Source organism: Tachypleus tridentatus, chromosome 5 (assembly GCF_004210375.1).
Source record: "Tachypleus tridentatus isolate NWPU-2018 chromosome 5, ASM421037v1, whole genome shotgun sequence".
NCBI classification, from domain to species: domain Eukaryota; kingdom Metazoa; phylum Arthropoda; class Merostomata; order Xiphosura; family Limulidae; genus Tachypleus; species Tachypleus tridentatus.
In genome coordinates, this window is record NC_134829.1 from 32,666,690 (window position 1) to 32,809,338 (window position 142,649).

Consider the following 142,649-nt stretch of genomic DNA (forward strand, 5'->3'; position numbering starts at 1 on the left):
AAACTATTTTAAAATATTTTTATGATTTTAATTTTTTTTCGATACTTAGTCTATTTCATTTGGTTTCTTTTAAATTTTGCGCGAAGCAACACGTAGGCTGTATACACCAACCATATTTTCAGCAATTGTAGTCTAAAGGAAAGACACCAAGTCAACACCTTACACTGTCAACTATTGGGTTACTCTTAGATCAACGAATAATGAAATAGACTGTCATATTGTAATTTTCCCTTTCGACTAAATAGGTTGAATGTGTTTGGTGTGACAGGAGCTCAAAACAGCTTTCTGGGTATTGTGAGCAGAGCGTCCTGGCAACCACTTAGATAAAAGTCAGGATTTATTTGAGAATACATACCTATTGGGTATGAAAATCCCGGTAGGAACTTGAGAATACATACCTTTTGGGTATGAAAATCCCGGAAGGAACTGATTCTTCTTCTTCATTCCAGATTGTGTCATTGATTGGCCAATATTCATCTAAGTTAAGATAAAAAATACTGATTTCTACAAAATTAAATAACATCTAAACTAGTTTTGCTTTGATATCTAGTAAGGAATATGCTAGATTAAATAATTAAATTCAAAACACAATAACAGCAGCTTTTACACGAGGTAAACTATGACTTTAATAACTACATCGTATTGTCCTTTTGTTTTTTTACGTTCGTGCAATGATACACAAGGACTGTCTTTGATAGCCGTCCCTAATTTAGCAGTGTAAGACTAGAGGGAAGGCAGCTAGTTCATCACCACCAACCGCCAACTTTTGGGTTACTCTTTTATCAACGAATAAAGGGATTGAACCTCGCATTATAACGTCCCCACAGCTGGAAGGGCAAACATGTTTGGCGCGACAGGGATTCGAACTCGAAACTTTGGGCTTACGATTTCAATGTATTAACCACCTGGCCAAGTCGGGCTCAAAACTATTGAAGTGAAATTTTAAACGTTAAGATAAAATTGTTTCAGTTACAATGCAAAACCTGCTTCACTAAATAATTAAATTCAAAATACAATAACAACAACTTCTACACCAGGTAAATCCTGACTTTAATAACTAAATCATATGGACCTTTAATACGACATCATCATCATCAGTTCAAAACTGTTGTTATTGTAATTTTAAATTAACCGTCACGTTATTTTCTGCCGGATAATGCCATGATAATTTTGTTTTCCCTATAATTAATTAATTTAAAAATAATAAATTGAAGACATAATCCTGTCATCTTTCTTTAGATTTGCACTCGGCCCGGCACGACCAAGCGTGTTAAGGCGTGCAACTCGGAATCTGAGGGTCGCGGGTTCGCATTCCCGTCGCGCTAAACGTGCTCGCCCTTTCAGCCGTGGGAGCGTTATAATGTGACGGTGAATCCCACTATTCGTTGGTAAAAGAGTAGCCCAAGAGTTGGCGGTGGGTGGTGATGACTAGCTGTCTTCCCTCTTGTCTTACACTCCTAAATTAGGGACGGCTAGCACAGATAGCCCTCGAGTAGCTTTTTGCGAAATTCAACAGCAAACAAACAAACTAGATTTGCACTCACAACATATATTAATCATCTTGATTCTTGGTGAAGGGACTTCTGACGTGTTTTGTACCAAGAGCAGATAAAATCAAAATGAATCGTCACAAATATTTTAATTTCTTGCTTTTCAAGTTCTTACTTCATGCTGTGTTGTATCCTACAGATTGTATTATCTTTCTCGTAATTCGTGGCATGTGCACGATTCACTAACGTCACGGCAGTACAAATTGCAATGTTAAGCGTTTCTTAAGTGACAACATTTTAGTGTCTAGTATCTAAGTTATAGAGAGACAACACACTACCATAAAGTGGTGTAAATGATTAAAATGGGTGATCTCTCCAGGTCATCTTTTACTGTAATAATAATAATAAAAGAAACGCTATTCTGATACAAACAAGAGACTGCTTACCATTACTGTTCTTTAACATCTTCTTAGCAATACAAAATCCATGAGGTTTATTTTTAGACTTTATTATTTCTATAACACGTTTTTCATCCTCTTCAAATTTAATGACACTACTAGTCGTGTAATTCCAAACTGGTGAGCTATCCAACTCGATTTCTTCATTATCATTACTACTGGAGTGTGTTTTGGAGAGAAAAAATGTTGTTAAAGCACAGATTGTTGTTTCCCTTTTATACATGCATAAATTAAAAAGGTGAGACATCCAATTACTGTCATGCCACGCGGATGATAGTAAGAAATAAACAAAAAAGAAACTACGACATGGTTGTTCAAAGAAGACTTTGATATACAAAGTCAATACAAGTTAAAGTTTAATATAAACGTATTTTAAATTAGAAATCGTAGATTACCCTAGGGACATGTTAAAATCTGTTACATTTTTCACATCACTCTTCCTTCAAACAGATCCTTTCAGAGATTAAAAGATAAATTTATACTTATTATATTCTACTTGGACGGGCCAGCAATAACTGATATTCAGTATGCAGTGTTGCGTTTCTCAGTGTCTAATATTCGAGCCACAATGCAGCTGAATACAGCCCGTAAGTTCGGTTGTGCTCGGGTTATAGTAATGGCAGTCATTCCCATTCTTCGGGTCTAACAGACGGCTAAAGTTTCTTATGGTAATGAGTAGTTGGTCAGTTGTTTAGAATTAGTAATGTTAAGTGATTCTGACTTGCCATTTAGCCCTTGTGAGCATAAAATACCCATCAATTGAAAATATCGGTATCAAGCTACTGAGAGACTTTCCAGGAGAGTTGAGAAATTAAGAACTCTCAGTTTTCAACCAGAGAATATTCGTGATGAAATGTACGAGAGTTTCATACAAAACCAAAAAGAAAACGCCTACTAAATGTCAATTGGATGTTCAAGTTATTCACCCTCTAGATATTTAGTCTCAGGTAAAATAGAGTTAAATAGTCAGTATAGCTTTCACTCGGATCAGAAAAAATACACGAAAGGCACACAACGTTGTCCACAAAGCCACTTATCGCAAAAGCTTTAGTGTTTATCCTTCGGCTAAACTGTACACTGTGAAAAACGATTACATGGATATGTGTAGTAAGAAATGTATGTTTCTAAAAGGGCCGTAAGAAGCGATAAGTTCAGTCAGACTTTTTTCGTAAAGCTATACATTACGTTGAGTATATGTAGTATGAAAATACTGTATCCTAGTTAATTCATAAAAACCTAGAACTTACGAGTCGTGACACCAGACTCTTTCCTGCTTGGTTTGATGCTTACAACAAAAAACTCTTCTAAACCCGTCCTCAATCCTCTCCTTCAATGATTTCTTCTGCGGGGCAAAGTCACTGGAATAGAAGCAATACTTACAAATAATTAATTTGTCATAGTATATTTACACAAAAGTGACTTGTATGAGAGAAGATCAATATTTATTTAAATGAATTGTGTTATATTGATAAATCAGTACCTTAATGTTAATGGTTAACAACTGAGATAAAATTGATGAATATCACGATCCACACTAAAACAATTATTGTTCAGACAGTATAACAGTATGAACAGTATTTCAATAACTACTAGATCTGTCGTGTATGAGTCAAACTGTGGAGTCCTGGTATTATACAGAGGTCCTCGATAATAGTGGATATTGCAGATGTAATGGAGTTAACATATTCTTCTCCACTCTCATTCACAAGTTACTATAATACCCACACTAAAGTTACTTATAATGAAAAATGGTTGCAATTGTGTATAGAGAAAAACAGTAGTTGAGGTTAGTCAGATGATTATTAAACGTACATAAATATTTATATGGTGGAATAGATAACGAATTATGGCTATTTAACGGTCACATAAAACATATGTTACCAAATTTGTCTGCTTGAATCAAAAATACAAGAATTAAGGTCCCAAAACAAATTATAAGTGAAAACGACTCTACAAGATGTTGACGGCAAAGATGTTATGACAGGTAGCGTTTAACTAGTTGTAGCCAAGCAGCAAAGATGCAATGTACTTGAAGAAATACATAGGTTATGTAAGTAACTATGAAACCTAATTAAATCATTGGATTACATACTTTTCATTGAATTTTTTAAGTTAACAGTTTTTCTGCTTGATAACAGATTATAATCATCAATAGTAGGCATTCTTATCAAAACACAAGTTTTATGGTGAGATAAAAACAACTAAGAACAACAATATATAATATACATGAACTGTTACATATTTACTGAGAAACTATTTTAAAATATTTTTATAATTTTAATTTTTTTTCGATACTTAGTCTATTTCATTTGGTTTCTTTTAAATTTTGCGCGAAACAACACGTAGGCTGTATACACCAACCATATTTTCAGCAATTGTAGTCTAAAGGAAAGACACCAAGTCAACACCTTACACTGTCAACTATTGGGTTACTCTTAGATCAACGAATAATGAAATAGACTGTCATATTGTAATTTTCCCTTTCGACTAAATAGGTTGAATGTGTTTGGTGTGACAGGAGCTCAAAACAGCTTTCTGGGTATTGTGAGCAGAGCGTCCTGGCAACCACTTAGATAAAAGTCAGGATTTATTTGAGAATACATACCTATTGGGTATGAAAATCCCGGGTAGGAACTTGAGAATACATACCTTTTGGGTATGAAAATCCCGGAAGGAACTGATTCTTCTTCTTCATTCCAGATTGTATCATTAATTAGCCAAGATTCACCTAAGTCAAGATAAAAAATACTGATTTCTAAAAAATTAAATAACATCTAAACTAGTTTTGCTTTGATATCTAGTAAGGAATATGCTAGATTAAATAATTAAATTCAAAACACAATAACAGCAGCTTGTACACGAGGTAAACTATGACTTTAATAACTACATCGTATTGTCCTTTTGTTTTTTTACGTTCGTGCAAAGATACACCAAAACTGTCTTTGCTAGCCGTCCCTAATTTAGCAGTGTAAGACTAGAGGGAAGGCAGCTAGTCATCACCACCCACCGCCAACTTTTGGGCTACTCTTTTATCAACGAATAAAGGGTTTGAACCTCACTTTATAGCGTTTCCACAGCTGAAAGGGCGAGCATGTTTGGTGTGACAGGGATTCGAACCCGAAACCCACAGATTACGAGTCGAATGCCTTAACCCACCTGGCCATGGCGAACCTCGTTCTTCGATGTGGCATCTTTATCAGTTCAAACTGTTTGTTATTGTAATTTTAATTTAACGGTTACATTATTTTCTGAAGAATCATCTCATTATATTTGTTTCCACAATTTTGTTTTCCCTTTAATGAATGAAACTGAAATTAATCAACTGAACATATCATTCCTTCATATTTAGTTAGATTTGCACTCACGAAATATATTAGTAAATTAGACGTTTGGTGAAGAGTCTTCTAACGTGTTTTGTTTCAAGAGCATATAAGAATAAAATGAAGGTAAAAAAATGTTTTATTTCTTGTTTTCAAGTTGGTATTTCATTCTGTTTTGTATCCTGCAGATTGTATAATTATTCTCGTGATTCATGGCATGTACACGTTTTACTATTATTACGGCATTACAAAATGCAGTGTTAAGCGTCCCTTTTGTCACAATCTCTGGAGGAACTGATTTTTCTTGGAGCTCACAGAGGGTGTCACTGATTGCTCTAGGAAAAAATGTGGTATCCTGACAAAGGCAATTTTTTTTCAGTAACATTGTGATTGGTTTTGTCTGATTTTAAACCTGAAGAGAAAATAATATAAAGCTGTTTTCATTAACAATTTGACTTCTAAGAAATTTTAACTAGTATCTTTACGGATTATTCCATGTTATACGCACACAGATATTTAAATACATATATCTAAGTTATGAATAGAACGATTGTTTTTAGTTTTAGGAAGAGAATCCTACAATCACTGAACTCACAAAGAAGATTTAGAACTGAATTGCACTACTTAGAAAATGTAGTACTACCTAAAGGTTTAGGCCAAAGTTATATAATAGGGCTTGTATTAACGTTCAAAACCACACAATATATTATAACAACCAAATCCATTCTACCGGCATACCATTTCATGCTCTCTTCTAGTCTTACACTACTAAATTAGGGATGGCAGCGCAGATAGCTCCTGTGTAGTTTTGCGCGAAATTAAAACAGAAACAAACAAACCATTTCATACCAGAAATTTCTTATGAAATTACCAGCCTCTTTAATAAATGGAAAATGATATTAAAACTTGAAATAATATAAACGTCTTATTCTTTAACCCTAAATAACTACTAATGAAGGAACAAAATATATCATGTACGTAGAATCCCATAGGAATGTATTGTGAAATATAATAGACAAATATCACATTTCTTGTAACTAAATCATAAAAAGAATATAAAGGTCATATGAGTAAGGATGAATTCAAATATCGTTTTAACATGCCAGCCATTTGAGCCTTGTCACAAAATACCTTGTAACTGTACACTTTACTCGTACGCTATCGTGCAACTGAAAACGAAAATATATTCTTTAGAAACTACGGAGATCAACAAACCAAACGGCATTTCTCCAAACCGTGATAATGTCTCTAGCAATATCAACCATATTTCGCTTCGTTCATTCACCAACCATAGACTTTACCAACCTTTACATTTATATATAATCTTTTCATATGATGGAAACACTTCTTTTACTCTAAATTATTGTACCTCTTGTATATATACCATGTACTGCTTTGCTAAATACCATATCTGAAGAAGACAGACCAACACTCTTTCGAAAAGCGTTGTACGTTCTCCCCAAACTAAATCACTTCATTAAAAATATAGATTGTTGTTTACCAACTCATTGCTTTACTGAGCCTAAAGTACTTCTTTACTGAAGCATTAAAAGGAATGTTTCTTGTGTCTTATGTTGCAGGTTTAATTATTATTTTGTTTAACGTGTTGAAAATCACCAAATATCTTATCCTATATTTTAATCGATAACAAAGATAAATCAGATTTTAGGTAATACAAAAAGTAACATTCGGTAACTATAAAATATTTAAATTTATAAATATGACTTTCTACGTGGAAGAAACTGTAATGGAGAAACAAAACGTGATCTAAAATATTGTATACATTAGCATGTAGAAGATATAAGAATATTGAAATTTTGGTCATAGCAGAGAACGTACAAGAACAAAATTCAGCATAAAATATTATGTTAAGCATGAAGTACTAGAGTCAATGATATCCGGGAACAATTGAAAATAGCAAAAAGTGAACGGATTTAATGAATAATGAAATAGAGACACATTTCTTTGTAAGAATATGTCGAGACTTGTCATAATTTTTTTTTAAATCTGAAATATGCTTGTTAGACATGGTACGGGAATGTTTCTAAATGTTAAAAGTGTAAGAACTCAAAAGGTGTTCACACTTCCAACTTTCGTGTTTAGCCTAGTATGATCAATAACAGCACGTGAGGGTGATGTTTAATTCAAATATTCGTTGAAACGTACATCTATAAAATAAGACTAATATGAATTATTTCACTTTTTTAATCCTTCACTACCCAATTGTGGTGTTGGTTGTAAATTAACAATTCCACTAAGTTTGCAGAATTGATTGGTTGTGATGTGAGATTCGATTTTTGTCCTATTTTGTCTGTGTGTAGTCTATTCCAATTGTCAGATTATTTTATATTCTATCATGAGGTGACAATAGCTCATTATCATTTAAAACACAGTCCAAAATATGTTGATTTGTTTCCAAGCTTACTAAAGAAACCTAGCTGTTGGATCGCGACGAGATGATGAACAAGATTTTCCTTTGTCTTCAATGTGTTTGGCTTGTAATAAATATGGTTTCCTTTCTACATTTTGATCCTTTTTAACTAACTTTCGTTTGGTAAGAACATGGTTAGGTATACAGAGTATAAGATATGTGTTAGTTTTCTAATGTACAGGATTTTTCTCGTGGTTCTCTATAACTACGGCTTCAAATATTAGGCTCATGTAGTCTTTATTTGCTCTGACAAGAAAAGAGTTGAAGATGTTTATTTACGACTTGTACATGATTAGTCGCTTGTGTCAGATGAATATGCCGTGTGTATATTGAGTTTTCAATTAAATTAAATGTTACTTTTTTTCTTCTATTTCAATAATTAAGTTTGGAAATTATTGTTAACTGATGATAATGCTGCTTTGCTTCTAAAACTATTACACCGGATCTTTAAATATTCTAGACGTAACAGCCAAAAGGGAAATGTTACTGTAACGATTGTTCTCCGTTAAATCGCTTGAGACTACTATTTGAATTGTCACATCCTGGTGGATATGATACTGGAAATTATATACAATTTGTACAAAATATATAATTATTGCCACCATTGCGGCATGTAGGTTGATTATTTAAAAGTTTGAAACGAAACTCAGATTCAGTTTGATTTCGTAAAGATAAAACAACTGTTTAGTTTTTTACTAAGACATCTGACTTTGTTTAGTGCTTGAAAAGGAACAAGAAGTTCAGTTTTAGAAAGTGGAAATTCATGTGTTGAAATAAATATATTGATATGAAATATTTTCTTTGCAGATTTCTTTTCTCCGATTTTGAATTGAAATTGCTTGAGAAATCTTTTTGTGGTTGTTCTGGCGAAGAGAAGTAACTGAACTTAGGTTGGGTTTTTTTAATTCCATACTTTCGATGCTTGTTTTACAGTTTTGCAATTGGTGTAAATTTGATAAGTGGGAGGTGGGGGCGGTTTTGTTCTTGGGTCTACCAAATGATAAAATAAATATTTTAGAAAAACGTTTCACAAATTTTGAAAGATTTTGCTGGTACTTTTAATATTAGACAACCAAAAAATAGAGATATTTTACCTTTTTCTTTAGAGCTTTTCTGAGTATTATTCAAGCTTTTAGGCTTGATCCTGGCCATTCTTTTTTTCTTATCCTAGTGAAACAAATATATATATTTAACCAAATTTCTGTCTCTCCATAAAGTTAAGATAAAACTACATAAATATCTCTCTGCGTTCTGTCTGTGACAGGTATTGAAACCAGATTTCTAACGTTGTAAGTCCGTGTATTTACCGCTTGTCCCTGGGAGTAATATCCAAAATATCGAAATGATTTTCTTGTGGATATGAATACCAAAATACTGGAATATATCACTTTTATTTCCTTGTTTTACCAGTTTCATAAGTTTCGCCGTTCAAGAAATAGTTACACTGAGAATCTTCGATATCCGTTGTGAGCAAAGCAAAGATAACCAGTTGTGTAAATTTGTTCTTAATTTCAAAATATCAATCATTTAATTAACGTTTGTCTCCTTTTTAAATAGCTAGTAGTGAGGGAGCAGAAGAAACTGGTTGAGTACAGCCACCAGGAACTGTGAAAAGTTACTGAGACTTATGGATATGAAAAAGTAAGTTAAAGTTTGAAATTATATCACAAACAAATTGTATTTTTATTATAACAACAAAAGTACAATTAGAATAACATATTAATTTTAAAAGGAAAATATGCTAAGTAGTTATCTTTTAATAAATAGTTTTTATATGGACTTTATGATGTGTGTACATATAACCAGCATATGTATTTATTTCAGATTGTTTATGTTTAATTCAGAAAACGGTATTTGCATCTTTTGTTCTTATCGCAGATTCGTGGTAAAACGGTCCGTTTTGGCCACGTGGTTAAGGCACCCGCCTTGTAATCTAAAGATCGCAGGTTCGAATCTGCATTACACCAAATATTCTCGTCTTTTAAGACGTGGGGGGCGTTATTATGGGACGATGAATCCAATCCCACTATTCGTTAGTGAAATAGTATTCAAAGAGTTATTAATAGTTTCTCATAGCAACATTTAAGATAAATATTAATCTGTCTTTCTTTTAAATCGATAATGTTGTGCCATATCTACAGTCTGCCGCTGGTACAGCGGGAAGCATTCAGACTTACAAGACGAAAACAGGGGTTTTCAAATCTCCCCGCTGGACTCAACAGATAACCCAATATGGTTTTGTTGTGAGGAAAACACATTTTTAAAGTTTAAGGTTGCTTCGGTAAGTATGAAAAACAGAACCATAGTTATTAAAATGTTAATACTATTTTTAGCGAAAATGAAATTTATTAATATAATTCACGTTCAATTAAAATTTACATCTGATTTTATTTTGTGATAATCGGAAAGAAAATGCGTTAGCAACTTGGTTCAACAAAACTTGTAATGTAGAAACGGCCAGGTGATGAGGATGTTCGACCCTCTATACATTGGTAAAATAGTAAACAAGAGTTTGGCATGTGGTATTTCCCATAATGCACTTATTAATGTTTATATTAATGTTTCGTTTGCGTTTATGGCATAAAATACGTAAATTTATTCTGAAACTTGATGCAACGAAACGCTGAATACAAGAGCAAAAGGAGGCTGAAAAAAACATGGTGACAAAATATAATAGCACAGACAGCCTTAACTTCTATAATAAGTGAAGAGAGAACAGGCATGGAAGTGTTCGAAATGGTGTCCTCCAGATACTGGCGATGCTTGTGAGAATAATAATAATAATAACTTTTCTTAACAGAGAGCTGTTAAAACATCCAAAATAATGTCTCCAAAACAAAAGCAGAAGAAATGGCACATTATATGACAGAAGGTATAAAAATCCAGTTCAAATCCTTCCTAAGTTTCAGACAGAGCCGTTCTTTATTTACAATTGTCAAATAGATGCAGATAACTATTAGCAATAGTTACCACTCTTATGTAACTATTTTAACTGAATAACAATCATGATTAAGGTAGTTAAAACACCCTTCAGTTAAAAGTATGAAACGTATTCAGCGATACATTGTGCTCAAATATGGGGCCATCAATCAGTGAACACCAACACAAGACATTAAACAACACCTAGCATTTCTACCATGTATAGTAATTTGTAAGACCCGAAAAAATTTACGTAACTTGTGGTCTTTTATGTCATGATGTAATTAGTATAGGTGTTTTCTTGTTGTAATATATTCTTCTTACTGAAATTCACAAAATCTCATTGCACGTACTGCTTACTTCGCATATTATAATAAAACATATTCTTTAGATCTATTCCAAGTTGCTTTGTGTCTCTGTGTAAGAAAATTCATATTCGTAGTCAGGTTTTAATTCCTGTCTCGTGTAAAATATACTAAAAAATGAACTAGCAAAAACACTTCGTTTCAGTCAGAGCTTTAAAGTTGGGAAGATATCAAATGTATTTTTAGTTTATCTAGAGTTTTCTCATTAAATTATTATAAAGACATATTTCTACCAAACAGATTATGTCCCTCAAATTTTTATATGAAAAGATGAAATGAATACAAACAAAGTATATCCATATTCACAACTTACAGCCATGATTTCTCTTAACATGTATCCACAAGGGCAGTTGATGTTGTTTTGTGATGCCAAATAAACTAAATAAAAAATTAAATAAAATTGTAAAAAGTATCAACATAACCATCTTCATAAAAATATTTAAGAAGGTGTTTTATTTGTGTTTGCGCAGGAAGTTTTTATTACGATAGGTAAAATTCTCCCTTTTTTTCTGTTTAAGTATAAATTTACTTTTAAATCCAAGTAATGTTTACAAATCTAAATGATCAATTAGTTAAATGTATTGAGTTGGAATGTTTAAATCACATCACCACTGAATAACATTTATCAGTCTCATCTCTTCTTTATATCTACGGTCAACATCTTTGATTAATTTGATTTCCATCCAAATTAATACAAAAGACTAGATACTATGTCTAAGAATTATGAAAAACATTTCAATAGGGTAACTTGGTCCGGCATGGCCAAGTGTGTTAAGGCGTTTGACTCGTAATCCGAGGGTCGCGGGTTCGAATCTCGGTCGCACCAAACATGCTCGCTCTCCCAGCCATGAGTGCGTTATAAGGTGGCGGTCAATCCCACTATTCGTTGGTAAAGGAGTAGCCCAAGAGTTGGCGGTGGGTGGTGATGACTAACTGCTTTCCCTCTAGTATTACACTGCTAAATTAGGGACGGCTAGCGCAGATAGACCTCGAGTAGCTTTGCGCGAAATTCAAAGACGAAAACAAACTTATATCTGCTTTATACTCACGGCCAACATCTTTGATTAATTTGAATATTTTCATCCAAATTGACACAAAAGACTAAAAACCATGTCTAAAAGATTATGAAAAACATGTCGACAGAAGTAACTTTGAACTTCTGTTATAAAATAGCTGTGTTTGTTTGTCTTGAAGCGAAAAGATACAACACTTTTATTCATGCTCACATAATTCAGTAACCCATAACATACTTTGGAGGGAAGAGGAACTCAAACTGTACTTAATTTCAATTAAAGTGTTAATACCAATACCAGCCGACTTTTGAATACATTTTTCTCAAGTGAGTTTTTCCTCATCATGAATCAGTACAACGATTTCTTGCTGGTTTCATTTCCATAAATTTTCTAAATGTCCCCTATCAAGAACTCGTACAACCCAAATTAAAAGGACATCTGTATTAGTTTTATATTATGATTTTATTTCCTACAGATACAATCGTTCCGCTTTAGCTTCTGCAATCGTAATTAACAGAAGCAGTGACTGAGGGGTTTTCGGTTGGAAACAAGTTGTGTAAAGGAACTGCTGTATTATTTCGTTTCTGGATATAATAGTACATGTTTTTCACATTTTTAAGAGATAAAATAAATTTTTCATACATTTGGGTTGGGTTTTGACAGCAAATATAATTAAGCAAAAATAATAATTTTTAATGTTAATTCCATTATAATATCTTACTTCTCTTTTTATAAGACGAAATATCAATATTTTTTAGGCTTCTTGTTCTTCACTAACTTTCCGAAATTCTTTTCTCTACGTTTAACGTTGCTAAGATACTCTGTAGTATAATCAGTATTGACGTCATTACTTGAAAGTCATTGTTAAATTCTACTAAGTAGATGTCCAATCACAGCCGTAGAAAATATGCAGGTGACAATACACATATGTTATTTTTTTAATGAGTGTTTTCCCACAAGATATTAAAAGAAAAAAATTGGATAAATATTAACAAAGAATTGGGAGTTCGAATTTACCCGTTACATAACATGCTCGCTCTTTTTATCCTTACTAGTGTGTATTCTTTCATTCAAAAGGACGTCATAAAGTTATTAGCCGCTCAAGAGTACGAGTCAAGTACTTTAAGTCCCAAGATATACCAGGTCGCTACGTACTAAAGAAAATTAGTGACGAAGGTATACGATTTTATGTAGAACTTATATAATTGGAGAAGTTAGAGGCAATGAAAAGAATTGTAGATTATGTGAAATGGAAGCAGTAGTCAGAAGATAAATAATTTATTAATATGAAAGGGATATATCATATGACAGTGACTTTCAGGATGATAGAAAGAGTGCTATTAGTATTAGAGTAAAAAATAATGAATTTTCTTGTTATGAACCTATTATGTTGACAAACAAATTTCAGAATTTGGATTCTGCATATGAACTGTTGGAGAAAATGAAAACAAAAGGATCAGAGAAGGATATGGAAGTTGTAGGTGATTTATCGACAAGATATATGGTTAGAATAATCTGTTGGTAAATGAGGACAAAATAATTAGATTATGCTATGTGGGAGAACAGGTGGAGAGTATAACCAAGAATTAACTGTGTAAATGAAGTTATAAGTAGGTCACTAGGGTTAAATGTTAGGTTTAGGTTTCAGTAAGTAAACTGTAAGGATGAGCAGACTGACTGGACTTGTATCGATCAAGTTCATCGGAAGAAGGGAGCTCTTGGAATGGGTGGTTTACATTTAAATACTGTAGCAGCTGGCTTGTTTTCTAAGACTATTAACTCAGCTATAAGGGAGGTTTTAAACTAAAACTAAACAGTGGTGAGGGCCAGTGATTTTGAAGCACTGGTATTGGAAATAAATTTGGAAAAATTAGTTTTTCAAAGGAGATGTTTGTAAATGATGTCCATAAATTTACAGAAAAAAAAATTCATTAGGAATTTTGAGTAATTCTTTTAAATTTTAATTCTAAGTTGAAAATTGGTAGACACTTTCAAAAGTTTAAGTTTACTAGGGATTGATTAGACATAACTGTTCTCATCTTTGTTCACAACTAATTATTTTGTGAACATCATTTCATTTTTATGAAACTTTTTTGCTACTGTGTTGTCTTAATGGATTACACTGACTATGTTACGAGTTTTCATTCTTCTTCATGGTTTTCCTTTGTCTGTAAAGAAACAATGTGTGGATGACGCTTTCACTGAAGCTGCATTTTTCCAGAATCTAAAGAGAGAAACATCTTTTCCTTCACAGGGCCTGGAGATCAGAGTCAGTTAAAGACAGTGTGGCCATATCCATTCTTTCCTGCAAGAGTGATGTTATTTTGGAAATAGTTCTGTCTAAAATGAAGATCTATATATATGTTCACATCCAAACCTTTTTAATTACTTCAAAAGAATATTGAGACTGTAAGTCTTCTGATATGGTATACTTAAGCAGCTTAAACAATTCTTAATTTTTATTTACATTCACTTCTGAATATCCTGAAGTAAATGCGACAGAAAGGACATAAAGCAGGTATGGTTAAGTGTTATCAACTGAGAATTAGTACACTCTCTTATTAGGTATATAATAATGTATATAAATGTGATGTAACATTTTATAAAGTGATACATAATACAGTTATGAATATTGTAAAATATATTTTAAATTTTAATCTCCAATAGCTGTTTACCTATAAGTCGTCATAAAATAAAAGGTTTTGTTCCAAAATATGATACTTACGGTTATTTTTTGTCATTTACAGATTTACTTGTCTTACTGTTCCACGAAAAGACAGTTACTACAATTTCTTATAAGAAATTATAAGATCACTCATAAATTAAGTATAATGAGCTCCCACAGGCACACAAAAAGTTAATTATTCCAGTTAGTTTAAGATCGTAATACTAGCCCATGAACAAAAGTTTGCTCATTTATCAGGTGAAGTATACATTCACAATTCAACAAGTATATTTCATTTGTAACTATTAAAATATGATGAACTTTGTACAATTGGACAAAAGATGTACCTATATTAAAAATTACTTAAGTTTCTATATTTCATATGACTATGCAAACATAGATTAACATTAAAAAAAATTAAAACAAGTGCATAATAATTTAACACTACTAATATACTTTCTATTCTAAGAACCTATATGCAAAAGCAAAAAACACGTTACACCAACCCCACTACATCTGCCATTCCCAGGCACAGTAATTTCATTCAGAACCTAGGTACTGGAATACAAGACTATTTTGATTTCTTCTTTGGTATGTACCCATGAGGGTACAAGGACAGGAGCAACCACAACACTGGTGAATTCATTATAGTTAACCCTCCAAACTGGCCATTAGATAAGAGGTAGTTTCATTGGTCCTCCAGTCATTTCTGAGAAATGTATAAATATGTTGAGAAAACATCTAGGGGGAAAGATATTTTAAAATGGTCACCTTGCATAACTTGATAAGTGCAAAAACATCCAGAACTGGAATATTTCTGGTCAATCAACATGTTTAAGCAAGTTCACTGACAATATGGTTAACCTTTCTTAACCTGAATATGACCTAGGAAGGTCAAAACATTGTTCTCTCCTTATCAATAAAAGTATTAATATCCATACCAGTCATACAATATGGCTAAAGTATTGGTAAAAAGTTGTTATTGGTTTTAAAGAGACAGATAAATCTACAAAAAAATCTATCAGTGTGAAGCTGAACTGTGGAGGAAATTATCGCAATGTGACTTGTACATCTGGTGAATCTGTATGGAAAGTGAATGCTGCTGGAAAATATTGTGTATATACTAAAATGCCTTAAAAAGTTAAGACTTGTGAAATGCTTTAGTGTATTAGATGTAAGTGACCAATCTTAATATGCATTACCATTGGAGGCTACTTATAAAACACTAGATGTCTATTTTTGATGACTTGATATTTTGATGTTCACAAACATTTTTATTGTCTGTCCAGTCCTCTATTAATTTTGAGTAAAATGTGTGCACATTTGTTTTAAACTTCCAGTGAGTAAATAAGTAGGGTATGTAGCAAATAAGTGAATTTTCAACTATGTTATAGCAGAAGACAGGCTTCATAACATAAACAGTTTTGAAATGGTACTATTTGATTTATGAAAACACACACACACACACAAGGCTTGACTTATCAGTGTTAATGATTCAGTATTATCATTGTTAATGAAAATAAAATATAATGTGAAAGTTTGAAACTGTATAGATATTGTGGATAGAGATGAAAACAAGGTATGGTAGTGTTTATAGCAAATACGAGTTTTCGCACTTGTGCTGCTTTAGCTTGTGAAGTTCCATGGTTTACACCAGTAATAAATGATGTAGGTTTTTCTGTAAATCAGTCTATTCAGTTTTGTTTTTTCTGTGAAGGCTGTGTGATTTTCCTTTATATTATTTCTAAGATTGTTATTCTGTGATTTTAGTATAGGAGTTATCATTTTATTCTATATGGCCAACCTCTGCCTTTGGTCTATGAACATTCTGAAGTTAAATATGAAATGAAGATCAAATTTCATTAATACAATTAAACAACAAATAAAGCATACAATATAGTCAATCAAATGAAAATAAAATTGTATTAAAAGTTTCTTTTATATGCCATTGTTTCATCTCCTGTAGACTTAGGGTTAACAAGATTGTCTTTTGTTTGTGAAGGGATCTATGAGGCAAGAAAACTGAAAACCATTGCTGTATAGACTTAATTATAAAACTGAAAAAGTCTCCTTAAAGTAATACAGATATATTGGCTGTGTTTCTGAAATTTCTTTACTTTTTTGCATATCACTTAGATGTGAATAAATGCAAGCAGTTATACAGCAACTGAATTTCTATATTTGCATAATAATAATAATAAGTATTAAAGCTTAACAGTGTATTAAACTGTCTGAACAGTGCTCAGTTATGATGCTTAAAACAAAATGTTATGTTTTATCTCTCAGTCATTATTTCTCTTCCCATAGTTGTGTTACCATAAAACAGCCTGTTTGTTGGTATTGATTTATACTTGAATTTGTGCAATATGTTAAAGTTGGTTGAAATATTATAAAAATAAACAGGTGTCATAGTGATGCTAGTGTGCTTATTAACAAATTCCTTACATTCATTAAGATCTTTAACAAAGTTGGTAAGGAAAATCTGCTGAAAATGTGACTTTCAGGTTTCATTTCCTGCACTTAAACATTTTTTTTTAATGATATTGCATGTCTTATTACACATTATAGAAACAATAATTATACAAGTAGGCTATGAAATGGCTACTGAAAGACATAAATCTATGTAACAGGTTCTTTCTTTTGTAAATTTTATATTTAACTTGTTTCATCAGCAATCCTTCAAAAAATTATGGCTTTGATTATATTGAAAGAATTCCTAAAAGTATTTAGTTCATAAAGTAATTCTGTAAAGGCATAAATGTTTTGTCTGAGGATTCACCAAAATAATATTTTAAAAGATGTTTTCATACATGCGTACACACGTGTACACACAAGGTTTTTACTCTCCAGAATTTCTTTTTCAGTGAAAGTATGACATTAAAGATTACATGGTTTTGGAAATATTTTAAACTAGAAATGTTCAGGGCATAAACTTTGTGGCTTCAAAAGAACAAAGTACTAAGATTAATATTTCATGAATTATTAATTGAAGACTGGACATTTTAGTTTACTATAAAGCTTTAAAACTTAGAATTAAAGAAATTCAAGCACCTTTTGGAAAACGGAGCAACCTTCTTATGAAGTGAAAGGTAAAAGCCAATCATTCAAAGTGTAAAGATTTCATGAATTATCAATCATAATTGTTTAAAATTGCTAAAAATATTTTACCAACCATCCGATGACATCATCATCACACGTTTTTGCTCTTGAGGAAGAGTGAACAGTTTGTTCGTGTTTGTTTCTGTTTTTTTACATATGACAAAAAAATTGAAAAACGAAGAATCTCCGCGGGGTAAATTTCATAGTAATTCATCCCTTTTAAGAATGTACTAATGCTATGATCGCTGCTAGCAGAATAAGATATTTAGTCTACAGATAATGAATGATAAAAGGGAATATGGTGCTATCCCTTTATTTAAACTTATATTTTTGTGTCTCTTTGGGAAGATACCAATATTACTGACGAGAGAAATAGGCAAGAAGACTGTCGACTTTACATCTGAAGATCGTTTCGACTGGAACTGTATGTTTGCTTCCAGAAATAATCAAACTTATGGTTTCTATTTCGTAAGGAAACATGGATAACTATCAAGTTATAGCAACTGTTTCTTGCTTACTTACTTTACCTGAGCTCTTATTAACCAATATGTTGTTATTTTATTAGTTGTTGTTCATTAACTTGTGATATAACTGTATTTAAACATTAAATTATATTTATTTTTACCAGTAGTTTAACATAATACATTGTTTAAAAACCTGTTTTATCGGTTAATGAGAACAGCCAAAAATACTTAACCATTTACAAGTATTATTGTCAAGCGAAACAGTAACTATCATTTCATATCTGTTCCCTACACGTTTCAACATTTCTTGATCAGTCAACACAAAACTTGATAAAGTGACATAGGATGACTTGAGGAAAGTCATGAAGGGATGGATTGGAACCTGATCTTTTATTTAAATAAACATCAATATATGTGTGCGTCTGTTCCTTATACGTTTCTACATTATTTAATTAATGAGTACCAAACTTAACATAGTGGTACAGTATGGCATGAGGAAGGTCATGAGGGGGGCCCATCTAATTTGAAGGGGTCAGATCCCCATCTAATTTCATATTTATCTTCGGAAAGCAAAATCCCAAGTCAATACAACTTGGCACAGTGACATAGGATGACATGAGGAAGGTCATGAGGAGGATTGAACCCCATCTACTTTCGTATTGCAAGAGTTCTTGCAAACATTATGTCTTTCTTTTCAGCATGGGTACCTTTATGTATTTTTATTGTTCTTTTAATTTACATTATGTTAAGGGGGGAGAGAACAATTTTCTCTCGTTTGTCACAAACGAATTTTAGTTCACTCGCCCAATAGAAGGGTACTCTTGCTAATATATAGATATAAAAGAAACGGTTCAGTTTGAGGGTTTTAGAAATTAATATCATTTATTATATGCTAGATATTCCGATTAAATCGAGACACGTTTCTTGAATAAATCCACACTTTAGTTGAATAAACACTAAACCAGCAACAAAAACACAGAAATAAGTTGACTTTTTTTTTTCAAATATTCAAGCAAAGCTACACAACTTATCTGCGTTAGCCGAGAGGGCCAAGTTTCAAAAATTGAAAGTCGTCAGTAAAAGAATACACGTTTCTGAAAAACGTATAGGTACTCATATATGGAACATTTTATATATCAATTATACAAACTAATTAAAGTAGACCTACTATAAAATCTCAAAGTAAAAACCAATCTTGAAAAAATAAATAGAACTTACACTAGTCTGTAACACTCAACTGATTTTCTTTCTTCGTCCTGAAATATAATTTTATTTATCAAAAAATCGTCCTTTTTTGAATTACAAGTGTAACAGATTTACTGTTATACATTTGATTTAATATATTTTGTTTCACTTTAATGTATGTAGTGAACACTGTTAAATGTGTATTGCTCAAGTCTCGCCTGTTCTCTAAATTTGTAGAAGATTCTCAACAGTATAGGTATCTTCGAATATTGTTGCCAGGTGAATTTTCGAGAATCTCGCCTAATAAGCTAGCCATAACAAGACACAGAGAGATAGTTTCATAGTCTTAGTTTGCTACAGTCAGTGTACTGTAAGCTTCAGAAGCTATAATTATTAGTCCCTTATTAATCGGAAACCTACAGAATTTTACCAGGAAAATTTATATAATTAGAGCATTAAAACGTTCAACTATAATGAATTAACTTTAAACATTAGTATTTCTAAGAGGATATTTAATATCTTCGTCGTTTAAGAAATCAACTTGTAAACAATGTGAGACTAGCCAAAAATAGACGGTTAGCTAGCTTAAGGAAATGTAACAATATCAACAGAGAATTAATAAGCTCGCAGTGGACCTTAACCGTCGATAAAATATTCAACTCTGAACTAAATATAAGATTCATTATAATTTATAAGTTTGTAAAACTCTTGTATATAAACAATTATTTGTAATAACCGTTAATATAAATTGTATTGTTGTTTGCATATTAAAATGTATGTGTTAAGAAAACAATTGTGTGTATCAAGCTTGTTGGCAGTTATCATAAATGTGATACACACTGATATTCAATTAGCTTTTAAATTTTATTTTCAAATTTCCGGCTATTTGAAATAGCCCCACCTTAACATAATAAATCTGAGGTTCGTCAGAAATAAATTTTAACACGTAACACAAGTATACATTCACTTATGCTCTAAATAGTTTTTAAATGTATTTCGAATCTAAAACATTTTCTCAAAACGTTTATAGTTCTGTCTTTTTAAAAAACCTGTACTCTTTAAAATACAAATGTGTACGCTAACGATAATCATGTCTCTACCTGAAACACAAATCGATGAAGCATAAGAATAGAAACAAATAAAAAAAGAGTCGTAAAGAGAAAAAATTATTGATTTGAAGTTCGACATATATTTTAATATAATAAAAACAATATAAACACTGGAAAAACTATGTAACCAGAACTTATTACAAATTATTAACTCGGATATGTGGAGAGTATAAGAGGGCCTGGCATGGCCTAGCGCGTTAAGGCGTGCGCTTCGTAATCTGAGGGTCGCGAGTTCGCGCCCGAGTCGCGCCAAACATACTTGCCCTCCCAGCTGTGGGGCCGTTATAATGTGACGGTCAATCCCACTTTTCGTTGGTAAAAGAGTAGCCCAAGAGTTGGCGGTGGGTGGTGATGACTAGCTGCCTTCCTCTAGTCTTACACTGCTAAATTAGGGACGGCTAGCACAGATAGCCCTCGAGTAACTTTGTGCGAAATTCCAAAACAAACAAACAAACGAGAGTATGAGAAAATACGAAAGGATAATGTATAATCTCAAATCATTTTTAACGAACTTTAGAGTTAATTTTTTTTATTTTTTCTTTATTAATTCACCCTCATAGAAGAGTTGTATAAACAAAATTCCTCAATGATTCAATACTTCTCGTCAAAATGACGGTACTTATCAGGATAGTAAAGAAGTATTAGCTAAGAGTAATTACTTGAGATACATAAACAGTAAACCAACAGTAAGATTTGGAGAAACAATGCTAAAGTCCTTAATGTGACAAAGTTTGTGGAAATTATTAAACTCACACAACCTTACTAAGTGAGAAATTGAAAAATGAGGTCAGTAGATGAAGAGGGAATTCAGATAAAAAAAAATCTCATGCTCCCCCCAGTGAAAAAATTTTTAGCTGGAACAAAAAAAATAGTGTTAAAATTATAAAGTAGATCTAAACTGTTTACTTTGTTTGTTTGTTTTCAATTTCGCGCAAAGCTATAATTTAAGCTATATATTATAAATATTCCTAATTTTGCAGTGTAAGACTAGCTAATCATCACCACCCGCCGCCAACTCTTGAGATACTCTTTTACCAACGAATAGTGGATTGATCGTCATATTATAACGCACTCATATCTGAAAGAGCAAGCATATTTGTGTGAGGGGGATTCGAACCCGCGATCCTCATATTACGATTCGAGCGCCTTAACTACGTGGCCATGCCGGACACAGACCCAAACTGATATCGTTGGCCAGGTCTTGGTTCCAATTTTGTCGTGCATATGATTATCGGTATAATAAAGTTACTAATACAAATGCATATATGAATGTTTGTGTACAGACTTAGAGTCTGTAAAAGACTAGTAAAGAATAATTTGATAAAAATGGTCAGTAGTCTCATTCTGATGTTCTTTCACGCTGACTACAGACTGTTGCACAAAGGGCAAATGAAATTATTTCAATTTTCTAAATATACATAAAAAATATCGAAGTCAAATCAAACTCTTACACAGTACCCAAAAGTCGAATATTCAATTCTGTAAAATCTCAACAATTGATATTTCTGTAGCAAAGTTATTATTTTATGTTTTGTTATATGAAGAAACCGCTCCACGAAATCTCAACAATTGATATTTCTGTAGCAAAGCTGTCATTTTATGTTTTGATATCTGAAAAAGCCACCCCATGAAATCTGTGCACTGAAACAGATATAAAATACATTAAATACCAGCATGCCACATTTGTACCTTGATTAGGTAAAACCGTTATAGACATAAGTGTCAATTTTATAATTTTGCTTAAAATGTGGGTATATGAGCTTTTTGTTAGAGAAAAAGACTGACTTATTTTGCTCTATCATACACGAATTTGCTACGACTCAATATGTTGAGCTTTCGTGATGACGAGAAATACACTTGAAGTAAAAATGTATTCTCAGTACGGCTGGTACGGGTATTAGCACTTTTATTAAAATAAAGTACAGAACAACGTTTCGAACTTCTTAGGTTAACAAAGTGTTGAGTTTTCTTTCGTAGTTACTAATGCATTTAGCATAAATTAATTTATAAGTTGCCAACATAACAAATTACGTGTTTGAACCATATTATATTTTATTTTTGTGTGAAGTGTAACAAGAGTTGTTAAAAAAATATTTCAAATGCCTAACTGTATTCGTATGTTTTATGTAAAATAAAAAGTTAATAATGAGTACTACAACTAGTAACTTTATAGGAAGCACAAATGGTGGAAACAAAATATTCATGAAGCCTATTGTTATTTGCTTTAAATTACTATTGTGTGTAATTTTGCTAACTTGAGGAAATATTACCGAAAATAAGTTTAATATTATATCAAATATTAATATCTTTCTGCGATTTATACGCCCTCTTTATTATAAACTTTAAGGTCATTCCCTCCTTCAATAATGCAAGTTCTTTTGAGGCCTAAACCTATTTTGGCTCAATTTAAATTACGGATGGAATTATACTCCAATAAAAGAGCAAAATGGCAAGGAATGTAATAATATTAAGAATTTACAAATGGGTAAGCTTATATAAAATTAAAATATTATATTCTTATAAATATGATTTCATATATTAAGCCAGCTACAAAAAATATAGAAAAAAGTTAATGTAGGCGTAATAATTACAATTCATAACAGAATTACTTTATAATTATAGCTTGCCAATCCATTTAATTCAAATTTGGCATACTTGTGTTTCGAAAATCTGCTTAGTGTATTATAATTTAGCAGTAAAAAGTAATATTGTTATTATTTGTATAACTGGTAGTAGTGTAACCTGTAGGAGGCGTCATAGACTTGTAATATTGCTGATAACTAAGTTATTGTTAAGCCTAAAATTGTAAAATCGGAAGAGTGGGCACTACCTTTCTCAAATAAAGATACTGTACATGAAAGAAAAATTTAATATAATTGCTTATATTGACACAGACTAGTAAAAGGTTCAGTAAATAATCCAAAATATCTGTTGGCTTTTAGTTTTATGTGTGATATGACATCCTATTTAGCATGTTAGTATCAGGGGTGACCTTAACGAATTTTTCAACACTTATTTTAAAGCGTCATTTGCTTCATATCGTTCCTTCGTCACAATGTTTGCTAAAAGTGAAATGCCAAAACACTAAATTGTTTGTATGAGCTTTCAATATAAAGGTGCCCAGACGTTTTGCTCACTTTCTAGAATAATTGGTCGTAGTTCTGATATACTAATGATAAGTTATAATGCTGTTATACTTTACTACTTCTAACACCAGCAGATTTACTAAATGCTGAATAGGAATATAGAATTAGTTCATTCTTAAAGGAGATAAAATATATATTTCCTGATGTTTGTCATTGTTTTTCATAATAAAATAGTGAAAAAAAGAGAAAACCTGAAAATGGATTGCTGAAAAAATTATGGCAGTGTAGTTTGTGAAATAAAGATATATATAAAATTTAATTTTCTCTCTTCAGTGTTTTTTTATTTTATATTTCATGAAAAAATAAAGAGAAACATCCTAAGATTAACAATTAAGATTTATATATTTAAGAATGTGCAATTTAACAGACAACTGCACCTTTTTTAGTGTTGGTGAAGGTTGTTTGACGTTGATGGTTTCTTAAGTCAGCAGTTCCAGATCAGTGTTGGCGTTGAAAAGAATATTGATATCAATGAGCTTAAGTGCATGTTCATTGTCTATAGCTATAGATGACATTTGTTTTTGTGCGAAGGAGGAAGCCTTAAAGTTTCTGCACATGTAAATATATATATGCAAGCCAAAAATGAAAAGAAATTGAAAGATCTTTAGTATGGAGAAAAATCTTGTTTGTAGGATGTGGGTTTAAAATCTAATCAAAAACAAAACCTGGGGAGGTTTAGAACAATGAATAATGCATTTAATTTGACTTTTTTAAAGTTAAGCTTTGTTTGCCAATGTTTGAAGAAAGAGTATACAAGAAGTTTGAGTGCAGTTGATAGTCCAGAGAGATGAATTAGTAAGAGATGCATCTCGCTGCCTTTTTTTCTCAGGAATCTTTGTTTGGCTTATTTATATATGAAGTGTTTTTGCTGGTCATCCTAGGTATCCCACACTATCACACTGCACTGCTTTTCAGCAGGCTCATGCACATGCTTGGTGGGTAAGATGTCAAAGCCCGAACATCTCTTGGATTAAGTTCACAACCAGCATATTTTCTTACCACTAGTTTCAAAGTCATATGGGATAAGATTCGAAAGGTCAGTGAGCAATATAATTCTGTCCCCCTCTCAATCTTGCTCTCTGATGGCGAGGAAGTAGCTGATACCCGGAGCATTGCCGATACTCTAGGTGAAAGCTTTTGCCAAGTATCTAGCACTTCTGATTCTTCCACTACCTTCTTAGCCATCAAGACTTGGGCAGAGAGATTACCTCTTTCCTTTCGAGCTGGTTGTCTCTTTGACATTTATTGTCCCTTTACACTGGTGGAACTTAAACTAGCCCTTCATCAGTCTGGCAGTACATCGGTCAGGCCTAATGATGTACACTATGAAATGCTGCACCATCTATCTCCTGCTTGTGTTGCTATTCTTCTGATTGTTTTTAACAGGATCTGGCAGGAGAATGTTTTTCCTGATGCCTGGCACCAGGCTATTGTCCTACCTTTCTCTAAGTCTGAGGAGAAACCCAAGATTTGACTAGCTGTCTCTGTAAGACCTTAGAGAAGATCATTCATGATTGTCTTGTTTGATTCCTCGAATAAAACAACTTCCTCTTACCCACCCAGTGTGTGTTCCGACAGCAACACTCCACCATGGACCACCTGATTCAACATGAAATGTCAAACAGGGAAGCCTTTCTCAAACAACATCTTTTATCAATATTCTTTGGCATTGAGAAGGCTTATGATACAACATGGAGGTATGGCATTTTATGAGGCCTCCATATATATGTGTTATGTGGCCATTTGCCAATTTTTATTAAAAAATTTTTAATGGACAGGCAGTTCCAAGTTCATGTGAGCTCGACACTTTCCCTTTCTTTTCTTCATGTACTTGGAGTCCCTCAGAGTTGTGTTTTGAGTGTCACACTTTTCAGTATAAAGATTAATGCCATCACTGAACAACTCTTACTGTTGCAAATGGGCTCTGTGTCAACGACTTTCACATCTCACATTAGTTGTTGAGCATGAAGTATATTGAGCTGCAACTTCAGACTGCTCTCAGTCGTTTACTGAAATGTACCACAGCAAACGTCTTTAATTTTTCTCTCTCTAAAATTGTTTGCATGCACTTTTGCTGCCAACGGGGTATTTACCCTGATCCTGAACTCCTTAGTGGTAAAGTTGTGCTGCCTGTGGTCTCTGAGACAAAGTTCTTGGGGCTTATGTTTGACCATAAGCTGACCTTTATACCACACGTCAAGCAATTTTGGGTCAAATGTGCAAGAACACTGAACATTCTTCGTATCCTCTCTTCCACCACTTGTGGAGCAGATTGATGTTCTATACTAAAGTTATATCATGTTCCTATTTATTCATAGAGTTTTTGGTCTATGGCTCTGTGAGATGCTTGGCTTTGAAGATGCGGCACCCCATTCATCATCAAGGACTTTGGCTCTGCACTGGGGCTTTCTGCACCTCCCCAGTTCAGAGTTTATACATAGAGTCTCATGAACCTTCTTTGCACCTCCGCTGTTTGCAACTGCCTTTACTATCTTTGAAACTTCGTTTTTTACCAAAGCATCCCATCTGGGGTTGTGTTTTCCTTCCTCAGTGGGCCATATTTTTTTAGAGCAGATGATCTGCTATTGCTCCTTTCGGCCTTTGTATCCAGGCGCAGTTGCATGAATTGAGTCTGTCCTTAGATAACATTGCGGTATCCACTGGTCAGCCCATCCCACCATGGCCTATTACAGTATCCAAATGTGACCTGTCTTTAAGTCATCTAAGAAAAGCAAACATTCCCAATTGGAAATACTGTCTGTTATTTGCTGAACATCTTTGAAACCATCCTTCCATTCCTATTTATATAGATGGTTCAAAATCAGATGACTGTGTGGGCTGTACCATAGTTTATTGTGGTTCAGTGGTTCCATGCAGAATCCCTTCTATAGTTTCTGTGTTCATTGCTGAACTGTACACTATTTCTCTTGCCCTGGATCACATACAAGCTAAGCAGTACTCAAATTACACTATTTATACTGACTCACTTAGTTCTCTACTGGCACCTGGAATCATTTCACGTTAGTTCACACCTTGTTTTCACCGATATTTAAAATGAACTGGCCCATTTCTCTTTAACATCAATTTTTATCCAGTGTTTTTGGATACCAGGTCGCTTTGGTATTTGCAGGAACAAGCTCACCAACACTGCAACTAAATTTATCTGCTCTGGGACTGTCACTGCTGTGCCTGTTCCATACATGGACTATGCTCGTGTATTCAAGTCTCAGCTCCGTGATAGTTGACAGTCAAATTGGAGTGAGCAACTTGAAAACAAGCTTTTCAAAATAAAACCCTCTATTGGACTTTGGCCGTTGTGCCTCTGTAAGGATCAGAAAGAGGAAGTTCTAACTAGACTACACACTGGTCACAGTTTTTTAACTCATAATTTTCTTTTATCACGGACTGATGCATCAATGTGTTGTCTGTATAACAGTCAGGTCACAATAAGACACATTTTACTGTCTTGCCATCATTATGACTCTCAATGATGGCACCATTTTAAATGTGTTTTGTTGCAAGTTTATCTGTAATGTTAGACACTGTTACTAACAATGGAGACACTGTCCATCTTGGAAATATTTTTAGTTTTTTTAAAGGCCGTTAATCTTTTTAATGCTATTTATGTTTTTTAATTTAAAGTACATCTTGTTTGATTTGAAATTAGAAAATGGCCATAACATCAATTAACCATTGATAGTTAGGCTTACCATCTGTCCCAATTTGAGAGGTCTGTTCCAGTGTCCTGTCCGGTTTACTAATTTGTCCTGGTTGAATCTGAATTGTCTTGGAATGTCCCAGTTTTTGATGAAAAGGCATAAACTCCAAAGAAGGATAAATAGAAAATGTTAAAATCTGCTTAGAGTCCTGACTTGGTGTTGACAAAAAGTAATTTTTAAGTTTTCATTTTATTAGTTGATGGGTAGAGGAAGCCATAGTGCTGTAGCATGCAAATTTTCAAAGGTATTGTCTCAGAGGAAATTCACAGATAGCTGGTATGGTACCTGTATTAATATAGTGATTCATCAGTGTGCTGCTATTGAAGGGTGTGCACCTAACGGCAGCTGCACAAGCAGCGAGCAGCAGCATATGCAAAGCTTTTTTTTGAGCAAGTGTTTGTGCTTTGTGATTACTTTATTTAGTGCAGTATTTATTATATTAGTCATACAGTATATGCTGAATTATTTTTGTTCTTTTATTTTAGAAATTAATCTTAGTCATAATGTCCAAAGCTGGTAAAAGAAAGTGCACATTCAACAGTGAATTACAAAAAGAATATCCATTCTTGAAAAAAATTTATGGCAAGGGAGGACAAAGTAAAATTTTTGCAGTGTTTATCTAAGTTCTCTGTTTCACATGGTGGCTGCTCAGACACAAAAGACCATTTAAAAAGTGCTGAACATGTAGCTAGTCTTTCAGTAGCTGCTGAGTGACTTGTTAATAGCTGCCAAAGAAGCAACCTTGCTTATCACAGTGCTGTCCATAACATAAGCTTTAAAACACCTGATCGCTCTTCCAAACTGATAGCAAAGTGTTTCGAACCAAAGTTCAGTTCTGCCAGAAGGAAGAATGAGGCTAATATTTTGAATACAGTTGTTCCTTTAACAGCAGAGGAATTGAAGAGACACTTAATGGAGGTCCATTTCATTTCACTTACAGCAGATGCTTCAAACCAAAAAGATGCCAAAATTATACCTGTCATGGTGTGATATTTTTTGTCAGAGGAAGGAGTGAAAGTAAAACTTTTAGGCTTTCAGTTGGTTCCTGGAGTGACGTCAGCAATTTTGACGAATTGCTTGGTGTTCACTTTAAGAAAACATTATTTATAAAAAAAAAATTGTTGCTTATTGTGGTGATAACCACAATACAAAATTTGGAAGTGTAAAGAGAAAGGGAAAAAACAATGTATGTAGTCGATTGAAAAAGGAACTTTGGCATAAATATTGTGGGTGTTGGTTGTGGTGCTCATATTGTACATAACTGTCTCCAAACTGCAGTTGATGTCCTTACTATTGAAGTGGAAAGTTTGGTGGTCAAAATTTATGAGTATTTCTATATTTACACTGTGTGTGTTACACCTAAAATAATTCTGTTTGTAGCAATTGAGTACAAGAAGGTTCTCCAATATGGAAATACATGATTTCTGTCTTTGTTACCAGCTGTTAAGAAAATTCTCCAGATTTATTTAGGACTGAAGTAATATTTTTGTTCACAAGAACAGTGCCCATTTTTAATAAAAAGAATTCTTGAGAGTAAATGTGGAGAAATGTGTCTGTGGTTTGTTCATGCACAACTAGGCTTGTTCAACAAAGTGATTTTAGCCATGGAGAAAACAAAAGCAACTGCAAGTGATATTGTTGCAGAACTTAAGTTGAAAACCAACCTGAAAGAAAGACAAGATAATAACTTTATTCTCCATGGTGCAAAAAAATAATGTGCTAGAGGAACAGGGAGGATGCCAGATAGACTTCATTAGGAAGAAATTTACCAGTCATTATGATTGCTGCCTGTCTTATATTGAGCTGTGGGAAAACAGTTTTGGTGATGGGGAATACTTTGTTTAGATAAAAAAAACAGTGTTTTCATATGGCCTGACATAGAAGCACCTACTGAAAAAATTAATAAAATGCTTGGAAATGCTGCAACCAATGTTGATGATCTGTTTGATGAAGTTATTCTTGTTAAATCCTTTTGGTCATCAGAATGTGACTAGTGGAAAGCAAAGGAAATAGTTTGTGAAGAAAAATGGGTAGAACTTTTCAACCACTTCAAAGATCAAAGTATTTTTTGTACCTATCAGTGATATCGAGAAACCCACTTGTTGAGAAATTTATATGCAAAAACGGCTCGTATGGGTTGAGAAAATATTTTACATAGAAGAGCGAACAACGTTTCGACCTTCTTCGGTCATCGTCAGGTTCACAAACGAGCCGTTTTTGCATATAAATTTCTGTACCTAATCTCAGGCAAGTTATGGAGCACATTTTTTGTTTAACAGGCACTTTTGCCCCAGTTGAAAGAATATTTTCAGTGATGAATAGCATTTGGTTTCAAGAAAGAGGTCTAATGGATGAATCAACACTAAAAGGACTGTTATATTGTAAACTCAATATGGACTTGAGTTGCAGCGAGTTCTTTGAAAAAATAAAAACTAGTAAAGATTTTTTGAAGAAAATTCATTCAAGTGAAAATTATAAATGGTCACAAAAAATTGTTCAGTGAAATACTAATGAATTTAAATAAATGTTAGAAATATAAACTACCAGTATTCCTTTTTTTTGTGGCAGCATTAAAGCTTATTGCATGCACTTTTGCTGCCAACGGGGGTATTCACCCTGATCCCAAACTCTTTATCGGTGAAGTTGTGCTGCCTGTAGTCCCTGAGACAAAGTTCTTGGGGCTTATCTTTGACCATAAGCTGACCTCTATACCACACATCTAGCAACTACAAGTCAAATGTGCAAGAGCACTAAGTATCCTCCATGTTCTCTCTCTCACCACTTGGAGAACAGATGAATGTTCTGTGCTAAAGATGTGCTCTTGTTCAATCAAAACTAGACTATGGGTTTCTGGTCTGTGGCTCTGCCCAGACCTCAGCCTTGAAGTTGCCGAACCCTGTTCATCATCAAGGCCTTTGGCTCTGCACCGAAGGTTTCCACACTTCACCATTGCCTTCGAATGTGGTAAGTTGACCTGTTTTTGTTGTTTTTTCAGTTGATGTAGATCATATTTCAAAATCCCACCAGATGACATTTTACTTGGTCAGGTGTGCTGAATATTAGATCTTTTCACTTTATATTTCTAAATGCTCACTGTAGAGACGTTGTGTTTCTGTAAGGCTACAGGCTGCTTTTCTGGTAGTATATGTGTATATCTGTATCAAAGACCAACACTCAAACGTCATGAGTAAAGCAGGTGGAGACTTCTGCCCATACAGTTTAGGTCTTTCTGCTTGTCAGAATACAAAATCACAGACACCCATTGCACATTCTCCAGTATGTCATTCCTCCAGACCTTCCAACATGTATCCCCACCATTTTATCTCCTCCGTATTGGTGGACAAGGGAGGTCTCCTCTTAAGTGGAATTGCACATTGAAGAAAAACTTAAAAGCATCCACTCAGTAAGAAGAGGATTGCTGTCATAATTGCTGAATAGGCAATAACATACTGTTCTGGATTCGAGGTGATTCCCCAGATGTTTTGCCCAGGCTGACTGCACTTGTTGATCGTAATATATATATGTTTATGCAAGGCATTTCCCATAGATGATTTTGTCCAGGTATATTTCACTTGAACTAATCCTATATATCCAAGGTACTTACCCCTCAGTTTAACATGGTTAAACTGCATTTGCTGATCTTTGTATCTTATGCAAGGTGCTTTCCAAGGTAGAGATTACTAATGCAATATTATTTATTTATTTAGTTGTTAACACTGAAAATTTATTATTATTAATTTTGTTTTTTGCTACTATGTAAATCATATAGGGTTTCCCTAGTTAACTGCTCCATACATGGTATGATGACTTAATTTTCCTACCTCTCTTTGAAATCCTAGCTGATATTTGGTTTTACGAGTGACCCATAGCTGTCACTTCGGATGCCCATATGTAGTGAGGAAAAATATGTGTGTGTAGGTATTAGGCATTTATACAGTAGTTTTAGTAATTTAATGTGCTAAATGTATGGGGTAAGAGTGTGAAACTACATCTAGAAAAACAAATTCAGGTCACTCTCATATCTTTGTCTTGTGATTAATGAGGGATGCACTGGACCTCAGTGACTCCCAGCTTCATCCTAATTTGGCACACAAGCAGGCCTACACAGGTCTTGGTGTTTATCCATTACTTTTGCATGTTATTCTATGATTTTGTGATGTAAAAAAAATTATATTTTTATATGCATGTGGGGGGGGGAGTTCCACCTCATCTGAGCAGTAAAGGGGTTAATTTAACTTTGCTATCATTGACTAACATACTAGCAAGCTGGTCTTCTTGTTCCTACAATGTGTCAAACAATTACATGTCAATGATTTAAAACTACATTAGTACTTCTGAGTAAAAACCATGAAAAATGTGTGATATGTCAAACACACAATACTTGCCATGTCCAGTATTGAAGTATTTCATCCTGTACCTGGTTTCATCAAGCTGGCCATGATATGACACACATAATGATCAAGATATTAATTTCAGAACATAAGAGTAAGTGTGAATGAATCTTGAACTTTAAATGTAGCAATGATTCTATTGCTTGTGTGCAAAGTCAAGACCTATAAAATATTATTCATATCATGACTTAGTTTGATGGCATATTTGGTATTATGAAGTATTTCATTGTTATCCATCATTTAGAGCTCAAGAACATTCATATGAAAACTATTGAGGAACACTTGAATTTATAAGTTATAATTTACGTACAGTGATCATTAAAGTAAGGTGGGTGTGCATTATGAATGAACCAGCAAATGCAGGCACTGAAATCTCCAAGTCCACTTGTTTCAAGTCAAACATTAGTTAAGCCTTTTTTAACTTGGTTTGGCTTAATTTGATAAATTAACAGTGTAACTGATGCAAGTCTTTTGCTTTAGTTAGGGCTAAACTTCAGTAAATAAACTTATGATTTTATTCTATAACCCAACATTAGTTCATTTTAAAAACTTAAAGTTGTTAATAGTTCTCATACTAAACGTTTACTTACATTTACATCCACCTTTTGCTTACATCTTTTGATATGAAGTTTGCACTTGTGTGCATTTAGATATTAAGTTGTGTTTGTATTTTCAGGACACACAAAAACTGATTATTATTATAATAGATGTTTCTTAAGCTTATTATTTTTTATTATGAAAACAGTTTTATTTATAACAGTGTGATTAATATAACTGTTTTATATTGCAGTGAACCCTGGAGTAGTACTGATGACAATCCTTTGAATCTGTACTGAATGAACAATAGCCAGTCATGAGAGAAATAAATAAGAACTCGAAAGTCATTGATCCATATGCAAACACAGTTCATTTTGAATCAGCTTCACATGTAGGGACACTTTTAGGGGGTCTTAATTCTCTTAGGAACAAAGGGTTACTTCTAGATATTACACTGATTGCTGATGGACAGTCTTTCAAAGCTCATCGTGTTGTTCTGGCATCTTGCAGTGATTATTTTCGTGCTATGTTTACAGATGCTATGAAGGAAAGTAAGCTCAGTGAAATCAGTCTAAATGGAGTTTCAGCTGAAGGTATGAAGTATGTTTTAGACTATGTGTATACTTCTCGGTTGGCACTCAGTCTTGCCAACATTCAGGACGTTCTTTCTGCAGCTAGCCATCTACAACTCCTAGCAGTTGTTGAAGCTTGTTCCTCTTATCTTCAGAAACAGTTAGATATCGAAAATTGCGTAGATGTTGCCACTATTGCAGAAACCTACTCTTTACGTCAGCTGAAAAAGAGAGTGTACAGGTTTATGTGTGGCAACTTGCTACATTTCTGTCAAACACCCGAGTTCCAACAGTTATCACCAAGTCAGTTACAGCACCTTCTAGAGTGTGATTTCCCAGTAGACTGTACAGAGAGTGAAGTTTTGAGAACAGTGATCAGGTGGATAGAGTACTATCCCCAGGAAAGAATAAAACATGCTTTTCAACTTTTGAGAAACATACATTTTACAGAAATTCCTTCTGCTGACCTAATTGAAGTTGCAGAGTCACCTGTTATGCAGTGTCTTGTATCAGGAAATCCACTGTTGGGTCGAGTATTGCAATTCTCTATCAGTTTGACTCGACCTAGGGAAGATATGAATGGAGCTTCTCTTATTAACTCTAGAGGAATGGAGTTGGCACTAGTTAAAGTTGGTGGCTTTGGAATGTCTGGTGTGACAAATGAGATAACGTATTTTTTACCAAGTATAGGGAAGTGGCGATATCTTACTTCTATCCCTCATGTAGAACAATGTAATTTTGGAACAGCTGTCTTAAATAATGAACTTTTTGTTGTTGGTGGATGTTTCAATCAAAGCCTTCAAGAAAATGTGCACCCTTTTGGCTTTCGCTACAATCCATTAACAAATCAATGGGCAACCATGGCACCAATGCAGAGAGAACGGTGTAGGTTTTCATTGAGTGTTGTCAGAGGACACTTGTATGCTGTAGGAGGAGCTGGAGAAACAGGTGATAGTGATCTGTTTGATGAAAGTGCCCCATGTGAAAAGTATGATCCTATAGCAGACACCTGGAATCCAATATCTGTTCTTCCAGGTGGGAGGACTCAACATGCTGGAGCATCTTGGAAGTCATATCTGTATATATCTGGTGGCCTTGACCAAGACTTAGTCCTCAACTCTCTAGTGAGGTACAATACAGAAACTGACCAGTGGGAAACTAAGGCACCGATGTTGACACCTCGAGCTGATCATTCCATGGTTTGTTACTGGGAGAAGTTGTATGTTTGTGGGGGCTGGTATGAAGATGATACAACTGGAACTCGAGTATTGGTGGACAGCATTGATTGTTATGACATCCATAAGGATCGTTGGATTGTTGTCTCTCGTGTCCCAACCCCTCGTTACCATGCAGGTATTGTTGTTATTGGCCAGTGGTTGTACATTGTGGGAGGTTTCCATAGTGACACCACCTTTGATCGAGCTAGTGGTGTTGTTGAGTGTTTTAATTTGGAAACTGAACTGTGGACTGTTGACCAGCATTATCCTCAAGACATTTGGGAACACACGTGCTGCACCATGTTTATTCCACGATGTCGGGATGATTTGGAAGTTATACCTGATAAAACATTACAATAAGGTTGTGAAACAGATAACTGATGGCTGCCTTTCTGAAATTACTTTGCACTGAAATTGTATTTAATGTACATTGTATATAATATGTAACCTAAAGTGTATTGCTTCGACTGTTTTAACCATGCATATCGTAACCAACACCACCTACCCCTATTTATGTCCACTGAATCAGCTTTACAAGGAATGGGGGCTTATGCCTTGATTGTTTAATAAAAGTAAAAATGTATATGTATATATATACAATTAAAGTGATCACTGCCTATTATCCTATGTAAATGTGCACAGTGTAAATCAAAGTTATTAACATAGGAGTTAACTTTCACAAAGTTTGTTCTTATGGTAGATTTTTGGAGCAGAAATTGATACACATTATCCACATAGCATGTAGGTATCTCATGGTTTGTATAAAATAACAGTGCAGCAACAGGAAATACATTTTGTGAGTTGCACAACCTGGCTATCATATGTCAATTCAGAGCGGAAAGTTTGATTTTCTTAAGCAAATAAATTTTTATCCATTGAGTTGTTCAGTTGTGGGTAAAAGTAATTTTGTTTGTATTTAGTTACTGAGGATTAACTGGTGTGATAGGTATCTTGATCCACTCAGAAGTACCAAGATGGAGAATTCTACTTAGACTGCCTCCTGTTTGTTTTGTTTTGTTGCATTACTTATTTATTTTTATAGGATTAATCAATCTGGGCCAAATTACTGCATTAGAAAACAGTCAAAATATGCTTTTATCTGATAAAAATGTGTTTTGTAAGTTGTTTTCTTGATTATAGTTCCAGTTTCTAGACATGTAAATACAAAAAAGGATTACTAAAAGTTATAGTTGTATATTTGTAAATATATATAAACATAAAAACTTGAATACATACTGTTTATATAGATTTTTTTTAATGGATGGTCATCTATACCTGTGCTAGAATACAGAATAGTAAATGATTTTATATTGTTTTTCTTTTGTTTTGTTTATAGCTATGTTTCTTCCACTGTACATGTACTTGTACTTAACAATTCACTTGAATGCTCACATAAGAACTTAGTTTTGTATTTACATATATGTTACATAATGCAGTATTAGAGGAATATTGAATAATTTAGAGAGCATTGAAATAATACTATACAATATAAAAGACAATAGTAAATATTCAAAAGTAATTGGTGCTAAAAAAAAGGTTTGCAAAATGTAAAGTTCACTTGAAGGTGAATAAAATAAATGGTTGTAAAAAGTCAGTACTCTTGTACTACAAGTGTACAGTGAGTAAAGAAAGCACTGTATAAAAATCACTTATTGTTTCTTCAGAAACTGATGGAACTGTTAGAGAAACATTTCCACTGGTTACTAATATGTTAAATGGGTATAGAACCTGGTTTCTAGTTAGCAAACATAGTTTTATTGTTTGTTATTCTACAAGAATGTGTACATACATTAACTAATGAACCTATATATTACTGACACACAGTTTTAGATTTTTCATCATTATTTTTAAGACTAAGTATTTCATGATATACAAATTTTTGCGGTGTGTTTACTAATATGTATAAAATTTTATTATGATATTCTAATGCCTTCTATACATAAATATGCAAAAATTAAATTTAGGTCATGTTAATAGTTCAAAAATAGGAAATTGGATTTGAAACAGCTCCATTTTGAACATTTCAGTTTTTCTTTTTTTTTAACCCATTGGCTGTTAATTGACGATATAAGGTGTTTTCAATCCCTGTTAGTTGAATGTGAATGTACTGAATACAGTGTATGGATTGCAAGAATTACATGTATTTATAGCAGCCACTGTTAAAGGTTTAACAACACAATTTAAACAAGTACCTTGCTTAAGTTAATGATTTCTTAAAACTGATTTCAAATTGAACTGTAGTAAAATGCTGTAAAATGTCAGTTTACTAGAGCAAAAATCGTAATAATATTATTAATTTTACTCAAAAAAAGTTTTAAGCTGGAGGTTTGGATGCTGTAAATGTGGCATGACAGAAAAACTACAACATGGGCTCTGACATAAAACTTTTGAAATTTATAAAAATTATTATACATGTGTATACTTAAAGGTTATTGAATCTTTTTGAAAGCCATGTTGAAGAAGAAATGTTTGTCATGCAAGTATCTACATGTGATTAGTCTTCCACATGTAGAAAGCTAAGATCTGTGAGAAAAGGTGCTTGCATTATACAGGTGTAGTCGAATGTCCATTTGAATTGTGAATGAGGTTAATTTTAGTTAAAACTAAAAATTGTCATTAAAGGTAACAAATTGTAAGAAGTACTTAGGTGGTAGTTTATTAAATAAAGTATTGTTAATATATGACAACTAATAATAAATGAAATATTATATAATACCCAACAAAAGATTTCAAAAATTAAATGTAGAAAGTAAAAAGTTTGCAATGTGTGTGTGTTTGTATGTTTGTGGAATTTTAATATATTTTAATCTTATTTCATATTGTTGTTTCTGTTTTCATTTTATATTGGTTAATTTTTTTATTTAAAAAGTTACTGACTGTGTTTTGTTGTTTGCCATTACCAGCCAGTTTTTAAGTTATATATATTGTGTTTTCTTTTTTGATTAAATTATCATAGTATAAGTGAGCAGTAATCTGTGTTTCTATTAGTGCCTTTTCTAAAACCATGCACTTGAAAAATGTTTTCTTGAATAAAAGATAAGTAACATGGATAACATTTTATATTCAGTTGAATCAAGTATGAATTATTGTGGATGGTTATTTTATAGGTATGTGATTTAAATTTGTAATGTGGAGAGTAATTTTCAAAATATACTGATTATGCAGCCTTCCAAATACCTCTGGTTTATCAAGGTCATATGACAACTTTACAAATTATATATTTTTTTATTTTGAAACCAAATAAACCATTGATTTAAAGTTGTAATATCAGCCAGAGATCACCCACCCCTGCTATGACAGACTAATCCAAAAATTAAAAGTTTTTGTTGAGCTAGCAGATTGTGTAGAAACAAATGTTCATTGACCTACAAGTAGATGAAACTTTTTCACTCATGTTTACTGGAACATAGATCACAATATTCTCATTTTATTTAAAAACAAGAACAGCTTTATTATTTTTATAAGATGTTTGAGCAGAATTTCACCATTGTTTAGCACAATGATCCTAAAAGTATCTCGCCTTAATCCACATGTCCTCATGATAAGAAATTGTGTGTGTATTACTATGCTTTTCTAGTGTATAACTACTCATCATTATTCACATAGCACATCTTACACAAAAGACCTGACTAATGCTAAATATGCTAGTAAGATATTGCATATTAATTCCAAAATCATAACCAAACAGACCTACCTAAACTGTTTTTTCTTTATTATATTTAAAATGGTATTTCTACCAACTAACATTTGTTTAACTCTTCAAAGGTTTATTGATATATTTTTAAATTTGAAGCACAAATTAAATTATATATACAAGCTTATGCCATTCACAGTTGATGGTTTTTCTGGCACTGACAAGGCACTTCATTAGGGGCCCCACACATAATGTCTTGTTGGACCACCTTTCACCATATTGATATCCTTGACCAGTATGAAATACATTTAGTAATAATATTCTCTCTGTACTGTACTTGATTCATAGAAAATAGATGAGTATTACAAACATAATGTTCAATTTTAATTTTTTAAATTCTACATCTCTTTGAGATTTGATTTTATGCCAGTTAAGGAAGATAAATGCAATCATTGGAATTCTTTTCAAACCAATTTCAATCTTTATGAGAATAACTGATTTCTGCAATATCAACTTGCATTTCAAGGTGGAGATGCAGCAGTATAGGATGAACATTAATGGCAACAGTGTTTATACAGTAAAAGTGTTATTTACATCATCATATCACCTGTAATAGATAGCATTGTAAAAATATCACAACTAGGGTCAAGTGCCTGATGATTTTTTCCATATTCTTTTTACCATCAGTACAGAAAGGGTAAAGTATGATTCATCAGAGGATGTCACATACTTTTCGTCATTTTTGTCCATGTTTTGCAATCTGAGCACCTTGAAGGTTGAAGGTGCTTAATCGTAACTATTGGATGAATCAGTCCATGGTGAAAATTGACACCCATTACTCTTTAAAATCCTGTGTAATTCTATTAGCTTTTGATCAATCATTTGGAAGCCAAAGATTTTTCTGTGGCAAACATTTTTTCTTGAATGTCGTTCTTGATTCTGGTGAAAGATATCTTTGAACAGCCAGTAGTCAATTAAATGACGTATGATAATAGTATTCCTGCTACATTAGCACTGGATACGTTTTTTCTAGGTTTGACAGATTGTCTCTCTCCAGCCTCATCTTTAAAGTAAATTATGATGTGACTATATATCTGTATTTATAGAACTCATACAGTCACTTGAAATATCACTGTCAGTTTGTTCATAAAATGAAAATAAAAAGAGGTAGAGTCTATAAATATTTTGAGGGCCATAATTATGTTGCCTTTCAGCATAGCTTGCCAGGTAATTATCACTTTAAAAAATTAACCCTATTACACGTTTGTGTGACATTCATTACAAAAGGACTGATAATTATGTTTTTAACTTCTCTGCATGTTGCTTTCCAAGCCTACCTGATAAGTTCTGGTATAGATATTATTGTTCCTCCTTATTGAAAACGTGTAGTATGGGGCCATTAAAGAAAGATGTCTAAAAATTTATTCGTAGTATTATTGTAATGGCATACAAACTACCACTCAATAGGTTATGCTTCACCAGCATAAGGCATTACACAATATGATGACTTTGAATTTCAGATTCATTAGTGTGAAACCATGATGTAGGTGTAAGAAGTAAAGTACAAAAAGTCCATTGAAAATTGCCGTTTCAGCCGTGGGGGCATTATAATGTGACGGTCAATCCCACTATTCGTTGGTAAAAAAGTAATTCAATAGTTGTTTGTGAATGGTGATGACGAGCTGCCTTCCCTCTAGTCTACACTGCTAAACTAGGGACGGCTAGCGAAGATAGCTCTCTTGTAGCTTTGCGCGAAAATTCAAAATAAACCTTTGAAAATTCTCAAAGTTTTTATTTACTTAAGCCTAAAGTTATTAATTAGAAACTCAGCAGCTTGTTTGTTTTTGGAATTTCGCACAAAGCTACTCGAGGGCTATCTGTGCTAGCCGTCCCTAATTTAGCAGTGTAAGACTAAAGGAGAAGCTAGTCATCACCTCAACTCTTGGGCTACTCTTTACCAACGAAAATGAGATTGAGTGTAAGACGCGGGTTCGCGGCGAAGCTCAGCCGTGGGGTCATCACCACCCACTATTCGTTGGTAAAGAGTAGCCAACTCTTGGGCTACTCTTTCTACCAACGAAAAGGGGGCTATTGATCGTCCCAAACAAACAAACACTTTATAACGCCCCCACAGCTGGGAGGGCGAGCATGTTTGGCGCGAACCCGCGACCCTCAGATTACGAAGCGCACGCCTTAACGCGCTAGGCCATGCCAGGCCCAAACTCAGCAGCACAGCTAGTTTTCAAAGAAAAATGTTACACTGAAAAAACACGATAAGACAGAAAAAGATTGAAATAAACCGACAGTACTCATCTGATACAGTTTTAATTTTATTTATTGTCACGTGACAGCCATCACTCTTCATGATAGGAATAACCCCGATATTTTTCTGAGGATCAAAAAGTACTAATGGATCACAAAATGATATAGTGATAAGTTTCAAGTCGTTCAGAGATCAAACATCAAATTCCCTACTTTGATACTGCCAAGGAATATGACAAATCTTTGGAATTCACTTCAAACCAATTTCAGACTCAATGAATATGACTAGAGGAAATGAAATAAAAACGTGTTAATACGTTTGGTTAAAATTTAGACTTGCATGTTTGAAGTTTAATACGTTTGCTTTACTAGTAAGTATTATTAAGAAATAATTATTATTGAAAACTAATAGAAAATATATTCAGGTGAAAGTTTCATATTTATATCTGTAGTTGTTGCCCTTTAGTAAAAAATCAGTAAAATAATTCCTGCTGCTATTTGTGTTTTAAAATATAAATTGTTGAACAGTGATATTTCGACTTTAAAGTAATTATAATACTTGTATTTTCAGAGCTTTTTAAACAATAAGTAACGTATTTTCTATCATCAGTTTATGACGGAAAGTACTGAGATTTTTTTTTTTTTTCATATGTGGGACCTGGTTTCAAGCTTGAAACAATCAAATTCTATTTTGCTGCAGTGGAACCCTATTGTAATGTAATTGTTGGGGTCCACGAAATGCGATCACGTTGTGTGTAGGGTCGCATTATTTCGGATCACCCACAAATGAACATTTTCGATAATTATTTCACTGTTATTCGATACATGAAAAGTTTTCTTATTAATTTGAGAATTTCAGATACCCAAATTATCGCCTAATTATTGTTGCGTATACCTTCTACTATAACTTTTTATCTCGCATCCTAGTAATTTTAAGTTTGTTTGTTTGTTTTTTTTGAAATTTTGCACAAAGCTACTCGAGGGCTATCTGTGTAGCCGTCCCTAATTTTGCAATGTGAGACTAGAGGGAAGGCAGCTAGTCATCACCACCCACCGCCAACTCTTGGGCTACTCTTTTACCAACGAATAGTGGGATTGACCGTAACTTCATACACCCCCACGGCTGGGAGGGCGAGCATGTTTAGCGCGACGCGGGCGCGAACCCGCGACCCTCGGATTACAAGTCGCACGTTACGCGCTTGGCCATGCCAGGCCAGTAATTTTAAGAACAAGAAAACATAAGCTACGTTATTTCAAAATCACCAAATGATTGTGTTTTTTAATAACACTGTTGACACGGAAAGTGCAATACAACGTTTATCGTTTTGCATAGACAAGCACGTGGTGCGTGAAAAGAAAATGCTGAGCATCACTAATATTTCATGGACCTAACTTTAAAGAAAAGAAGTATAGTACATGCAACCAATAAAAAACGATTGTTTGTTTTGTGAATTTCGGTCAAAGCTACTCGAGAGCTATTTGCGCTAGCCGTCCAGAATTTAGCAGTGTAAGACTAGAGGGAAAGCAGCTAGTCATCACCACCCACCGCCAACTCTTGGCCTACTCTTTTACCAACGAATAGTGTGATTGATCGTCACATTATACGCCCCCACGGCTGAAAGGGCGACCATGTTTAGCGTGACTGGGATGCGAACCCGCGACCTTTGGATTACGAGTCGCACGCCTTAGCACGCTCGGCCATGCCGGGCCTAAATATACTAACTACAATGTATTAATGTGAAAACAATTAAATTTACGAGTGTGAATAAAGGATAGCTCCATTAATAGAGACTGTGAGAATATGTTCCACATACAAAAAACATAGCATTGAAAAATAATTGAAGTTGTAAGTTCAAGATATCACTTGACCCAACACAACTGAGATTCCTGTCTATATTTGAGTAATATAACTTACGTTGAAGCAATATTTTCAACGAGAAGGAATATGTGATACCGTAGGTAAATGACGCAGCTTAATAAGAAACTAGACGGAAAGGAATATTTGCCATTTTCTTGACCATTATTTTAAGATGATAATATATGTAAGGAAATAATTTTATGTAATTTGTGAAACTAAATAGTCCCCCGTTGGTACAGCGGCAAGTCTATGGATTTACAAAGCTAAAATCAGGAGCTCGATTCCCTTCAGTCGGCTCAGCAGATAGACCGATGTGGCTTTGCTATAAGAAAACACACACACACACGTATGTATGCATAGATCTCTTAATTTGTTACTGTATCACAAATGGTACTATTCAAGTTGAAAATACCCAATACAGATATTTAAGATAATTAATGAAGCTACTAAATTTTTCTCGAGGTATTCAGGTTGACTGTGTATTAGCAATTAGCGTAACCTACCAGGAATTTGAGGGGCATTTATTCATGTTCACTTTTCATAATCACGCTACGCAATTTATGGTGAACATTGCAAGAATAACTGTGTTTTTGGTTGGTTGTAGTTCACACAAAGCTAAACAAAGGACAATCTGTGCTCTGCCCACCACAGGTATCGAAAACCTGTTTCTAGTGTTATAAGTCCGTATACATTCCAGTGAGTCACTGGAAGGGGGAAGAGGGGCAAAAATAACTTTCAGATCTTACTATTCGATTAGAGCAAATCAAAAACTGGTAGTCGTTGTTGTTAACTGATCCCTTTCCTTTAATATATCAGTTCAAAGTTAATGACGGCTCTCGCAACTAACTCTTGTGTATCAATGTGTGAATATTTAAAACAAACAAACAAACAAACAGATCTGCTGGGATTGCATGAACCTCTATTTAAACTAAAAAAATCAATTTGGAGCCTAGGGGGCAGTGCAGTCGATATAACATGGATAACTTGTTTAAGATAAACATAGTAATTTGAAAAAAAAAAAACGTTTTAGTGTAGGATTTGGTATTTTCATTATCTTTTAAATTCTTTTGAAAGCAGAAGTGTTTCAACATTTTTAGGGATATTGAATAACTGAACGTATAAACTAGTAATAGTTAAATTGCTACTAGTACTAACAAGAACAAATAGTTCTAGATTATTATAGCAAATAATAACAGTAACGCTAACAATTAACAGTAACTTAATATTATTAGCAAAGGTAGTGGCATTGCATATTAGTAGTACTTGAATTAATGTCTAAAAATTTGCAAAATTTCTGACTGGTCCTACACAAAATTTCTAATTGGTTTTATTAGGGATTTTAAATAATGTTTATAAAATATAAGGTTTAACTGGTCCACAAAAATAACATGTATATGTTACTATGTATATTAATTCCCTTTTTCCTTTGTTGATGTGATTTTTTTAAAGAAAGACACAACTGCAAATATGTATGTGCAAATATCTGTAACAGTATATAAAACTGACTGAAAACAATAGTTTTTGATCCTGAAATGTATGTAATCTTTGTATTAATACACGTAAAAATAATATGATTAGTTGAGATTACCATCTTTGTAGTGACCAAATGTAAGGTATTTGTCCCTCTTTCTTCATTTCAGTCATGTCATTAACGTGTTTGAGAATCTTTTCATATCAAATATAATTGGGATTTTCCATAATAGTTAAAATTAGGTCAGGGATTTTTATAATAGTAGAGGCTTAATTTGGGAGATATTTTCACAAGACAAACATCTAATTGTAGTTTTAGAGAAAGGCATGTGCTTAAAATTATGAATAAACCTGTTTGGCTGATTATATTATTTTTTCAAGTATTCTAGTTATCCTTTGTACCTCCTAGCTGCTCAGGACAACCTAAGCAATACAGATTTAAGATCCTGACTTGAGTGACTCTTTTTCACTGTAAGACTCATCTTTTTAAAGAGTAAATTTACTAAATTTTTGTGTTTATAAATGCTGCATTTTAATGAAAATGGATTTGAATCTTTTTATTAGTAATCTATTTTAATAAAAGTATTTCTGTGGAGCATGGGACAAATTGGCAACTTTTAAAATAATGTGAAGACTAGTGTTACTTTTTAAGACTTCTTAGGCTCTGTTTGAAACACTATCCAATGTTCATTGTGATAGGGTACATTGTTTTCCTTATTAAGAGAAATGGGAAAAAATGAACATCTTATGAATAGAAAATAAAAACTGACTGTCGAATGCCTGATTGTGAGAGCATGCTTCTGTGAGTAACTTTTGGGAGTTTTACCTTGTTAATATTTTACAATGTAAGTGTCACCTTCATCAGTTTGATATCCTTATTATACAGATGATACTAATCTGGTAGAATTAATAGGTATTTATTTATGAGAGTTATACATTTCATGTGTTGTGAATATATATTTGCTTAATTTTACTGTATCATTGAAATGTTAAACTAATTTTTTCTGAATTATCAAAGGTTAGGGTAAATTACTGATTGGAAATATTTTTTAAAATTTGTTTAGCACATTTAGGTTAATAAGGGTATTCGAACATCTTAACATCTTCAACTAAAATATGAGTGTGAGCTATGAAATCAAATTTTAGGGAACTAAAACCTTTTCATTTATCTTTCTGATTTTTGTTACACTGATATAATTAACTACTGATGAATTCATAGGTAGAAATTCATTAATTGTATCAGATGTTAATAGTAACAATGCTTTTTATTTCATGTATTTCAATTATATTAAAGTAAGTTATGAAAATATATTAGTGTTAACTATGTTTCAGTCTAGACTTTAGCTCAAATTCTAATGTTATTTTATGGATGCCAGCATAGCTTTCTGTGTACATAAAAGATGTGTATTATAAAAAGTGTTTATGAATGTGCGTGTATACTGGGGTGGGCAAAAAACATGGCCCTACTCAAAAATGTTGTTAACTTATTATATTTTTTATTAGCTAACAGAAAACTATGTAAAAGTATGTTTTTAGAATGCACTTAATGAGATCTGTTCATTTTGTAGGCTAACTGAAATAAAAGATCTAAGAAACTACAGCAGGTGTATAACACTTTATGAGAAAATGTAACTAAAATCATGAAAAGTTCAGTTATTTACAAAAGCTGGTGATAAGATTTGAGATCAAATTTGAACAGATCTTGTCAAGTGCATTCTAAAAGACATACAGTTTTACATATTTTTCTGTTATCTAATAAAAATGTAACAAATTAACAACATTTTCAAGGGTAATAACTCATTACTTCTAGCTTTTTATAGAATTATGACAGATGTCACACTGCTAAGAATTTTTGAGAAATCTTCTTGAAGCCTTGAAGTAACTTCTAAACATTTGAAGAGATAAAGTGATACATTAAAAAGTATTAAGTTCTGCCTTTATAATGTCTATTGTTAAATGTTGCATCTATCTTTCCAGGCCTTTTTATTTTGGTAGTTGTTTTTTTTCCATTTTATTTGTCATAAACACTTATGATATAAAAATATATAATTGTTTTGCATTACAATGTTTCTTGCAGGAAAATTATATGTTATTATCAGTTTGGAATACTAATGAGAAAAAGAACTTGTTTCAATTCTATGTGACAATAAGGATTTTCTATCTAGTTTTCAATAGTACATTTTTTATTAAATTGTTTTAGCTTGACAGTTGACAGTATTTTTACTTACAGTGGCAGCAATAAAGGCAAATAAAATTACACAAATAGGTAAAAAGTAACAAAAAATAAGTCCTGTATTTTAGGAATGATATTAAATGACAAATTCTGAAATAAGCATTTTACTTTTTTTGTTGCTATAAAGAGAAGGTATTAATTAGAAAATTGTATTAATAACAGCTTAATTATTAACTCGGTTGGTTTATATGGTTTCATTAATTGGCTGAGCTGTAATTTGTACTTTTTTAAAATTACTTTGACTTTTTTTTATCTAACTGTGTAACTGTTGTTTTTTTCACTCTATTTTTCTTAACTTTATTACCTAGATTATTCTACTTATTGTGAAACCTAATTAATAGTTAATTTTGCTTCACTGCATCTTTGATTTGTTGGATTTCTAGTTAAATATGCAAAATGCAACAAAAACAAAACTTGTTTAAAAACAAGTAGAGTTTGGTTTGTTTAGCAACCATATAATTTATAGAAAATATTTGAATTAAGAAAAGCAAGTTTAAAAAAACTAGTCAGCAGAACAAAAACAATACACAAATTATTGCATGCTTTTGGATTTGTTTACCTATTTGTTCAGCACCAAGTCAAAATACCGACTTGGCTGAACAGATTATGTTGGAAACCTCAAGCTGTAATAAAGATAAGGTAATAGTTGAGAGTTATATTTAGCCTTTTGCCCAACAAAGCCAGGTAAATCTTTGACATTAACCAAGGTAATAATTGAGAGTTATATTTAGCCTTATTATTTCACCCAACAAAGCAAGGTAAACCCCTGACATTAACCAAGGTAATAATTTAGTTATATTTAGCCTTATTATTTCACCCAACAAAGCCAGGTAAACCCCTGACATTAACCAAGGTAATAATTGAGAGTTATTTAGCCTTATTATTTCACCCAACAAAGCCAGGTAAACCCTTGACATTAACGAAGGTAATAATTGAGAATTATATTTAGCCTTATTATTTCACCCAACAAAGCCAGGTAAACCTCTGACATTAATCAAGGTAATAATTGAGAGTTATATTTAGCCTTATTATTTCACCCAACAAAGCCAGGTAAACCCCTGACATTAACCAAGGTAATAATTGAGAGTTATTTAGCCTTATTATTTCACCCAACAAAGCCAGGTAAACTCTTGACATTAACGAAGGTAATAATTGAGAATTATATTTAGCCTTATTATTTCACCCAACAAAGCCAGGTAAACCTCTGACATTAATCAAGGTAATAATTGAGAGTTATATTTAGCCTTATTATTTCACCCAACAAAGCCAGGTAAACCCCTGACATTAACCACTTGTAAATAATAAACAGTGGACTCTCATTTTTAAAGATTTACATAATTGATCTTTGTAGAATATATTTTTCCTATGATGTATTTTGTTATGGATTTACATCCTCTTGAAGGAAACTATATAGACAGTGTTAAGAATAGACATGCAGACTGATTTGCTACAATTCTCAACACATAAAAATGAGAGCAAAAAATAATATAGAATACAATATGAAAAATTTGCTAAAATTGTGTTGTTTTTTAAACTAGTAAGATACATTGGTATTAATAAATACAAGGTTTTCAGCACAAAATTATGATTGCATTTTTAAATATTTTTTTCTGATTTTATTTTTGTGAATTGAAAATGAGGTCATGTTTCAAAGGCAATTTGTTAAAGTTCTAACAAAATCTGTAATCTTTAGCAGATTGTTTGTAAAAGTTTGTAATATTATTAAATGTATATAAAACGGTGATTCATATATTTTTCTGTTCTGGTTTGGTTCCAATTCCAAAAGTTTTGAACACGTTTTGTTGTTTTTGTGTGTTTTGTTGTTGTTGTTGCATTCTAGTTTGAATTAAATAGAATATTGGTTAAGTTTTCCTAACCAAATGGTTCTGCATTGGTTTATTTTCCTGAATAACATTCGCAAACAGCATGAAATACAGTAAACTCTAAAAAACTCTACTCCAAGAAAAAAACAGTATGAATGTGTCCATCTGCATCAATAAATACACAGACTTCCTGTCTATTGAAACAGCAGTACTTATGTTGCACCTTTTAACTAAGTTTATAGCAGTCTAATTTTTTTATTTCTTTATTGTGGTTTCTTTCCCCATGTTCTTGTTTATAATTTTAGAAAAGTGAAACTTCCTAACATTTTCACTGAAAACATAATGCAGAAATGATTTCCTGCAAGTAATCAATTATTCCAAAAAATATTTATCATTACTGTCAGACATGCAACAAATGTATTCACACCTGCAACTTTCTGACACATTTGTTTTGAATATAACAATAAAAATGAAAAACAAGCAATTTGTATTGTTATACACAAGTTTGTGATTCAGATTTAATTAAAAATAACTCGAGACAAGCCACTCTTTATTATCTTATAACACTATGTAACAGAATTTTTATTTTTTCTTGTTCCTGTGCAGAAAACTGTTATTTCCCAATTGCTTATGCCTAAAGTAAATGGAAAAGACATATTTTTCTCTTCAAACTTTGCTTTTGTGACCTGGGAGCATATAATGAAAACATAATGGGAGACTATATTTGGGGCTGATACATGAAAGTGATTTACATTACAGTTGCAAATCTCGAAAAACTACTCACTTCTAAACATTTTTGTATAACTTTAGTATAAATACATGTAAATCTTGATTCATATGTTGTTTTATTCAGATATTATGTAAATGAAAATGTGCAAATTTGCCCATTTTTACATAGAAAATAAGTTAATTTCTAAATTTCATTATGCCAGTCACAAAAACAAAGTTTGAAGGGAATAATGGCCATTTTTTGTACTTTAACAACATAAGCAGTTAAGAAATAATACATACTATCCAGGAACAAAATTTGTGTTGCATAGTGTAATTAATGTGTGAATCTCAAATAATGAATAAGTCTACAACAAAAAAACAACAACATAGCTCCAGTTATGATAAACAATGTATTAAACTTTCATAACCCCCTGATCAGCATGCATGTGTATCTCGCAGAGAAATTTTATTTAAGTTTGTTTTTTTATTTAATTTCACTTACCTAGCCTAATAACTTTTACATTTTAGTTTCTTTTGTTAAAAATGTGTAATTATGAATAAAAATTGTATAAAAACAAGATACTTAGCACTTACTTTAGGCACTGAAGCTATTTTGTACTCAAGTGATTTGCTACTTTCTTTCATAACTTTTGTATTTTGAAAGTATGTGTTTGTACAGAGAATGATTATTGATTAATGTAGCTTTCAGATATGTATTATAAAACACAAATGCTAAACCAGAGTGCCCCAAAACTACTATAATTTATCTAACTTTCTAACTACTGTAAACAACTAGGTCATAAAGTCTGCTAGGAAATGGGGCATTTCAATGATAAAAATAAAGATGTACTTCACAGAATGCTCTTTATAGTGGTAATAAAAATGTGTAATTTAAAAACATGACATGGAAGGAGTTTCTGTGGTGAGTGTAACAAATTTACTGATATCTAAGAAAATAATGGAGGGTCCTTATTTTAAATTCTAGCCTTTCAGTATCTATAGTTGATTATTCTAATTGATGGACATTCTACAACCCTTGTGAGTAAAGAAAGATAATTTAGCCTTATTATTTCACCCAACTAAGCCAGGTAAACCTCTGACATTAACCAAGGTAATAATTGAGAGTTATATTTAGCCTTATTATTTCACCCAACAAAGCCAGGTAAACCTCTGATATTAACCAAGGTAATAGTTGAGAGTTATATTTAGCCTTATTATTTCACCCAACAAAGCCAGGTAAACCCCTGACATTAACCACTGGTAAATAATAAACAGTGGACTCTCTTTTTTTAAAGATTTACATAATTGACCTTTGTAGAATCTATTTTTACCTATGATGTATTTTGTTATGGATTTACAGCCTCTTGAAGAGAACTGAATAGACAGTGTTAAGAACAGACATGCAGACTGATATGCTACAATTCTCAACACTTAAGAATGAGAGCAAAAAAGAATATAGAATACATCAACGTACCATATCTGCTATATTCAATGAAATATTCTAATGGCCATTTGATTAATTACAAAAAAACAACAAAAAACATTGGAATTAGTATGAAAACAAAATACTTGAGTGTAAGCATGAGTTTATAAAGCACAATTTGATTATTTTACCTTATAGCAGATTAGTTTTTGTTCCATGATTTCTTAATTTAAAAAAATGTATGAACAGAAATTATGTGTTAGAAATCATTTACCATTTCTCTATAGCTAATTTTTGTAGTATATAGTATTAATCTTTGAAAACCATGTTATACTTGTTATTTATATTTTTGGATAAATAGTTTTGATTAAGCCTTTAATAAAATTATAAAATATTGAATATTGTAATTTTAAACAATTTCTTAGAGTAAATGAAAGGTTTTTGTAGATTATTAATTTTTCACTTTGTTTTTTGTTAGTATTTTTAAGTTTCTTTAAGTAGAGATGTTGATTATAATCTTTTAACTGTATGTTTTTTCTTATAATTTTTATAGCTTCAAGACCTACTTGTGTTGCCAAGTTTAATACATTTACATCATCGTGAATTCTGTTAAAATACAAAAAAATCATATAATCAGCACAGAAATCAGTGGAAACGGATGTGAAATTTGTGACGTACCTGTGAACATGCTGTTATACAGATTAGAAACTTAAGAAAATAATTTGATTCATACAGTAGAAGTACAATTTGCTGTAGAGAAGCCATTTGATGGTAATATTTCCAGTAAAAGGCAGTACCACTTGTCTGATGTAGAAGGCAGTAAAATTATTATTTTGTAATATTTGTAGAAATAAAACTCAAATTATCAGTCTCAAAATATGCTGATATGAAAGATTAATAGTATGTGGATGTAATGAATTTAATGAAAGTGTTCTACTTGGTGAGAATCTTGGAGCACATAATCCAAGCTACAGTCAGTGGCATACCTCATTTTTACTGTTTTAAGACAAGGTTTACATGTATGTTTTAAAAAAAAGGACCATGAGACATGCAACCACAGTTAAATAAAAGACTGATAGATGTAAATTCACATTTGGGAAAAAGAACTGTAATTAGAAAAGAGTTTCACCCTTTAGAGCTATTGTGAGAGAGTATGATATGGCAGTGATTAAAGAAATGTGTTTAAACATTTTTATTTTAGCTGAGATGCAGTTGCAGTACGAAGAAATGTGCCAAAGTTATTAATGTACATTTGATAATTCTGTATCTTTGTCACTGATAAAATTGCAAAATTATGAAACTGCATGTTTTTGGTGAAATAACTAGTTGTAGTTAGCATACTTGCTTACTCCATCTTATATATATATATATTATATATATTATATTATATATATAAGAACATATATATATATGTTCTTAACTGTATCTTTACTGTTGTTAATATTGTACTTTTATTTCTGGTTTATTCATGGCTTGAACTTTATGATAGTAAACTAGATAATTGGATGTTTGTGTTTCTATTTAGCTGTTACAACTGTAGCTAGTACACATTTCAGGAGTAAGATCTACAGGTTCTTATTTATTTAAGGTATTAATACATTCTTGATACATGTATTTCAGCCACTTATATTGCAATATTCTGAGTGCTGAAGGTTACCGTATCTGTTATTAACAAGATTGTTTCACTTGCTGGTACCAAGCTGGTTTTCCAGTCACCATTTGAGTTGCATGGTGTACCCAGGCTAAGTATGAGGAAATAGTGATAGCAAGACCACAGCTTTAACTACTTTGAATAGTTGCCAAGGCAATTAATATTTGGGCCATCCAGCTCGACTCAAGCCCACTCAGTTGTTGTAATGCAAATTTGGTGGTCTTGTGATTAGAAATACTATGCCCAAGTAGTTGCTCTTTGAAGATAATAAGAAAATAGAAATTAGGTAAACTGTACATTTTCCCATATTTCTGTTAATTAGCTCATGACTAATACAAATGATAGGCCTATTCTAAAGCTTTGTCAGCTTTCAGCTTTTAATGATAAAATATTTGTTTTAATATAAGTTGATGCCATTGATTTTGTTGACTCAGGAGATAGTGATTTACCCAGCTTCTGGAAAAAAAATAATAACTAGCATCTGTTTGCTAGTGTCTTGAAAACTAAGGTCAGGTCTGTTATTTCTATTATCAATTAAATCAGGAAAAAGTTGTTCTTTAATATTATTTTATAAAAAAATAAAATCTGGCATGTGATCCTTGCACTGGAGATAGTGCAGATAACCCATTGTGTAGCAACAATAAACACAAATATTTATGTAAAAACTGCTAGTTTGGGTTGAGAAAATTTTTTTATGTAGAGGAGTTTGGTCCTCAACCCAAACCAGCCATTTTTACATATATATTTTTCTCTACAAGTGGGTTTTCTCGTCATCACTGAAACACAAATATTCTTTATTAAAATTTTATGAAGAAAGGGTCCTCATGGCTTAGGATGTCGTCTTGATTCTAAGTTTAAATGTTTTCCTGTGTGATAGGTGGGTCTCATCTCTTAATAGTTTATAGATGTGTTTATTACCATGTCAAAACAAAACTATTAATTCCTTTAAAGTAATGGCATTTATTAATTATGCAGTTTGTATTTGGCTGTAAGATCTCATTATTTTAGGTTAAGTTACAGATATTTGATTTAAACTACATGCATGTATAGCAAAATATTAACATCACAATTAATATTTCAATGGACATACAATTTTTTTTATTTCCAGCTTTGATATCAGATAATGGAGTAACAGCTTATTTCATATACTTCATTAAAATGGAAAATAATGATTATTCCATTGTTGTCAGTGGCCTGGCAAAACCTGATGGTTAGGATGCTTGATTTGCAATTTTCAGACTGTGGGATCAAAACCCATCACAGAACATATCCTTTCAGTTGGGGGGGTATAATAATGTTACTGTGAATCCCACAGAAAAGTGTTGCTTAAGAGTTGGCATTGATGAGTTACCTTCCCTCTAGTCTGTTATTTCTAAATTAGGAATGACTGGTACATATAGCTTTTGAAGCGTGATATGCAAAATTTTAATAAGAAACAAACAGTTTTTATTTTTAGTGAATGGGTAATACCTGTTTTACACCATTATTCAAGTTATTAAGTTATGTACCTGTACATTGTTGTTGTTTTTTTAAATATTATAAGCATATGCTTTATAAAGTTATAATATTGTTTTTTTTTACTATTTTTTTTAGATTTGAAACAAAACTTATTTGGTGAAACAAATCCAGAAATTGAGTTAGAAAGAAGATCTCTTGCTTGTGAATTTGACTTTGAATCGAGAAAAAAATATCAAAATTCCATAGCACTTTGTGAGATATCCCCAGTAAGAGCTCTTTTTTTGTTTTTTTTTATTGTTTCGGAAGAGTCATATTTGTTCTTGTGACTGGAATTTAGATTTTAGTTTTGTTTCAGTATTATTCTCTAATATACAATTGGTGATTTTTTTACTTTCTAATAGTAATGTAGAACAGTATTTAGGTGTTATGAGTAATAAGTTAAGACTGTTAAAACTTGTCCTTTTTAAGAGCCCCAGTTGTGAAAAACTTACCTAAATTTAGGAAAAAAAACTGATTGGAGACTCCAGATTATGTAACTCTCATCCAGTGATATAATCTTAAAAAGCTGCTTCTTTTGATTGAAAAATATACTCATAAGTGAACTCTGTGACATTTATAAATGCTCCTTACCTTTGGATTCATACTTGAATAAAATATTAATTGGAAGTGAAGAAATGATGCTAAAAGTGGTCAAAATTGCATTACAGTAGAAGAAAACAAGGTGTATGATATTGATTATGGAGAAGATGGAAATGCTGAAACCTCTAATACTGTTACTGCTATATACAGCTGTAGCTTATCTTACTACATGCATTTCAAATCTGAAAAAAAAAGATTCTGAATAGTAGAGTCAAGTAGTTTATTTCTACTAGTCAGCACCTTCTGGTACATAATATTTCAAAATTTGACATGTCAAGATGAGCGAGTTTTTTTAACCTAGGGTTTTAAGTAATGTATTATATAGGGATGTAGGATATCTTCAGCAGGATTGTTTGAATACATCTGTTGAACTAAAGTTAACTGATTCAGTACCAAACTATAATATAGCAAGTGAGATTGATACTAGTTTCTAAATATGTGTGTGTAATATTTATGTTTATAAGAAGTTTTAACCAATATTTTGAAATATTACTTTGTGGCATTCATTCTTTATGACATGAGGCTTGTGTTTTTTTCCAGGAAAATTTTGTTGTGAAAGGCGAATCCCCCACCTTATCAAAAGAATGTAGCATTGTTTCAGTTTTCGTTGAAAGTGAAGTTGAAAATGATAAAGGGGGTGAAGAGAATGATCATTTGATGAAAAACAACAGAGAGTTGAAGGGTGGAATTCCTTTAAAAAGGCATCTGTGGAAATCTCATGTTTGTGAGATTTGTGACAGACGGTTTACACATGCTGGAAGTTTAAAAATTCATCGCTTGATTCACACAGGAGAGAAGCCATTTTCTTGTGACAGGTGTGGAAAGAAGTTTAGAGTAGGCAGTCACTTAAAGGATCATCTTTTAATCCATACTGGAGAAAAACCATATTCATGTAATGTCTGTGGGAGAACATTTACAAGAGCTGGAAGTTTAAAAAGGCATTATTTAATCCATGAAAGAGACCATTCTTTTGTACTATCTATGAATTAAAAATTTATGACAGTTAGTTAATTGAAACAAAATCATTAGGTTTTTCATAAAATTCATTATAAGTTTATAAAAGTGGTAATTAATGCAGAAAGGAGAGTAATCAAAGCATGTACACTGTGTGAAGGATTGAAAATAAAGATTTATTTTAATCTTTTACAAATATCACAGTTTGACATGTGTGGAAAAACAATTAAATATTTCTTCCTTAAAAATGATGCATTCTCAACTTGACACAAAAATTCAGTTACTAGTTTTTGTTTCATACAAGCCTGTGTTTTAAGTATAACATAGTAAAAGGTAATAAAATTTAAACATTTAAATTTGTCATTTGTTTGTATTTTGTATTGCATTAGTCTCATCATAAGAATTTTTTGTACAGTATTTCTTGTAAAACAATTTTTTATATATATATCTCTTTAGGTTTCACATCACATTGTGCTACCTATACTTTATTATAAGATGATAAAATTTCTGTGGCTTTTAACATAATTGAAAATTTTACTAAACCATTCATATATGAAAAGTTTAATTTGATCTCATTTTGTATATCACAAAATATACTTAATATAACAATACTATTATGTTTTGCTTTGCTGTAATATTATTACTACATTAATTATATACAAAATTACATTGAATAAGCTTAGCATGTAAATGGCAGTTTGTAGTGGCATTAAGGTATTTACTAACTTGCAGAGCACATTTACATTTACTATCTAGGATGAGAAAAGAAAAAGATTAAAAGCTATTACTTCTTTATATATAATTGTCTGAAGACAGGGATGTTGTTATTTTAAGTTAATTGCTTGAGAGAAATAATTATCAGTTGATCATTTCTTTATCATTTGTATCTCCAGAATTAGATTTTTGCAATGTGTCTGAATTTATAAAATGTCATCAGTAATTTTGTTTGTAAATCTTGATGTTATATGTACCTAAATAGTACAATAAATGTTTACAATCACATTTTAACTGCTCATTTCAAAAGAAAAATATAGTATTATGTACACTACATAGTAAAAATAAAACTTTATCTTTCTTGTTAACTATACTTAATGTTTTAATTATTTGCTGTTTACCTTACACAATGTAAACCAAACTAGTTACCACTTGTCCAATTGTTTTGATAAGTTTTGTTGACTCTCCTTCATACTTATCATGCCATATCTGTAGTATGTATAAAATGGATTATTGTCTTCTCATAAAAAAATACAACTGTAGTTTTTTTTTTAAGTCTGTCATATCATCCATTTAAAGATGACAAAGGGAAGTACAGTAACTGCTGGTTCACTCAGCATAATAAATAAAAGTATGAGGCAGTCAGTAATTCATTTATACATGTGAGGTGTTTCAATGAAGACTTCAATTGTTTTTTTTTTTCTTTAAATGATCGTTATTACTTTTTAATGTAGATTTTTACCTGATCTTTGTTAATATCACATTTATTTCTTTTCTTGTATGCATGTTTTTGTATATTAATAGAGAAATTATGTATAAATTGTCAGATTTGTTCCACTGATACATATAAAATACATAATATACAATGCTCATATGAATTTAAAGTGTATATTTATTAATACCCACAGCCATGAATATAAGGTAGTAATGTCAGCTCTGATATTCTTAATTTTTAGTACTTGTGTGATTTTTGTTTTTTGAGGGGTTACTGGAAGCAGTTACATTCCGTATGAGTTGCATTAGTAAGACATACTTATATAATGTTGCTTTATCAATATTTTTAATTCAACATTTTAATAGAATGCATGTGAATCAATAGACTGAACAGTTTGTATATTTAAAAAAAAGCTTAATACTTTTTAATATTAAACAAAATCACTTAAATTAAGCCTAAAAACTAGTGTGCATTACCTTTTAGATTTGATTCAAATATTTATGTTAAGTGGTCTAAAGAACAGTTTAATGTTTTTTTGACAGATTTTAACAAAAATGTCTTAAATGAAACAAATGCAGACACTATTTCAGGAGAAGTATTGTATTCTGAGTTAGACTTGAAGAGAAGTACATGTAAAACAGATAAGGATGATTTTCACCACTTTAAGTTGCTACAAGAAGTAGTACTGAAGTGTCACAGGTAAAACATTATGTTCTATTTTTAAGTTAGGATTTTTGCTATGTAACATTTCTAGGCTAAAAGAATATGTAGACCAGAAGTGTGTGATAAAAGCAATAAACAAAGTCATTTTTATAAATGCATATATGGCCTAGCATGGCCAGGTGGTTAAGTTATTCAACTCCTAATCCAAGGGTTGAGGGTTTGAATCTCTGTTACTCCAAACATGCTCATTTTTTTAGCTGTGGAGGCATTATAATATAATGGTCAACTCCACTATTCATTGGTAAAATTGTAGCCCAAGAGTTGGCAGTGAGTGGTAATGACTAGCTGCTTTCCCTCTAGTCTTACGCTGCTAAATTAGGGACGGCTAGTGCAAATAGCCATTGAGTAGCTTTGCACGAAATTCAAAACAAAACAAACCAAATGTATATATATATATATATTTGCCTCCCTTTGGAAATTTAAGCAAAGAAGCTTTTGATAAATATTTTAATAATAAGGGTTGGCTTTGAGGTTTTTATATATTTATTTTTTAATAGTTTAGTTCAGTTTTAGTGGACAGGAAAAACCTAGATGTATCAAAATGTTTCTTGCTGTCATTTATTGTTATCACTTTCTGTGAAAATTTAATGTTTCATGCTGTTGCATGATACGAGAGTAAATCTAGTACTATTATTTAGATTATGTATCAAAGGAACTAAAAAAATATTTAGTTTATATATGAAGGAGGCGTATGTAGTAGTATAGTTAGTTCCTTTAATACATAATACTCTAAATAAACTTGAAAACAAAGTTGATAGATGCACAAATGTGTAAGTTCATAACTAAGTAATTCATTTAACTTGAATTAAAAATGGCAGAAAGGACCAATTTATTTATAGAAAGACATAAGTTAATATCATCAAATATCTTTGAAAGTTTTTGATATAATAATATCAATAAAATACTAGTGTCTTAAGCCATATTTAGAAGTTCAATGAAAAGTGAAGTTTGTGAGAATAGAAATCTTAAAAAACAGTCTTTCAAGTGCTAATAATTATTACACAGTTTTGTTTGGCCACTTGTGTGTATATCCCTATTCATTTGATTATTGTTATTTTGTATTTTCCAGATGCACTATTTTTGCATCTTGTTCCTTCCTCTGCTGTTTGTTATGTTTGATTTGTTTCTCTATTGACCTTAATATTATTTTCATGCACTACGTTTACAATTTTTGTGAATCTCGGGTGTTTTAGTACAGTTTGCTCAGAATGTAATAAATTTATTTTTCATGTGTTTAAACACAATTTTTCAAATTCATTGCTGTTAATGAGAACCAATTAATTGCTAACTTTGAATTTTGTTGGAAAATAAGACAAGGATTAGTATGTTGTCTGTTTTGCTATTGAATAATTTACTAAAATGTGAAATTTGCTGCAACTGATGCACCTAGTATCAAAGAAAAAAGCTTATACACTTCTGTTTCTGATGTTGAATGTTCAGTCAAAGGACAAACACGTGTTAGGTAACATGGAAAAAAATTATAATCAAAATAACTTAGTTCAAATAACTAGTCTGAAAGAAGTAATATAGTAAGAAAACTTGAAGACTGAAGCAAAAGTACTGGTTGTATCATGATAAAAGTTTTAAAAAATATTGAAGTACACTAGTTTACGTATTAATACTGGAGTGATTCACTTTCAGACATACAAAGATATATCATTATGAACTGTAGAAGTTGTAACAAGTGCGAAAAGGTTTTGTAAAAATGAAAGATATTTTTATTTAAAACTTTTAGCTACATAGGTGTTGCCTAGGCTAGCATAGGCTTTTATGGTATTGGAAAAAAATTTTGAGGAATGTCTAGCATAAACCATATAAATTATGAGTGTTTGTCTATTGGGTAAATGAATATGCATACATTTTAAAATTGAAAAGAGTGCCTATGAGACTAAGATTTAGAAGAGAAGCATATAGATTAAAATAATGGCCTATTAAAAATGGAATATTTTCAAAACAAATTTGAACAAAACTTGAGGAATCATGAATAATAAGTGGATTGTCGTGGACATATTTTAAAAAATACAACAATTTGAAAAAGAAAAGTGATTTACTTATTTACATCATAGATTAGAATTTCAACTATTGTAGTGAAGATAGGTTGAACATGTATGATAGAATTCTGATATGATACCTCAGTTCATGTAACAGCTTTCTGTGATTTGTGCTGCCCTCTATATGCAGAATTATCACCCGCTAAAAGTGCTGATGCTCTGACCTACCCTCACTTGTTTACACATTGTATAGTTTTCCTATAACATGCAATTAAGCATTTGACAACCTCCTGGTGGAGCTGACTTCCTCTGTACTGTAGAGTGCTATTATCACTTTTTAATTTGGAATTGACAAGTGCACCTATCTGAAATTTTGCTTAGTACTTTACATTTGTGTGCTCACTTGAACTTTTTCGTACATTTTTGACAACTTTATGTTTGTTGTCATTTATATTTAATTTTTTCTTATGGAAAGTTTTTCATTTTATTTTCTACAAGATGAACTCTGTGTTTCATGTAACAGCTATGCTTCTGCTATGGATCTTTACACAAATGATTCAGACACACTTAATACTACTGTGGCTTCGGGCTTCATGCTTTTGGCAGAGGAGGTCTTAGCCTAAATGCATTGTGAATTAGAGTCTTTCCTGCAGGCTGCAATTCCTCCTGAACTTCTGTCAGATTTCCTATTCCCTGAAGATAAAGACTTGAACAACCTTTTTGCGACTTCTTCTAGATGTAATCTTTTTAATCTCACCCATCCTTTCTCAGCCTTTTTGTCCAGGATCTTTTAGTTTTGTTATTTTTGTCTCTTTTTCCCTATTTCACATGATTCTTTCCCCCATCCTTCATTCTGGTCTGATATCTAACTATTTGTTCTTTTTTTCCCGTAACTAGATATTCATGTCCATGCTGAGTAATTTATTACAAAACTGCATTCAGTTACCAGCATGCCTAGACTTTATGCTTGACAGACATGTATGATTTAGCATAGCATAAATTGGAGTTTCTGTTTCTTGATTTTCAGATTTTGGAATTACTGATTCAGGTATGTGGCTCTGATCCTACTACTACCATTTATTTTTCCCCTATATGGTTCTCTCATTTTTGTCTTACACTCATTGCTATCCTCTTATCTGTCATCTATTCACTTCCTTTATGAACCCATCTACAGTTTCTCTGAGAGGTTCTCAGTAGATAAGCATAGCTTCCTTTTTCTACATTGATCCATTTATTGTCTTTAGCTTTGTCCCTCTGTATATAGTTGCTTTGTTGTTGGGATCTCATTGGCAGGGATAGCCTTTTGTTACACATGCATCTGCATACTTTTTATCCACATAACCTTCACCTGGAATCTTGGTTGTATCAGTTTTTGAAGATATCACAGATACCTTAGAGTCTCTCCTGTTTCTGTGTCTTGCCTCCCAAGATTTTTCTTTTCCAGTGTATCAGTTGTGAACTGTCAGAATGCCCATCATTGCCTTTACAGATACCAGTTTCATCAGTCACTATGATTTTTCTTGGGTTCTGACACCATAGAGGTGTGTTAGCCAGTTTATATCAGCTGTGACATCCTTTTGCTATAGGATATTAGGTTTTTTAAGTGCTAGAAAAAGAACTATTCCTTCATTTTTCCACATCTCATTCATTATTTCCAGTACCCACTTCCCTCTTCTTTTGGATCCACTTTCTTGCCACTATCACTCTGAAACTGTTGGGGATTTCATGGAGAAGGATGTTATAGAAGAATGTTTCACCATTCTCAGGATTTTATTCCCATCTGTTTGTTGTCTCGAAGAAAATGAGAATTGGCATCTTGTTTTTGATATCAACTGCTTCATCAACCTCCCGTGTTTCACCATGGACTCTTTTCTTGCCCTCAGATGGTCATTCACTTTGGATCTTTAAATAACATTGGTTGATGTTTTGGATGCTTACCTTCATATTAGTATTGGTGTTTTTCTTGCATCCTAATGTTACCTAAAGTGTGTTCATGGGGGTAAGGTATTTCAATTCCACACACTGCTACAATTCAGTCTGGCATCAGCTCCATATGTATTGTATCATATAGTTAGAGCCTTTGCTCATCATATTCACAACTAGAACTGCAGTTCCACCATTACAGGAATGACTGGTTCTTTGTGGCTCCTTCTTAGCAAGTCTTTTACAACCCAATACCAATTTCTTCCTTCAGAAGGTGGCTTGTCAACCTGCAAGAGCCCCATCTCATGTCCATTCAGTATCTTATTCATCTGGGTGTATTTTAAACACTTTCCTCAACAGAACCAACCCATTTCCTCTATGTTTGAGGACTTGCATTTTTCATGAAATCCCTTGTCCTTTGGGATAGTGCACATATACATTGCTTTTGTTGGGTGATGGCTAGTTAATAGAACCTTGTTTGAGATCTCTCAGAATTTTCCATTTTTTTTTCCTTTCATCTTCCAAGTTGACTTCATTTGGTGACTCAACAAAGAAAACACCTTGGCTAATATTCCTCTTCCTCATCCCAGTCTTCATCTCTTTACAGATGTTTCTCTTACAGAATAGGGAGGACATATTTGATTTTCAAGAGATATCCAGTAATTGGTCAGAAGTCAAATATAACCAACATGTCAGCCTCTTAGGCATTGGATAATTTCTTTCTTTTAACACATGGGCATGATTCATTCTGAGAATTTGATCACTGTCTCTTATGTCTATTATCAAGAAGGCACATGATCTCATTCACTTTTTTTCTAACACTAGATCTACTTTTCCAGGTCTAATCTATGCAAGTCCATTTTCTTGCATGTCACATCCATTAAATGAGATCATGCAGGCTGGTATGTGGGCCACACCACACATGCTTGCATCACTTGGCTCTCTTCTTTATCTGGCTATCACTTGTTGCCCATCACTAGTCTCCATACTCCATATAGAATCTGAATTGGTAAGTTATCACTTTCATTATCTCTTATTTTCAGTAACCCCTTTTTTTTTTCCCCAGATTCACTCTTTGTGGTGTTTTTTCAGATGTACTTTAAATCTACACCATATGGCTGTACAGGTCAATCACATTCACTGAAAAGATGGGGTATTCCACAAGACCACTGGAGTGCTTCATGGTATTTTGCTTTACAAATAGAGATTGTAGAAACTTAGAGACTATAATAAGTAAAGGAATGTTAGGATCACTGTCTGTCCATCCAGTCCTGGCTGAATAACTTTGGACTAGCATGTTTTCTGAAAGAGGGTTTATGTGATCACAGTGTTATATTCCTTAGGACTCCCCAGCACATTGTTACCCCTCCCTCTGTTACTGTGAGATGAGGGAAGCATCTATTAAAAATACATTTTCAGTGTAGGAAAATGCTAATTTTTCTGAAAAACTAAAAACTGTGAGTGGAAATGTTTGCCATTTCATTTTTATATGCCCATGAGGTCCAATTATTAAGGAAAGGCATTAACCTTTTTTTTTTTTTTCGTTTGAGATCTGTAGCTATTTTTTTCATCTTGAGGGAACTTAATATACTTGAAATGTACGTATAAGGAATAGATTTTGATTTGCATATTTCTGCCTTTTATATATATCTATGAGTCAGTAGTATGAAACTGCAATCTAGTTTAGAATCTACTGTAGCTTACATAGTGCCTAATCTTGGAATGGTGCTTCATTACTTTTTAAAATATTTTTTTTTAAGAATTGATATATCAATTAAAGTATAAGATGAACCGAACAGACAACTAGAAGCTTAATGAGCAAATGTATACTTGTAAGTTTAACCTTGTTAGTCCAGAGATATGTCTTTATTTGAATTTCACTCTTCTATATAATATGTTCAGCATGTTTATAGATGTTTTCAGAAAGATATTACTTTCTAGAAGCAGTACATTTTTTGACTGGAAGGTAGGCAATTAATCCATGAATATTTCTTTTTCTGGTTAGGCAAAGGATCTCCTTGTGAAAATTGAAGCATCTGTCTTGTCAGAAGAGTATGACATTTCAACCAAGGATCACTTCAAGGATGAAGCCTTTTGGAAAACTATGAACCAAAAGTTGGAATCTCTGAAGAAAGAAACAAATTTATTAATATAAAAGAGAGAACTTTTATTTGTGATCTCTGTGATAGAAGTTTGAGAAGTTGTTATTTAATTCACACAGGAGAAAGGCCATAAGTTGATTCACACTGGAAACAGGCCTTACAGTTGTCATATTTGTAGGAAAATATTTACTTGAGTGCAAAACTTGAAAAGACACCATTTGATCCATAAGAAATATTGTTTTCCATGCTGAAGTTATTATATACTTTAGACATCATTCAAATAATACAAAATATGTTATTTCTCTCTCTGTTGTTTTGTTTTATGTATGGTAAAAATTCACAGAGTGACCATGCAAGATTATTCACTGTGAATTACAGTCATTAAATAAAATATTAGATTATGCAATCTTTGAAAAATAGCATATGAATATTTATGAAAGTATGTGTAATAGAATCATGTTTAAATGCATTAAATATGTGATTGCTAAAAACTTCCATGTGTGAAGATTAACAGTAGAACCATTATAGTATAAGTCACTTAGGATTAGTATGAATATTATAGTACAATTCACATTGGACAATTTTGTATGTTATAATACCAGTTGGAAAAAAGTATATCTGAATATCATTTAGTGAACTTCATGAAGCCACTTGCAATACTCGGAACAAGTAAGTGCTATTCTCTGATAGTTTTTCACATTATCCTGAATTTGCAGTTGGAAGTACTAGCTTTTTTATGTGTACCAATTCTTTAAAGTTTTCTGTTATAATTATTTTACAGAAAAGTATCACTCAAAGGTAAATCTCAAGGTTATCAGGAAAGCATGATATTGTTTCAGTTTTATATTAAAGTTTGATGAAGAAATGAAGTGTAGAAATCTCATCTTTGTTTAGTATGTAACAAATAAATTACAAACACTTGAAAAGTTTATAATTCACAATCTGATTCATACAGAAGTGTTCATTCTTCTGTGACAGTTAAGAAAAAAATCATTTGTCAGTTGTAAAGTATTATCCGTTACTCCATCAACAGAAAAAACATGAACATGCCCCTTAGTGTGTGCAAGAAAGCATTCAAAAAATGTGGTCCTGTAATGTCTGTGGGAATGCTCTTAAAACACATGCCCCTGTAATGTCTGTAAGAGAGCATTTAAAATATATTCTCCTGTAATATCTATGGAAGAGCATTTGATTACGAAATGTAAAATCACATCAGTCTTTTATTTGTAAAAAATTTCTTAGTTATGGTGAATACTAACTCTGTTAAGATTAGAAAAGGCTATCTTTGATTCAGCATGAAATTTAAAAAAATAAACTTATTACTTACTTTCTATCAAAATTTGTTAACATTTTTGGAAAAAAAAAAGTTTACAGTTACTTCTGTAATAAGTACTACAAATAACCCAAGAAAGTACCTATTGTTTACAAAATTGCTGTTTAATAAACTGAAAGAAATATTCAGTTACTAAAATTCCATATCTGGAAACCACATATTTCAAATTTTTTATTCCAAGCACGTGGTTTATTCCAGTAATCAGAATGGCAGTGTCAGCATATGTATTTTTAAAATCATAAAATTTTATTAGTACACACAAAGAATAACACACAAAACAAATGCCAAAAAAGATGACTTTTCAATACTTGAAGTTGAGAGAACAAATGCTAAAAGAGTAGAGGTAATATTTTGTGTTGTATTTCAGAGTTGGATGTTTTTCTTCTTGGTGTATTTGTGTGAGAAAATAATAATGTACAAATATCAACAGTATGTTAAAGACAAATGTGGATGAAATGCAAACATTTGAAATAATGGTTATTCTTTTATTATCTGCAAATCATCATCATATATTTTCTATAGAAATAAAACTTTTTTCCATATATTCTTGCTATAAGTTTTACTAAACGTCATAGTTTAGATAAAGGTTTTTAATGTTAAGAGAAATTTTATTGAGAAGAGATTTATATACAGTATATATGCTTGCACAAATATTTAAATTTGTTTTACTTCAATTATAACAACCATCATGCTAAACTCATCATTGGATGTGTAACATTTTGTGTTTGTATCCATAATATTGAACACAAAGCATTTACCATAGTATATATTTATTTATTTAGACTAAATTATCAGAAATTGTCTATAATTTAAGCAATAAAGTGTTTAAAGAGGACAGTAAAAATTTCATGACAAAATGATATACATTCTTGTTTATGTAACATCTAGTTTTTATTTCATTAGAACACGTGTGTTATTCTGTAGCTCATTAATTGTTAGTTTATTTCCAAACAGGAATAAGATGCTAATATATTTAAAATGTTTTTTTTTTTTCTTACAGATTATACCAAAAGCTTCTTTAATGATACTTGTTTAGACACAATTTTGAAAGAGAAATTGCTGTATTCTCAGAGGGACTTGAAGAGAAGTATACATGAAACAAATGCCAGAAAAGATGACTTTTCAACACCTGAAGCTGATGGAGCAAGTGCTGAAAGAGTAGAGGTAAAAATTTGTGTTGTATAACAGAGTTGAACTTTTTTATCTTGATGTACGTGTGAGAGAAAATAATACTGTTATACAAACATAAGCAGCATGGTAAAACCATAAATCTAGATAAAATTTAAATGTATTATTTTTTTTTGTAAAGTTTAATGGAGAGAAGGATAAGATAATGCAAGTCCTTTTTTGTATTATGAAAAGTGTGTTTAAGTCCTAATTGATGATTATATTTACATAAAAATAATTTGACGTAAATAGACAAATAAAATAGCCTTACTATGGAATTCAAGTGTATGGCATTATTCTGTCTTCATGTTTAAGAAAAAATTAATTGTATTACACATTGAATCTTTCTTAAGTGTAATCGTATTAAAGGTATGAAAATCGTAATGCTGTCACACATGCTGTTTATTCTTTTTTTCTCTTACAAATACATGCTATTGATAGAGTGCAATAATTTAGAGGTCTTTCAACATTGTATTAAATTAAGTGCAGTTGTTTATCATGTGAATTGTGACAATAAAATCACCAAGATTATTATTGTGGATCAGTATCAATGTTTTCTGCATCTATTATACTTTTGAACAGATGAAGATTCAGCAGTGATAAATTAATGTATGTTTAGTAGTTAAGCCTACATGTTTTTCAATAGTTGATATGTTAATTTTTCACTAAACAACCAAAATATTTTTGTCCTTTTGGGGCATTTCTTTACATGTTACTCCTAGATATGAAGCTGCATATGAAAATATTTCTAAATAACCTCTTTTGTTGGCATATGATTAGAGATGCTTTACATGTGTTAAGAATATGTTTATTGACACATGATTAGAGGTGCTTGTTGTGGGTTAAGAATATGTTTGTTGACAAGTGCTTTAAATAGGTTAAGATTTATTTTTGACAGATGATTATAGTATGTGTTTTATATGGATTAAGAGTCTTTCCAATATTAAAATAATTTTGAATACAGAAAACAAAAACACATCAGACTGAAATAATAACATTCTTTAAAAAAATTAAAATTATGTTGTAAAATATTTTTTTGATGTCAATGGTGCACAAATATAGAAGAGGCACACATTTTAAAAACAATATCAGTATTTAAATATTAAATCAAAATACACTTGTCATCAATATCTAGATTTTACAGTCTGGCATTTCCTCATCGCTGTTATACATATCTATTCAAAACCCATTTTATGAGTAAATAATTTTTGTGTTTTATAATTATTAAGTTATCCTCAGTTTTTTTTCATGTAGAATTTGTGGTGTTACAAGCTCTAATGTCACCTGCTAGGACAGCTTTAAATATTTGGATTTACAATGCTAAAATCAGAGGTTCGATTTCTCTTGTTGGGTCCAGTAGATAGTCCAATATGGCTTTGCTATAAGAAAATACACACAAGCTCTAATAGTTTTCTAGATTTTCTGAGATAGTGAATCTAATAATACTTCTGTCTTCTTTTTTTCCAGGTACAAAATGTTGTGAAGAATGAATCATTCAGCATGTCAGAAGGGCATGACATCATTTCTGTTTTATCTGGAAGTGACATTGAGTTTGACAATGAAGGTGAGGAAGAAAATGATAAGTCATGGAAAATCAGGAAACTAAAAGCTGGATTCTCCTTAAGAGGGGAGAAACATATTAAGTTAAAAGAGAAAACCTTCACTTGTGAACTGTGTGATAGGAGTTTTGCCCATGCTGGAAGCTTACGAACCCATCACTTAATTCACACAGGAGAAAGACCTTATTGTTGTACTATATGTGGTAAAAAATTCAGAGTGAGCAGCCACTTAAAAGACCATCATGTGATTCACACAGGAGTGAGACCTTATAGTTGTCAAGTGTGTGGAAGAACATTTACACAAGCCGGAAACTTAAGAAGACACCATCTGATCCATAAAAAACACCATTTTTTATGTTGAATTGGTGTTGAAAGTAGTTAGTTTGAAAGATTTTTTAAGTCACTTAGAAGACTTAACTTATTTTGTGAAGGTTGATGTTGAACTATCGTAAAGGATGTAGGTTTGAGCAAGCAATAATTGATCCATAGTTGTGTGTATGGAGGTGAGGTTGGTATTGATGACTTGCAAAGTTGCTAGTTGTAGATTACAATCAACAAATGAAATACTACAATTGTACAGTTTTTGTAAAATGGGTTGTGTAAACTTACAAGGTGTTTTAATATAATCCTTTTCAGGAGAATTGTTTGGTTGGGGAAGATTCTGATTGTCAGCACATTGAATGAATAATCAAAAAATAAAATGCGCGTGTCCTTTCCTAGAAGAAGGTTATTGATATAACACAAGTTACTTTTATAATTTCTTCCAGTAGGCGAGTCCAAAGGTATAAATATATTATAATTAATAATTATTTTAAAAATCTTATTAATTTTTTACTAAACAAATATCTTCCTACAATATTTATGAAGAATTTTAAGAAATAGGAAACTTTTTTAAAAAATTGTCCCTAAAAATAAAGCATTTTATATTAATATTAATAAAAACAAAAGAATTTGCAGTTGTTAAGCACTTAAAAACATGATCACTGAAAGCATAGTTAAGACTCGACAAATTACTTTTAATACTATAAAAAATGAATTTTAAATCTGGAAAAAAAATATCAGGTCATTCACACAGTGTGAAAGCTTAAAAAGACCTTTGTAGTCTGTATTTTTGAAAGATTGTTAGGTTATGAAAGAGAAACTAACTGGCTGTACTTCACATTGAGTATCTTTAAAAAAGTATTTGTAGTTGTAGCACACAAAACATTGGTTACAGTGATTTATTTTTTAAAAACAGCATTTACTTGTATGCAGAGGTTTTGTTTGGAATCAAAAATTACATTTTAACAAATTAGCAACAACATTCTGTTGTGAAATTTTCATATAATATTACATTAAATATGAAAAACTTTTAAGAATAAAGTATTATTCCAGCATTTAGAACTAAATTACTAACACCTGATCAGCAACAAAAATAAGACAATTATTTACTGCTATTTTCATGTTAAAATTGTGTTGTTTTTTTTCAACTAGTAAGATACATTGGTATTAATAAATACAAGGTTTTCAGTACAAAGTTATGATGGCATTTTTAAATATTTTTTTCTGATTTTATTTTTGTGAATTGAAAATGAGGTCATGTTTCAAAGGCAATTTGTTAAAGTTCTAACAAAGTCTGTAATCTTTAGCAGATTGTTTGTAAAAGTTTGTAATATTATTAAATGTATATAAAACGGTGATTCATATATTTTTCTGTTCTGGTTTGGTTCCAATTCCAAAAGTTTTGAACACGTTTTGTTGTTTTTGTGTGTTTTGTTGTTGTTGTTGTTGCATTCTAGTTTGAATTAAATAGAATACTGGTTAAGTTTTCCTAACCAAAGGGTTCTGCATTGGTTTTTCTCTTTATTTTCCTGAATAACATTGCACAAACAGCATGAAATACAGTAAACTCTAAAAAACTCTACTCCAAGAAAAAAACAGTATAATGTGTCCATCTGCATCAATAAATACACAGATTTCCTGTCTATTGAAACAGCAGTACTCATGTTGCACCTTTTAACTAAGTTTATAGCAGTCTAATTTTTTTATTTCTTTATTGTGGTTTCTTTCTCCATGTTCTTGTTTATAATTTTAGAAAAGTGAAACTTCCTAACATTTTCACTGAAAACATAATGCAGGAAAGATTTCCTGCAAGTAATCAATTATTCCAAAAAATATTTATCATTACTGTCAGACATGCAACAAATGTATTCACCCCTGCAACTTTCCAACACATTTGTTTTGAATATAACAATAAAAATGAAAAACAAGCAATTTGTATTGTTATACACAAGTTTGTGATTCAGATTTAATTAAAAATAACTCGAGACAAGTCACTCTTTATTATCTTATAACACTATGTAACAGAATTTTTATTTTTTCTTGTTCCTGTGCAGAAAAGTGTTATTTCCCAATTGCTTGTGCCTAAAGTAAATGGAAAAGACCTATTTTTCTCTTCAAACTTTGCTTTTGTGACCTGGGAGCGAATAATGAAAACATGATGGGAGATTATATTTGGAGGCTGATATGTGAAAGTGATTTACACTACAGTTGCAAATCTCGAAAAACTACTCACTTCTAAACATTTTTGTATAACTTTAGTATAAATACATGTAAATCTTGATTCATATGTTGTTTTATTCAGATATTATGTAAATGAAAATGTGCAAATTTGCCCATTTTTACATAGAAAATAGGTAATTTCTAAATTTCATTATGCCAGTCACAAAAACAAAGTTTGAAGGGAATAATGGCCATTTTTTGTACTTTAACAACATAAGCAGTTAAGAAATAATACATACTATCCAGGAACAAAATTTGTGTTGCATAGTGTAATTAATATGTGTGAGTCTCAAATAATGAACAAGTCTAGAACAAAAAAACAACATAGCTCCAGTTATGATAAACAATGTATTAAACTTTCATAACCCCCTGATCAGCATGCATGTGTATCTCGCAGAGAAATTTTATTTAAGTTTGTTTTTTCATTTAATTTCACTTATCTAGCCTAATAACTTTTGCATTTTAGTTTATTTTGTTAAAAATGTGTAATTATGAATAAAAATTGTATAAAAACAAGATACCTAGCACTTACTTTAGGCACTGAAGCTATTTTGTACTCAAGTGATTTGCTACTTTCTTTCATAACTTTTGTATTTTGTAAGTATGTGTTTGCACAGAGAATGATTATTGATTCATGTTGCTTTCAAATATGTATTTTAAAACACAAATGCTAAACCAGAGTGCCCCAAAACTACTATAATTTATCTAACTTTCTAACTACTGTAAACAACTAGGTCATAAAGTCTGCTAGGAAATGGGGCATTTCAATGATAAAAAATAAAGATGTACTTCACAGAATGCTCTTTCTAATGGTAATAAAAATGTGTAATTTAAAAACATGACATGGAAGGAGTTTCTATGGTGAGTGTAACAAATTTACTGATATCTAAGAAAATAATGGAGGGTCCTTATTTTAAATTCTAGCCTTTCAGTTGATGATTCTAATTGATGGACATTCTAAAACCCATGTGAGTAAAGAAAGATAATCTAAAAAGACCATTTAAGGCAGAGATATACTACATGACACAGAGAAATTTAAAGTGAGAATTTTTTAAATATTTCCTTTTTAAGTTAAAACCATATTATGTTTTGATGTCAAGTTTATTCATGTGTGTTGATGATAAAGTTGTTCGATTAGGTTTTGAGTTTAAGTCCGTAAAGAGTGCTTTTCTTTAATTACTGTATATTTGAAATCGAAAAGATGGAGATAACACTGAAAGTGAATGAAGACAAATGTTATTAACCATTAAGAAAAGTCTTGTATATTATTGTCATTCCAGGATGTAATGGATTAATTTTATTTTCCTTGAAAAATGTTGTTCTTTTATCATTTTGGTTTGAATCCCTGTTATAGAATGTATCATTTCTCACATAAGAAGTAACTTATCTAACTACAATAAATATATGTAGTTTTTAAAGCAGTATTGTATGATTAGTATATTATTTTATAAAACCATTTGGAATAGATACACAGGTAAATAAAATAAACCCAGTGACAATGAATATAAGTACAATTTTCATTTAGTGACAATACTACATGTAAAACCAATTATCACAAACGTATTAAGATAACAGGGTAGTAACAAATCTGGAAGAGTCACAAACTTTAAAAAACAGAGAAAGACAAATTAACCCAAAACATAGAAAAGATAGAGAAAATTGAATTTTTGTTTTTTCTCTCTCTCTCTGAATTTACGCATGGATGCAAAAAAAATGTTTCAAACGTGTGTCAGTAAGATGCTGGATTTTAATGTAATCTTTATCACTATTTTATCTGGAAGCAATTTTATTTAATTCATAGTTAATGATAGATAAATATTACTTTGAAAATAAAAATGAAACATTTTATTTTGTACCATCATATTATAATGACCTTGTTTGAATATCTTTTCCTGATATGAAGTATTTATATTACTGTCAGTTCTGTAGAATGGTGAGGAAGGGTTAAAGTATCAGTTGGTCTGTCTTATTCATGCTTGTTTTCAAAAATCTGGAATTTTGCCTGGAAGGTCAGGGAAAAAGTTCAAGAAAGAATTTAATCACCTTGAGTACACACAAATATATATATATTGTGTTAGGTAAGAGATCAAACAATTCTTTACTGTAAATTTGCCCGTATTTTGAATAAGATGGTTTGCTACTGATTATATCTCCACAAAACACAAACTTGAAATATTTCATATCCTTTTTGAATATATATATGGAGAAAAAGGGCAGATTTTTGTAGAAGGATTTCATGCATATATTTTTACGTAGAAATGGTTAAGTTTATTCTACATAAACTGTACTACACTATTACTGTTTCAAGATTTAGATTATTTTAATTTACGTGTCACCACTAGGTTTGTGCTCATAACTTTGAACAAAAAGCAGTAATAGTTTTTTTTATTAATTACTTGTGTCTAATGTATTTTGTTTAAAATCACAAGAATAATAATGCCAATATTAAAGTTTAGAAACTGTATTAAAATACTTTTTTAAACAGTACAGGTTGATGTAACATTATTTGATTTTGTTTTTCACCAGAATGAATGTAAACTGAAATGTTGTTCATCTCAATGCAGTTGTTTAGAGATTTTGTAGACTGGGGTAAATGTAAATGGTGGTTTTCAGATACAAGCAAAAATTACTTTACTGAAGCTTGGGAAGAAGGACATGTCAAATAGAAGTCAAGAAAAGTTTTTCAACATTTGATGTTGCAGTAGAAAATACTGAAACAGCACAGGTAAAAGTTAGTTTTATATTAAATTCTATAATTTTTTTTTCACATAACATGCTTACATCCAAATAGTATTTAAATGAGCGGTAGCAGGGAAAAGGTGGCAAAAAAAATAATATTTTGAATGTATTTTCTGGAAATTTTCAATAAAGAGAAGAATCTATGATGTAGATAGATGCATAGATGATCTAAATTATTTTCAGTGAATGTTTTAAACAGGAACATTTGAATGTATTTTCTGGAAATTTTCAATAAAGAGAAGAATCTATGATGTAGATAGATACATAGATGTTCTAAATTATTTTTAGTGAATGTTTTAAATAGGACATGATAATATCTAATTAGGCAAGTTAGATTTAAATTTACATTGAGCTTATAGTATTGTTATGTGTAAGTGCATTTTCTTTCTTATACATTTCAAAATACTTCTGTTTTAATAAAGACTTGAAGGAAAACTTGTGCTTTGCAAGTGAGACCACTTTTAGCTGTGGCATTTTGTATTTGAATGCACAAAGTTTATAAAATGTTAAGAAAGTGCTGTTTATTTAAAACAGTTAAGTGACCTGCCTAGATTATGTACATGCAATGCTAGGTTTGTTGGGTTCTCAATGAATATGATTGCTATACAGGGCATTTTAGAAAGTGCCAGGTTAAGCCTATTTCACAACAAATGTTACCCACCAAACACTTCTGGTACAAATAACACTTTGGAACAAATTGTCTGATCATAAAGGACTTAATATGGAGGCAAGTGTAAAAACTCAACAGGGCAGCAGCACCAGTACTCTTAAGTGTGTATAACAAATGCAGATATTCATATACAAAATCTTATCTTAAAAAACTGCTGTCTGAGATGCAACCCAGATGGATGACAGATCGATTCACAAAATACTTTTCCCTTTGCAATGCAAAGTACTGTCTACACCTATCTTTCCATTATGAATATGGAGACATTCTTCCCTGCTAATTTCATTTTTACATTGTTTAATAAACTTTAAAAAGCTTGCCACACATTTGCACTTTATTTTTTCAATCATATAGAGCTGTAAAATTCCTTACCATTTTTAGATATAAAAGTAATTAACAAACACCTCTTTGTTTCTGTATATTTTATTTTGGAAACATAAGTAAATAGAATATATGTGTGTGTGTGTGGTCTTCTTTTGTAGTTTTTCAAGTCTTTGTTATTTTTGCAACTCAAAACATTCTATAGTGATCTTGTTTTTAATTCATCAGTACAAAATATTTTAGCTAGTTGATTATGTCATAGTTAATTAGACTACACATCAAAGTTTCATTTATACAAATTGGGAAAAGCTTTGCTTTATTTTTAAACCAGTGAGAAAAAAATAGGAACAAAATATTTACTGAGATTTTTTTTTCTCAAAAATAAATCAATATAACTTGTATGTAGTTATAGTTGAAAGCAAATCAGTGAATCAAATTACAAATACTAATATACATTTTATGGAAAAAAATTGTGAGTAATGAAAAAGAAAAAGGGATGATACTGGAAAACTGTTATTTGACTCTGGTGTTAAAAATATACACATATACTGTGTTTGTGAACTTTCACTACAAAGTTATTTATTAAAAATGGTGCATACAAACATTGATTAAAAGCATTCTAGTAGCTTTTCACTGTTATTTTTAGTAAACATGAATTTGTCAGATGAATAATGAAATGAAAGTTATTTTTAAGAAGCAATATCTGTGTTTTGATGGTTGCAAACTCAACATTTATGGTTCATCTGAAACTGGTATGTATTGTTCATTGTTTTTGGAAAATCATAAGCTTATAGTTAACTCTGCAGTGATATTTTGGGTGTTTATTGCTCATGTCATAAATGTTTCCTGACACTGATTGAACAAAAGCATAAAAAAACTCATCAATGTGTGTACAATGTGTTTAGTATAATTATTGAGACAGTGGAAGACTTTTAGTAATCATAGGAAAAGAGAAAGCAATAGATTAAATTCTACCTATTTGTGTTATAAAACTTTGAGAGTTCACTCTTTGTGCCACTATTATATGAACTGGAAAAAAAAAGGATTTGTTTAAATATATTAAAATTTGGTTCCCAGTGAGCTTTAATAAAGGTCTTGCATGCATGTAAAGAGTTTATGCTGTTATTTTGGATACCTGTATATGCTTTATTTACTTATTTTACTGGAATAACAGTAATAGACTGTAATGTGGTATACAATATTTTTACTTCAACAATTTAAAATGAGTGCTTGCTTCTCCTCCATCAACTCCACTCTGTGTGTGTCATCTGTCTGTACCACCACTTCATCTATACGTGTCGTTTTGTCCGGTCTGTTGCATGAAGGGCTGGACTTTCATGTGTAACTTTCTTTGTTTTGTTTCCTGTTTGTCACTTTTTCCACAGCCATTTACCAATGTTCTTTTCTGTCATCCATTCGAACTTTTGTCTTCGTGTTATTTATGTCATCTTTCCTTGAAGTTCCCATTTCTGCTGTTGTTGGCATGTGAATATTGCCATTCTGATGTGTTTGCAATTATTGTTTGCCACACTTTGTGTCATAGTTCCTATGTTCTTTCCTGATTGTATGCCCAAAATTTCTGCTTCTTGAAAGGTAAGTTCTACCTTTACACCCTTTTGCCTTCCTTCCATTTCTCACTTTTTATGGTAAGTACTCTGTTTATTCTTTTCATTGTTTGCAAGAGCCTTTATTGCATGTTTGGATCCCTCTCTGTGGCAAATGTTGCTTGACCAGATATACTTACTCCTAAATCCATATTGTATAACCTGTGTTTGTATATCATGTTAGATGACTGTGATATTGAAGCCCTTCTTATCTCTTTCCTGATGTATAATTCCTGATGCTACCAGATGTTGGTTGATTGATTCAATCAACATGTTCTTCATACTTTAAAAAGATACAATGCTTAACCAGGTCGTATTATGCCCACTATTGAGAAGGGGTGTTCTGCATAACTACTCATACATATACCATACAGTCTTTTGCTTCATAAATATGTTTTTCCCAGATCATAAGTTCATGGACTAATGTGTATAAAGAAGACAGGGATAACTGCTCATCTCTGATGATCCATAGCATTTGACACTCATCCTACCATGGACCTGATGTACAATTCCAGATGCCACCAGGTGTTGGATAATTCTCTCCATCAATATTATCCCTTTACTTTTCAAAATATGGTTTTATGGTCACCTGTTGCACTGTTTTAGGTGCTGCAATCCTCCAGACTCACCCATGTGTTATTTCTGTTCATTTTCTAATGGGAGTTTTGGAGCCCTTACTATTTACCAGTTCTTAGCCAATGGGATGGTTGATCATCAGGGACTATTCTCCTGAGTATGCTCAACAACACTCGATTGAGAGTAGGGAGGTGGCATTTTGCCAGAGTAGGTAGCCTGATGTCCTTCCTTCTGCAGACATGATGTATAATTTCAGATGCCTTTAGGTGTTGGATGTAAAGCTCTACCACATATTGCAGTTTGACCCTCCAGCTGAGGTACGCTCCCTCCTACCATTCACCAGATGTCAATTCTTAGAATTTGGGTGTGGGTTGGAGTTTGACCAGCCACATAAGTCATCATGTATGTTTGAATGATTACTCTCCTTCTACTACAAGTTGGGTGATAAATTCAAAACACTTATAAGTTTTGGATAGGAGATGCACTCCATATAGCTGTTTCTCTTCCTACCATTCACTGGATATCAATTCCTGGTAGGTCTTGTGTTGTTTATAGCTGGTCAAGACACAAATTACTGTAGGTATTAGGTTGATTACTCTCCTTATACTATGGACCAGACAAAACCTTTTCAGTGCCACCAGGTTTTGCACTGGTATGAACACTTACCTGAGTTCACCAATTTCCCATCATCTGCAAGATGTCAGTTGCTGGTGGATCTGGTGTTGGTGAGTTCTTGGTATGGAAGTTCCTTTTCCATGCCAGTATCAATTCTTGAGTTGAAAGGTACAGGAGTCTCTTCTGGCAGTGTAATTGATGTACAATTTCAGGTGCTACAAGGTGTTGGTTGAGGTTGATCTCCCCTTTACAGTCTGTTGCACCATAGCCATTCAACACCAGGGGTCTCATTCTTACTGTAAAATTTATTGAGATTACCCCTTTGTTTACAAAGTTTTAGCAACATATTCCTAACAAGTGAAGAATATAACTGGCTAAAAGGTGGTACAGACTCCCATGGTTATGTTGTTTGTAGTTCCTTCTAACTCCCCATGGTTTTTCTTAAGGAAGATCATCTTCTCACCAGCCCTCTTCCTGTTCAATGTGGGAATCTAGCTTTTTATGAGAATATGTAATGTATCTCTCAGAAGTTAACATTTTTTAAAACTAAACATGTATTCCTGATACTTACTCCACTCACATTTCTCAACTGTTCTACCCACTTGTGTGAGTTGATCAATCTTGATGTGGTTAACAGCTGCAAAATTAGAAAAGGACTAGTTACAATATGGATAGTGTTGCTCTCCTGTTGATGGAAGTTTGCTGCATTATTATTTGCATGTTAGTGTGCAGAAGTAAGTGAGATTATTGAGGCTAATGGTGAATGAACATGGTAGTATAAGTTGAGAAACACAATAAAACTGTTTAATAACTAAAGGGATGAATGCAGTATGACTTTTTAATAATCATTTAAACTTGTGTAATAGAAACAGTTTTTGTAGATATGCTTACTTATTAGATTCTCTAACAAACACCTACTCACTATTCAGGATAATTTTGTTTTCTTGAGAAAATATTTTAGAAAAAATTGATTTCATCAAAATTATGTTTAATCTTTCTTCTACCTATGTACTGTAACATTTCTGATACTTTTGTTTTATGATTGTTACATACCATATGAAGGTTATCTGGTTTTCCAGGAGATGTTTATTTCTCTATATATCACTGTAAGTGTCTCATTTCTGGTACAACATTGTCAGTGGGGAGAATGTATGTGAAAAGGTGTTAGAGATATTTTAATTTAGAAAAGTAAATTTTCCTTGTTTATAGTAGATTCATGTTAGTAATGATTTTATATATATCTGTACTTGTGTGTAAGAAAAGAAATGTAAATCATCATCTTCTCATACACTCCATGTGTGTGACTGGATATTGTGGAAGTACTCTCTGTTTTTGGAAAAGAAAATATAAAGATTTTTATTGTTTTCTCAAAAACTTGTAATTTAATGAACAAATATTTCTTGTGGGAAAAGAGTATGGTTAAAATTCACAGAGATATTCTGAAAAAAGTTGACCAGTTTCTATTAGTGATTATTACTGATACATTCTAGTCCAGTACAAATATTAAGATAAAAATGAGTAGTTTTTTCATATTTCTGTTTTTATAATTTACAAGTATGTATATATTTTTGATGGAAGAATACACATAATATCTGTTAAAAGATATGTCCTTTTTTATTTATGCTCTCTATTGCTATTTCTACAACAGTGAGAAGACTTCAACACTCTACAAAAGAATACTGTAAGGAGAGTTATGTAATTGTTAAGTCCAAAGCCAGTGAGCCAAATTGTAACAAAAAAAGGACAATTGGTACAATAATTATAGAAATTTAAAATAAGGGCCTATTAGATACTTTAGGTTATATATCAGTAGTGAAATTGTTAATTATTAATGCTGAAAACTGCAGAAGCCCTCAAGAGTTTAAAATACTTTGCTAAAATATATATGTTAATGTCAAAGGGCTGTTGAAAATTTTTGATAGGCTGGTGTTGCTCTCACTGTGATAATAAAGTGTGAGTGAATTGTTTGTTAGAGTTATTGAATACATATATTTGTATCATTCACTGCAGTTAGAAGACACACTACTGCAGATAGTGTGGAATAAAGAAAACATTGTTAGATTTAGTCAATTACTTTAGCAGGATCTTTTTATACATCATAAAATTGTTTTGTGAAAAACTGTAATATCTGAGACTTTCCTGAGTTTCAAACAATGGTTTTGTGTCTAATACCTATTTTCTTGAAATTTTTTGTGATGCTTTTGTGTGGTTAGTGTTCTTTGTGCATGTCTTCTCTTATTGTACAAAAATAAAAACATCAAAGGATTATGTTTCCCATTTCTTTTTTGTACAGTTCTTTCATGTAAGGATAAGTTTTTTTCTATCCAGAGCTGTCTCAACATTTGTGAAATGTATAAAACTGACACATTGTCACCCATTCTTATGCCCAGTTGTCTATAACACATCAGTAATGGCCATAACTATCACTCTTGCACATTTCTTATTGGTGAAAGAGTATCTCATTAATTGTGTAATATTTTAAGTGTAAAGTACATCTTTAAAAAGAAAGATCAGAAAAAGAATTAGTGTTGTAGAACATATTAAAAGTAGCTGGGTCGTGAATATTCAGAAAGAGGTACATCCTTGAATCCTATTTCAAGTTCTGCAAATAAATATTTTTCTGTGTTTAAGGTTAGTAACTTTATTACATTAAGATTCTTCACGTAATATATGTGTTTTCAAAAGCTTTAAGATTTGATGGTAATTTTATAGCATAATTAATTGATGAATAGTTCTGCTTTCATCTTGACAAAAACAGTCCTTGTGAAGAATAAACCACTGAGCATGTCAGAAGACTGTGGCATTACTTTCAATAGGAGTGGCTTGATAATGGGTGTGCAGAAAACTCATTGGCTCATAGAAAGCCAGTAACTAAAACCTGAAATCTCCCTTAAAAAAATTATCGAATTAACAGAGAAAACATATACTTCTGACCTATGTGATAGAAGATTAAAATCTTACAATTTTTACCTACACAGAAGAAAGATCAAACTTGTAATATTTGTGACAAGAAATTCAGAGTGAGCAGTCACTTAAATTACCTTCATGTGATTCACACAGGAGTGAGACCTTATCGTTGTCAAGTGTGTGGAAGAACATTTACACAAACTAGAAATGTAAGAAGACACTGTCTAATCCATAAAAAATGCAATTTTTATGTTAAAATATGTATTTTATTAAGCATTACTTATAGTTTTCTGTTTATATGACTATTTGAATGAAAAAAAGAAATAATTATTAAGACTTGAAACATTTGTAATGCATGATAAAAGAAAGTTATCAATTATTAGCTATAAAAGAGCTAACTAACTTTAAAGATTATTTGTTAGAAAATTTGTTATTTAAATTCTCTTTGTGTGTGTTGTTTTATTATTCAAACTTTCAAAGTATTTGGGCTAACAGGAGAATATATAACACCAGGCAACAAAAAAAAAATCCATACTATTAAAAAAAATGAAACTGTTTACGAGTAGTTAGACAATTCTGGTTCTAAACATCTTGTTGAAAATTAACTGTTTTAACATTCAGGAGGTTTAATTAGTTCTACATCTCATTAACAATCTAATTTTCAAGTGAAAGAGATGCAGTAAAAATTAATAATATACTTTGAATAAGATGTGAAATACATTCAAATGTACAGTTGAGTTCCTTGTTACGTATACACACACACACACAGTATTTTCAGATACACTGATTACTTTCAGAACAGGATAGTAACTGCAACTAATAGAAGTAAACATGAAGTAAAAAGGTTTTTACTAAATTGAAAAGTTTATTTTGAAAGGAATATTATGGCCTAACATTTTATGTAGAACATGCTATTTGATATACCAAAATTCGTTATTATGTGCATCTTGTAAAAAGCTTTGTAATATTTCATTCTGTTACAATAAATTAATGACAACTTAGTTTTGAAAAACTAAGTACATCAGTTGACTTAGTTTTTGCAATAAGTTATTGCCCTTTAAAAGACAATCTTACAGCTTGTGTTTTTGTAAGATTTTCAGTTTAACAGTTTTTCTGGTACACGTATATAACATTATTAAATTTAGAAAAGCAGTTTATCATGAAAATCTATCAGTATAAGTATAAAGAGGTCAAATAACAGCCTATTCAGTGTGTACTTTTAAATATCTATGGTTTACTATACACTCTAGAAATGCAGTGTGTATCCACTGAGGCAGTACACATAAAATTAATTAGTGAAAACAGAAGGGTCTTTGTTAAAAAATTCTAATATTATGTAACTTTCTTTCATATAAATATTGGTGAAAAAAATGTATTTATGAAGTATGTTTCTAACTTTTTTTTTCATTGAAAGCTTTTTTTTAATGTATAATTGTTTCTGACATATTACTTTTAAGTAGTGTTCTTATATATTTGTCTAAGTTTTTTTGGTTTTTTATTATTATTTCTATAAACATTTGATACCAGCTAAAAATATAGACTCTTTTTGGAAATTTTAGACCAGGATTTCATTTTTCGCCCTCTAACGTTAGTGTTTCTCGTATTTCAAGCATGTGTGATAACATTATCTTGCATACTTTGTATCAAATTAAATGTGATTTTCTTCAAGTTACATCCCAGTTATTGGTCACATAAGTTACTGAAATTTACAGTTAAAGAAATAATTATGGAAACAGTGAATAAAATATGTATCAAACATAGATATTAAAATATTGTTCCTCCTTTATTGTATAAAAATTAACTGGATCAAAGTACAGTCACCTGTTGGTATCTTATACTATGAGTAGCTATTATTCAACCAATCAACAGTGCTGTAATAGTATAATGCTCACAAAAATATAAGCAGTCATACTGTTCTCAGCAGTTGTATGATGGATTAATGTATACAGTCATGATTCCAGTGAGAGACGTGTAAAGATCAAAGATTTCTTGGTGAAGGCTACTCTGTGCAATAGATTGAGATGAAATTCTTGTTCCTGTAGGAATGGTATGATAACTGTGAGGAGGGTCTGTCAAGTTAGTACTGTTAATAGACATAGTCAAGCTAGAAGATCAAAACTCTTCAAATGTGATGTCAAACTTCTTGATGGTAGAATTTTTATGTGATACACAACAGTAAGTAAAATGTCTTGTCAATGTCTTAAGTGTAAGTGCAGGTGTGAATGTAACCTCCTGAACAATAATATCACATTAGCATGAAGAAACCTCAATAGATTCATAATAATAGCTGGCTACACAAAACTGCTGCATAGAACAGGTAACTAAACCAAGATTCTGAAATGGCCATCAGTCTTCCAACAATGGAATGAACAGATCTAGAAGAGAGATCCTGATGGATGAATCTAAATTAAAATTGTTTGTCATCAACTAGTGATAGTGTCTTGGGTGGAAGAGAGGAGAATAGTAACTGTAATAAAGCACCTCGGGAGACCAGTGAAAGTGTTAGGTGCATTTCAGTCAGTTGTATTGGGGACATGCACAAAATTGATGGAACTCTGATTGCTAATAGGTACAACAAATTCTTATCCTTGTCAAATCATGTAATTTCTTCATGCACAAGACTTGTTGGGCTTAGATTCACCTCTTAGTAAAATATTAATCCCAATTATGCACCTAATGTTGTGAAATAATATCTAGTTTGAAAAGAAGCCAATGGACACTCATAAATCCCAGTATGAATATTGTTTAAAGCTCTATAAGTTTACATGAAAACTGAGGTCAAATGACAATCAAACATATTGGCTTAACTGTGGAAATTGATACAGAACAATCTGCATCGTACATTGATAAACATATAATATTAAAAACAAGAACATTATTCAGTTTGAAACAAATACAAAATTCTAGAGTATTTGACAGTTTATTTGCTTATTTTTATTATACTTTATTAGTGATAAATTGACAAGTTGCAATTATTCATTTTATATGATATTGGTGGGTGTCACCCATTATTTCGAATAATGTTTATTTATTCAGTTTTTAAAAAATAAATATGCACAACACTTCACTGGGGTTATATTATTTGTTCACATATTCCTCCATTATATTTTCTTTCTCATATATTTAATTGCAATAAAAAGATTTTTTTAACTTTATGCGACTCTTGGGAAATAATTTACGTGTATAATAATAACCATGATAGTTTCATTCTTTTTACATTCACAAGATAGCCACAGTTATTGTCTCCTATGTCTCAAAGCTATTTGGTGTGATTTTTTTTTTTTTAACAACTACAGATGAGCTTACAACAGTATTTGTCAATCCTTCATAATATCATTTGAAACCTCCTGTTATTAAGTGGGCTTATCTATTGGATTTGAGGATAACCCAGTTTTACCTGAATATAACTCGGATTGTATAGGAAGAAGTACATTTATGCTAGGATTAGAATATTTTATTGTACAGTTTTTCTATTTATACTGATATGTATATTGCGCTCTACTCTCACTGTTCTGAAATATAAGTTTAAATGGCCTTAAATTATGGAAGTTTGATTTTCCACTGCTAGAATGACAGATAACCAAGAGGAAGAGCCAGCCACCAAAGAGAGGCAGTTGTATCAAAGACATGTCAGCTCTGGAGAAGCCATTTTTTTGTACATTACTCATTTGCTAATGCTGAGAAAATTTATAACTTTAATCTAGTTGCAGCCAATGACAACTTAAAATGGTTGTTCATTCCTTTCCCTTGTGGATAAACTTAGAGAAAAGCAATGATAACTGAAAATCATAACAATGGAGTGGTATATGGTGAATCTGAGACTTAATGAGGGCAGTCTGTATAGTACTTCCAAACCTTTTATAGTCAGAGGAACCAAACCCAAGCTGTTGTGGAAACTACCTGATAATACTAAGCTATTTCACCAGCAGAGTTGATAATGAGTAGAAAGATAGTGATACGTCTTTCCAAGCCAAGTCACTATTCTCTTATCCTGGACTATGGATATCAGAGAGTGCCTACTATACTGTGCCTATAACGTCAAGGACATGTTTTTCTCAAGTGAAAGATTACTAAGGGAAACGTTTTGGTGTGCTGCTTTTCCCAATGAGCAAAATTAAGCAAATCTCCTCCCAAAATTGAAGGGTACAGTGAAGGAACAATTGGAGTCTAAAGTAGCCTATGTAATATCTTGGTTTGACTTTGGAATGATCTGGCTGTATATCTCATGGAACATTTCAGTGATGCACAACTTTATGATTGTGAAACAAGCATACTGTGTTGCACTGGACATGACACCAGGAGGGAAATAGAGAAATCCATTGTCGTGAGTTTAATGTTAAAAAAGAATAGGAGTCTACTCATGTGGTAAATTTTACCTGAAATAGCCTCAATAGATTGCAAGGATAACTTTGTAAACTAGTTTTGGAAGGACTATCCAGTGGTAATTTCAAAGCAATGGATTCAACTCTGATCATCCTACCCAAACACCCATGAAGCACAATGTTTGATCCCAGCTAGAGATTAACCAGCTACACACATTTTGACATGGTGATGTAGTTGTGCTGGTATTCAGAGAATGGGCATGACTATCCTAGGCCTCTTATGGTTTAAATGATATATCTATGACAATTATATCATCTTGAAAGAGGAGAGTAAAACGCTTGCAAAGAGAATTTCAGTTTCTCTTACTATGCTGAGTAGCAAGGTAGACAAGACTTTAAATTTTGAGTGGCAGCTCAGCAGGTATAGGAGAGCCAACATTAGGTTGCAAAAAATACCACTTTAATTCCAAGAAACCACCAGAACCCTTGTCAGGTCTGGCCATAAACTGAAGGAAGGCAATAGTTGAGTTGCATCTGAAGGTTTGATGGTTAGTTCAAATCTCTCAGTGATTATTGAGTATTGTTATGTGAGTGCCATTCTACAAGGATGTACAGGAACAGCCAGTACACGAAATTATCAATCAAACTAATGAATAAACAGGTAACTATATATATCTAAAGTATGTCATACAACAAAGATAACCATCACCAACATTGGTTTGACATTAGTATTCTTGGAATTGGTGTACTGTTACGCTTATTATTTTTGCAGTGTAACATTTAAGCTGATTTTGTGTAGGAGAATTATTGAATACCAGTCAGATCAGGTCCAGGAAAGGTCAATAGATAAGTGTATGTGGAAAAGGAAACTATACGACCACTATGTATGCAAAGTGGATCCCTTGGTTTACTACGTACAAAGTTTAGTACGTCAGTTCTATGTCACATAGCTTAACTTCTAGAAAGTAAGGAAGGCAGTTATCTGTAAGAGTAGGTATGAAGTCCTAGTGTTGTTATGTAATCAGTTATCCAACTTCACAGCAGAATGATATCTAATGCGTCAAAACATATGAGACTTCTTTTTGAGGATTGCATAGACAGTTTATAATCAGTGCAGTGACAGCAACTCAGTGTAGCGTTAAAAATATTTATGTAAGTAAAACTGATTATTATTCAGTGATAAGTAATAATTATTGGTGGTTAAAACTGGATTTAACCACACATGCATATTAAGAGGGTCGTTTTATTGTTTCACACTATCGAATTCAATCTTAGATTATAAGGGGAACCGCGCTTATCTGCAATATGTACATTGAGGTGAAAGCATTTCAGCAAAAACTAATTGTTTTTGAGTTCCAGTTGATGATGAAGTTCACACATTTTTCATGTTGTGAAAAGTTCAAGTAAGAACTTTCCATTCCCACGCAGGTTTGCACAAGATATTCTTTCTGGCCTGAAACTACAACTAAATAAGCGTTTTTCTTATCTTTATACGAATGCAACAGAAATAAGGATCTTCCAAACTCATTTGATTGTGTTACTGATGAACTGCCACCTGAATTTCAAATGAAAGTAATTGAGCTGCTATCCAACGGCGTGTTGAAGGACAAATACAAAGAAAGGAAACTGATAGAATTCTATAAATGCCTCCCAAGTAATCAATATGTTCATTTAAAAATTTTGCTTGTGAATTCATTTCAGTTTTTGAAACTACCTATTTCTGTGAAAAGACATTTTCAAAGCTGAATTACGTAAAATATAGTTACAAATCAGCCATATCTGAGAAGCATTTACAATCAGTTTTGATGATAGGGAGCACTAAATTTGAACTTAAATGAAGTGTAATTTTGTCAGAAAAGCACCAGTTTCATGCCTCTCTCTAATGCTAAAAAAAATGTGATTGTACATCTCAAATATTTTCAGTATGTGCTCTTGTGAGAAATAAATTAGTGATGTTATATTCTGATGATTTATGCATTCCTACTTGATTTTACCACAACCCCTCCGACCCGCGAAGCCAAGAAAGATCTATCTCCCGGCCCTTGTCCAAAAAGGTTTGGAAACCCTTGCGCTATACGATAAAATAAATGTATTTTTATGCACAAGTTACAATGTATCTTGATTAGCGGTGATTTAAATCACGTTACTCACAGTTAGTCGTAGAGGGGATTCGTGAACAATAAACCAAAATAGTTTTTTAATTATCTTAGATAATGACAGCGACTTCCATGAAATAGTTTACATTTTAGATTTACCTATGGCCAAGCGCGTAAGGCGTGCGACTCGTAACCCGAGGGTCGCGGGTTCGCGCCTGCGTCGCACTAAACATGCTCGCCCTCCCAGCCGTGGGGGCGTATAATGTGACGGTCAATCCCACTATTCGTTGGTAAAAGAGTAGCCCAAGAGTTGGCGGTGGGTGGTGATGACTAGCTGCCTTCCCTCTAGTCTTACACTGCTAAATTAGGGACGGCTAGCACAGATAGCCCTCGAGTAGCTTTGTGCGAAATTCCAAAAACAAACAAAAAACAGATTTACCTATAATTTTGTTAACATAATTTTTATAATACTAAATTAACCATGCTGAAAATAATAAGTGCGATTTAATAATTTTTAGCTCTTTCCATAACTTCGAACTAACTTATTTTGCTCATTTAGTTCTTGAGTAAAGTTATAATTCTAATCGAAAACATATATTTCTTTTATACTTCCACTCATTTTAATTTCTACACAAAAGACTGATCATATTGAAATACTATTTTTGCTGTGTTTTATCTGTGGGTGTAGATAATTATGAACAAAGGAGTTGTGTGGTATAGGTGGCGTATTACTTACGTGGTTAGAAAAACTCCATAATCATATTTGTTTTTCATAGGAGGTTTATCTATGAAAAACGTTTTATTTTGCTCAAGAAATAATGAAGTACGTATTACTTTATTTTTACCAGAAAAATACGGTTGAAGTATGCCGCAGTACTTCAGTAGTGGGTTATGAAAAAGAACAAAATCCACTATTTGATATTGATGCAAATGTTAAAGTCAGGTGGACAGTCGAATTAGAAGAAAGAGGCAACTGTGACTCTGGGCCTATCGACAATACTGTTAATAACGATGATGAATGTGGAGAGATCAATGAGATGGGTCTCTTCAGACCTAAAGTTTGTCTCAGGGTAGATGGCGAAGAACCGCATGAAGATGAAGAGGAAATACTTTCGGCAAAAGTATTGGCAGTTGCAGGTAGACATAGATTTTTAAATTTGTATTACGTTTAATAAATAAACTAGAATTAATACAAAACTTAAAAACTAAATTAGTAGATTATACTTTTCATCTTCTATATATTTATTACGTTTAAATATAAAAAATCCTATGGTATGCTACTTTTTATTAGAAATTAATATATTATTTTATGTTGTATTAATCTTTTATCAATAATTCCATGAATCCTTTGTAGATTCACGTTTAAGTTTATTAATCTGATTTCAGTAATTTTCAGTTGACTGCATTGACAGTGATAAGATGATTTAATATTTCTAGCCCTTTCTCACTATTGCAAACTAACTTACATTTCTCATTTATTTCCTGAGCATGAGTACCTACACGCATTTTAATTTGTACACCACAGATTGTTCATATTGCAAAGCTGTTTTATTATATGGTATTGACAGGCTAATGCAGTTATGCAAGTTGTTAAATCTGTTTGACATTTCAGCTTATATCAGTCTCATAATCTAATGACTTGAAATTAACTGATGTTGCAGTGTTGGGTGATTTTTCCAACTATATTAGAATGCATAATTTGTCAGATTTGTTGATATTTCACAGTGTAAGCAAATTTAGTGTTAGAAACAATATTAAATACCTAAAAGATTAATTAATATTTCTCAAATTCAAGTTATGCAGATATATGATAATTTTTGTAAATTATTATTTCCGCTGTTACAATCACACATTTAAAATGTGTATAAATGCCTCAAGCTTAGCAGAAGGAATTCCCATGATAGACTTTATTTAGTAATTACCATTGTGCCCACAGATGATTGATAATTGTGTGTGCTGACTCATTACTGCCACTTTAGTGCTAAGCTGCCAACTCACAGGGGTAAATCCAGAATTTTCAAAAAGTGTGAGTCTAAATGAGTGGATATTGAAAAGTCTGAGATGAAGACTCTCCACACTGAGAAGTTGAGTTTTTGAAATTAAGTACTGTTACTGACACTTGCTCTTAGCAGCTCATACCATCAATTTAACAGTAAGAAATAAGAATTACCAATATTTTATTTGATTTTTGAAGATGTTTTTTCCTTCAATTGTGAAGCTAGCTGTTAGAACTAGAATCTTTAAGCTATATCAAGTGCTGCTACTGTTAGGCCAGGAAGTTGGGTGAAATGTCTAATAGTCATGCTGATGAAAATGGCTTTTTGAAATAACTGTGATGAGTTTTAAATTCTTAAAATATTTAAAACAACAGATTCTTTATGGTTGCCTAACATTCAAGACATTACAGCTGTTCAGACCTTTCCATACAAGAAAGGAGCATAGTTGTGTCCAGAAGATAATAAAGTATAATATGCCTACAAGTTACATGTTTTTCTCTGTATCATATTTAATGTTTAATTGTTGCATTTGATTTTTTTGTGTGTGAATGGGGGGGGGAGATCTGGAATGTGAGACTCCACAAAATATGAGTTTGATTTTATAGTAGCTTTGCAGTCTTTGCTAATATCCCTGAAGCATAGACCAGACTACACCTATTACTTAAGAAAATCTGAATGAACTGGTCAGGACTTGTTTTTCCCTAATGATGTCATTGAATGATAGCACAGAAAAAAAATTACTTAGAAGCTTTACTATGTCATTACAGCCAATGTCTCTAGGTCTGTCATGCTGTGTGTATGGAGCAGTTTTTTTATTGAAATATTCTGTTGTAAAGGTGTTATGTTTAATGTAAATCCCTATTCTCTGCTGTTTTACATACTTTATCCAGCTTATGAGGACAACGGTTTCAGAACACCTGTTTCAGTACTTTTATAAATTCAGAAGTGCTGCATTTGGTGACTTTACAGATATTTTGTTATATGAAATAATATGAATACCCATTGTATTTTCCAGCTGCTTGAAGTATGTTATGGTTGAATTGATATATCATGGAAGATACTTGTGTACACATGATTGTTGTTCCTTTTTCTGATGAAGACCATTCATGATATTATTGCATACTCTTGGCTGAAACACATATATAATTTTGACTCTGGCATATGTATTATGGATTTCCACATGTTATAAAATGCTGTACCTTAATTACTATGGTTGGAATATAACTTATTTCAGGTTATTGTAGTAGTTCTGGGTCCCCAAGTTTATCTGCACTTCTATGTTTTTAAAATCAAAGGTTTCATCCACCTCAGTGGACTCAGCAGATAGCCTGATGTGGCTTTGCTATAAGAAAATGCACACACATGTGCCATTAAGTACAAGGGTTATTCTTGTCTTGGAAATTCTAAGTTTCTGATTAGAAATACAAAAATCTTGATGGTCTAAGTGAATGATCATTTGTACAAAACGCTTTTACGTACCCTTTCCAAAAGTGATCAGATTTCAGCGTTATTGAATTACCTACAAACTATTAAAATGTAATTTTAATGCATTCTTATCCAGTGAGTGTGATTATGATGTGAGTTGTTAATTTGCATATTCAAAATTATTTTAATGTAATATATCTAACCTCGTATTTCCTTTCTAGCATTATGAACAATGGCTAGCTGGTTACAATGAAACTATTCTTTGGAAAGGTTTGAAATCTTCAAACAAGTTTCATGTTATTCATTAGTATCTGTTGGAGGCAAAACATTCACAAACAATTTTTAATCAAAATTTATTGCTAAAATTATTTCTGATTTAATTTTTTTTTTGAGATGAAGGTGTTCCAAAAAGAAACCCATGAACAGAGTTGGGTGTTTAGTGTTAGTTGCAAATCAGTGACTTCTATATTACATTCAATTAATTGATTAGCACAATGTTCTTCACACCAGTCTATGTTTAAGTAAAGAAAAAAGTTGACAATGAGTGTGGTCAAACAGTTGCCTTTTTTCTTGTCAGCACTTCAACAACAACAAAAAAAAAACAAAAAAACCTAATAGTTTCAGTGAAAACATTCCTAAATCAAGTCAAATTATAAATTGTTGATTTAATTTTTTTTAATTTAAAAATTGAATAAATAAAACTACTGACAACCTCCATGTTTTTCTGAATGAGCCCAACCTGCCATAAGAAATTCAGACTTGAAAATGGCAAACCATATACTGGTCAAACAATGTATAGGGCCTACTGATTGGCTGGAAGACCACTAGGTATCCAGCAACATGATGAGCCAGTAAAGCTAAGGATGTTGTCTATGATCATTATGGCCAAAAATGTGACTGATACTATGCAAGGTTTCTGTCATTTGAAAGAAACAACCAAACCAGCTGTCATCTTCGAAATAAATTTTTCTCAAACTAAGAGCTGATGACAGAATTCCAGTATTTATGAAAATATGTGAACTTGCAATTTGTTACTAAATTTTAGTATCCTATTTTAATTTGTTTTAAAGAAATAACCATTTGCTATTACTGATCAATCTGTTTCTGTCTATTAAAGGAGTGATTAAGTTTGCATATAGGACACCCGTTGTTCTTTTCATATATTGCTTGGAGGAAAATTCTAGTGTAGTTCTCTTAAAAAGGAAGTAATTCTGTTACCACATAAATTTATGTGTATTACAAACCTACAAAAACATTTTAAGAAACAAGACTTTTGTTATTATTACACATTGGTATTTCAGTAAAGTTATATTGATAATAGCTTTTAAATTCTAATAACTTCATAGAATTTTTAAAAGTATGAGATGGATTGAAACAGCATATTCTTCAATTCATAATTCATTACCAAAGTGTATACTTAGATATACCCTAACAACCTTGTACAAAATTCTGAATTTTACAAAAGAACTATGAGGAACAGTGTATACACAGGGATCATTGTATACAAATATATACAGAAAGTCTTCAAAGCTGTATAAGCTAACTTGTAATCCTGTTACTGTGGAGTTGACTATGACCTTTTACCAAACAATAGCTCAGCAATACTCACTTTGGGTTTAGGAAAGGCAAGCAATGTAGATATACTATATTTGTGTTACAGCAGCTGTGTGGAGAAACTGTTGGGTTCAACTAAGAGCTTGAATATGAGATTATCAATCAAGAAAAGACATTTGATTTGGTGGATTTGGAAAAGTCATGGGTAGTACTTGAGGATTATGGTGCCAAGGAACAGTTAGTTGCTTAATAGCATTAATATTTGATACAGAGATGGTAAGTATGCAGTCAGAACAAAAAATGTGGACTTGCATAGTGGCTCCAAGTAACAATAGAATTGAGACAAGGGTGTATATTGCCTTCATTGTTGTTAATTGTCTGTATTGATAAAATAAGCAAAGAATCTAATCCCATTGCAGAATGAAACAATTTCTCAGATGATCACAATTTCTTCCATGAGGACAGCAACAGGTTCTATAAACATACAAGTTAATGAAACCTGTTACATATGTGAAACGAGAATCAGTTCAACAAAACCAGAAACAATGGCTGTTATCTAATTTCCCAAACCCTCAACATCCAATTCAATGAAACCATGAACATGTCAAGCAATTCATGTACCTTGGCAGTGTATTAACAGAAGATATAAAGTTGGATTATGAGATAGAAAAGCATAATGTCAGAAAACAAATAATGTTATCCACCAATTGGACCCAACTTTTGAAACATCCAGTAATATTGATAAACGAAACATAAACTCAAGTATATTCTCCATCTCAATCCTTTGTTACTAATCTCATAATCACATGAAATAAGATAACTGCACAGAGCAATAAACAGAAAACAAACAAATCAGAAATGAAGTTATCAAAAATGTGGTTAGAGTAGAGGCAGTTCCACAACATGTATAAAATCAAGTAGTTGAATAGTTTGGTTGCCTAACACGTGACTCCCACCCAATAAACTAGCAAGTAAGTATCTCTAACAACCAACTTTCATAAAACACAGGAAGATGGAAGCCAATTAAAAAATGGAGGCTACACACTGTGCCTGGGAAAAATTACATCTTCCTATAATGCCAACAGGCAGAAGTAGTGAATAAAAGACTTCAGTTCCATGTATCTTTTCAAAACCATCTAATTTGTTAAACAGTAAATGTTCTAAAATTGAAGTGTTCTTAATTTTTGAGAACTAACATGTTAACCATTTATGGAAGAAAGAGAAATATTTACTTTGGGATGTGTTTTTCATCATTTTACTTTTTTAAGTTTAATAAATCTTAAAACCAACCTGTTTTTAAATTTTATTTGTTAATGTCATTATTTTGTAATCTTTTGTTTATTATATAACTTCCCATAAGTCTTACAAAGTGTATAAAATGTTAATATAAAATACAAAAAAAACAAATACACTCAAGATTGACCTTTGGAGTACTTTATGGAAATGGTTTAATCCTTAGTATATTATCTGATCTGTAGGAAGTTGTAATTTTATATGAAATTGTACTCTGTTTATAAATGTATTAATTTTTTCTTAGATACAATGCTAATGCAGTTTATAAGCTGTATGATCTCTAGGGTGTTAAGTGTACATTATTAGGTTTCACTGTCGTTAATCTGTAATACTAAATTACTGTAATTTTTGTTGTTATTCAGACATGAAAGAAGAGTTACTAAATATAAGTATTCCGGAACTTGTCATATTGGAAAATTCTCTGACGTACACTGCAGACTATAGAAAACAAAGAAGGAAGCAACTTGAAAATCATATCTATATTACACCAGATAAAGATGAAAACATTAAAACACCAAAGGTGAAGTAGTAGTAGTAGAAAGTTTGCTTCATTGTTTTTAATATTAGTTGTAAATTGAGTAACTTTACCAATGAGTTGTTAAGTGTTGTACTGTAACTTTAAAGGAAAAAAAAAGCAGTCCTGTAGTGTTATCAAACTTATTATATGAAGCACTTAGATTTATAATATTTTAACATTAATGTGTTGTAGCATTAAAAAAAAATCAAAAGATTAGTTTTGTTGTGTGTGTGTGTGTGTGTGTGTGCACATACAGCATTTCCTTTAACCTGACAGAGACAGAATCTACTGGTCATTCTGACTGGATGTAAAACTTTTTTGTGTTGCAGCCATCTTGATGTGTACATAATAATATTCAATGTTGATTTCAAAAAGAAATATAAAAACAATTCTCAATTTCTGTGTCACATGACACATCTGACCTCTAATTTTTCTAATTGAGAATTTTCTAATATTAAAATTTGGCTGCTGCAGTTTAAAACCAATTAAACAGAAGTAATAGCTAACTACTATTAAAAATTACAAAACTGAACCTCCAAATTTCTTTATTTGTTGAGATATTAGTAAATTTGTCAAACTCAACAAAGAAACTCCTCCCCTCTATCTGATGTTTAAGGTTGTTTGCTCATTAACATTATGTGGATGTGAGACATGTTTATAAACAATTTGCATTAATAATATTGTAGATATATGTCTCATTTTCCTACCATTTGTCAACTAAATACAGCTAAGAGATTTGAAATTTTATTTTCATGAAGAGAAAAGCTAAAAGCTCATACAGTGTGTATATGTATTTAATCATAAAGTGCTGAAAGTTATTTACTTGTGGCTGTAACATACATGCAGTTTCACTTATGTTTAATTATGATGATAAGGGCTTAGACAGTTAATGTGCTCCATAGTGTTACTTATGCATTAATTTATGTGAATATTTAGGTTAACCCTTTTGTGACAGGTCAGGGGTCAAAGGCCATGTCATTGCACTTATTGACTTGCATTGAAAATTATGTTGAACGACTGTTTTTTGAACATATGTCAGTAAGTTGGAATCAAATTGTAAATTATAATTCAAAGTTTCTTATTATTATATAAGTTAATTTCTTAATTTAAAAGTAAATATTAAAAGAACAGACTTAAATATAGATTTTAGTGAGTCACAGATATGTTGAATGCAGCACTGTTTAAAATTAGATGTTTGTGATGTCAAAATACTAAGTTTATAGTTTGTGCAAATTAGGAACTCAGATTACCAGCATTAACAAGGTAGAATATAAAATGATAGCCTTGTATCTTTTTATTTTGCTTGTATACTGAATCAAACACAATGGCCTCATTCACCCTTTACTATTTTTGGAAACAGTCCCTTACATACATTGACTTAAATATGTGACATATGAATAACCAATCACCAGCTTAGAACGTCCCCATAGGGGTTTTATCAGCCATTTTACTCTGTGAAAAGGCTACCACATTCTTTCAAACCAAGATTTCAAAAAGGTAGGTTGTGTTTTTAGTCTGCTCGAAGTTTCATATTTTTTAAAATCTAAATACATCTTTGTTAGAAAGCTTAATAAATTATAATAGAATTCTGTGGTATGAGTATAGTTATTAATAATATGATTTTTTGATTAGTTGCTATATATATACACACACACATATAAAAACCTGAAAAAATTTATTTGATATCTTCCACGTGCTAAATTTTAAAAGGCTTAACAACCTATGTCCAACAGCAACTGAGTTCAAAGGTCATAGCTAGAATGTTCTGTATTTTAATAAAAATAAGATTAATAATTTATTTCTAAATAGTAATAATCTATATACACATGTAATGTATAGTAATTGAAATGTGACTGTATGACGTGGCCAAAACAGGGAAGACGAAAGGTCAGTTTTATATTATTGGATACATAACATGATTACATGTGCGCTATGTCAATACAAGTTGTGTTAGCTAGGCAAAATTAATAAATATATAGCAACTTAAGATACTTAGACTAATTATTTTGTATTTTCATGTTATGGTAAGTAGTCATTATATCATGGAAAAAGCATAATTGATATTTATTTCCTAATTCTTTAATGATGGTCGTAAAGTCTTATTGAAAAGAAACATTTGAAATGTATTTAATAGGTTTTATAGATTACTCAAATAATATTTGAGATTTTTGGAATGAAGAATAGTTTTTTATCCATAGCATGAAATCACCTTGCACTCAGACTAGTAATGAAACAGTCTATATTTTCACAAACAAATCTTTAGTAAAGTATTTCATGAAAAAATGTTAACAATCGTCTAGATGAACTCGTATGTTATACCAAGTCTGTTTTGTGAAACAGTTAATGATAGGACATTTAAAATCAAGACCTGTTCAGTCAGTAGAAGTAAGTTTGTAAAATGTTACTGAAGTGGTTTGTTTTTAAGGCATTCTCTTTTTACTGTTTATTCATGCTTATTTACGTAATTACAATAAATCATCTCTTGTTTTAGATAATTCCAATGAGGTCACGGAAAATAAAGAAGGAACAACCACCTATGTTGTCTACAAGCAAAGACGGATATGGTGAACATAACAAACAAGAAAATAACCATACCATCATTGTACCAGAAATTGTGAAACAGGAGGAAGAAAGTAATGTGGATACAGAAATTAGTACAAGTTCAAGTGAGATTTGTATTTCTGTCCATATGGTGAGACAAAAGTACTTTTTCTGCAACAGGATTCCTGCATATTATTAAAAGTCATTAACTTCAAAATTGCTATTTTTAAAACCCTTAAAATTCAATAAAAAATAATGTTTTTGTTATTTTGGAAAATGTCTACATTTTAATTGATTTATGACTATAATTGTGTAATTTCTGTTGGTTCAAGAATCTTTTATACCATCACAATGTACTACACCAGTCAAAGCTGGAGGAACCATGTGCAAACATTAAGTTTTTATGATCAGCTGTTTGTTAGACCAGTATTCAGGTAAAACACATGTACACAAAATAAGTATTATCAGTAATACCACACTTTAGATTAAATTGAAACTGAAATGAACTTACAATACTACTTGCAGACATTTGTTTATCTGTTTGTGAATAGGCTGGCAATTGTTACCAACTTTTTTAGTTCAGAAAATTAACTAAGCATTATTTGCAATGAGAAAAATGTTTGTTTTTTGTAGATTTTCCCTTTATAGCCACTAAAATTATGGAGAATTTTGATTTTCTTGTGGTATTTAATTTAATGTTAATTTCAAATAGTTATAGAATCAACCATGAAGAGTTTGGTAAAAATAAGAAAATTTACATTTAGCTTAGTCGCCGTTTCTTGCTGTGTTAAACACAACACTTGAATGGTGTTATATTAATTGTTTGTTTGGATTTGGTATTTGATGAATGATAAATTGTGTATAAATTTATTTCTCCAACTCTTAAAACTAAACTAACTTAAAGTGAGTTTTATTTTAACACTACAGAATCTGAATTGTTAGCTTAGCATTATCTCAGCACGTGTGATTTGTAATAATGCTTGGTGAGTTCAGTTTTGTGACACATGAAATGTCTGAGTTTGTAATTTTTCTTTATTAAGATTTTTCACAACCCCTGTTGCTCTGTAAGTAGTAGAAGAGGGGTATAGGGGTAATTAGCCATCAATGGCCATTCAATCCACTTTTCTACATCTAACTTCAAAATCTGATGAAAAGGAAAAAGGCTTGTGTTGTCAATCAAGTATGTATTAGTTAAGTATGCTACTGGGCCTTCATTTTGTCTTTATTCTGTTCAACATTTTGTGAAAGTCATTGTGTTCAGTAGGTTTGTAATTTATGTTGCTGAAATTGTAAAGTTGAATAATTGAAATCATTTAGAGTTATACATATGGCTTGTAATTTGTTTACTGATGTCTATTTAAATTTGGATTGCATGGATGTGGGTTTAGCAACAGAGAGAGTATAGTGGCAATTTGTAAAGTGAAATTATTACAGACTGTACTGTAACAGCTTTAAGTAATAGTCTCTTTTTCATTAAAGTTCATACAGTCTGGTCCAGTTACTTCAAGTTTTGGATACAGCCATATATACATTTAACTTGTTTTAATATATTATTTTAAAACAAGTAGACTGTTCCTATTTCTTTATTGTTGAAATTTATCACCAATAAGTCACAGACACCTGCTGTAAATAATCCAGCCTATAAAACCTAACAATATGAATGACTTCGAACTTCCAATTACAAAGTGGTTACAAAATTGCCATCACATGACTGTTTCAAACAAACAAATGTATACTTTGTAGAAAATGTTAAATGTTAAAAGCAGCTGTGCTTTTACACTACAAGCATAATTTTTCATCACAAAAATATGTTTGTAGTTGAGAGTGTTTGAAATATTATTTTGATAATTTGCATGTACACTAATATTTTTGTTGTTTTCCCACAATGCATACAAAACATTGGTAAATTTAGCTTTTTGTTTCTTGTTATAAAATCATCAGTTACCTTTCAAAGAAACTCAGTATAACATGATCTCAGCCATTTTAATCTGATAAAAGGCTACCACGTTTTTTGAACCAAGTTTTCTAAGAGGTAGGTAGTTACTTTAGTCTGCTAGAAGTTTCATTCCCCCTTTCCTTCTGTGTGGATTCCTCTATGTGGTGAGGGGACCTCCCAGGGTAGGTCCTGTTCTTTCAGTTTATCTCCTCTGAGATCTAAACATCCACCCACGTGTTTGCTGTGCATGGCAACCCGAGAAGGGGAGGAGAGGGTCCTGGTGGTTGAGGGGTTTAACTCTGACACACCACTTTGGCCTTGAGTTTCTGTAGATGGGCAGCCTTGGGGTGGCCCCACTTGGGTCAATCAGCTGATCTACTCGGGCTAGGGTCAACCAAGTACCAGTGTTGGATGTTCTCAACAGGTGTTGTGGACATTATATCTGATGCTGGTGTTTGGGTTTAGTGCTCACAAAGCCCTGGCGTTGCTGCAGTGTCCTTGTTCGACATTGTTGTGCGTCCCCACGTAGGACTGCATGGTGGGTGAGGTCAGTGGGCACTGGATTTCTCTCTCTTTATTAAGGATACTCCAATTAAAAATCCTAAATAAAATAGTGAAAAAACAGTCTATAGGTAAACGACCATGTCTTGAAGATTCTGAGCAACAATCCTCACCATCTGCACTACCTGTTGTACCTCATTTTCTTATATTGCATTCACTTTCAGACAAACCTTTAGGGCAAATGTCTCCCTTTTTCATTCAGAAGGGACTAGAGGGACTTTCTTGCTCTACAGAGTCAGTAAAGAAGCTTCGATTTGGTGACATATTGGTGGAAACATCCACATCTCAACACAGATTGCATTCAAAGGCAATTGGGGATATACCTATAGAGGTTATACCTCATGCTACTTTGAATTCATCACGAGGAGTTATTGTTGAGAGGGATTTGAAGAACATCCTAGAATTGGAGATTCTTGCTGGTTTCTCCATTCAAGGAATTTGAGCAGTGAGGTGTATATCCACTGGCAAAAAATGGAATTACGATGCCAACCAATATTCTCATTTTGACATTTACATCACCACGTCCACCTGCCACCATCAAGGCAGGTTATCTCAATTGCAGGGTACAGCCATACACTCCAAACCCTCTCTGATGTTTCCAGTATCAGCAGTTCGGTTATTCAAAGACATCAGGTGGTGGTTCCTTGACATGTGCTCATTGCAGTGGCAAAGATCATGATGTCTATGAGTGTTAAACGGACCCTCATTGTGTCAATTGCAATGGCTCTCACCCATCTTACTTTTGTTCTTGCCCTAAATGGTTGGAAGAAAAAGAGGTACAGCATTTTAAAACAATTCATAACATTACTTATCCTGAGGCTTGAAAGTTGCTGTCTACCACTTTTTCGCGGACGAATGCTGCTGCACTTCTTTCCACTACTACAGTGGGAGTGCAGACGGATCTCTCTCTGTGCCTCCAAAAGAATCGTTCTCAAAACAGATGAAAAGTCTTTTGACCTCCATGGTTAAAAAAGTTGATGAATCAACTTCAACAATCATCTCTGTCCCTTAAATACATTCCAATAAATCCCAAAATCCACTTCTTTTGGTTCTGGGTACAAGCATTTCCTTGGATACATCATCTTCTCCCATTTCAAAATGCAAAATGATCATTTGTTCACATCCTCAGTCACTGGAATCCTCTTCCAACAGCAAAGACCTGTCCAATCGACCCAAGACAGGGTACATGGAGGTCATTAGACCGCCCTCAAATAAAGACGTGGTCGTAAATAGAAGGGTTCTCCACCCAATTTGCCTACACATAAATAAAAATGGTCACCTTCATACAATGGAACTGTCGAGGTTTAAATTCTAATCTGGATGATATCAAAACACTTGTTGCTTCTTACCATCCTGTATGTCTTTCCTTACACGAAACATTTCTGAAACCTGCCGATATAGTCACCTTTCGGCAGTTTTCTTTATAGAGAAATGACAGGCTGTTTGATTGATGAGTGCATGGAGGGGTGGCACTGTTGGTTGATCAGTATATGCCCACCCTGTCTTTGCCACTCGACACACCCTTGGAGGCTGTAGTCATCTGTGTTTCTTTAGGTCATACCATCACTGTTTGTCCTCTCTATCTGTCACCTGGAGATACCTATGATCAATCAGACTTTGATGCTTTCATTGAACAGTTGCTGTCTCATCTTTTAATCCTAGGGGACTTGAATAGACATCATCCCCTCTGGGGAGGTGCTGTTATTGATGGTAGAGATCGCTCTGTAGAGTATATGCTCTCTGATCACAACTTTTTTTTTTCAATACTGGTTCTTCTACTTGTTTCTATGCACCTAGTCAGTCCTTTACCACTATTGATCTCTTGGTTTGCTCCCCTTCATTATTTTCTCATTTTATCAAGGAGGGTTGACAATAATTTATAAAGCAGTGATCATTTTCCTATAATCTTGAGAGAGACTGGCTGTGGTCAATGCCACCTGACCCACGTGCCCTGGTGGAAGCTGGATCAGGCAAACTGGCCCTCTTTCACTGCTCTCACAGAACTTGATCCTGCCATCATCTGTAAGCCATCAATAGATGACTGTGTGGCAACAGTAACTGACTGTATCATACAGGCAGCTGCTCAATGTATTCCTAAAAACACCAACACATTTTCCACTATATTCTCATCCATGGTGGAATTCTGCCTGCCACATGGCATGGAAGGCTCAAAAACGAGCCTGAGATACTTTCTAGCGGGCCCGTGCACATGCTCAATGGGTAAGACGTTAAAGCCAGAAGGAATTTTGGATTAAGTTCACAACCAGCATATATTCTACCACCAGTTCCATAGTCATGGGACAAGATTCAAAAGGTCAGTGGGTAATATAATTCTGTCCCCCTCTCGATTTTGCTCTGTGATGGCCAGGAAGTAGCTGATACCCAGAGCATCGCCGATACTCTAGGTGAAAGCTTTTGCCAGGTATCTAGCACTTCTGCTTCTTCTTCCACCTTCTTAGCCATCAAGACTCGGGCAAAGAGATCACGTTTTTCCTTTCGAGCTGATTGTGTGTATGACTATAATCGTCCCTTTACACTGGTGGAACTCAAACTGGCCCTTCATCAGTCTGGCAGTACATTGGTTGGACCTGATGATATACACTATGACGTGCTGCGCCATCTATCTCCTGCTTTTGTTGCTATTCTTCTGATTGTTTTTAGCCAAGAGAATGTTTTCCTGATGCCTGGAACCAGGCTATTGTCCTACCTTTCTCTAAGCCTGGAAAGGATTCGAAGATTCCTTCTGACTACCATCCAATTGCTTTGATGAGCTGTATCTGTAAGACCTTAGAGTGGATGGTTAATGCTCATCTTATTTGGTTCCTTCAATCAAACAACCTCCTCTCGCCCACCCAGTGTGGGTTCTGATGACAGCGCTCCACCATGGACCACCTGATTCAACTTTAAACATCAATCAGAGAAGCCTTTCTCAAATGACAACATCATGTATCAATATTTTTTGACATTGAAAAGGCTTGTGATACAACATGGAGGTATGACATTTTGAGAGACCTCCATATGTATGAGTTACGTGGCCACTTGCCCATTTTTATTAAACATTTTTTAATGGACAGGAGATTCCGAGTTCATGTTGGTTCAACACTTTCCCATTCTTTTTCACTGGAATTTGGAGTCCCTCAGGGCTGTGTTCTGAGTGTCACACTTTTCAGTATGAAAAGTAATGCCATCACTGAACAACTCCCTCTCACTGTTGCAAATGGCATCTTATGTCGACGACTTTTACATCTCATGTCAGTAGTCGAATATGAGGTATATTGAGCAGCAGATACAGGCTGCCCTCAATAGTTTACTGAAGTGGACCACAGCAAACAACTTTAATTTCTCTTTCTCTGAAACTGTTTGCATGCACTTTCACAGCCAACAGGGTACTCACCCTGGTTTTGAACTCTGTATCGATAAAGTTGTGCTGCCTATGGTCTCTGAGACAGTCAGGGGCTTATCTTTGACTTTAAGCTGACTTTTATACCACACATCAAGCAGCTACAGGTCACATGTACAAGAGCACTGAACATCCTCCCTGTCCTCTCTTCCACCAATTGTGGAGCGGATCGACATTCTATGCTAAAAATATATCGTGCTCTTATTTGATTGAAACTCAACTATGGATCACTGGTCTATGGCTCTGCCAGACCATCAGCCTTAAAGATGCTAGACCCTATTCATCATCAAGGATTTTGGCTCTGCACTGGGACTTTCTGCACTTTCCCAGTTCAGAACTTGTACATAGAGTCTCATGGACCTTTTTTGCACTCCTGCTGTTTGCAACTGTCTATACTATATGCTTCAAAACTTTGTTCCTGACCAAAGCATCCCACCTGGGGTTGTGTTTTCCTTCCTCGGTGGGCCATGCTTTTTCAGAACAGATGATCTGCCATTGCTCTTTTTGGCCTTTGTATCCAGGTGCAGTTGGATGAATTGGGTCTGTCCTTGGATAACATTGCTGTATCCATTGGTTAACCCTTCCCACCATGGCTTATTACAGTCTGTAAGTATGACCTATCTTTAAGTCATCTGGGAAAAGCAGACACACCAAATTGGAAATATTGTCTGTTATTTGCTGAACATCTTTTGAACCATCCTTACATTCCTATTTATACAAATGGTTCAAAATCAGGTGACTGTGTGGGCTCTGCCATGGTTTGTTGTGGTCCAGTGGTTGCATGCAGAATCCCCTCTACAGCTTCTGTGTTCACTGCTGAACTGTATATCATTTCTCTTGCCCTGGATCACATAGAAGGTAAGCAGTACTCAAACTGCACTATTTATACTGACTCGCTTAGGTCTCTACTGGCCCTGGAATCGTTTCATGTTGGTTCACACCTCGTTCTCACCGATATTCAAAACCGACTGGCTCATTTCTCTTTAACATCTACTGCTGTCCAATTTTTCTGGATACCAGGCCAAGTTGGTACTTGCAGGAATGAGCTCGTCGACACTGCAGCTAAGTCTATCTGCTATGGCACTGTGCCTGTCCCATACAATGACTATGGTCCTGTATTCAAGGCTTAGCTCCATGCCAGCTAGCGGTCAACTTGGAGTCAGCAATGTGAAAACAAGCTTTTTCAACTAAAACCCTAAATTGGACTTTGGCTATCTTGCTTCTGTAAGGATCAGAAAGAGGAAGTTGTTCTAACTAGACTATGCATTGGTCACAGTTTTTTAACCCATTGTTTTCTTTTATCTGGAACTGATGCACCAGTGTATAGTTTGTGTAACACTCAGATCACAATAAGCCACATTTTACTTTCTTGTCATCGTTATGACTCTCAATGATGGCGCCATTTTAAACATGTTCTGTCCCAAGGTTTGTCCATAATGTTAAACAGTGTTATTGGTGATGGTGACACTGTCCACCTTGGTAATGTTTTTAGTTTTTAAAGGCCATTAATCTTTTTAATGCCATTTAAGTTTTTTTTTAATTTATACATTACACTTTTTTAATGTGGCTCCCTTTTAAAAATCACAGTTCATTTAGTACAATTTGAAATTAGAAACTGGCCATAACATTAAATAACTCAAAACTAGGACTGGAAAGATCAACTTCAGGTGATTAACGCTGCTGTTTGAACTACCCATTAGTCATCATGGCGAGTAATTATTATAATTTTGCTACACATCTTTTAAAATATTTTCATTACTTTCCTTTTTGAAAATGACCATAACGTCAAATAACTCAGAACCAGGACAAGAAAGGCCAACTTCAGGTGACTAACAGTGTTTTTTGTACTTATCTGTTATTCTTTCTGACAAGTTATGATTATTACGGTTCTGCTACAGAAAGTCCTTTACAACTTGAATCACTGTGGTTTTTCTCTTGACGTTGTAGACTAGATGTATACATTGGTTTTATGCTATTTATGTTTTTTTTAACTTTGATTTGTTTCACCTTAATTTCCTTTTATGAATTTTAATAAATTTACTTTCAACTTTTTACCACTTTGTGCCATAAAACACTAAATCAACCAACCAACCAATCTTTTTAAACATAAATACAGCTTACTACTAAGCTTGATAAATTATAGTGGAATTCTGTGGTATTGGTACAGTAGTTTATGATTTTTTGCTTATTCAACTGTATATATAAAACCTAAAAAAAATATTTCAGTCCATATCTTCCATATGCAAAATTTTAAAAGGATTAGCAACCTATGTTCAGCAGCAACCAAATTCAAAAGTCCAAGCTGGAAGAGATAATCGTTTGCTTTGTGTTTTGTTTTTTTTATTTATTGTTCTATATTTTAAGAAAAAAATTAGTTACTTATTTCTGAATAGTAATAATCTATGTACATACACAATGTATAATAATTGAAATGTGATTATATATTACAAAATAGTGGTCCACTAAAACACAGCCAAGACATGGTGACTTTGTAAAGATAAGGACTAAAGGTCAGTTTTACATTATTTGATAGTGTAATAGTGACGTACACCTTGCCAATGCAAGTTGTGTAACTTTAGCCAGGCAGGACTGGAAGGTCAATATAATAATATATATATGTAACAATATGAGACTTAAGTTACTTAGACTAAAAATTTGTACTTTTGTGTTGTAATTTGTAGTTATTCTCAGAACAAAAAAATAGCATGATTTATATTTCATAATTTTTTATGATGATTATGAGATTGGTCAAATTGACAGACCCCACTTAGTTAGGGTAGAGGAAGTAACAGATAAAATATAAAACACTTACTGAAAAACAGACATTTGAAATGTTTTTAAGGAGATTTAAGAGACTATAGAAATAAATTTGAGATTTTTTGATTGAAGAATATTTTTTAATCAAAACATAAAAATCACTGTACTCAGACTAGTTATGAAACAGATTCAATATTTTCACAAACAAATCTTTATTAAAAATACTTCATTAGAAATCATATTTTTCGTGTACAAAATCTTTGTAATCTTCACTAAAAATCTACCAAAATTTATGAAGATAAACATATTGCATCGAAAGTTACAGTATAAATACTTAATGTTTGCAAATGTGTACACAAACTTGTGTTTATTATGCTGAGCCTGTTGCAAAAAAGTTAACCTATTTTATTTTCATTTTTGATAAACTTAGGATAATTCGCTGACAGTATTCTTCTTTCTGTGCATGACTAGATCCTTCAACTGTAAAACCCCATACTGCTGTGACATTGACTGTTACTCTTATTCCTTGTGGTTTTTATCACAAAAACGCACATGTATTTGAAATAAATATATTTTCTTTTGGAAATAGCATTTCTGAGGATGCAGTGCCATGCTTCTGTTATGAAATTATGTATGTTCTCTGTTTCTGTTTATTTATTCTTTGTTTATCAGGATTATTCCTCCAATAAAGGGAAGAAGCTCAAACAAATAGGTTAGAATTTTACTGACAAAAGAATAAAAAAATGTTTTAACTATATATATAGTTAACAGTTTATATATATACTGGTCACATGTGATACATGTTAATAAATAAATTAGTTTCATTGAAGTGAAAGTGTAAACATTTGCTTCCATTAGAAAAGCATGTTGAAACACTAATTTTGTTTTATAACCTTTTAATTTTAGATACCAAAACATGTACTTGTCATTTGGTAAGAAATCAAACAAAACTACTCATTCGTTCGGTGTCATTCACGATCACTTACTGTTAGTAACTCGGTGTCACGTAATTTGCTGATAATTATGTAAAAAATTATAAATTACTTTTGTGAATAACTTTTAGTTCAATCATTTTGTCTATTGATACTAATTATGTGTGTAATCTCAATTACTTCTGGCATTTTATCACCAGTTTCATAAGTTTGGGTATGCCTAGTGGTTTGAAAATTCAGTTTGTTTTTTCTTCTAGAACTGTTGGGCATGATGTAGAAGTGTTCTATCTTCAGCCAAATAGCAGTAATCCAGATGAAGATCATTCTAACAAACTGCTCCAGGGTGCATGCACCTGGATTTTAAAAATGTGATTTTATCCTGCTTAAAATAGGTCACACAGGAATAAAATACTTTAAATTTATGTTTTGTTTTGTTACTATGAACAATATACCTGCTGTTTATATGCTTTTACACACACAAGATCTGGTGGTATAATTGGACAATCAAGTAACACAAAAGTTTCATAGAATTATATGTCTTATTCAGAAATCAAAAGATTCAACAGAAGATACATACATTTTTTCATCAAAATAGTTTGTCTGCTAAAACAGAACATCTGATCATGTATGTTTCTTCCCTCCATGATGGTTCCTATATGTGTTAAGAAACCTCCCAGAGGAGTACCGCTTATCATCTTTGGGATACAAACATCCCTGAGTCACTGCAGCACACTATTTAGTCTTCTATTCTCCTGTATACTGGAGAACCTGGTTTGACCCTTCATTGATATTTTGTTGTTAAACTAAATGCCTGTATTGGACATCTTCAGAGGCTATTGTGTACCTTATCTCTGGTGCTGCTGTTTGAAACACTGGTATTGCTGTTCTGTTCTCAGCATAGAGTTGGAATTTTGACTGTGTATCACAGTCTAAGATTACATGATGGTTGTGGTCAGCTGGCACTCAGTTTTTCTTTTTTATTCATGAATGTTCAAAATGATAAAAATAGAATAACCATCAAGCACCCAAGTACTAATGACTGCAAACACACAATCAGAGTAAGACTTCTGTTCTAAATTTTCATTCATAATACTCCATCCTGGAACAGAAACATCAATAGGAAACCAGAGATGCCAACTGTAACAATTTGAGCGTAATCATTACGATTTTGGTGTATACATTACGATTATTCTCTCATACAGACAAATATTACGACTTGTTGCAACTCCCAAATTATTATATATTATATAGGCCTATATAATAAAGTGATAAATTGTTCCCCCAGGGCTTGAAAGGGGTGAAAAGAAAATTTCTAGTGAGATTCAAATAAATTTTGATAATAAATAAAAGACATAGTCCAAATGGCTACCGGCAATAATCATGTTTGTGCTTGAAATAATAAAAAATATTTATATCTCGGACGTCTACCAATAGTTTGAGTGAGGTGCTTCTCCATACTGGGTACGTGGGGGAATCCTTAGTTACGTCGTCAGTGTTTGTCAGTCAATCAGTGCTTGTGTGGATGGGTATTTCTCGTCCTCTAAGCAGCACAGAAACACCAATGTGATCATTCACAAGATGGAAGAAAAGAGGCCTCATTCACCGGATTGTTTTGTTACTGGCAAATTTAAAAGGTCTAAAACTGTGAATCAAACATTTAGGAAAGAGTATAGTGCAAAATATCCAGTCATTGCATCAAAAGTCAGTGACAGTCATGCATTTTGTACAGTTTGTCGCATCGATTTTTCTGTGGTGCATGGTGGGATAAACGATTGTTCCAGACATACAAAATCAGCATCTCACCAACAAAAGGCTGAGGCGAAGACAAAAATGGTGCAGATAACAACATTTATGAGTAAGAATTCAGAATGTGAAAAAGAATTTCAAAAGAATTCTTTTTTTATTTATTAAATACACAAAACAGTCATAAATGAGCAATCTATAGCAGTAATAAATAATAATAGTTATAATAATAAACAGCTTAGAGACATTGGTCAGGCCTAGTAGCCACAAATGATAAAGGGCTCTGTCTACAATCATTACGTTCAGTCATTTGAAATAGTTTGCATCTTTGGGTAACATGTATCTTTTTTTTTTTCACACATAGAAGGATGGGAGTGGGGAGACTGGTTCCAAAGGCTTTCAAGCTGGTTGAAACAGGGTGGCCACATAGTACTGTGAATTTATCAACAAGAACCAGTCATTGTTCAGGGGGAACTTCTTAGCATTTAGAGTAAGAAATTCTTGCTAAACTCTAGGGTGTTGGAGATCCTACTGGGAGAGGTAAACATGTGGAGCCTTTGCTGTCAGATCATGGTTTTTCTCATTAGTTTTAGAGAATGTACGTATTTCCAAACCCCAGTTTCAGATGTTTTTGCTATAGATCTGTCCATATTTTCATTTTCTCTTTTTCCTTCTGTTGCTTGGAGGTGGACATTGATCTAAAAATATCTTGGAAAAGATTGATTGCAGTCACTGTGAATTGTACTTGCATGTCACAGTGGAAGCTGAACGAGGGCAAATGGTCCTCCTTCACTGCTGCCTTTAATATGAAAAATTGAAAATTATGATGTAAAATGAAAATTATTAGTTTTTGTTTTTTAAGTGTTATTCATATTTTTGACTGTTAATCCTTTTATATTTTAATTTTATGGTTTTGTTTCCTTGCTTATACCACATAAGCTCTTCAATTAACAGTGAGAAATGGCAAAACGTTATTATATTCTTGTTTACCATTATACCATAAGGTGTGAAATGAGCATTTGGATGTGTAGCTAAACAAGCCACTGTTTTTCTGTAAAATTGTTATCCAAATAAAAAATGTTTTTGAAGTATGGACTTCAGAACATAGTAAAGATGTCTGTTACTAGAATAAATGTGTCATACCTACTGCTGTTTAAGTGGCTTTCTAACCAAACCATAAGCATATAAAATGAAAAAATCTCCTACAGCTATGGGCTAACACACACATACATCAGTCCCTTTCTCTCAACAAATGTCTTGTTGTTCAGAAGAACAGTTACAAATGTGAACTAGAAAATAGATTTATTTTGGTTATAAGCCTGTGTATAAAAGTTAGGTACTCTTGAATTTGTAGAAACAAAAAGGGGAATAAATGAGAAGTTGTCATTTTTCAAAATAAATGTTTAAATAGTTCCTTTTGAAACTAAACTGTGCATTAAGGTTGTGTCATCCTTCTGGTGATGGAAGATTATTGTTGGTTGATGATATCATTATTCATGAGTGCGAGTGCATAGGGGAGTTACTGTGCATTAAGGTTGTGTCATCCTTCTGTTGATAGAAGATTATTGTTGGTTGATGATATCATTATTCATTAGCACAATATACGTGTTTAATGTGCATTTAAGTGGGAGTTAGCTCAAAGCTTGTGACATACAAATCTCACAGGAAAATGTAAGAGGTGAGTATAGTAGTAAGAGATTTTCATATTAGGAAAGTGTAAACTTCTGTTTTAAAACTGTTAAATGTAGAGATCGAATGAAAGTTCTCAGGTCTGTAAACTAAAATCTATCAAAATATTCCCAAACATGATTATAAAGCAAGATTTATTTATTTTTTATTTAATGTAAAATGAACAGTTTTGTGTTTGATTTCCAACACTATTCTAATCTTTATTGGTCTAAACATTTTTCAACCATTTTCATCTGTATAAGAAAATGGTTATAATTGGTTAGGTTACTTCAATGATATGTGTAACTGATGTTTTAAAAATATGTTGGACATACATGTTTAAAGAGTTTTGAAAATTTTATTTAACTCTCCTTATGAGATTATTAGGTTGGTCTATCTGATAACGTGATAAGTTGTAATGTGTATGATTTTTTTTTTATCATGATATGATCTAAAACACGTACACTTGATTTGATGTTGACAATGTGGCTTTAATCAGTCCAAACTTTTCTGTATACCTTCCCTTGCTATAAAATATGAAATTATCTAAAGCTAAGAGAAACATGACTACTGCCATAGATGGCTACTTTCTGCATGATAATTTAATAAGTTTCATAATTTCACAGTCAAAGATATTATTTATCTGTATTTGATGTTTAAAATGGCTATAACATAAATTATTCCACAGCTTGGTATATTGGTATCAATATTTTTTTTAGTTTATTTAGCAAGTTACAAATGGCTGAATGGAACTTAGTATGACAGTTTAGTAATCTGGAGGGTTGTATAATACTTGTATTAAAGTACTATTTTTTAACTTAGAAAAATATATTTGTCCCACTAAAGAAGCAATTTTTTAGTATTGTTCTTCGTTGTATTGGTTGTTGTTTCATACTTTTTCATTTGTTTTAGGCTCCCAGAAATTTGAATGTGGCCAATGTGGAAAATGTTTTTTAACACAAAATGTTCTGCAAAGTCATCAAAATTTTCACAAGTCGGAGAATGTTGAAAGTGAGAAACATGACTGTCAGTACTGTGATTATTCGTCAGATAACTCCAGTAGTCTTCATGAGCACATGTTGACTCACAAACCAAAACAAGAGTTCAAATGTGAATTTTGTGGGAAAACTTTTAAAAAAATTAAAAACTTAAACAAGCACAAGTTGCGGCATCCTGGATCTAGACCATTTAGTTGTGACCTCTGCGACAAAAAATTTACCAGAAAATATCACCTGGAGAACCATCAGTTAGTGCACACTGGGGAGAAGCATTTTACTTGTGACATCTGTGAAAAAAAATTTACACAAAATTATCTTTTAAAACAACATCGGTTGATTCACACAGGAGAGAGACCATTCTGTTGTGAAGCCTGTGGTAAAAGGTTTACACGTTACAGAGATCTCAAACAACATCATTTGATCCACACAGGTGAAAGACCATACAGCTGTAACATCTGTGGTGAAGGTTTTACACGAAGTAATGACTTGAAAAGACATCGGATGATTCACACTGGAGAAAAACCATTTGCATGTGACCTCTGCGATAAAAGGTTTAGAGTGAGAAAATTCTTAAGCCAACATCAGCTGTTACATACTGGAGAAAAACCATTTCATTGTGATGTTTGTGGAGAAAGTTTTGCTCTTAAAAATTATTTGGACAGACACAAACTGCTGCATGCTGCAGAGAGACCATTTGTATGCGATATTTGTGGAAAAGGATTTGTACTGGGTAGGCGCTTAAGAGAACATAAGCGTATACACACAAGTGAACGATACGCTGTGTGTGATGTATGTGGAAAGAGTTTCAAAAAGGAGGCAAGTTTCCAGAAGCATCAGTTAATGCATACAAAAGTAAAATCGTTCGAATGTGATGTTTGTCACAAAACTTTTACTCAAAATGGTCATTTAAAAAGACATAAATTGATACATCTTCGAAATAACAACCTTCAGTCATGAATATTTAGTGGTTTTGAACAGATATAGAAAGCTCTTTCACATAAGATTTAAACTCCTGTATGTTCTTTATTAGTTAATAATTTGAAATCTTTATAAGGAATTCTCAATTGTCTCTGTTTATGTAACTTTCCAACTGTTGTTGTGAAACAACAAGAGATTCCAAAATATTTTGTATATAACAGTAAAATATCAATATAACCCTTTCTACTGATATTCAGATTTCCAATTTAGTTATGCATGAGTATTTTTAATCTCCAAAAACATTATTAGAAATGTGACTTATATATTATTGTGTTTCTTGTTTTGTGATTAATCTGTTATATCAGATATCGTATTGTAGCTTTATAAACATATGCTTAATGTACCATCATGACACAAGAGCTTTATAGATTGAATAATTTTATGATTTTGTTGGTTATTATAGAAATACAATAATAGCCTTAGTAAGACTTGGTATTTTAATCCTATAACCACATAAAAAAATAATTTTTGCATTCTGCATGAAGTATAAAGGTTTCATTGAATACACATGATTTTTTCTATTTGTTAAGAGACAAGTTTTAAGCACTATAACCAAACATGATTATGGAGGATAAAGCAGTAAATGGTTCTAAAAATGTTTTTTGAAAAGATAATGAGAGAACAGTTAAAATTAAACATGTAATTTGGATTTATGGATTACATTAAACTATGAATTGGTGAAATGTATTGTGTTGTTTTATTTTTATACAGTTTACTTTTAAAAAGTGCTTGTTTATACACAGGAAACTTCTGTAATACTTTGAGGTGTTTGAACATGCCTTACTCTTAGTGGTAAACAAATAACTTATAGCTTATTACCACAGAAAAAGTTAAGCTGAACATGGTGTTTTACAGTGATTCGTAGATAAGGCTTTAGAACATGTTTATGTGGGTATGAAAATCTGATAGTTTGAGTTGTTAAAAAGTGCCTTACTAGCAGTTGCTAGTGGGCTAAACTTTTAGCTCAGTTGGTAGAGTACATGTCTAGTGTGAGAGCAGTTCTGGCTTCAAATCTTGCATGCAGAAATGCTAAAAAGTTAAAATTACCACATTTCACATATTGACAAGGAAGTTAAACACTCGGGTAACTTTAAAAGAATATTGACAAAGAAGGAAAATAATTATTGAAATAAATTTCAATGGACAGTGTATATGTGATTGCGAATGTCTAGTTGTGTGTTTTATAGTACATATTGTGTTTTTTTTAACATTAATTTCATTAACAGTGTTGATTTGTTTGTTTGAAATGTGTATGGTTTTCATTATATTTAACTTTATATATTATATGTTTTAAAAAATAAAACATTTAGCTGTAAAAGCAAGTAACTTGATTATGCCAAATGTTAGTATATTAAAATTGAAGAAAATACCATGATACCAGTGAATTAATTATTGGGTAAATATTCAGAATGGAGTAAATAAGGAGAGAGGATGTCATTGAATCCATTTTGAAGTCATGTTTACTGTTTAGAAATGACTAACAGTGAAGTATATTATTATTAAAACTTCTTGTGTTGTAACCAAGTCATACAAAAAGTGTGCATAGTTTGAACTGTGGTGAAACACAAGAAGTTGATCTTCTGTGTAAAGAATGTCTTTATGTTAAAATTTCTTTATGGCTGTTGTAAGTCATCAATTTATTATTAATAAGAAACATTATTTTTCAGTCTAAAACTTCCAGTTGAAAACTGTATAGGTAAGAAGTGGTGTGATGGGTTAATTTGGTAATGGGAGTAACATGTAGGTTTGGTATGTTGTACAGAAATGGAAAGGATTTTTTTAAAGACATCTTTAACAGACATAACAATTATAAGAAAGAAATGGAAAAATGGCATTCAATTTTGTGTGGTGCTATGAAGTCCTTGGAAAAATGTCAATGGGCCTCTAAAACATTAAATAAAGAAAATGTACTGAAGGGTCTTGAAGACATCATAAATTTTAAGATTAGTATAATTTGAAGGATTTGCAGAAAAATGTTGTAGAAAAACCCATACAGAGCAAGCTTGGTGATGTTTAATGTGTGTAGATTTGTTTTTCAGTGGCTTAGTAGTAAATATGAGGGCATATATATGGCTCAAAATTTGGTTTTTATATCCAAAGTGGGCAGAAAATGGATTGGAAAGATATGCATTTAACAACAAACACTTTAAAAGTGTAATTGTGTGGGCTCAAGAATTTATGAGAATTTACTATTATATTTACTTAAAAAGGTAAGGACCTGCAATATGCGAGTGTCCTAAGATGTGGGAAAACTTTAAATTCATATTTTCTCTACATCTACTTGTCATAATTTAAAGTTTTCCCACATCTTAGGACACTCGCATATTGCAGGTCCTTACCTTTTTAAGTAAATATAATAGTAAATTCTCATAAATTCTTGAGCCCACACAATTACATTGTCTTTTCAGTTGCATGTATGGTTTAACAAAAAGTAATATAACCAATACTAGTTTTTTGAAAATATGTACAGTTCAACCATAGCATATTTGTTTTGTTTGCTTTAGAGCAAAGTCGTGTACAAATTGGGTTTTTGACTCCTGACTTTTAGCAGTTTAATCCCCCAAGGAGAACAAAAACAAATTCACTTTACCTTCTAAGTGATGTCACACATTTTGAAAATATAATAAGGTAATGATGAAAAATTATTATAAAGTTAATTTATAGTGTTAATAGGCTATATAAGGCTTTATAAAATCCTGCAATTAAAGGTTCTTGTTTTCCAATTCTTCTTTTATGATAAAGAAATTGCTTGTAGCAAGTTTCTGATATGCTAATATACAATTTTTTGTGCATATAAAATAAAAATAATTCTATAATTTCCACTGATTTCTAATAGTGTTGTTTACAGAATACAATTTTGTCTTGGTAAAAAGCATTTACAAAATTTAAATGGCCAACAAAGTAATTGATCATGTTTTTAATATTGTATATACTACTCTTTTTTTTTTAAATTTCAATGTTATCTCTTATTGTTGTATGGTCAGAGGGAGATTTCATATAGTATCATTGGTATGGATTAATGATTAGGACTTTTTTGAAAGTTTAAGAAACAATTTGAACCATATAAAAGGCAAGCTAGGCTATAGTAAATGGATAATTGGTTAATGAGCCATTAGAGTGAGTTTGTTATTTAATTCAATGCTGTATGTATTATGTTTGTGCTCTCAACAAAATAATTGGAGGTGTGCCTATGTAGTGCATGAGGAACTAGAAAGTGAAATTGTTAGCATTTACTCTGAACTTTAACCTATCAGTGAACAATATCTAGATTAATAAAGAAGTTGTAGCAGAAAAAATAAAATGCTTTTCTTATCATTAAGTGGACTGAACTTTGCATTATTTTGTACCAAATAATACAGTAAGCCTGGCCAACAAAGAGAGATCATCATAGTACTGATGTTAGGGGATGGAATTATCTTGGTAAAATTAATATGATATCCAGACTGAAATTTCAAATGATTACGTGTGCTTGAAGTGAATTTGAAATTTTAATGTAAATGATGAAACAGTGTGAAGAAGATTAAAAACAAAGAGACAGAAAGTTAAAAGGAACAAGAAGGAAGTTAAGATTTAAAAAAAAATGAAGATAAAATAGAAACAATACACAGATTGAAGTTGAATAATCTGTTGGAAGTGTTCAGAAGAGTTATCATAACAATAAAATTGAAGAAATACAGACAAATTATAATACCAGGATTAAGGAAACCTTAGGAAATGTGTGGAATATAACTGACAGGATAAAACATTAACTGGACTGGCAAATAGAAAAATAAAACTAGTCACTTGCCTGTCTGTATCCACTCAAGAATTCTAACCTCGGACACCATTAAATATTGAATGTGGCGTAGGAGAAGCCATCTAGTCTGTGTTTTACCACCTGTGACTTGGACCTTCTTGGATTACACAAGCTGTAGAATTATTTCATCAAGTTAGATTTTAGCAGGCCAGTTAAGTAACATCACCTAAGGTAGACACCAGTAGATTATGTTCTAAATCACCATGGGAGACATCTGGGGCACAGTTTAAAATGATTTTTAAGGTGAGTGGATGATTTCTGAATAGTAGGCTATTAAACTTGCTGCACATTTAAAAGGCCCAGATTTAACAACATTAAGTAACCCTTCAACAACCCTCTATAATTGCAAGGTGTTATTAGCCATTTCATCTCACAAAGAATTTTATAAAACAAAGTGTGAAGAAATGAAGAGAACCCTAGCTAAATTTGCTGGCAGTGTGAAAAGTCCTATTATTTTATCTAGATGCTTTAGTGGATAAGATATGCAGTTTAGTTTAAAACAAAATACATGTGTATCTTTAAAGGAAACTGTTCAGTTCATGATAGAACAACCTGCAATGTTTATACAATAAAGCATGCCCTACAATGGCATTGGCAAGCTGTAAAGGTATTCTTGGAAACAAGTTTGTTAAGAGGTAAGTTGGTGTGAGAGACATTGTTATGCTACTGGAGGCAGTTTCTATGGGATTGAGATTTGAAATAACTGTCTTTAAACCAAAGGAGGAGATGAAAATGCCTACAGTGGTTATACTTTGGACTGTCTGCCCTATCCAAGTGCATGTGCCATGTGGATCTTGAGCTCTGTTTAGGATAAACCAATAGACAGTTCATTCCTGATTCATAGTGTGTGAGAAGGTCTTCTCTAGTCCTGGCATGATGTTTGTGGCATAAATAATGCAACCACAGGAGATTGAACAGCAAGCAGTAACTACTGCTACTTCAGTTCCAGAGACCTAACAGTACCCAAGTTGCATTTGGCTACTGTATTGTAAGAGTACAGAAGACAGCTTATGTTTAAAAGTTGATGGTTTGTCCAGCTCTCAAGCCTGTGGCATTTAGCATGTTCTTGTAAGGGTGCAGGGGCAAAGTATGAGTTCCTGATTAATACAATGACTGTCAAAACACTAGTTGTGCTTGTCATATATGAAGCACTTGTAGTGAAGCCACTGCTCTGGCTTGTTAACACTGATTGTCTTTCGACAAGTAATGACAGACTAGATTGTGAATGGAGAGGAACATCTCAAAGTAAGTCTAGTTAGTGTTAATCACAGAATGAAATTGTCTTCCACTTCTGGTATTAGTATCCTAGGAATGGATATATTACAGAAATTATCATTCAGTTCTTCCTGTGCTACAGATGTGAGATATTGCACAACAATAAAAAAACTACTAAGTCTTCTTTGTGACTTAGTCATTTTGATTATTATCCATATGAACAAAATCCCCAGAGAGATTAGTCAGCATTAAAGTGGCTGGTGAATTTTTACAATCCAGAATGCCAGATGACAAGATGATTAAAAAAGTCAGTTTTACAAGTTTAATATCATAGACAGAACCATGAAACTGCTGATTTATTATCATGAAAAGCATGCATTAAAGAATATAAACACTGTAAAAAGGGGTATTAATTAATATTAAGTGATCCATTAATGGTTTTATCCATTTTTATTAATTTAAAGCTATTTTGAGAGGATCATAATGATGACCTTTGGATTGGGTTGTCTACTTTCTGGATGTTGTAAATCACATCCTTGACTTCTTAAATTACAACGTATGGACCTTCCCAACACGTAACTAACTTTGAAATTCGTATTTTCTGGCCAAAAAGTCTTAGTTTGGCTGAATTCTGCCACTAATTCTTAATCTTGTGGTGCCTGAAAAGAAAAACCTGTTGAATTTGATGGTGCATAGATGGCATAACATTACATACCACAATTATCGAAATGTAGCTTGAAAGAGGTAACTGTAAAATGCCACCAAATTAATTTTGTATGAGCGAGAAGCAGTCTGTTGTAAGTTACTAGTGTCTGAAGTAACGTGTAATGCTGATATATTTCTAAATAGATATATGTGCGTGGTCTTGCACACGTTTATGGACCTTATATGAAGTCATTCATAAGGATTGAATAATATGAATAGATCAATTATACAAAGAGTACAACAGATGATTTGAACAAAACAAAAAACGAATTTAATCTGTATCAAAACCTTGTAATATGAAATTAACTGAAAGGCATTATTTGAAGATGTGGTATATTTGTTAGTTATAATAATACTGGTGAGAGAATGTTTCAACGTCGATATTGAAAAGCTCAATAGCCAGCGAATTTTCATGGAAAGAATAAACGTAATGAGAAAACTCGCACTATGTCTCACAGAAAACACTTTTACCGGTTGCCTTTTGGTAATAATGGTGCATTTAAATTGGATCAAACTGAAATATTTATGAATGGTTTAATTAGTAAATGAAATTCACGGAACAGAAGTTTAGATATAACAAAAACTTGGTAAACCCATTGTTTTATTTAGTTATGGTAAGTGTGTTGTTAGCATAAAGGTTTTTTTAAACTATTTCCTTGACTTTAGTACAAAGTTGGAGTACTGCTAGTTGTGTAAAGTAATATCTGCATAGTGAAACTTTGGAAGTAACACCAAGGTAGAACTAAACTTTGTAACTGGAAGAAGCCCCTTGAAAGAAACAATGTAAGCGTTAGTTAATTCTAACAGTTAGAAGTAAGACATTTAGGAAGTTTTACGATTTCAATTAATTTTTCTGCTAGACCTATGTTTTATTTATATGATAACCAGACGGAAATTAAAGAGATACGAGTGGACTGAATGGTAAGCCACATTGACTGCTCTCTATAAAAGATGACAGGGAGTAGCATGGCTATAAGTATTGATAAAGCATAAAATTTGGGAAGCCTGAACGTTCTTGTGTTAGAGATACATCTTCTGGAAGCAATAGAGGGTATAAGGCACGTAGAAATGTGCTTGAACAAGGTATAGTTTTAGTGTAATCAACAGCATTGTTTTCCAGTAGTAGGTTAGGGTTAGGTGATAACTTGTCATGTTTGAGTGAGTTACATGAATAAGTGTTAGTTACTCTAGGTACGTTTAACGTTATCGATTGAACAAAGCTTAAAGTAACATGAAAGTTACTCAATGTAGAACATATAAGCTTCAGTAAATTGATCAGCTGGGAGAAAGCCTCGAAAGAATATATCCAAGTTGATCACTTTACAACTTCAGTAAATGTGATTGTTAATTAGGTGAAGTAAATATACTACTAGTAGCTGGGTATTCTATAACGACTGTTTTTACTGTGTATCACACTTCATGTTCTATTTATTTCTTAGTTCAAACTCGGCTTTAGTGGAACTCAATATTACTTTGCAATACTTTTATGAAGTGGGCCTACCCAATTTATTCACTTAGGAAATTAGTTCAACTGAAAATACCACAACTTTATTAATATTTTACCAATACTTATTCTGTCCTCCCATGAATTATATATATATATGGGCCCAACAAACACAGAGTTAGGCAAATTACATGAATTATCTTGATTTTGAATTTATGAAACTATTGAAATATTTAATGAAATCATAAAATGCCCTCCTTACGCGCCGGCAGGACTTAACAAATGGTAACAATTTAAGATAGATTTCTAATTTTTTCTGTGGTCAGAAATAAGTAAAGAAAAATTATGAATTAAAATACGTATTCACTTTCAGTACTATACTGGGCATAAAAATATTCATCTATTGCAAAAACTAGGTAATGGAACTAAGAGAGTAACAGTAATGTATCTGTATTCACTTCATCTTTCTTCCTTTTCTTTTCTAACTAGTGCGTTACTATCCGATATGTTATTGGTACAGGGTGTAGATATACTAACCGCAGTTCTCAAAAAGTATACGAAAATAATAACGCCGCTTTATCATTTGTTTCCAATGAAAATGTTTTTTTTTCATAAATCTTATTTTTATCTTTATGATTTACTTACTATAAAAATACTGCCTATCTCTAATTAAATTGATTGAAAGTAAAATAAACAGTTAATAGAAATACCAGTTATATATGTCGTGCGAACAAAACCAAATCCCGCAGCACTTAAGTGCAGCATGACATTTTGCTGGCGAAAAAATTTCGGTAGTAATAATTATATTCTCAAAATAAAGCATTTCCTAGCGCAGTAAACGATTTTATAACTATCAAACTAAACTTGCTTAATAATAAAATTTAATAATAAAGTAATCAAATATATTTCTGGAAAATCATAAAGTAAATGAATAATTTGCTGCGGAAAAAACAAAGGATATCACTATCACAAGTGCAAATTTTGTGATATAATTTTCATGTTCAAAGTTTTTTTTATGTAACAACGATTGCTTTTATAATATTCCAATAATACCTTAAAATAAAATAATTAATTGATGCGTCATTTTCCGGTAGTAAAATATCGTAGAACCGTTATAAACAGGAGTGAAGTTTAGCAGTTTTCCACTTTCTCTCCCTCCCTCTAGGTATTTGGGTGTACGTATTTGTATATCCAGGAGGGTCAGATACACTAGACCTCTTCCTCCTTCCATTACTTAGTTGGAATGGCCTGATTAATACATTTCGAGTAAATACAAAATGGCTGAAGTAATAGCATAACTTTAAATCTGGTCCTTTTCAGGGCATGTCCATTTATATTGTTCTTTCATTTATTTATTTATTTTTAATAAGTCTAGAACGTAGGTGGCCTGTTTCATTTTAGCACTATTTTATTATTATTATTATTTTAAATTTGATTTTATCTTAAAGATCTGATGTACAAGTTTAACGGGGAGAGGTGTTTAGGTCTTTCTTCATCATATATGTAATATCTGTCCAGTTCGCATAACAACTCATTTTTTCGCCAATTTTTATCAAAATATTTTATTGTACTATGTAGAAGTCTATCTGGTATTGTTTGTGTATTTGAGTAATTGTGCATGAACTTTGAGGAAGTGGTTTTAGGTACTCTGTATGCTGATGTAATTAGTGTATTCTGTAATGTTTGGAGTTTGGTTTGTATTTGTTTGTCACTTACATTGATCCATGCAGGAGCTGCATAGTCTATTACTAGTTTAATGTATGTCTTATATATTTTAATGATGTTTTCTGGTGTTGTTCCGTAGTTTTTACCAGTTAGACTCCCTAGCATAGTTTATTCTTTGCCAAATTTTAGTTTTTATGTTATTTACATGTTTTATCCAGGTAAGTTTAGAATCATATGTTAACCCTAAAAATTTTGCAGATGTAGCAGTTTGGAGAAGCTTTCCGTTTATGTAGATCTGGGGTTGAACTTTTTGATGTTTCGTTGATTTTGAAAATATTACTAATTATGTCTTCGCTGTATTTATTTCAATTCTATATTTTTCACAATATTCACATAATCTATTTACTTGTGGTTGTAAGTTAGTGGCTGCTATTTCTGGTGTAACAGTTTGGTTTATTGGCTGGTTTTCCTTCTTTGTGGAACATTAAAATATTAGCTTGCTTCCAAGAAACTGGGATGTACCCAGAGTATAGAGATAGATTAAATATGGCTAATAGGTGGTCAAATAATTTTGGAGTGCCTTTTTTGAGAAGAATTATTTGTATTGCAACATTTCCTGGCACTTTGTTTTTTGAATTTTTGATTGCTTGTACAAGTTCATTTAGTGACGCAGCTATGGAATAAAAACAAGAAAACTAACACAAGATAACACAACAAACACACACAACTACAGCAACAATTACATATGCATAAAAGTTGAAAGAAAACACTACACAACCAATACCTCTGAAAAAGAACAACAAAATTCAACGAAAACAGTAACCAATCTACAAGAACCTAACAAAATCACAGATACAACAAGCAACCAGGAAAACAACAATCTTACAGTAAAAGAAAACACAAACGATGAAACAAGTCTAATAATAAACTTAATTAAAAACATTCTTACAGAGTTCATTACAGAATTTACAAAACCGAACCAATAGAAAAATAGAATCGACCTTTTCATAAACATAGCTAAAAAACACATAACACCACACATATCGCAACTAATAACAACAATCACAGGATACATGCTAAAATTTTACAATTCACAGTACTAAGCATCAACAACCAAGGTTCACTTGCTTCCAAGACACACGAGATTGAAGACTTAATAACAGATATTAACCCTGATATTTTTATTATAAGTGAAACACTAATTTATCCTAAGAATAGATTTAAAATATGTAACAATACTTCAATAAGAAGAAATAACCAAGACACCAACAGAGGAATTATGTTAATATATAAAAACCATCTTTCAGTTACTGAAATCCAAATGAATAGCAGCAATGAAAATATAGTGATTGATATCCTCTTAGAAAACCACTTGATAATAACAATAGGAGGATTATACTGTTCTCTAACTAAGTGTATAGACATAAATCTCATCTACAACATCTTTTCCCACAACCAAAATACAATTGTAATAGGTGATCTGAAGAGCAAACATAAGAATTTTGGATGTAAATCCACTAAATCCAATGGCAGACACCTATTACAATTCATAGATAACAATAGCATATCCCTTATTAATGATAATACACCTACCCATATTACCTATGCAACTAATTCAAATGATATCCTAGACATTTGTCTCACATCTTTTAATGTTAGACAAAAGCTAATAAATTTTAATGTGAGAAAAGATGTTGACAGCGACCATCTCCCAATATAGCGTGCCTTCGATCTCACCCCCCATAAAGATAAAATCTGTAGGCAAGACAAATTTCATTACAAAAAAGCAAATTGGCAAGAATTTCAAAAAGTGTTAGACAGCAAACTACCAGACAAAATTAAACAGCGAATAACGAATCTGAAATTGATTGTTACAGTCAAATAATCATGGAGTGCCTTTTAAAAGAAGCTACGGACACGGTACCAAAACAACAATATACAACCACAAACAATGCATGGAAACCAATCAAAGAACTATTAACAATGATAAAACAACGAAGACAATTAAGAAGACTATTCATGGCAACAAGAGAACAAGAAACAAAAACACAAATTAACAACATTAGAAATACAATCAGAGCAGAAATTAAACAGCTAAAACAAGAAAAATGGGACAACTTCTGCTCCCATCCAAACGAACAAACCGACCCTAGTAAATTCTGGCTACACTTAAAATGATTCACAAATGAACCGACGACAAGAAAATACCCAACACTGGAAAAAACAACACCTTAGCACAAACCAACAAAGAAAAAACAGATGCCTCCAAACATCAATTACAAAACACATTTAAACACACAATGACTCGGACATGAATAACTATTACTACAATAAAATAAACAACCACGTAACAAATAACATAGAATTATATAAACCACATTTTCCAGTCAACATTATAAACAGCAACACTAATAATACATATGACTACAATACCCAACTACTCACACACACACACACACACAAATCAAACTAAATGAACTTTTCACTTTCTGTAGCTCCGACTACGGTAATTCAAAATATTACGTTTTCAGTGGATGCGCCCTACTGGAGATTTACTTCACATATCAAATTTCAAAGCAACCGTTAAGAAATACAAAAGGTACAAAATTTCCAATTTTGATTGAATTTCTTCTCCTTTTTTTTTCTTTTGCAACCAAAGTGCTTTATTTGATAGAAAAACATATTTAACTTTAATTAACTTTTTTTTTTCAAATTTGATACGCTAGTAGATCTTTACAACTTATAATTAGGTGTCAAATTTCGTGTAAATATAAGACACGTACAAAATTATTTAATATTTGCGTACGCCAACGCAAAAAGCCACGTGAGCTATCGATCTGAATTTTTACTGCATCTTCACATAAGAGTAAAGATGGATACTTATTAGTTTTTGTCATTCGGACTAAAAACGGTTGATTTAGCGCTTTAAACCCATAGGGTGAAAGTAAGCACAGTTACGTAAATTTTAGTTTAGCCAAGCAAATTAGATTAGCAGTTTCTAGTTCAAATTTTTTTAAAAAAATCTACGGATGGATGGTTATTATTCATAGCCAACTTTTAAGTACAAATTTGCCAAATAAAATGAATTTAGCGTTACGTAATATTAACTTAAGCAACAAGTATAAATAATGATGCTTGATACGGCTGTACCTAGTGCATGCAGGTAATGACAGTAAAATATTAATTTAGTTTCCATTAAGTTACTATAAAGGAAGTTATGTATGTGTGTTTTCTTATTGCATTGCCACATCGGGCTATCTGCTGAGCCCACTGAGGGGAATTGAACTCCTGATTTTAGCGTTTTAAATCCGTATACATATCGCTGTACAAAGGAAGTTAGTAACATTATTTTAGCGATGAAAATTACCACCATATATACTTGAAGATCCTGGTTGGCTCTGCAAAGTATAGATCTGTTCCTAATAATAAGTTTGCGATCCTAAATCTAATTTTGATTACTATCGAGTGTCATTTTTTAAATTTTGTAAGGTTTGTACTGACTAAAAGTCATGACATCTAATCAGAAACGATTTAGGTTTGGAAAAAAAAAATTGTGGTCAAAAATGATTGGGCAGATGACTTAAGGGAATGAAATTAAAACTGGCAGCCAAATTGATAGCTACACTTATAGCACTGATAAGTTTTATAGCAAATATTCATTCGTTTCTTAACTGTGAAGGTTCTGCATAACCTTGACCAATATGGTTGTCCCACGTGCACATTCTGCATTGGCACCCTCTCAACTGGGTTTAGCTTGTTACAATGGAGCCATCTGTGCTGCACCATTTACCGACAGAATTATCAGTGTTCAGGTACTTCTATGGACTTTCTCTCTTTCATCAGTCAGGTTGAATTTACTACTTAAAAGTGTAACAATCTAACACAGCCTCAAGTTAAAGATGACTCTCAACCATAGGAGCTCCCATATAATTTTAATGGAGAGTTCCTCAATGCATGTATCTACAAGGATGCCCTTCAATATGCTAGGGCCATTACTAAGTACATTTTCTTGTGCAATCATTGCACATTATCGACACAGGTGTCCACTTCCTCAGTGACACTCCTCTTCTTGGCCTAACAAATCACGTTTTCCACTGAATTGAAATGGCAGTGAAGCAGATTGTCCGTGACAGTTTCCCAATCATTTAGCTGCACTTCAGCCACCTGGTCCATACTATTAAGGGCTGTACCATCTAGTCTCGAGGCCAAGTGTTGAGAAAGTTGCTCAAGAATCCATCCATTCAAGGTCATAACCAACCTAAATTCTCAAGTCCTCTTGAAGGTCAGATGTAAGATTTGACTTCATTAACCTGATCCTGTGTACCACTTCCTCTTGTACTGACCTTAGAAAGCATTACCAATATTCTTGGCTCTTTAAGGATGTTTACCAGTCCTCTACCATCCCAGTGGTTGGTTGCTCTATGTTCACTGAATATAAATGGATGAGCTGCTTGTGGTGGTTAATTGTACAGTCTACAAAACCCCAGTTGTTAAGGGCTGTCATTGACTCAATAGAAATTATCTCTATTCCCCTAGGTCCTTGGGCCATGGTCTTCAACCCATGGACTTCACAACAGAATGGTCTCTCTCATGTATCAATCAGCTGATGTTGTTTTAGGTGGTTATTTTGTGTAAGCTTCTTTCCACAAACATCACAAATAAACAGACTCTCTCCAGTGTGAATACTTTGATGTTCCTGTTAGTGATCTTTTTTGGTAAATCTTTTATCACAGGTATCACACCTAAATGGCTTTGTTCCTGCATGCTGCAACTTGTGCAATTTTAAACTTCTGTTTTGCTTAAACCCTTCCCCACAAACATCACAGATGTGTGCTAGCTTTTGCTGGTGCATTAACATTTGGTTAAGATGACTTATGGAGTTATCTGATGAATAATCATTGTACTGACAGTTATGTTTCTCACTTTCAAAACTTTCTGACCTTGGGTTTTTTTTATACCTTCTCAAAACATTTTGTGGTGAAAAATAATTTCCACATTCATTATAGCCTTACACAAATAAATATTAAATTAAGAAATATAACTTTTACATTAATATTTTATTTCATTCAGGAAAAAAATCTAAGTACAATTTTCTCAATTTAAAAGAAAAATAATTACAAATTTAAACAATTTATTTAGCAGAATATTTTGCTGTCACCTGCCATACTTATTACATTTAATAAGGCTTGCATAATGTTTTGTAATGGAATAAAATTTCTTTAGCTTCCAAACAAATTTAATTTAAGATGAAATTTAACATTTTCCAACACTAAATATATACTTCTGACAAAGACCTCTTCTTATATAATAACAGCTTTCCTTGATTCATACTGCCCTCTATATGCACAATTTTCACTCACCACTAGCTCTGAGGATCACACCTAACATCATATGTTTACACATGGAATAGTTGTGTTGTAGCGTGGAAGGTAGCATTCAACACCCCCATCAATAGGATTTCAACACCTTCTATTCTGTAGAGTACCATCATCACTTCTAGATCATGCAAAACAATATGCATTGGAAATGGGGAGGATAGGTTGGGAGTGTTAATGGAGGTAAGTGTCTACGAGAAATATATCTTCAGTGTTGGAAGACGTTCACTTCCAATATGATACCTTATATCCCCTCGCATAATAGTCATCCCCCCCCAGTGACCTGGTGAAGGGACCAGTGTAAACATTACCTAGATGAGCCCCATTTGAAAGATGCCTAAAGAGAAACCACGAAGCATAACATCCTATACCATGAAAGTACAGGTGCACATCCATGGGAGACTTCACCCCTTGTGTACCAATGAAGATACCTTTCACCGAGTCAGACAGCAGAAAAGCAAGTCCAGTAGGGGAAGTGGGCATGGTTGATGGGGTAGTGTGGTTAGGCCACATGAAATTGTACATAATGAGTTAACTAACATCTGAAACCAGGCAGCATCAAGGAGAAGAGCCCCTACTAACCACATGTGAGGACTTATGTTGGCTAATCCTACACTGACATTAGCATCCAGGGCAGTAGAATGGTGGAAAGCCAGCCAAAGGAGAATTCATGTGATGAATTCATCTGATCTACAATAGGAAGAGAGTACTCATCTACACAAACAGCAACCTTCCCCCACACACACCCTACTTTCTATTGCAGTGGTTTCCAATAGAATTTAAATGCTTGCCAAACTTATGACAATCTGGTCTCCATATTTGCTTTATGAAATAATGCACCATCTGCTCAGTGAGTGTTACAGACATTAGAGGTCACATGTTGTTGAATTAATGTTAAGTATACACTGGCAAAAAATTCAGGCCACTCAATGGGATTCTGAAATGTAAAAATGTGCCACTGAAAATGCAAGAGATACAGAAAAATAACTTCATCAGAGCCAGGAATTATGTAAGTGTTGTAGTTGTTTGTTATTTAGCCTTGGGCAAATAAACATTTAAAAAATTCAGTAAGATGGGAGACAGGAGGAGGGGAAGAGGAGAAAGCGCAATGCAAAGACCAACTACAGAACATGAACCATTTTCATGGATAGACAAGGAAGAAGGAAGAATGAATGGAACAAGAAAGAAGGAAGTCTATATAGTAAAACAGTCAAGATGTCTTACAAGAGACCTGAAAAAACCTAAACATCAAAAGAAGGATGGCAGTGCCAGGTGAGAGAGGCTGAAGGAGTTAGGAATGTGACAATGTTTAACATATGAGTGAGTATTTGTAAACATTGGAATTTTCAACATCTAAAAAATTAGCAGTTGCACTTTTTGGAAATTCAATTAGAGTAGAGGATCAGAAAACACTCTTTGGAGGAAATCACAGCTGAGCCAGCCAGTGAAAAGCGAGCAAGAAGATTCAATGTGGAAAAAAGACCAAAGAAATTACATGAGAGATATAATGAATAGGAGGGTAGGAAGAGAGAAAAATGTTAGATAAGTACTGACTGAATGCATTCACAGTAGGAGATAAACAATTAGAAACTGGAGATGAAAAATTGAAAGTATAGTTTTGAGATGAGTGGAAAGAGTATCTAGAAGAAGAGTGCTAAGTCAAGAATACAGCTACTGAAACACCAAAGATTAAGGGACCATTCCACAGACAGTATCTAGGTGGGCATGGAAAGAAAGTTTATGACAAGAATCAGGGAACCCAGAATATGACAAATTATTAGATCTATATTTAAAAATATGGGACAGAAGAAGAGGTCAAGAGTGTGGAAACAGAGAGAAGGAAACTGGATTCACCCTGGTTAATCAAATAGGAGACAATAAAAGATGTACTGTCAAAAGCTCTAACATGGTGATATGAAGAAATGAATCATCATGAGGCCACTGACTCAAAATCATCTGACAGTTGGCACATGTCTCCCTCTATCTTGCCAAGAAGGCATGTGGAAACAGACGGTGACCCGAACAAAAGGAAGGAAGGGGTACACACTCTGTGGTATTGGATGTACAAAGTAACCAGGTAAAGTCTTTGAATAAGGATGAAGGAAGCAAAATGGTGTAGGACAAGGGAACCTAAATAAGGAAGCAGAGATCATGCAGAATCCATTAAAAATGTCACAAATGAGCACAACCCAAAGGGATACAAGATTCTATGGAAGCACATGTCCTCAAAAGTGAGAGAAGGAAAGAATAGGGAATAGGAAACTTAATCTCTACGCATTCCTTAAAATAAGAGAAGGTTAGGTCCTATGAAAATGCAAACTGAAAAATACACAAATGAATAAGAAACTAAATGGGTGTGAGACCCAACTTTTTTAGGTTGACCAACCAACCCAGGTTTGCTACCTCCCAAAAGAGAGAAGGATGAGTGTATGAGGCTTATTGAGATGAAGCTAAATGAGAAAAAAAGTATTTGTGAAGTCTATCTTGGTCATCCCAAGACCTGGGGCAAAAGGTTAAAAAAGTCTCCATGGTAAATCCAGAGAGGTTGAGAAACCAACTGAGATATGCAACTACAAAGACCAGATGCCTAGCTGGAGATTCCTTGGGAACCACAAAAAAAACAACAGGATTACAGGAATAAATCCTAGAAAAGGATGAGAAGCCCATTTAACATTCTTCAGCCATTATATCCTACACTGCCACATACATTAACAAGAAACAAAATCCTTGAAAAAGGGAAAATGGTGGGAACAGAAAACAATATAGAAGGAGAAGACAAAACAAAGAGTAATATTCACTGACAGAACTTGAAATACTACACACTGGACTGCAAATAAAGGGTAAAGGTCCATAAAAGTAATAAACAGAACTCACCAACCCCAAGTCTATAGGAGAGTCACTGCCAAGATTGACAGAACTGCAGTCTATGAGTGGTGGGAGGATGGATGGGAACAGATGAAAGGGAAGTAGACAGAGAGAAACAAAAAAGGAACATGAGAAAGATAGTAAACCAATAAGCATAAGGATAAATATTGGCATGCAGTCCTAACATATTACACCGGAGAAACAAGCACTCCAGTAAAATCATACATATGTAAGAGAAAAGGGAGGCAAAATGATTTGTAAAATAACGGTATCATGCTCCAACAACCTCTAGCAACAGATCAACCAAATATAAAGGGATAAAGCTGAGGAAGGTAAACATGCCATTCTAGAGAAGATAAATGAACAAGCATCTGCAAAAAAACCCTCAAAGGTATGGAGGACTACAATAAAAAGAAGGTGAATAGAGGAACAATAACGGTTGAGTATAAGACAAAGGTGGGAAAATGTAAGCCTATGAAAATAAGAACAAAAGAAATAGGATTCAACCCACAAGTCTTAAAAAAAAATTTCAGAGTTTAGAAGTCATAGAAAGGCAATACAGCACAAAGTAAGGCCTAGTCATAAAAGGTAACAAAGGAAGTAGGATGCGAAATGCATGCTCAAAGTAGTGATAAAAGTAACTGAAATATATATGTAGCATGTTGTGAATATGTGAAAACTCACATGTACTACTGCTAATATTTGTGTCCCAATCACTTGCTACTTATTTCAACTCTTCATTTTCTATACTGATATTTTCTTGTTTTAAATTCTCATCACAAATTTCTTCAAATTGATTCTCTTTTGAAGATGATAAACTTGGTGGTTCTTTATTTTAGTTGCTGTTACCTACAACAAGAACAAGAGTACATAAGTAGTGAAAACATAATACTCAGAAACAAAATAACTTTAGTAACATTTTATAAACCTATTTTTTCCTATACTGAATGCAGACTTAAGATATTGATTTTAATTGTCTTTTCACTTAACATAAATATGTAAATATTTGACTATTATATATGCAAATCAAAAGAGCATATTAACTGCCTTGCTCCTATTTATAAGTTGTTTTTTGAATAAAATATTTGTAATTTTATTAAAATACAAGTAATTACAGTTGTTTCCATCAATGATGCATTTTATCTCATTCTAATCTATATAATTTAGCATACAACTTGTTACAGTAATTGTTTTCTTAAAATGTACTTAAAATCGACACCTCACTACACCACAAGGAGCTGTTACTTTACATACACAGCTGCGTAAATTTGTGTGTATGCATCAGGCAAAGTTTCCACCTCTACATGTGTTAGCATGTGTTACAGCATTCTGTAATGTTATTATCATTAAACAGCACATCCTCCATGCACAATAAACCCACATGGGAAATATTATGAGTACACAGTCTCATTCTTAATCAGACAAAGTAAATGTAATGGAACTGAGAAAGAAGGAAGAAAGTGTGAGAGAGGTGAGTGTCTTACTGATATACATGTTCATATAAGGAAAAATGCTAACTTCAAGAATGCTCTCTCACTTCTCTGCACCACAAAGATCTAGAGTCTCACAATAAAAAGGGAGGGACAGGCCAGTAGAGATAAATTAGAAAGATAAGCTTCATTTTCATTAACAAATGAAAGTAAATGTTACATTCACAAAATGGGGACAGACAACACTCTGTGGGAGACCACATCCATCTTGAGCAAGGAAAACTCTTTATCCAGTCGAGGTGACAGAGCAAATGATATCACTGTAAGAACTTTATACTGGTTGCTAACATGTTGCTAAGGTGGATAGGATGCAGGTTACTCAGCCATTAATTATTTCACTAGCAGACAACTGAGCATAACTTCTATAAGTTGGGCAATTACATATTGAAAAAATATATGATATACATACCATAAAAATCAACTGTAGATAGTAGCATCCTAGGCTGTCTCCTGAGACAAACCAATGTCCCACCTGGCTGGACCTAAACATTGGGAGTAGCTTAGTTCACGATGTAGTAGTGGTCTGCACTACACTACAGGTAACACCAAGCACTACTTCCCAAATGAAACTTGCATACACTTGTTCCCATACCAATGGAATTGTACCATCTAATAAGAAACCTTTCATACTAACTTCCCAAGTAGCTTGGGAATATGAAAAAATGGATTCTCTCATTCTCCACTATAAAAAATGGGGTAGGAATCTGCAAGGGAGAGAACACTTATCACAAATTAGTTTTCACTTTTAACAGACAGTGCAATGGTTTATCATGACTAAAGACAGCAGGTGTCAATCAGGTGTGAAGGCAAGGACACACTTAGTGTTGTAATTTTATTTTTTTAATCAAGTACAGAATGGCTTGGAAAACATATATGGACACTGATGAAGCAGTCTTGCAAAACAAAAGATTTCAAGTAATTATTCTCTCTGAGCAGGGAAGACTCAGTCATTCTGAAACCCCAGGGGGATAGGAGGTACAGTCACATCCAAGAGTAATGAAAAACTTGAGAGAAGAAAGAGTCCCACAAAACATCTAAGAAATGAAGGAGACATGAAATCAAACAAAGAAAATACAAAGTCATGGGGATATTAAAGTGAAGGTTTGAGAATAAATCATCACCACTGCAGATGAACCTGAAGAAAGGAAAATATTCTGAACATCAATCTGCTCCCCAAGTGGTGGAAGAGAGGACATGAAGAATGTTCAGTGCTCTTGTACATTTGACCCAAAGCTGCTTGATGTGTGGTATAAAGGTCAGCTTATGGTCAAACATAAGCCCCAAGAACTTTGTCTCAGAGACCACAGGCAGCACAACTTTACCACTAAGGAGTTCAGGATCAGCGTGAATACCCCGTTAGCAGCAAAAGTGCATGTGAACAATTTTAGAGAGAGAAAAATTAAAGCCGTTTGCTGTGATACATTTCAGTAAACGATTGAGAGCAGTTTGTAGCTGCCACTTGATATACCTCATGTTCGACAGCTGACGAGATGTGAAAGTCATTGACATCAACCCCGTTTGCAACAGTTCAGTGATGGCATTAATTTTTATAATGAAAAATGTTACACTTAGAACACAGCCCTGAGGGACTCCAAATTCCTGCAGAAAAGAACGGGAAAGTGTTGAACCCACATGAACTAGGAAACTGTCCATTAAAACATTTTTAATAAAAAAAGGGCAAATGGCCACGTCACCCATATACATGGAGGTCTTGCAAAATGCCACATCTCCATGTTGTATCATAAGCCTTCTCATGGTCAAAGAATATTGATACAAGATGTTGTTTGAGAAAGGCTTCTCTGATTGACGTTTCAAGTCAAATCAGATGGTCCATGGTGGAGCGCTGTCATCAGAACCCACACTGGGTGGGTGAGAGGAGGTTGTTTGATTCAAGGAACCAAATAAGATAAGCATTAACCATCCTCTCTAAGGTCTTACAGAGACAGTTCATCAAACCAATTTGGCAGTAGCTTGAAGGAATATTGGAATGCTTCCCAGGCTTAGAGAAAGGTAGGACAATAGCCTGATGCCAGGCATCGGGAAAAACATTCTCCTGGCTAAGAACAATCAGAAGAAGAGCAAGAGAAGCAAGAGATAGATGGCACAGCATTTCATAATGTACATCACCAGGTCAACTTGATGTAATGCAAGACTGATGAAAGGCCAGTTTGAGTTCCACCAGTGTAAAGGGATAATTATAGTCACAGAGACAATCAGCTCGAAAGAAAAGAGGTGCTCGCTCTGCCTGAGTCTTAATGGCTAAAAAGATGGAAGAAGAAGCAGAAGTGTCAGATACCTGGCAAAAGCTTTCATCTAGAGTATCAATGATGCTCTGGGTATCAGCCACTTCCTGGCCATCAGAGAGCAAGATCAAGAGAGTACAGAATTATACTACCCACTGACCTTTCAAATCTTGTCCCATATGACTTTGGATGTGATGGTAGAAGATATGCTGGTTGTGAATTTAATCCAAGATTCCTTCTGGCTTTGATATCTTACCCACTGAACATGTGCATGTTCCTACTGGAAAGTGATGCAGTTCAAGAGTGTGGGATATCTACAGAAAGTATTCCAGGCTCATTTTTGAGCCTTCCATGCCATGTGGCAGACAGGATTCCACCATGGATAAGGATATCGTGGAATACGTGTCAAGGTTTTAGGAATGCATTGAGTAGTTGCTTGTACAATACAGTCAGTTACTGTTGCAACACAGTCATCTATTGATGATGGCGGGATCAAGTTCTGCAAGAACAGTGAAAGAGGGCCAATTTGCATGAAACAGCTTCCAGTGGGGCACACAGGTCAGGTGACATCGACCACAGCCAGTCTCTCAAAATTATAGGAAAATGATCACTGCCTCGAGGATTATTGTCAACCCTCCATGGAAAATGGGAGAATAATGAAGAGGAGCAAACTGAGAGAACAATAGCAGTAAAGGACTGACTAGGTGCATGAAAATAAGTAGAAGACCTAGTGTTAAATAGAGAAAGGTTGTGATTAGAGAGCATATGCTCTACAGAGTGATCTCTCCCATCAATAGCAGCACTTCTCCAGAGGGGATGATGTCCATTAAAGTCCCCTAGGATTAAAACGTAAGACAGCAACTGTTTAATAAAAGCATCAAGTTCTGACGATCATAGGTATCTCCAGGTGACAGTTAGAGAGGGCAAACAGTGATGGTATGACCCAAGGAAACACAGATAGCTACAGCCTCTAAGGGTGTGTCAAGTGGCAAAGGTAGGGTGGGCATATGCTGATCAACCAACAGTGCCATCCTTCCATGCACTCGTCCATCACACAGCCTGTCATTTCTGTACAAAGAAAACTGCCAAAAAGTGACTGTAGTGGCAGATTTCAGAAATGTTTCCTGTAAGGAAAGACATACAGGATGGTAAGAAGCAACAAGTGTTTTGATGTCATCCAGATTAGAATGTAAACCTCAACAGTTCCATTGTAAAGAGGTGACCACTTTTATTTATGTGTAGGTGAATTGGGTGGAGAACCCTTCTGTTTAAAACCACTTCTTTGTTCTTTACTGTCTTTATTTGAGGGAGGTCTAGTGACCTCCATGGATCCTGCACTCGGTCAACTGGACGGGTCTTTGCTGTTGGAAGAGGATTCCAGTGACTGAGGATGTGAACAATTGATCATTTTTCATCTTGGGGTGGAAGAAGAAGATGTATCCAAGGAAATGCTTGTACCCAGAACCAAAGGAAGTGGATCTTGGGATTTATTGGAATGTATTTAAGAGACAGAGATGAGTGTTGAAGTTGATTCATCAACTTTTTTAACCATGGAGGTTAAAAGACTTTTCATTTGTTTTAAGAATGATTCTTTTGGAGGCACAGAGAGATCTATCTGCACTCCCACTGTAGTAGTGGAATGAAGTGCAGCAGCATATGTCCAAGAAGAAGTGGTGGACAGCAGCTTTCGAGCCTCAGGATAAGTAATGTTATGAATTGATTTCAAGTGCTGCACCTCTTTTTCTTCCAACCATTTAGGGCAAGAACGAAAGAAAGACACTGGTGAGAGCCATTGCAATTGGCACAATGAGGGTCAATTTTGCACATCATAATCCTTGCCACCACAATGAGCACATGTCAAGTAACCACCACATGACATCTTCGAATGACAAAACTGCTGACACTGGAAACATCGGAGAGGGTTTAGAGTGTATGGCTGTACCCTGCAATTAAGATATCCTACCTTCATGGTGGCAGGTGGACGTGGTGATGTAAATGTCAGAATGAGGGCAGTGGTTGGCATCGTAATTCCATCTTTGTGAGTGGAGATACGCCTCACTGCAAAAACACCTTGAGTAGAGAAACCAGCAAGAATCTCTGACTCGAGGATGTTCTTTAAAATCCTCTCAACAATAACTCCTCATGATGAATTTAAAGTAGCATGAGGTGTAATCTCAACAGGTATATCCCCAATTGCCTTTGAATGCAAGAGGAGTTCACTGTGCTGAGATGTTTATGTTTCCACCAATATGTCACCAGATCGAGGCTTCTTTACTGACTTTGGAGAGCCAGCAAGTCCCTCTAGTCCCTTCTAAATGTAAAAGGGAGACATTTACCCTAAAGATTTGTCTGAAAGAGAATGTAGGATATAAAAATGAGGTGACAGATGTTGAAGGTTGCTGCTCAGAATCTTCTGGATGTGGATGTTTACCTTTGGATTGTTTTTCACTATTTAAGTTTTTATTTGGAGGATCCATAATAAGAAAAAGGAATATTTTATTGCCCACTGACCCCACCCACCATGGAGCTGTATGAGGGGATGCACTATAATGCCAAACAGGGACAATACGGCAATACCAAGGTTTCATGAGCACTATACCCAAACACCAGCATCAGATAAAACGTCCACAACACCTGTTAAGAACATCCAACACTGGTACTTGGTTGACCCTAGTCCAAGTGGACCAGCTGACAAACCCAAAATGGGCTGCCCATCTGCAGGAATTCAAGGCCAAAGTGATGTGTTAGGGTCGGACCCCTCAACCACCAGTATCTTCTCATCTTCACGGGTCACACGCAAGGCAAACACATGGGTGGATGCTTAGATTCCAGAGGAGGTAAAATGAAAGAACAAAACCTTCCCTGGAAAATCCTCTCACCACTTACAGGAATTCACACCAAGGAGAGATAGTGAATTTTTGCCTTCTGTTTAAAAGCCCTTTAATTGCATATCCCTACAGAAGCTCCTCATCCCTGGAGAGAAGCATCAGTGGATGCAGGGGTGGGAGAGGGACACCTGCTGTCATGTTGTCCTGTTCAAACATAATGCAAAATTAAGCAGACTGGAAGCTAATAAAGTAAATGGACAATTCAGTGTATCCATGCAAATGTTCCAATGATCCCATTATGACAATTGAAGGGAACACATTTAGGCCCAATGCAAAGGAATGAATTTTTCCAAGGCCCACATCCCCAAGAGACAGAACTGCCTATTCCATAGCTTAAAGGTGTTGAGGAGAAGGATAAGCCTGATTGAGATGAGAATTGAAAAATACCCCTTAATGGAGGAGGTACTATTTGGGAGTAAGAATAGACTTCAACATTTTGATGTGAAATCCAGCTCTGGCACCTTTAGATAAGAGAGCTTGAGTGTGAAGATATGCCAATTAGTAGGAAGAAGCAAGAAGAAGCCAGTCATCCATATAATGTGATTGTGAATGCCACATGAGTAAAGATGAGATGAAAAGGATCTGATTATCTGGCAAGAGATGTATGGGAAGATGTAAGGCAGAGAGTTAGAGCATGAAAGTGAAAAACCTGTCTCTTTGCACAAAGTGGAGATACCAACCAGAAGATGCTGTTATTGGAATATGAAAATAGGCATTGGCAACATCAAACTTTTGGAAGGGGAAAGACAATCAATATGATAGAGTAGGAGATGTGAAAAGAAGTACTGGAATGATCCACTGATCAGTGCAAAGATTTCCCATATAGACACAAACTGTTCATGTTCAACCCCCATGGTACTGAATTCCTAGGGCAGTAACTGATGCCACTGTTGGCACTTCACATGAGTGGAGGATTTCCTCAAATAAGAACAGAATCTCCTCTGTGTACCAATAAATTGTGGATCTGATTTCAGAAGTCTGGAAACCCAAATAGAAGATGCAGGAAACAGTCTGGTAGAAGACCAGTAATGTGAGAGTCCAATGTTGATAGAGAAGAGTGGAGATGGGCCACACCCATCCAAGATTCCATGGAATCTGGAATACCTACAAAAGTCAAGTGTCAGAGAAAAGAAGCTTCTCTGTGATTTCTAAGGATCAAAAATGGAAGCCAAACACCTTCAAGCAAGGTATCTCTTTTCAAAAGATTTCAGAAACCAACCAAATGAGGAAGTAGTGGAAGCTGATAACTGTACCAAAAGAGTCAATAAAAGACAATTATCCTCTAAAAACTGACCAGGAGACCTGTGACAGGTCTCAGAGAACAGTGGTTGTAAAGAAGACAAAAAAAATGCATACTTGTTGTAAGGGGCAGATAAATTCAGATAAACCATATAAGGTTAAGAAAAATAGTGGTACCAAGCTTAGTAACTAAGACAGGTAGAAGAGAATCTATCCTCTGAGAATATAAAGTGATGGAAAGCAAACTCATGCTGATCCAATAAATGGGGAGGACAAAGCATGGCAGCACTTTCTGTCAAATGATCAGCAAACTTCAGAGCATGCATAGTAATGTCTCGTGAAGGTGGAAAGACTGGGTAATCAGCCCAATGGCTCACCTCTCAACAAAGAAGGAGAAGAGTCAAAAACCAAAGGAAAAATGCTCAAGGTATTACAAACGTCATGTACTAGGTGCAAAAATGATGCAGAGGGTGAGATGTTTGTTCTAGGTTCTTGATTAGCTGTCTGAGTAAAGGAAGGCACTGAGTCCAAATTCTCACCAGTTCACCCTTAATCCTTTGCAAACTGACAGGAAAAGAAATTCTAGACTTCATGTAAGACTCAACTTCTCTGCACATTAGGGATTGGACATCATCCACAAAAAGCTGACAGATTAGGAGCACCAAGAGAATTTGGGTCAGAGATGTAAATGTGAGAAAATAAAAAATAAACAAATTCAAAACCCAAAAAGACAGGGAAAAAAAATCATCCAAAGCATAGTTATAAATACAGTTTTATATTGCTCAAGAGAAACCTGCAGCAAACATGTAAAACTCATCAAAAGTCATCATAACATTGTTCCATATGACTGTATCATATATCAGCTGTGACTTCTTTTATGTAACATTTCAAGTATACAAAACTGTCTCCCACTTAGCTAACTGCTTCCTTTATCAGTGATTTACCTTGCATATAACAAATTGCAAGGTGCACCTTTCACAAATCTTGCATGTATGAATAAAATTATATAGTTATAAGAAGAGAATGTTACTCATATGTATAAAAACATAAGTGAAATAGTGAGCAAGATATATCTAATAATAAAATGTCTTAAAAATGCTGTATATTTTAGCTTTTTATGTGGCTGCTGAAAGAATAAAATTGCTGTAAGCCACTTACTGTTGGAAAAAATCTATTTATTTCCATTAGTTTAAACTTAAGTAATTTCAGTTGACTTCTAGCATAACAATGAATTATAAATTTTTCAATCTGCTACTGTCTTAAATTTATAAAATACATGTTGATAACTCCACTTCAAGTTTTTAAAAATAACAGTCTTGTTGTCATCACAAAATTACACAGATTTAAGAATTTTCTTATGCTTTGGTTACAGAAAAAATAAAATCAGTAATTAAAAAACTTCTTAATTACTTACTAATTAAAAAAAACTTTAAAGTCAACAGTATCTATTTTCACAGACTCATTTGGCACAAATCTGATTCAAATCAATAATTATATATATTTATAAAATAAAACTCAACTACAGCAAGAAATTGGCATGAGAACTGTGACTGATCTCTTTTTGTTTTGTTACTACATATTAACGTTTTAAAGCTGAGATATATCACAAATAATAATAACAAGCACAGGATTCCAAGTTTCGTTAAATGTTCCTGTGTGACTTTTGGATTTTTATTTGTAAAGCTTCAGAACTCTTAAAATTAAGACCAATGAAACAAAATATCTTCTCCAATAACACTGCATAACAAAGTTTTTGCTTCTTGAACACTGTTGGGTGTTCCTTATAGAATTTTGTATGCTGATCACGAAAATCACATCCAAATTTGCCCATCATGTACCATTTCATTGTTCACCAGGACATTGCTGCTATAATGGAAAAACGATATCAGGACAACTGGAATCCATCAAAGCTTGCTGACTACTGTTGGACACTGCAATGTGATGCACCGGACATTAAACATAAATGAAAATCAGGAGCAAAACACTTTTAATTATGTTGAACTTAATAGCGTATTACAAACATAAATGCAATTAAATATATTATTGCTGGTAAACAGTTAACTGTCTATTTCTCAGAGTTCTTACATGATGAAGCAAAACCAAAAGTACCTGTCACAATCAGCAAAAACTTTTCAAAAAAATTGTTGTGCAGTGGAATCATCTATTATGTACCTCTGATGCCTTAAGAGTTTCAATAACATCTTTACTGCTAGTAATAGTCTACAATGTACCTCTGGTGTTTTAATGGTTTTAATAACATCTTTGTGTGGTGTAATATATATATATATATGTGATTTTCAGTTTGATTCCTGCTTTTGTTTCGTAACTCAGACTGGCAAGTCTATTGCCAGCCTATGATGTAATCTTCATTAGAACATAAGCCTTCCCTCAATGAGTGAGAAACATTCCCCATGAGCAATTGTGTTTGAAAGACCTATCTTGATGAGGCAGAAGAAACACATCAAAGGTGGAAAGAATGGTGGAAGTATTATCAGAAATACATTTTCATATAAGGAAAATGTTAATTTCAGAAATGCTACTTACATATTCATAGAACTATCAACTCAAATTCCACATTGATGGAAAGGCTGATGAATAGAAGCCAGTCATCAAAATAGTGGTGACACTGTAGGTGTAAGAACTGCACACTTTATTAAAAAGCTCCCATGACCCCACTGAAAACATATGAGAAGGCTTTAAACTTAAATATTTGACCACTGTTGACAAACTGAAGGAAAAAACAGAGAAGTAGGCAAAGTAAAATGTGGGTTGAAAAGCATACAACACATTGATTGTTGGTCATCCACATACTGGGAGAGAGAGAAAAAACTGTCCATCTTAAACAGAAAGATGACCAAAAATTAGTTCAAGTTGGAGAAATCTATCACAAGTTACCAATCTTTTGTTTCCTTGTGAATGACACAAAGTAGGACTAAAATCCCTCAGTGAGGTTAAGCATCTGTTCCATGGTATTAATAAGCTCAAGAGATGATACAACCTCTTTAAAGCACCAAACGAGCAAGGGATCTGAGGGAGGTGGAAAACTGACAGGTAGAGATAAAAAAAGTTTAAAATGTATATCAAGCATACCTGCATGACCAAATAGTCTTCTGCAAAGAGTGTCTAAAAGTGTGCAAGGTGGGAGTACTGAATTCCAACTTTGCAGACCAAGGGGCAGCTACAGACACAAGTATTCTCCAACACCTGTAACAGCCAGCCTTCCCAGAAGGGGGAAACTGACATGTAAAAATAGAATGAGAAACTGTAGATAATTCTACCCTATGAAGCTCACAAAGTTGAGAAACTAGATGGAACAAAGTGGGAAACCAAAGCAAGCAAAGATGATTGCTGATGAGATTCCTCAGCTCAAGGATATGGAAATACCAAAAAAAAACCAAAAAAACATCACAAAGGAAGGGAGCAAAACAAAGGTATTTGAGACACAATAAAAGGAAGGTGACCAGAAAGTAAGGCTTCTGAACTAAGTAACTCCTATAAAAAAAAAAAGAGCTGGAACACAACTGAAGAACAAATTGAAGCCAAGATAGAGAACATACATCTGCAGTTTTCTCTAGGAAAGATGTCAAGGTTGCAACAATCTTTCTTAAAAAAGTTAGAATTAAGACAAATAATGAAAAAGTTGAACAAGCAAGAGATGAAGATGGGTAAAATGAGGGAAAGAAAGAAATGAAGTAGGAAAGTAAGGAGATACTCAAGCTGGAAGAAGAGATTGAAGTAAAATTTTGACCATACACCAATGAAAAATCATCACGAGGTCTAACAAGATATATGAGTTGAAGGTTTCCATGAAGGTGGAACAAAAAGTAATCAGTACAAACACAGATATCAGCAGAGTGAAGAACAACAAAATGATCAGGAGCAGGAGGTTCATGCATCAAAGTTATCCAAGATTCAGCAAAAACAACAGGTGAGATCAATTTATCCTTGTTGGGAACAGAAGAAAAATAAGCAGTTAGTCAAATTCATCCAAAGGCTTAGCTGAAGTTACAAAAGCTGGTGATAAGGAATCTAGAGCATGAGACAAAGAAGGTAGAAAGGAACAAACCACCTGATGCACACTAGTAGTACTAGTAGTACTAGTAGTAATGAACTCCAGTCATCAATGTTATAACAGCCAATTTTAATTAATGAGTTCCAAAACCTTGGACATGTAATTTCATAATCTAGACAATATATGAAAGTGTTAGCCCCAGTTTTCTTAATTTTCCATAACTCAGGATGTGTCATCTTCTTACACTGTAGTCTAAGGATCCATTATAAGCTTGGGTACTACACATTATTACGTTAGAGGTGAAAATTATGCTCAAGGCATGTGAAAATATCTTTTCACCAGATGAGCAAGGTAATAATTCTTGGTTATGTGGAGAGGTGAATACTTTCTGAACTAATAACTATTTTGTATACTTTATAAGTAGAAAAAACTTATGAATATCTCAGTATAAAATTCATAGTATTCTAAGTACTTCAAGGTGGGACAATATTTTTCACATTAAAAAAATTAAATGAAAAATGCAAATACTTCAGAAGTTTTGGTCAAAAAATCTGAAGAATAACTTGTATTTTAGCCTAGCATTATACTAAAGAAGGGTAGCCATTAACATATTTTTCAAAGAATGGTAAGATAAAGTTTCTACTTCAGTCCAACTGCAGACAGCTAAAGAGAGATTTTTGTGAACTGGTTCAGTATTTGTTGATATATAGCATGAGAAACAAGTTGCTGATTTTTGCCAATTTCCTATGCCTGAAAAAATCTTTACTAGTTCAGTTACCAATAGGAAAATAAAACTAACAATATATATAGCCTTATCAGTTCACTGGAGATCAGATAGGAAGGCTTGGATAACTAGGCAACACCTTGAAGACTGGTTTATCAACTGTTTCTGCATGAGGGTGGAATGATATTGCTAGGAGCCTAACACTGCTTTCAAAGCCTTATTTCTAGACAATGTCCTGAGACACCTTACACACCTGCTCCCTACTGCTATTGATTTTTCTGCATAATGTAAAGAGTAGTTGGGACAAAGTGAAGACCACCACCATGATTGCTATTTGAAAAGAACTATGGACTTGGTACATCCATAATTTTACAGGATTTGTGAACCTGTCCTCAGAAATAGCAAAAAACATCAGGTTTAGCCAAAACGTTGGGGGGTTTGAGGATTTACAAGAGGAAGAAAACATCAAACTTTCAGAGTCTCATGAAGAAAAACTGTTTTTGGAGGGTTTGCTAGAGTTGGCAGAGAGGGAGAGATAGGGGGAAAGAAAAGCACAATGTCATTATGGAACTATGCCAGCTGGCCATGAAGAGACTTGTTCACTTCTTCATACTTGCTCACAAGCTGGCCCAGGAAGTGGTGAATATGAATATGGACTCAAACTTATAGCAGAGTGTACAGCTTAGGAAGAAGTTAAGGATCACCTGAAGAATTGTCACTCCAGATTCACAAACTGAAGAATCGTTACTCTAACCCACAATTAATATAAGCTCTATAAACAGGGTAAAAGAAATGCAAAAAATCAAATCTTGTGTTTTATACATCTTTATTAATAGGTTTACAAAAAATACAAGATTAATAAACATAATAACTGATTACACGTAATTACCATAAGATACAAAAATAATATTGAAAATATTGCAAAATACACAATTTCTATTGTAATCAGCTTAAGAATCATCACTTTGTCAAAATCTGGGGTGACATTTCTGCAGCTGATCCAAATTTGACATCTGCCCTAGCTACCTACAAGAAGATCTACCAGGAGAAACAAGTTCAAATAGTTTAAAGTAATTCACTGTAACTAAGTTTCTTAGGGTCTCCAATCTAACAACACTTGTTTCCAGCACTTCCACTTCTACTAGTAAAATTATCCACTCCATTAATTCTGCTGGTCCACTGATGCTCACTGGCTCTAAAAGTCCTAGTAGAGCAGTCCTTATCTCCACTCAAAGATAGCTGCTGTTACTTGCTGCCAGTGAGTTGGAGTCTGATCACCTTTCCTCAAAGTAATTACTGCTCCACCCTCATCATGTTAAGGTGTCTTTCTATAAGTTTGTACCAGTGAGTACACATATACATACATGTTGTTTAAGTACTTAATTTATTGTAAAGTATTTGAGTGTTGTATGTGTATTAGTGAGACAGAACTGGGAATACCAGATCTTAAAAAGCTAGACTGGAACCTACTCCCCTCCCTCTTGCAATATTACTATGTAAAACTGAACTTATTTTACCCTGCCTTTCCTCAGAACACATCCTCAGTATAAAGCCAAGGGCAGACATACATTGATTGATCAAAAATTTAACTTTTTTCATCCACAGGTTTACACAGACTTGGTACAATATCGAGAATTAAAGATAATCTTCAGGCATAGAGATATTTTTGCCAATTTCCTCAATTAATTTTTAATGCTAAATTTCCAGGTTGGATAAACTTATTTTTATTTGTATATTTGTTTGAAATAAATTTAAAAATTTTTGTGTGACATCATTTTTTGTCAAGAAAAGTTGATTCTGATGGCTTCATAAAAGCAAAAGGTCAAAAGCAAAAGTTATTCAGATTATTTAAAATAAATGTATGAATGTATTAATTTTAGTATTTGTAAAAATATTCCAGAAAATTAAAAACTGCACACAAAAAAATTCTACATATGCTGCAATTTTCAATATAACTCTTCCCCCACACATACAAATTAAAATCTCAAAATTATATATTTTCAGATTGATAGAATATTATATTTCTGGTCTTCATTCCAATTCAAATCTAAATTTGGAAAGATGTGATTGTCCATGTACCAGAAAACAGTACTTTCACTATCAGCAGTATGAATAGCCACTCTCACAAAATAGAAGGAAATATTAATTCTGGAAAAATTCCTCTCAAAAGTTTTATAAGAAATGGTAATAAATGTCAAAATGGCAAAGATATGATTCTTTAAATTAACTTCTAACTGCTGTTATGCTACTGATTGTTTACCAATATCACATAATTTGGATTCATTCAGAGAAAAAAAAATGTTTATTTGCAACTGCTACGACCTTAGCTGGATAAGTCACTATTTCATCTTCATGAAATTCCTAGTCTCCCAAATTTCCCTTTGTTATGCACTGTTTAAACCAATTAAAGTAAAATGCAATTACTAATGTTATTAAATTTATGACAATTCCTGGCCATTCACTCCAAGATATATTTTGGGTCTAGAAAGATCTATCTCACTGATCTCTATACAATCCATGATGACGAGAAAACCCACTTGTAGAGTAAAATACAATACCAGCCATTTTACATATACAGTGATACCTCAGTTCTCGAACTTAATCCGTTCCAGAAGGCTGTTTGAAAACCGAATAAATTTTTCCCATAAGAAAAACTGTAAATTAAATTAATCCATTACAGACCACCAAAAATTATGCATTATGAAGCATTTTAAGTAAAACTATTGCTTATTTATACCTGTATAATAATACTTACATGCATAAAGTCAACCACAAAAACTATAAACACAATAAAAAACAAGAAATGAAAATTGATCTACATTTTACCTGTGCTAGGGGAGAACTGATGGTGTAAGTGAAAGGTGGTGAGGAACGTGGAGAGTAGGAGGGTTATTATTGTTTGGAAAAGGAGTCATCTTCCATAAAAACATCAGGTAACTCTCCTTCTGGGGTTCTTTCTCTTTTTCTGTCTCTTTGCACTGCTACAACCTGCTTGAGACTCACTGGACCTATTTCTCACTAAAAAACTTGTCTAATGAGGTTTGTTTCTGCCTGCATTTTAAAATGTTTCTGAAGTAAGACACAGCATTGTCATTGAAAAGGTTTATGCTGCGGTTTGCTACAGCTTTGTCAGGGTGAAATTTTTCCACAAAACTTTGTAACTCTCCCCATTTTCCACACATTTCCTTGTTTAGTGAACTAGGAACATCCTCCCTTCCCTCCTCCTCATCTGAAGACACTTCCTCAGTTGCCTTCTGTTGCTGTTCCTTCTGAAGGTCTTGGAGGTCTTCCATGGTGAGCTCAGTATTGTGGTCTTCCACCAACTCCTCCACATCATCACCACTCACATTCAAGCCCATACACTTGTCTAGTGACACAATATCCTCGACAACAGGTTCAGCCTCAAAGCCTTCAAAGTCTCTATCTGCTACTGAGTCTGGCCACAATTTCTTCCAGGCTGAGTTCATGGTCCTCAGAGGCACTTCCCTCCAGGCTTTGTCTATGATCTTCAAGCAGTGGAGGATATTAAAGTGATTTTTAGAGAACTCTCTGAGGGTTAACTCTGTGTCAGAGGTCACTTCAAAGCACCTTTGAAACAGTGCTTTGGTGTATAGTTTCTTAAAGTTCGATATGACCTGCTGGTCCATGGGCTGAATGAGAGGGGTCGTGTTAGGGAATAAGAGCTTCACCGTAATGAAATTGTACTCCTCCACCAAGCCCTCCTGGTGGGTGAGCTGATGCACTGTCTATCACAAGAAGGGCTTTGAGTGGCAATTGTTTTACCATGAGGTAATTCTTTACACTTGGGGCAAACACTTCATGGACCTATACCATAAAAAATTGCCTGGTTACCCAAG

General features: G+C 33.0%; 3 protein-coding genes and 1 long non-coding RNA gene across 40 annotated transcripts; all 4 read left to right on the forward strand.

Annotated features, from left to right (window-relative positions):
• The first annotated feature begins 13,048 nt into the window (after window positions 1-13,048).
• Window positions 13,049-17,076, forward strand: LOC143250863 (uncharacterized). Its single transcript, XR_013028383.1, has 3 exons — window positions 13,049-13,815; window positions 14,251-14,514; window positions 14,744-17,076. It is a non-coding gene; the product is annotated as an uncharacterized LOC143250863 (long non-coding RNA).
• Window positions 17,077-22,855: 5,779 nt separating this feature from the next.
• Window positions 22,856-37,177, forward strand: LOC143250864 (kelch-like protein 26). Its single transcript, XM_076501977.1, has 2 exons — window positions 22,856-23,003; window positions 32,565-37,177. The coding sequence occupies exon 2, from the start codon at window positions 32,628-32,630 to the stop codon at window positions 34,458-34,460; it is 1,833 nt and encodes a 610-aa protein (XP_076358092.1). The 5' UTR covers window positions 22,856-23,003; window positions 32,565-32,627; the 3' UTR covers window positions 34,461-37,177.
• Window positions 37,178-42,786: 5,609 nt separating this feature from the next.
• LOC143250866 (uncharacterized) lies at window positions 42,787-79,434 on the forward strand. 37 transcript variants are annotated; one of them, XR_013028404.1, is made up of 7 exons: window positions 42,787-42,895; window positions 43,706-43,795; window positions 49,452-49,666; window positions 50,068-50,285; window positions 51,135-51,451; window positions 52,759-52,889; window positions 53,803-54,067. XR_013028404.1 is itself a non-coding variant. In XM_076501979.1 (6 exons), the coding sequence occupies exons 4-6, from the start codon at window positions 63,026-63,028 to the stop codon at window positions 66,802-66,804; spliced, it is 645 nt and encodes a 214-aa protein (XP_076358094.1). In that variant the 5' UTR covers window positions 42,787-42,895; window positions 43,706-43,795; window positions 56,188-56,344; window positions 62,288-63,025; the 3' UTR covers window positions 66,805-79,434. The 37 variants fall into 37 exon arrangements, 6 of the variants coding, with proteins under 6 accessions (XP_076358094.1, XP_076358096.1, XP_076358098.1 ...); XR_013028386.1 differs by lacking the exon at window positions 51,135-51,451 and adding an exon at window positions 44,024-44,169 and having other exon boundaries at window positions 42,788-42,895; XR_013028385.1 differs by lacking the exon at window positions 51,135-51,451 and adding an exon at window positions 44,049-44,169 and having other exon boundaries at window positions 42,788-42,895.
• Window positions 79,435-85,545: 6,111 nt separating this feature from the next.
• On the forward strand, window positions 85,546-109,814 carry LOC143250865 (uncharacterized). The gene is made up of 4 exons (XM_076501978.1): window positions 85,546-85,968; window positions 91,463-91,620; window positions 94,109-94,283; window positions 108,068-109,814. The coding sequence occupies exons 1-4, from the start codon at window positions 85,650-85,652 to the stop codon at window positions 109,108-109,110; spliced, it is 1,695 nt and encodes a 564-aa protein (XP_076358093.1). The 5' UTR covers window positions 85,546-85,649; the 3' UTR covers window positions 109,111-109,814.
• The last annotated feature ends 32,835 nt before the right edge of the window (window positions 109,815-142,649 follow it).

Bases quoted from the DNA above. Each gene is read 5' to 3' on its own strand.
- LOC143250866 (XM_076501981.1), top strand. From the start codon at position 63,026: ATGAAGCCACTTGCAATACTCGGAACAA. The intron at 63,054-64,717 runs GTAAGTGCTATT...TTTTTCTTACAG, and splicing joins ACTTGCAATACTCGGAACAA to ATTATACCAAAAGCTTCTTT. The intron at 64,882-66,351 runs GTAAAAATTTGT...CTTTTTTTCCAG, and splicing joins CAAGTGCTGAAAGAGTAGAG to GTACAAAATGTTGTGAAGAA.
- LOC143250865 (XM_076501978.1), top strand. From the start codon at position 85,650: ATGAAGTACGTATTACTTTATTTTTACCAGAAAAATACGGTTGAAGTA. The intron at 85,969-91,462 runs GTAGACATAGAT...GTTGTTATTCAG, and splicing joins AAAAGTATTGGCAGTTGCAG to ACATGAAAGAAGAGTTACTA. The intron at 91,621-94,108 runs GTGAAGTAGTAG...CTCTTGTTTTAG, and splicing joins AAAACATTAAAACACCAAAG to ATAATTCCAATGAGGTCACG.
- LOC143250864 (XM_076501977.1), top strand. From the start codon at position 32,628: ATGAGAGAAATAAATAAGAACTCGAAAGTCATTGATCCATATGCAAAC.